The sequence below is a fragment of the Nesoenas mayeri genome (genome assembly GCF_963082525.1).
Source record: "Nesoenas mayeri genome assembly, chromosome: 1".
NCBI lineage: Eukaryota > Metazoa > Chordata > Aves > Columbiformes > Columbidae > Nesoenas > Nesoenas mayeri.
The window spans coordinates 73,138,914-73,283,092 of NC_137541.1; the positions used below are offsets into that span (position 1 = coordinate 73,138,914).

General features: G+C 41.6%; 1 protein-coding gene and 2 pseudogenes across 3 annotated transcripts; 1 reads left to right on the forward strand and 2 right to left on the reverse strand.

Moving 5' to 3' along the window:
* Positions 1 to 1,591: 1,591 nt before the first annotated feature.
* On the reverse strand, positions 1,592 to 62,369 carry ARHGAP8 (Rho GTPase activating protein 8; the record flags this gene model as incomplete). Its single annotated transcript, XM_080364041.1, has 12 exons — positions 62,089 to 62,369; positions 58,687 to 58,824; positions 47,110 to 47,197; positions 44,227 to 44,358; positions 41,031 to 41,117; positions 37,199 to 37,297; positions 35,960 to 36,070; positions 25,217 to 25,290; positions 12,637 to 12,714; positions 11,958 to 12,086; positions 8,844 to 8,947; positions 1,592 to 1,789 (listed from the first exon to the last, which is right to left on the reverse strand). The coding sequence occupies exons 1-12, from the start codon at positions 62,123 to 62,125 to the stop codon at positions 1,592 to 1,594; spliced, it is 1,275 nt and encodes a 424-aa protein (XP_080220167.1). The 5' UTR covers positions 62,126 to 62,369.
* A 59,300-nt stretch (positions 62,370 to 121,669) lies between these two features.
* On the forward strand, positions 121,670 to 122,819 carry LOC308053222 (olfactory receptor 14A16-like; annotated as a pseudogene). Its single transcript has one exon. The product of its transcript is annotated as an olfactory receptor 14A16-like (transcript).
* A 12,179-nt stretch (positions 122,820 to 134,998) lies between these two features.
* Positions 134,999 to 135,956, reverse strand: LOC308038937 (olfactory receptor 14J1-like; annotated as a pseudogene). The gene has a single exon. The product of its transcript is annotated as an olfactory receptor 14J1-like (transcript).
* Positions 135,957 to 144,179: the final 8,223 nt, after the last annotated feature.

The window sequence follows — 144,179 nt, forward strand, 5'->3', positions numbered from 1 at the left end:
TATTTTTCAAATTTAAATCATTGCCTAATGCTATAGACGACACCTACTGGCCAAATGAAGGCCTGGCACATCCAGCATTCCACAGCCTTCTGAATACTTAGTTATTTCCCCAAACTGCTGACAGGAACAAATCCTCTTTATTCTCTGCAATCAGGTTTTGTTGCACCCCTTACACAGGCAGGCAATTTGTAACTGCTAAGAGAAAGGCCAAAAGTACAAACCCTCAACTTGCTAGAACCTACAGGATAAAAAGTGGCTTTGTGTTTGCAGAGCACGGGATGCCTAAATTGCCCTCCTGAGACTATTACTTTTATCGAAGTCTAAATAGTCCCTCTGTTTTGTAAGCTTTGTAGAGAAGCAGGAAGACCAGAACATTAGGGAAAATACCGTTTACTTTTTCTTACCACTGGTTAATTTCCTTTTGTTTGTCAGGCAACTATAATGATAACTTCGTTAAAGCACCCCATTACCAATCAGTGTTGAAAAATGAAAGAAGCAGTGTGTTGGAGTTCATCAAATACAAGCAATATTAATTACATAGTTAGAAAGAAAACACTGAAAATTCTCATTTTGTGATGCCTAATTATTCACGTTGGGACTAATAATAGACTTTCAACGTATAAAAGTGATATTAGGTTTATTATCCAAGTTGTTGCTCTTATTGTTTTCTAGAGAAACTGATTTGAAGAGCAAATTTCTATCAACTCAAACTGCAAAAGTATGCAGCCCAAACATCAGGGGTACTCTTCTCAAAGTTAGTCTATATTCTGTATTATGCACTTACTGATATAATGCAATGATTAAATTCCAAGTACTCAGAGAAAAGAACCCCATAAGATTATTGCTCCCCATTTGAACTTATAATGAGAAAAAAACTTCCACACACTTTGCATGTGCAGCTATGGTGATTAACTGCATATATTAGATATTTGCAAGCATAATTAGTTAGCTGTCTGCACAACTCAAATTACCCAGGAAACACTTGATTCTCCATGGTAATTGCAAACCTGATGTGCCACAGCTGCCCACACCTTTTTGTGTAAAACCAGACACTCAAATATATGGAAAAATAGTCAGAAACTTTAGTATCTTAAAAATTGATTCCATCTTTATTAACTTAATAGAGAATTTTCTAACAAACCTGTATTCAAATTAAAAGAAAAAAAAAAAAAAAAAGCAAGCTGTAAATTCAGGAGTGGTCAAAAAATTAGCTGTGCATGGTCCCAGAAAATAATGTCACACATGTCTCCAGATTCCCAAAGAAATGACAGATTGGCACGTGGTGTCATGATTTTTTAACATACTAGTTTTTGTTAGCTGCTCAAGTTTAACAAGGGGATTCACATTGACCTATTGGTCTTTGAATGTTCCTGTACATATTCTCCCTTCTTCCCCATGTGATGAGAATATATGGGGCAGTATGCTTCTCCCAACGTCTTTGGTATTTGGAAAGCTATAGAAACTTTACTCTGTATTGACAGTTTTCTTGGCAGGACAGATCCCTGAATATAAAGCTCCCACCAGTTGAGGCACAGAGGCCTTTCTTTCCCTCAGGATTTCATATTCTACTCCATTTTCCTTTCTTGGAGCATTAAGGTAAGATCTCACCAGGCACTGTTCGGGAGCTGAATATATTAGTGTAGAAATCTATGAGTAGTTCCGTGAAGAGATTCAGAGGTACCAGAGCACTCAGGGAGGCTGTTCCTTTCGACGGCCAGACCAGATTCAAACTAAAGACACAGGCCAGGCTGGATGCTGTCATTCTGTTATATATGCTCTCCTGTGAAACCTGGAAAAACATAAACAGTTACATGCAGACACGTGCCCCAGACAGTAAGAGACAAGACATGATCCTGCATGGAAGATGAAACAATGATCGGAGTAGAGCCTGGCCACAAGTACATCACGTTGGCTTCTTCACAGCCTCAGGGCCAACCATGCAGCCAAGAGCTACGGGGGCCACTGGAGTCCATGTCTCTCAAGTACAAGACCAGATATTGGTAAGTCAAGCAAAAAGGCTCAATTGTTTCCTTATGGTATGAAAACCAATTGTTTTCAATCCTTCTATATGGAATCTATTGTTATCTCTGCTGCGGGGCAGGGAAGGATAGCAGAAGCAAACAGGTATTTGCTTGGGTACAAAGTCCTCTACAGAATAAAACTCGAGGACTTCTAAAGTTGTTTGCAAGGGTTTAGAAGGATTTTTTTTCTCCCACTGATACATCACTTCCAAGTACCTCCACATCCACCCAATTATTCTGAAGCAACGCAGGTGAAAATGGACTGTAAGTAAAACACAGCACTGAAATCTGTTCTGCACCTGGATGATGTGTCCTACTTCTGTCTGTGGATGTGAGCCCAGAACTGGGTACCAGGAATATTTTCTTCTCTCTGTGTGAGCTTGGCAGGGAATTTGTGTGTGCTTTGCGGTCTTGCATTGTGTAGTTCGTATCTGAAGCTCCATACAGTCTGGGTGTCATATCTGACAAGCTCTCTGTTATTGTAAAGAGCCAAAAAGCTGAAAGTGTTATTGAATCCTCCTGACCATTCAGCCAGTTCTTCTCAGGCTGATGGTTGCAGTTGTTGATCAATAATCTATAATGGGAAGACCACATAGTCAGGTTCCTCTGAAGCTGTCATCTCAGCACAGAATGGGGAATTATGGGGCAAAATCTCCTGTGTATTCTCTCTGGCTACAATTTCAAGTGGAACAGGAAAGCTAAAACTTCATTTCTCAGTGCTCCTCCATTTCTGTCTTGCCACAAGGCCTCCTGAAAAGGCAGCTCTGTAGTACTGTGAAATGTCTGAGGGCACCAGAGGAAAACCTAAGAAACATTACGATTATGTGAAAACTTCTTACTATACGCATAAACTCCAGTTGCTTCTACCCAGTAATGCAGGTTTCATTCCCCTTTATCTCCTACAGCACAGCCCCAACCTCCTTGGTGTTCTACCCAGCAAGGAGCTTGTTTGCCCAGCCGTGAGGGGATATAACATCCTTTAGACATGCACAGGATGGAAGTCTTTTACTTGGGGGACATGAAGCAGCACTTACACGCCAAAAAATGTAGTATTTTCTTCCTAACTGTATTAATTTTTCCAATAATAGGAATTCTTTTTCCCTCCATGATGTTACTGCTGCTACAAATATTAAAGGCTTCAACTGTTTTTAAGGTCATGAAGCAGGGCTGGATAAAGGAAGAGGTATTAATAAGGAGATATTGGTACCATAAGCACCGTTTCAGAGGATTGACTTCACAACTTGAGAATAAAAAGTCATCAGATTGAACGGCAATGCCTGCCTCATGACCTTATGCAAAACGGACATCATTCTCTCTGGTGTACGAACCACATACAGCCTGCTGACCTTCACATACTGCTCTCAATGCACTATTTAACTACACAGAAAAAACAACAAGCCCACCTTGTTAATTTAATCTGCTTCAGATGAGGTTAGCTCCCAACAGGAGTTCATTATACTGCAGCAGTATAGCAAAAGCTAAGCTACTATCAAAATAACTGGTGAGGGAAAACAATTAGGACAACAACGAGTACCCTGTTAATAAGGAGACAGAGACCTAGGTATTACCCTGAAGGTAGCTGGACAATGACACTGGTGTTTGGATGCTGCTAAATACAACAGTGTTAGGGACTGCGTTCCAGTCCTTGAGTCAAGGGGTTCACACTGGCTGTATCCACGCTGTGTAATGTACTGTGAAACCCCTGTAGATCGAGGACAAATTATTTTTTGGTGTATCTAAATTTCAGCTGGAAATCTCAAAAATAACACAAGAGCTACAGCCCATCACATTGTGTTTTCTATAGCACAAACCCAAAGATACGTACCGTATATCCTAAGGCAAGTACCTTAAATTTATACAGGGCAGGTACTCTGTGATGGCACAGAAGCATGTGGTGTAGTCCTAGGGGACAGTGGAGGGTGGAAGGAGCCAAACCTACTGTGGTTGTCTTTTCTCACTTTTTGGGAGTGCTCCCTAACACACTCCACCCAGCAAGTCAGATACAGGTGCTGTCTTCAAGTGCCAATTGAAATGCATCCAGCTTAACCCAGCTGCTGCCTTTGAATGCCAACATTTTGGCCCAAAGCATCAGCACTGCCACTTGCTGGTAGAGCTAGATTTGTTTTTTCTCTTTAAGTCAACTATTTCAAACAATGCTTCCAACTCCGAGATGAAGTAATTTCTTCCCTTATTGCTCTTTACTACTCCCTGAAAGGAGGTTGTAACATGGAGAGTGTTAGTCTCTTCTCCCAAGTAACAAGTGATAGGACAAGAGGAAATGGCCTCAAGTTGTGCCAGGGGAGGTTTACATTGGATATTAGGAAAAAATTCTACATGGAAAGTTGTCAGGCATTGGAATAGGCTGCCCAGGGAGCTGGTGGAGTCACCATCCCTGGAGGTGTTGAAAAGGCGTTTAGACAAGGTTCCTAGGGACACGGTTTAGTGCCAGAATTATGTTATGGTTGGACTCGATGACCCTGAGGGTCTCTTCCAACTGAAATGATTCTATGATTCCCACCCGCCACCACTCTGTGAACAATTCAAGGAGATGGTCAATGTTGAAATGATTAACATAACTACCCATGACACAGTCTCTCCCCTGAGAGAGAAAATCCTTAAGATAAAATGTATGTCATCTGAGGCAGAGCTACACTGAGCCTTACCTCTGAGTCATCAATCAAGCTGACACTTAGGAATCCAAGGGAGACACATTTCTTCACTCCAAAATGCAAAGCAATCCCTTCCTCAGCAGATACGAGAAAAAGTGTGCAACTGAATCCAACTCTCTCCACAATAACCTTTGCTGGCTTATCAAGGGCTGCAAGCAAGGAAGCCTTGTCACACCAGTCATAATGGCTTCGTTCATCCCCCAGGGGATCAGGCTTCACATCCTCTCAACCCCCTCACTACTCCAATGCCAGATTTCTTTCTCAAACAACACGAACGCACCCACTTCATCTACAAGACTCATAAGCAGCTGATGTTTTCTCCCAACACCAGACCATGTTAAGGGCAGCATGCGGTCAGCTAACCTCTTCATGGGCTACCCCTCTGAATAACCGCACTCCAAAGCTAGGTTCTAGCTAAGAAATACAAACAACATCTTTAGCATTTGGACTAAACCCCTTGACTCCTTCTTTGATTCCCTCACAAAGTTAGTAACCGTCAACTCTGTTTCAAGTGAAAATACACTTGCTCTGTCAATTTGACAAGATAATAAAAGACATTTCTCCAAGGACCCAGAGCATATCTTTGAAGGAATCTTCTGAACATCACATAAAAGTACTGCAACAAAGCATTACACAGCTCCAGTTTGTTGTTTTTTCCCCCCCTTTCATTGGAACATATATAGAAAAATCATTAAATAATGACAGCCTATAGTGAAAGTCACCTAGAAAGATAAAACTTGTACATTGCAAAACTCATACCTGGGAATAAACACAGAAGATGTAGTGCCATTTCAACAAATGCAAAATATACATCTTCAATATCTCACAATAAACACCCAGCTTCCCCCAGCAAAATTGTGATGATTTTTGGATTCCACATACTTGTATCCCAGCACCCTCGTGGATACTGCAGGAGTGAAACCAGACAGCCACTACACTACCTAAAGAACTTAAATACTGAAATACAGAGGGCAGAAACAGCCAATTACCACCACGTTTTAAAAATATAAGGACATCACCATCTCTTTGGCTTCTCAATCGCAATGCTGAAAGGAACTCCACTAAACATTTTCAAAAGAAAATTACTAGATATTAAAATGCCCCCACAAACTGACTGGAAATATAAGTTTCTATCCCCCACTCTCAGCTGCTGTGCAGACGTGCCAACTGCTTGTATCTGCTCATGAGGCTTAGTCATCTAATCCTTCCCAACGTGCCTCACCATCTCCAGCCACCCCCAAGCTTTGCTGTTGCTAATTACACTTTTCAACTGGACAAGCAATTGAGACAAAATATTAATTCAGAGTATTTTTCTTCCAGCTGGTACTTGGGTTTAACTTTGCTGCTTTGGTTACATGTCTGAAGCACAACACATGGGCCCCCAAACCTTGTCCATTTTTTCTACTTGGCCCAAGTTTGATGTTTTGAATTTGGCAGGTTTTTGCAATGGTTCTTCCAGCCAAGTCAGCCACCTTTCCCCTGCAACAGGTGCAACTGTAGGGACAGAAACAAGCAGCAGAGAGGTAGAGGGTGTAAGCATAGAGAGGGGGCTGTGTCAGCTGGTATAAAAATCAAATACATGGTTGCAGAAGCACAATCTAGATAGTATCATTGCCTCTACAAACTTTGCCGATTGTTTAGCTGTAGACCGTCATGGAAAACTACAATTATAGTTTTCTACTATGTGGTTTCTGACTTCAGAACTGGCCTGCCTGCATGTTCATAAATTGGCCTCACTGCACGTCCAACATGAGGCTTGTAGAACACAAACACTTGTTTGTGCACACTCATGTCTTAGGAAACCAGTTGAGCAAGAACGGACATTTTTTACAGACATAATTCAGGGACTGACTTGCAAAAAATGATCTTTGTTTTCCCTCTTGCACGTGGTTCCCTAATTCTGCCCAGGGACCCCAGTCCACTGCAACTCCAGGGGATCCTGCCAATCCCTCTCTAGTGGCCAGACGCGCTGCCAAGTGGGGACAGACGGCTTGGACCTTTCACAACACATTGGGCTCATTATTGGGAAAATCACTGCTAATCTACAGTTAAAGAATTTGGATCCATTTATAAAATTCAAGTCTTTTACTTCTGCAGGAGTTGCACTGTCTTGCTGTAGCACCCTTGGACTAGAAGGAGCTGTTTCATTAAGTAAGGGGGTTGAGACTGCGGAGAAAACGGGGCATTTTTTTCTTCTTCCACAAGCCTGTATCAAACCTGGAGTGTTCAAAACCTGTATGTAGTCATTACAATTCATCCCACTTCATGAAATTACCACAAGTACCTCTTGCACTACTCAAGGCTGAGCTCATGGAAGAATTAAATTGCCTCTTACATCTAAGAAGGTTGAGGCTTGCAGGTAAAAACTAGGATTATTGGTAGAGTGCTCTGTTAAAGTTTGAATTGTGGCAGCTTGTGCAGCACACCAATCTGCAATGAATAGAAATCTCTAGCTCCTAGATTGTTTCACGTTCCCTTGACCTTTCCAAATGCAAATATTCCCTGAGATATTAAGTGTGTAAAGCCATGGATCAGCAAAAATTGCAGATCTGAGCACTAATATCAACTTGACGCTGTGCTTTACATAACAAGGCATACTCAAAAATAATGCTATGTTCTGGTGCCCAATTACAGAAAACACTATGTAGTACTTTTGCACACCTCATTAACACCTCAAGTGCACCGCTCTTAAGAAGCGCGTTGAGATGGTGCATCTATTATTGGAACAAAGTCACTTACACGATTCGTAACGCTGAGGAGAGATATCAGTTGCTAAAATAATAGCAAACGAAGTGCGGATTTCCTTAATAGCTTTAGAGTTCAGCTAAGCAACAGTAAATGAACATGTGAGTATTACAGGAACCTTGCAAGTGCTCTCTGAGTGAGGGTCAGATCAATGTGTTTCCTTTAATCTTGCTTTTCTCTAGTGTTTTCATAGAAGAAGGGATTAAATGTACCTCTTTCTGAAATACACTACTGGCTGGAATATGTAGCCCAAGAACAGTAATTGAGGGCTAATTCCCCCACTGGTGAAAATCAGCATCATTCCACATACATGCTTGCTTTGGTGGGGTCTTAGGACTTCTGAGGGCTAGACTCCAGCAGGGTTAGACTAGATGACCTTTAAAAGTCCCTTCTGACCCGTACGATTCCATGATTCTGTGATCACTTTATTTAGGTGTCAACTACCCCATGATCCTCAATTTTAGGCCTCTTGATTTGAAAAATGCAATCTGGAAAAGGCAATGCACTGGATAATGCAGAAGGGAGGGAAATTCACACTCCTGTTGCTGTCTTTTCCTGCACACAAACTGGCAACCAAAGGATGTCACTAGGCTGACTGTAGAACTGTTTGTAATGGATGTCCCCCAAGTCCCCACACTATTGAGGTTTCCATAAGTGGGTTAAAAAAAAAATCAGCAAATTGAAAAGTAGGACAAAACCCACATGACTTTATTAATCCTGAAGCATACCAAAAAAACCTTGTAAAATGATGTCAAAGTTTTTACTTTAACACTGTAGTAAATTACTGCATGAAAGGCTATTTTAAACAGAAAATGTTATTTTTAAGATTTAATATAAAATGTTTTGCTGATTGTTGTTCTAAAGCTCATTAATACTTCCATAATTTTCTAAACTGACACTAATTTGGTGTTTTAGTTGCTCAAGATTTATACTTTGGAGAAAAAAGGTGATTACACCTTATACCTAGGTTTTCTCTGGCACTGAAAATTACACAACCACTATTTTCAGGCTTTTCTTTACTCCAAAATAGGAAAAAAAAAACAACTCCAAACTAAATCAATACTAAATAACTTTTTAGAATGGGGTATGAATATGGAATCAAGGGGACAGACTTTTAAATATTCCAACACAGGCATAGTTCCATTTAATTTTACACAGTAGTTTTCATTAGATGTAAAGAATTTCAAGGCGAAGGGATGGCCAGATCACCGTTTAGCACTGACTTCCATTAGAACTGGAAGGTTCTGCATCCTGAGCTCACTCCACTGGCATGTACTGCACAATCACCTCGCCACACTTTTAAAATTCTTCAGTGTTGTTTTCTCTGGAGATTTTCAATGCTGAATTACCAGGAACAGATTTAGAAAGAAAAGACTGGCACTACTTTGTAAATTTTGTCTATACTCACCATATGAAGAAAGCATATCAGGTATTTCAGAACAACGTAATTGTGTTCAGGAAGTCCTTGAATAATTTGTTTGCATCTGGTGACTCGTAAACAGCTCTCCACACCTGAAATATCAAAGTCAGTATTAATTTCACTCAAAACCATCAAAATATCACCAAGAAATAACCCCTTATTTACATCTGCTGGAATTTGGATATCTATCTGTAAAACTAAGCGAAAAATTCTGCTCTACTAACCTCTATCACCAATGTAACAGTTAGGGTTATCTTTTTAAATGACTCTACCATATTTTCTATTAGTATGTATATGGCTAAGACTAACTTTCAGAGGGTTTTCTCAGTTCAGGGAAACAATCAAAATAACTTTTTTGCTAGAGAGGACTTTCGAAGGTCTTGATTTGAATCTCATTTTCCACGCACTGAATACAGACATCTACATTTTATGCCCTAATTTTGTTCTTGCTCAGACACAGTCCTGTCCAAAATGCTCTTTTGGCATTCTACTAACTTCAAAAACACTTCTGCAGGAAACTCTTTTATCTTGGCAAAGATTTGAGATGGCTACTTGGGTGGGTGAGAATTTTCTGGAGATGAATCTAAGCAGGTTCATTAACTCATTTTTACAGATGGGCAAAACCAGAACTGGACCCCGAACTCCTTGCATCATCTAGATAGCCTGGGTGAAAGTTACACTAACACTGGATTGTATTTCAAATGCCGTTCCAAGTGACTTTTTTTTTTTTGGGGGGGGGGGGGGGGGGGCGGGGCGAGGAGAGGGAATATTGTAATTATTTTAGCACAGGAGTTTTAACACCAATTGGAACATAAGTCTAATGATGACCACCATGCCAGACTTAACCAGCCCATTTGCACTGGTGCTTTTTCTCTGTATGTTTCATTTCTCTTTCTCCCTGACACAGCCAGAGGTGTGCATAAGTATGTGTGCATGCACAAAATTCCAGCATGTTAAACATTACCTTAAGCTGAATTAAATACATGAAGCTATACTGTGGTGAGCTGACATTTTTCCTACCACAAAGCTACCAGTTCCCATAAAACACAATAGTCCGAATCCAAAGAATTTTTTTGTCAGCATTCTGCCTAGTAAATAATGCAGGAAGTGTAGCAATATTGGGTAAAGGAACTCTTGTTAGCACTTTTCATGACCAAAGAAGTTCTTTGCCAATTATAAGCTTTAAGGTTTTATTATTTTTTTTAGCCAGTCACTCAGCTCATTTATTTCACAGCTCCCATCAATAAGTCTTTAAAAATACATTTCAGATGAGACACTGAAAATAAAAATTTCACTATAATTTCTAAGTACTGTAAAGCAGAGTTACTGTATTTCTGCGTTTGCGGGTTGAGAGACGTAATAGATACATCACCCACCGCTCTGGTGTCTTCCAGAAGACAGAATGAAAATTTTCAAATCATCCCAAGACAGCTGTCTGCAATCACATCTCTTCAAAGCTCCCTTTCGCACTGTCTCCACAGAGAATATGCCTTTGCTGCAGTCCAGCTTGGCTCTCAAGCTTAAGATCTTTTAAAATCAGGATATCACCACAGCAACAAGATGAGACAGTGGACATCACGCTGCATAGCAAGGAAGCCCAAGGAGAAATTATCCTAAACCTCCACTTTTCAATGTATTTTGTCAACATTTAGAACACCGGGAAACAAAAATGACAGGGAATGAACATTTCATAGGCGCTTTGCTAAGCAAAACCTCCCCGTGTTCCCAGAACAAAGCAGTGCTCTCAGATTCTTTTCAGACTTATTCTCATTTTTCACTTTGCTCTATCACAAAGTAACATTATTATCATGTCCAAAAAGTCAGCACAAGATTAATTCAGTAAAAATTAGCATTCATACATCCTTTTTCCAAATTTCCCCTATTCTTTCCTTTTCTGAGTGACTATCCTTAGTCCCTCCATTTCTATCACCTTCCTGTGAATAGACCTGTTTTTCTCAATACTCTGAGATATTTATTGAGTGAATAGATGAATCCTTTATTTGGAAGATGGTGATCTTGCAAGGAGCAAAACAGTACAGAACTTCAGAGGATTTTGAACTTAACCTGATTAAGTATTTTAACGGAAATACGTGAATAAAGTTGATATGAAACAGTATGTGCAGATGCTAGTGATGGACATAGTATAAGAATTTTACCTAGAATACAGAATATCTAGGTACAGTAAACTTGCTGTATTTCTACACTTTGGAAACATGTAGCAATTGAGATTTATCCCCAGCCTGAAGTATTTTAGTGCCCTACCCCAACAGCAACAGTCATTATAGTGATGATAACCTACACTTTGCAACAGCATCAGCCCGTGGTTACTAGGGGTATGCTAACAAACTATGTTGGAAGCCATACTGCACTTAGATATAATTTCCTGGAAAAAATGTGTGCTTGTGACTGGAAGCCCTATGGGTGGCAAAATAGCAGACTCTACAAGTACTGGGTACCAGCTCCCACATATCTTGGGACCTCAGATATTTGAGCCCCATATATTAGAGAGCTGCATTACCAGCATTATAAACTTCTACTTCCTGAAAAAGGCCAGATAATTAAGATGTTGTAATTCATAGTTCTATGTGATATCAAATCTTCAGACAATCAATGTCTTCTCATGGCTTTAGATCCTTTCTTCCCCAATATTTTATCCCATGGGAATTGTTGCAATAATATCAATCCCCTCTCCACAACAAAAACAAAGAAAAAAAAAAAGGGAAGAAGCATACAAATGTCTAACTAAATTTTGTTTCCACAATTTTGCCAATTCTGCTGCTAAAACTAAAGCTGCTTTGATGATAACTTGTACCACTGAAACTGCCTCATTGCTGTGCCATGACATAAAAATGAAGTGAGAACTCTGACCCAATTCTTAATAATACAGTATGATATGTAGATAAACCTTGTAAAAAAACGGGTCTTGGTAACCCTGACCACCTTGCTGTGGTACAGATTATGAGGTTGCCCAACCATTGTTGCAGTGAGGCACTAACAATATTATATACCCACAAATGTGCCATGGTTACCAAACAGCAGTGATTACGAATTAGTCAGGTCTGTTCAACTTGCTGTATAAATTTTTCTAAAATTTATACTCACTGGTGATTCCGAGGACGTGGTCATAACACTCAAACGTTAGTAATGGCTGAGGGAGTTCCCTAAGGAAAGTCTTTAGGATAACAGCAGGAATATGGATATCATGATAATCATCAAAATTCACAGACTTGCCTAAAAGGAGAAAAAGAAGAAAAAAGGTGTTCAATTGTATGTTTTACTTTTTCTTTAAACTACTGCTTAAAAACCATTTCACAATACATTTTGAGCAGAAAATCTCTTGGCTTTCTGCTGCCAGTAATTCCTGGCATTTTATTAATCTTGCTATAAGCGATTCTCCCCATAAAGACATTTCATAAAATGACTTCACAGGGAAATCAGTGACTTTCAAAATTACTGCACTACATTTCATAAATTATAGGTAAAATAATATTTCTTTGCCATAACCATGGCAAAATGACACAGAGACATTATACTTTGTAACTGCAGTAAAGCACATACAGGCAATAAGAATGTTATGAAAAAAAGAGACCATTTTTGACTCAAACCTTGTTGTTCATTAGCTGCTCTGGATTTTGTAAGCTCTGGTCTGACATCAACTGATGACTTGCAACTCAGTAAGCATTAAGTGCCTGATGCTATCTTTCAGGTTTCTGTACTAGTGCTCTTATTATTTTATGTTACAAATGGGTTTTATGATTAACTAATTATAATATAAGCTTACCCTGATTGTAGAGTTTCTGAACATCTTTGATAGTCTGGATGCTGGCTGACCTTCTGAAGAGGCCCTCTACCTGTAGTCCTGAAAAAAACAATTAATGCAGGTCTCACTTTCTTTTTTTTTCTGTATAGGTTAAGTCAAAAACAGAAGACCAGGTTTGGGAACAAAGCCACTTGATACACACATTTTTTGGAAATAAAGTCCTTGAGAATAGAATGGAGGATCAAATAATGTTTCAGCATCCTACAGCACTTTCTTTAACATGTCTCTTAGAAATACTGCCACCCTTCCTTAAGTGTTTTAGAGTGCCTTGCTAACTATAATTTTTCTTTAAAAGTAGCTTTCAATTGCACCTAATGACATGGAAGCAGGAGATTTAGATTTACCAGGCTGCTTATGTACTCACTCTCAACTAAGCCTATCTGACAACTGAGCCCTAAACCATGCCTGTAAATCTGCTGTTCTTTTAAACTAAAGATTTAAACCTTTAGCAAGCTAAAGAGTGTATTTGCAAAGACTCCCTAAGCTCCCCCCTTCTGTCAGTGGGTGAGGCCACCCATTAGGCTGAGGAATGTTCACAGGATCTTTGGATGGAGGAGCCTGTTTCTGAGCACTGGAGGGATCCTGGCCTCCCCAGCCTAAAGGTATTTTGGGGCAGACGGCTGCTCCTTCCACCTCTCTCTGAGAGTCAGTGAGACTTAACAGTCTGCCTGCCCGCGGTATTTTGAAAAACCAGATTCTAGTCTTGAGGTACTTCTGAAATATTTATCGTACATCTCCTGGAGGGCATCTATCTACTTTGCTTTCATGTCTTGGAGTAACTGAAATCTGACTTCAGCTACAGAGGAAAAACTTCAATAAAATGCATCCAATCAAGGATCTAATTTGGATCACAGCTTTCAAGATAAGTTATTTATCTGAATTACTTTGCAAACCAGGATGAGGACAAGAAGTGTTACTTTTCTTGAAACTTGTAGCAGTTTTTCCTTTTGGATTTGGTAAAATCATCATGTCTCTATCTCTCTTATTTTCTTCAGTTTGTGCTGTTCCTTCCACCCAGCAGGTAATGCAATCTGGCTCACATATAGTCTCACTTGGAGATTGTTGCTGGAAGCAGAGTAATCTAAAATATCAGGCTCTGCTGGTCTGATGCAACACAAAATTGCTGATGTTTTGAGAAGAGTGGCAGACTGCCCACTGACTTGGAGGGACTGCTCTGTGTGTCTTTATGTGTGTGTTGGAAGATCAGATTGACTTTATTTTTTCATGCTTATCTTTCAGAAGGTAAGTAGTCAGACTGAAATCAATGCTTGTGTATTTCAACTAAAGCACACATGCATCTATTTGTATGACCAAAAAAACTTTACAGTGTTCTAGAAAAATGTTGATTCATACATTAATAAAAGCTACCTAGTCATTCTTGTAAATTCACCCAGGGTGCATGGATGTTTTATGCAGGTGAAACTAGTAAATTAATACAAAATTTCTTAATGAACTCATTCCTTACAGAATAATGTCTCATTGTTCATATGAATTTAGATCAGTATACTAAAATAATTATGTACTATTGAAGTAAATTTTCATAGATACATTTCTGAGGCTTTTGCAAAGAATCCCAAACTCTACTTCAAAGTGCTCCACTGACCAGATTTAGAGGCTCAGCTGGAGTTCAGCTGAACACATCTCCTAGTTACTTTCTAAGCATTTATGCCCTTCCCTCTTAAATTCCAGGTTGAATATTAAAACTTTAGCCCATGTACTCAGTTCTGAGGGAGTATGACATCTCAAACTACAATATTCAAGAAGGACATGTGTGGTTACTAAAGGAGCCAAGCAGACAATAATTATGATCTACTTGACTGCTTGCTTTATTCCCAACCACGTCATGTTTCAGTTTGATAAAGTTACAGCAAATGGCATCACTGTAGTAAAACTGTTCCATTAGATTTATAGCATAACCTGTCTAAAGATGCGGTTTTGCAAGTGGCAGCTGTGAACAGCTGTTTCATCAAGGCATTGCCCCCAGCAAACAAGAAATACAATAATTTCTTGAGAAACTGCAGAATATTCTGCTGGCTGTCAGTGGACTAGAGGTTTTCCTTAGAAACAAGTCTTTCAGAAAATGGACATCATAAATGCTTGCAATTCAGTTTGCAGGAATTGGTTTAATAGTTAATGCTTTAATCTGATATGAATCTCACTGTATAAACTACAAAGTAATAAATATCAATTTTTAACATGTTTATGCCTTTATTGGCTAAGCTTTCAAGAGTCTAATTAAAGACATCAATCTGTAGTGCAGACAGCAGCTGTACTGCATCCCATCAATGTTACCGTAATAGCACATAACACTAAGCTCTTACTGGATATGTTTCTTAGAGATCTGAGAGGGAAAATAGCAACTTTTATCCTCATCTGCAGAAATGTGGGAGACAGGTGATATCTGTGCTTCAACCAGAACTCATTTTCCCGGTCAGCTGAAACTGAATCAATATACAGCAATTTGTTTGATCACAGGTGGCAATAAGCCAACTACCAATGCAGGTATCTCCAATGCTTCTTACATTTGTGGGTAACCTATCTAAATGACATGACACTAATTAAATGTATGTCAGTGCAATTGTTAGGGAAAAGAAGCTATATTCTCCTTCTAAAGTAAAAGAACTGCAACAGTAAAGAGCCACTTTTTTTTTTTTTTCCATAAAAGATGCTCACACCAGAAAATAATATAGCAATCTTTAAATGAAGTATGGGTCATAACTTCAGCCTACTAGTAAACAGAAATATGAGTCAACAACAATTACGCTATTGAAGGGTAAAAATGATGAGCCTGGGTACAGAGACAGCCCTTTTGCAACATATTTTTCTGACTTCTGTGAAGCATATGAACTGAGCAGGATGATATTTTTTAAAGTATGTAAGTCTATTAATTGCTCTCAGTGCTTTCTGTGTTTAGGCAGGGCAGAGAAAAGCTCACTGGAAAAATGGTTTGAATTATGGTGTTTCCCACGTCACATAACCTGAACAGTATTAGTGAAGGTGCCCAACCAGAGTCTCATAATAAGAGATGGGGGGTGGGGAGAGGGGAGGAAAGGGACCTGAAGCCTCTCGTTGGTTATTCTACTGTGAGGGATAAATACACAGCCTTATACACAGTCACATAATACTTTCTCCAAATCTGTCTCTTCCTTTTCAGACACGAGGGGAAAAAAATCCCCAGTTCTTGGAACTACTATAATTAAACTAACACAAGGTGCCCACACTAAAATAAAGTCAATCACTTTGGTCATCTTCTTCCATACAAAATACGTGCCAGAGCCAGCAGAGTTACAAGATGAGGAAACAAAACTGGCTGAAGACAACCCTGGTCATTGCAGCTCAAAGCATTCCTTTTTGTCCTTTTTAAAAAAATAATTTTAAAATAGCCTATTTGATTTTTGCTAGTAGTGTTCTTCAATCAAATCCAATTTACAGTGTGACTCATGTCAGCTGTGTCTTTAAAGAGAATTTTTGTGTGTGTGTGTGTGTGTACAAGTTGTACTATTTTGCCAGTAATAGCATGGGTAGCACAGTCCGTAGAGAACACCAGCCCTGGAGCAGCAGCGCTTGCCAGAACACTGCTGGGGGATGATTGACACGAGCAGCCAGCCTGGGTTTTCCAGTTCTGATAAACACGCAGCTGCATGTCACTCACATATCCCATCAATGCCGCAGAGCCGCTGTGGAGATAACTCAGCATAAACTGCTCCCGGCCCCTCACCAAAAAATATAAATAGATATAGAGATCAGTGGACTTTTGCTACCGTGCACTAAACTCTCCAGACCAAAGAGAGGGAAATTTTATTTTAAATATTAAGTACTATACAGAAAGACACAATATGTGACCTGTGAGGCAACCATCTGTATTCAATGAAAAGCGATTCTGTGATTGAGAACTTAACTGAGTAATTATTTGTCAGTAATCATAAAGGAAAACAGGCAGGCACTTCATTCCACATTGAAATAAGATGGCTTTTACCACAGTCGAGAAAATTTCACAACACAATGACACAACTGTGTCACATTCTGAATTAATAAACTGTTGCTAAAAATACTTAACCCTCTTCTACCTCCCCAATCAGTTGTCCCAAGGGAAAGACACAGAAAATCAAAACTGATAAAGAGAAATTAAAGCAACACATGCAGTCACATCACCGAAAACTTGTCAAAGGAAGAGAGATGAGAAAATTACATTCTTTTTCTTTCAATCATCCTTGATTTGAGGGTTGCTGGCATCAAAATTCTTTGTTAATTTGTCTGCTTTCAGAAGAGAAATAGCAAAGAGTGAGCATCTGAATTCCTTCTGTCCCAGATTGAGTTTGGAATTTATTTATTTATTTATTTAGTCTGGGGTCCTGCCAAATCTCAGGAAGTGTCCATCCTGATTTGGAAGCAGTTTTCATTCTCATTAATACAATTGATTTAGACATCTTCTGGCAGATCATCTAATTCTAGTAAGATTCCCTTTTAAAAATCAGAACGAATTTATTTCTAATATGAGGACTGATGAGTTTATAGCATATTTTAATTATTTCTAACAATTTTCAGTGTAACATCTTACACGCCCAAAGGAGTGGCAATTGTGAACTTTTATGCTTAAGACAAATTTGAGATTTTTTTTGTTTAAAGGTAGAAAACAGTACAAGTTTGAGGAGGAGATTGCACAGCCTTCCCTTCACCTGTACTCTGTGCAACAAATACTGAACAAGTGAGTGTGATGTCTGCAGTTCGTGAAGATGATTTGCACAGCGGGAAGGTGCCCAGCAGATCAAGGGCAGAGGGGAAGAGCAGGGACATTTCCAGCCCCCCCTCCCCTGAAAGCAGCAGCAGCAAGAATGTAGAACTGTGCATCTCCCCCAGAACCCAAAGTGTATTTGTGTCCTTACAGTTTTGAACAGCATAGTGTCTAGCCTTTGGATTTATGAATGAATATTCTCAGTCTACACTTGGCACCTCAGAACATAATTTATTTACAAAGCCTCAGCACCAAAACCACAAACTGTGCTTATTACAAGGTTCATTTTTAGTTGATGGCACATGAACCAGTCTTGGGATTTATCTAATCTCCACAAACCCTAGGTAAAAACATTCATATGAAAACAAAAGAGCCAAGAACTCAGAAATGTTTATATGGTCAATGTCAAGCTTTCCTGGTGTTGCATTTTTAAAAGATATTTGATTGATCACAAGAAGTGGAGGCCAGGAGGCAAACTCGCTAAGCTGCTGCAATCCAAACATATTCAGAATGCATAACCATCCATCTCTACCCATTCTGACAACCACCACCAGGATGTATTCATTCACATTAAAAAATGGAACCAAAACTTTCTCCGTCAGCAAGATTTGTTGTGCTTCATGGAGGGGATGAGGAGGAGAGATCAATCACTGTTTATCACTGCTTCTGCTATTGAACAGATAAAGTACAGGTTTAGTTGTCACTATAATCATACCATAGCACATTTATTACTTTATCATTAAACTTCTATAGCATGGTTATTACCATTTCATTTAGAAGTCTTAGTCATCACCCAGGACTCTACCACTTTCCTGTGGTATCACGAGCCAACAGTGAACAAAAACTTTGTGCTGCAAAGCACTTCCAGTCAACAAAAGAGATGAGGTAAGAGAGAAAGGCCAAGCAACATGGGCTACTGTGAAATAATTTTCCTATAGGGCACAGTTATCTTTTCTGCTTTATAATTCTGTAGTGTGATTCCTTCACTGTGAGTTTATTGTTCAATCACTTCCAAGCCACTGCTGATCTCACATGGTCTCAGTTCTCTAAGCAATTTTTTGTAGCTGTTTCCTTATATGGCCATTCTATAGAATGCAACTGTTATCAAATTTTGGAAAATTTAGTAATAATCCCAGCAGGTTATCTTAGGTTTTAAATTGTTTAAAACACAGACAACCATGCTCTCTAAACCAAAACACATTAATAATCCTACCTACATATTTCAAATGCTGTTTTGCATAAGACCAATACAAATAGCAGTATATTAATATTAAAGATATGCTTGAGCAACATTCCTGTCCTTTGTAACCTATCCAGTATCTTGATGCAGGTTTGAACAGTGACATTTATACCTGCTATAATTAATCAAAAATTCCCCTTCAAGCTATTGCCCGACCTCCAGATGCTGGGGAATTTGCAACCAAAATATGGATTTTGCTGTGCAGTTTTATTTTTAGTGTGTACCAGTTAGTACACTCAAACTGTGGGTCAGAGTTCAAAACTAAGAGGCTGTGGTGACTTGTACTAATACAGACCAAAATAAACACCAAAACCACCATCCACACACCAACAAACTTTTCATTTATTACAATACCTTATATTCAATCTGTAACCTGCTTTTCTAGAAAAAAAATACATGTAAGTAAGCGACATGAAAGGCAACTTCTGCTGTGACATCTTATTAAAGTGTAAGAGCGGAAGTGCATTTCTGAACCCTGAAGCCTAGGAGAGATGAAACTGCTGTGGAGGCTGAGCAGCTCTGAAGCATTGGTCTGAGTATCACCAGCAGCTTCAGCCACCGGCAAAACCCTGTACCTGGGCATTAGAGAAGCCATACGAAGATGCATCCTCTGTAGCGTGGCATTACTTATATCCCTGGTTACCAAAATGTTTGGTTAGAAGTGTGTCGCGGTCTAACCCAAGCTAGCAATACAACCAGGATAGCTGCTCACTCATCCCCCTCCACACCCCCCAAAGAGAGAATCAAAAGGGAAGGGAGAAGCCTGGATTGAGATAAACACACTTTAATAAAATAAAATTATAATACACTACCAGTAAATATATATATAAAATAGAAATAGAATATAAAATAAAAGACAATCAATGCAATTCCTCCTGAACTCTGTCCACGTCAAGCAGCCAGTCCCAGGAAGCAGCACCTGGTCCCAAAGCTGATCTCGGAGAGAGAAAAGAGGAAAAAGGCAGAAAGGCCCAGAGTCCTCTGCAGGATGGCGAAAGGCCTACCTAAATGTTCCGAACTGAACTCCCCTGGCTCTAACAAAAAGAGTGAAGAGAAGTGAATGTGAGAGAGAGACCGGAAGATCCCGACTCTCCTTATATATGAAGCATGACACTAATGGGATGCAGTACTCTTATTGATTGCTCTGGATGTCAGTCAAGCTCTGCCCCATCCATGCTCCCCTTCTCAATGCCTCACACCTGTGGGCAGAGCGGTCAGAGTGTCCTTGGCTCTCAGACCATAGCAATTAAAAACATTAACTTTGTGCTGGGGTGTTATCTCTTGTTCTCAAACTAAGTCCAAATAATGACCATGCTAGCTATGAAAAAGAAACGTTTCTAACTGCATGAAGAAAATGAACTCATTTTCAGTCAAACCAGCACAAAGTGACAGCCCCCATTTGCAGTCTCCCTTCAGCACTGAACAGTTTGCTGAGGACACATGGGGGCATATTTACCAGAGAAAGAAAATTACTGCCCTGTGGCATAAACTGGGCTTTTTGGAGGAAAGGGCCTGTGAGCAAAGCATTTAGATCATTACTGCCAAAGGAATGACACCAGGTTAGAAACACATAAGGATTGTTCTGACAAGAGAGTGAATATTTAATTAAGAAAGGTAATTTCTCATGGCATGGTAGAAATAAGGTACTACATATATATAAATCATCTTATTTAGTGCAAGTCAAGCCTTGCATTTATAAACTAGACAGATGAACAGGTGGTTGTTTTGAGGCTGAGTATAGAAAAAAAAACTCCTCTGGTTTGTTGGTTACTATTATAAGAAGATAGCCACAGATGTGCTGTGGTAAACCTTCCCTTCCTTTTCGGCCTGATTAAATCATCAGGTGGGTTCAGGATGCTACTGACACATTATTTCCGAAATAAAGAGCACTTCTCTGGTTTAGTCCAGAGGATGAACTGTGGGGCTTAGTCTTAATGAGCTGATGATTTTCTTAAACACTCAGAACTCATTTTAGGCAACCAATTCTTCCCTGTGAAAGCTAGTAGGAGTTGAAATTAAGCATTTAAAAATTCAGTATTAAAGCTTCAAAAACATTTTTCACTCTAAAGTGGAGCTAGAATGAAAGTGGTGTAATGGCTGCTTTCTCTTCCTTTGTTGACAAAATAACTTGAAAATTATTATAGAAACTCAGTTTATTATGTTTATTGTAATAGTATCTGAGCCATCAGCCATAACAGATCTCATGTATATAATGCAAACGGATGTAGAGTAATCTCTGCTTATGGCAGATTCTTTATTCTCTGTTAAGGTACTGGGTGACTTACTAACTGGACCCAGTGAGAGTCATATTGCTCAGAAACAGCTATCTAAATATGCAGCCAGATAAGTACATGAAGAAGAAACCCACACTCACTGTCATAATGCAGATTTGGCTGCTGGAGATGAGGACATGCTTGCTGCTGTCAGAGCCCACTCAATAACTCAGTACAAGAAGGGGGAGTTTTGGCTTATTCGTACAGATGAGGACGTCTCTGTGCTGGGAGGAACACTTCTGCCAACAGTGTTCTCTGAAACTGAGGCAGAAAATGTAAACATCAAGCCAGAAAAATGTGACATAAAGCAATTTGTCAAAGGGATTGGAGTCACTAAGGTGAAAAAGGCTGGATGAACTTTAGAGACTAAAATTTTCCTTAGCCTGCTAGCACACTATTGCAGGTTGGTGCTTAGCTTGGATACCACCACAGCTCCCGCATCAGATCTGTTCAAGAAATAAAAGCCTGAGCAGTACAGAATGCACTTAACAGGTGTCAGAGGGTCTCTGAAGTTTCAAGAAATCTTAGCCCTGTCGATGAAGAATGATTTTGCAGGAGCTTCTGTGATCTAAGTCAGAGTTTCAGAAACTGATTTCAGGTACTTAGACACGAGAATGTAGCAATGGGAAGAAAGAGTGGAAATACCACATTTAGGGTGAAAACCAAAACCCTTTCCTTGCTAATCCTGTGAGGCTGGAAACCATGCCAAAATCAAATGGAACAGGGTAATGACAGTGAATTTTTGTCACTTCCGGATGATGAACTGAAGCTTTCTCTGTGCTCACGGCCACGTCTGGAGTGCAAAGAACGCTGCCAGTCAGCCTCCCGGGGCTGTCAGCACGGGAACCGACACTCGCTGACGCTGATGGCAGAATTGAGATATTCCAGATTTAGAGTTAAAATCATAGCAGACAGCAGGTACAACAGATACCTGCATGCTTATAATCAAGTGCAAAAAAATGCATGTCTATCACCTACTGGTTAACAGCCGTGCCATGGCAGGTACTTGGCTTTCAAGCATCAGCTGGCTGAGAATGTCAGAAAACACTCTACCTGACAAGCCATCTCTCCTTAGAAATCTGATTTGTGGAGATCTCCTTATGATGGGGAATATGACAGCTCCAAGCAAACTGGGCTTGGTTGGAAAATATCCATGTTGACACAGCCCATGTCCTTCTTTCCTAGGGGCACAGAAGGACAGAGAGCTGGGGTAAAAATGAGACAGCTGGCAAGTGCATGGGCTGGGCTATGAGTCAGTGGCCAGCCTTACCAAGCCACTGACTTGCGTAGATGCACAAAGTAGGACAAGGGCTTTGTTGGGGAGTATCATCACATTTCCTCAGAGACTATTCTTTACAAACTGTGCTGATATTGCATTGAACAGATGAATTGTTAGCCAAAAAAATGATGAAATTTGGAGAAAACCCAAGGATGATTACTGCCTTGAGAATAACAAACATTTTATCTAGGAGAAATTCTGCAATGATAAGGTTGAGCCAACTCTTTCTTTTACCACAACCATGAGAGCTAAAATTTGGGGTTTTTCCCTGTACTGCGCAGTTGGCGTTACTGCGTCAGAAAGCTGTGGGTATCTGAGCTGGACTCAGGAACTGGTGAGAGGGATGAGAATGGGATTGGTGCAATAGTGATGGGACAAAACACTCAGAAAGAACAAAAGCAAGATATGGAGGAGGTTTTGTGTCAGATCAGTGTAAGAATTACTAGTTACTGATCATCAGCACAATATAATGATGGCCATAAATCTCCTATTGCTTTAAAATCTTTAAATAGGTCCAAGAAAGTGCCAGATATGCAAAGCCCTCCTCCCAAGCACAGGCAAAATTTTAATTAACATTTTAGTGACTAAATTTTCACTCAATTTCTAAATAATAACAGCTGTGAGAAGTAAAGATGCTAGTGTACATTTATCCTCATTTTAACTCTCTTGACTCCTGTGATTGCTTAGGAAGAGGTATTTGCCTATTAAGATAAGCTAAATATATGTAAGGAAGATTGTTTCGTAACAATTTAAAACATGAAAAAAAGTCTGGCTTTCATCTGCAGATGGGGCATGCACCGATACACTACACAAGCTCTAATTATCCACTTACAATTATAATTAAAGGGATTGTGTCAAGCTGCCAGTCACTTGCCTTCAGCAGTCTTAGCAGTGAACTACTTACATTCCCTCTATCCAACCACAATATTTGATACAAGCTACACCTGCAAAGTTTTCCTCATTAGCACCAGCCTGGAAACAGCACATCCAAACAGCTTTATAGTGGAAATCCTGAATTTGGACCAAGAGTCTTTCAGGGAAGTTTACTAGGAACTCTTCATCTACTGCAGATGAGTAGATACCTTTAATAGCGGAACTGGCCCTACTCCAGCACTTGGCCTTGGCTGCTGCAGGAATTTTGAAGATCAATCAGCTATTTTAGGAGGCAAGGAGCATCCCTATAGATGCTCTGCTCCACTGCTTGCGAACTGTAAGCAGGTATCCACTGCCGTGGATATCTCTCTCATTCTCCTATGCATACCATTAATCAGCTTCACTCAAGGTATGAAACCCAAACCAAAATAAAACAGGCACTTATTGAAATTTCTTATAATACTTACCATGGGGGAAGGCAAAATAGAGGAAGCATACCCTAGCAATGAGGGCAAGACACTAAGTATCTCATTTGTCCTCATTTAAATCAGTATGAGCTCGCACCGATTTAAATGAAGTCAGAATTTCTCTTGAGAATCAGCAATAAAGCTGAGGAGCAACACTTTTCTTGCCCTACTCCCCCCTTTTGTCTTCACAAATGTGAAGCTTATTCAGTACAAGTTTTTTAAAAGTTTGAAATTTCTCATGCATTGTTCAAATAAACTCAAACTTAGGCCAAACCCTAGTGGCAAGAGTTAAAATGAACAGATATCAATGACACATACTATTTGAATACTGAATGAAAAATCTACCTTGTTCAGAATGACAGCTCAAGGATGCAAATTAAGAATTGGGATTATTGTGGGATATAGGTTTTGGGTGAGCCTGTCTACAGAAGAATATAATCTACTTAAAATTCATACTTTATATTAATTGTGTGCTGTCAAAACAAATAGCTCTTTAAATGAGGAAGATCTTAGACAAAACTCATTCAACAGCAATACAGAGATCTGACTCTGGTTTTTGTCTTAACAAAAATCATGGTGATCCTCAAAATTTGTTCAGACATTAATCAAACTTAATGGCAAAAAAAAAAAAAAAAAAAAAAAAAGGAAAGAAAAAACTAACCAAACACATTTTGATTTCTTCACTTGACATACCTATTAAAATTGCACACCCTTCTTGTAGGGTTCTTATGAATCATCCCCAGTTCTACCACTGTCTACCACAGTCACAAGACTGTGTTATGCTCTGTTTCTGTTCTGTCACCTGTAAGATAATGCACCTAGGCTATAGATTGGGTATTATAAGATTTATTATAGCAAACATTTGTGAAACTCTGAGGTCTTGGAGCACAAAAGGCTATGGAAATATTGCTGTGATTGCCTTAAAAATCAGGGATTGAAACATAAAATCACATTATACTGGGAAAAGGAATGTCAAGACTACAACCTTATCTCTGACTTTCTCCCTGCATGCAGCTTTGTCCCTATGTAGGGAATATAGTGCACTTATCCTACAGACAGCAACTGGTATTTGGTCTTTTATGTTGGTCAGGCATGCACTGGGGAGCTCGGTTATATAGCCAGCGGCTTAAAGCTTACCTTCTCTTTGCCCTGTACATGAAGGTGATATAGGAAACTTGGATTTGGGTGTTTACATTTTAAATATGGGTTTTTGTAATCTTTACCTCTATAAAATATAACTATAGATACACAAAGTGCAGTCAAAGGGTCTGTAAATGCCAATAAGAATATTTTGTGAAGGGAGGACTTCAGGCTTACTCCTGCAAAACACATTTTTTCAATGTTTTTTTATGGCTACTGGTTCTATAAAAACAGAATTTCACCTTGATTTTTCTGGGAGTTTTGCTTAAAACTAACTATATGATATGGGTTGGTGATGTGTATTTCAAGACATCTTGTCTCATTTGCTATTCCCTAATTAATCGTAAAGGATTTTTTTTACCAGTGGTACAATAATCTGGTAATAAGTATTCCCTACCCATCAAAACTCTCAAGGCAGTGCCCAACTGCCACTCAGGTTTTCAGGATATAAATGCAGAATCAGGCACTGCACGTTACACAGTTTCATACTATTATCCTTGTTCTGAAAGACACATCCTCTTTTGACACAAAACTCACCTTTTCTTTTTAGGTAGGATACAGTTTCCTTCATTACTGGGGGAATTAGTTCACCTTTATTTTTGTCCTTGATACTGTTAGGAAAAAAAGAAGTAATAGCGTTTAAATGGCATTTATAGACAAAAAGTTAAAATCAAGTCAGAAGTCTCAGCAAAACCCGAGAGATATCTGAGAGAATATATTAAATTCCACAAATTAAGGAGCCTGCACTGAACACAAGAGTACTCCATAAATCTAACAGGTGCTGACTGAGCCACTGAAACAAGTGGCTTCTATTCAAAGAGCGATTCCTAAACATTTCCTTCTTTCTATAACCTCAATGCCATCAAATAATAAATAAGTGCTATTTACTACACTGAAGGGGAGCCAAGGACAGAGCAGCAGAACGATATTCCAGGCTAACTTTGCCCCTGATCAAGATTCATTTTGCTCCAGTTTTGTTGCCCTCGCTTGACATGCCCCAGCTGGTCTGTGTTTAACCATAACGTGGTGACAGTGGTGGTGGCGGCTCTGAGGCGATCTGGTTGGACGCTGTCAGTGGAACAGGATTTCAAGGCAGCTCAGAGGCCGGTGAGGAAGGAGTTTGCCATGAATGCTTCATAATGAGTCTTGATCAAGGGATGCTGCAAGTTAAGGAGCCTTTTATCATGCAGATTTTTCTTTGTCATTTGTCTCTTTTTAAGCCACAGTATATGTATAATTAAAAGGATATTGTACTATTTATTTTGAAGGCAAAGTGATGCAGCAAGATTATTAACGCTTTGAATGATTCCCATGAAATGAGATTTCTTTCTCTTTCATGAGTGAACAGTTGAGGCAAAAAAAAATGAACGTAGCGTTTTATTGATCTAGACAGTGCAGAAAATTCTGCAATTATCTTCCTTATTAAAAATAAAAAAGTCTTTGGCAGTTTAAGAAGTATAACAAAAGAGATGGTCAGTATCTGCTGAGTATTCTGCTATGTTTTTATAGTAATCAACAACAAAATAAAGGACCAATCTCAGATTTTAAAGTAGATGTAATATATATTTATGTGTACAATTTCATATTTGATATTTAAAAGGTGACTAGCTTTACTGACAATCTCTGAAGTACCCACACAAAACAGCGCAGAGATCTGTGCCTGTATCATGAGAGACTGCAAATGCTATGGCTCATCCACATAAAATGCAAGATATGTTTATACAACACATAACATAGCCTTAACCTTGTGCTGCTAGCTGAGGTTGCACCTGCTGAAGACAATGATTCTTAGTGTCTTTTTCTTTTCCAAGTACTGTGATTTCTTCTCTTTCTGTCTAGGCTTGCGTATTACTTTCTAACATAAAACAACTGATAATAACTGGACTATATTTGATACAACTTTGTAACAGTGTTGCATGGAACCAGCAATCCAACATTAGGTGTTTAAACTACACATTAAAACTACTTTAAAACCATGGAGGGGTAGGGGAATTGTCAAATCCTCCCCTCCTCCTTATATGTGTTTTCCCTATGCCTATGAAGGGAGTTAGAAGAGGACAGGTAGACTAGTCAATTTTAGACTTCCAAGCTCAAGGAGGCTGGTCACCCTCAGCCTCAGATAGGGGGGCAGTGGGGCTGTTCCTCCAAGGGGAAGACTCAGAGCAGGGTCCTGACTTTGGTACTGAATCACCCTGTGGTTTTGCTTCTCTTACTGATAAACTGACAGGAGAACACACTTCATGCTATTCTGTCATTCACACATCAAACATTTTGATGTCATTCATCACTCCAGAGACACAATGCTGAGCTAATAGTGGCATTTCTTCCAGTTACACTTTTGTTGCCCACCCAGTCCTATTCTTCCTCTTTCCTATTTTTCCTCCTTCACATTTTGTGCGTCGCTTCCCCCAGTGCCATATAAAACAATACAACTTGTTATATGATTGCAACTTGTTAAGCCAGCTCCCAGAGCTCCTTCTACTCTTGCAAATACCTAGACCACCCTGCTGCTGGAAGGAAATCAACTGCTCCTTCAGCTCCAGAGCTAATGAAGTTGATCTGCTACGGATTTGTATCCTATGTCCTACCTGGTTCCTCATCATAGTAACCCTAGATTATTTCCTTTAGTCTTCCATGACCTCACTTCCCTTATACAATATTTTTATTCCTCTACCCCACCCTTGCACTGCTTTACCTTGTTTTCCTGATAAGGTAAGGAGTATCTCATAATTAATGCCCATCTAAACACAAACTGGTGTATCAGAGGACCAAAGACAAGAGAAAACTGAATTCTTGCTCTAGCTTCTTTCCTTCCAGCCACTGATTTTTAAAAGCTTGTAGTATTTGTGAGAGCTCCACTCTTCTGTCAAATTTGGTTGACCTAAGCCCATAGCTCTTCTGTTAACCTAACTAGAAATCAATCTATTGAACAATTTTTTTCCTGCCCTTCTTCAACGAAGTATCTATACCAGAATGTGAAGTGTAAAAAATTCAATACTGCTCTATGTATGGGTTAATACTACTGTGTGGATGCTACTGTATCTAGATCTAACAGGAACTGTTTAGGAAATGGGAACTTTCCTTAATGTAAACAAACATAAGAATTTTGATTAAAAAATATAGCCAAGTTTCACAAAACTATGTCCATAACATGATAATTTTAGACATTTGACCAAATAAATTCTATAATGTATGCAATGCATTTGCAGAAAGAAAGACTAACAGCAAGGAATGAGTTTAATTCAAATAATCTTTCTTTTATATGTTAGTAATTTTCATCATTTGCTGCTGCTTGCAAGTATGATCTTTAGATGAAATGACACAACGTCTGGTGCTTACAAACTAATATCATTAACTTCAATATGAAATGGCACTGGACTTGCTGGAGTAATCATTCTCTGTAGTATCATAACAACATGATAATGGCCAGAAGAAAGATTTATGACCTGACTTGTAAGACCAAGTCCAACCTCAATCTTCCCCACTATCAGAGACATCTTATGAGAGCCAAACCAGAGGCCATAAGTACTTCACAAAAAAACCTCACTGACTTGAGAAGGCCATGGCTTGAAAAGCTACCAGGACCAAGTTTATGACATAGTCCTCGGAGCAGCAGCCTCTTCTTACCCACAGTGACAATCAGGCACCTCCATAAAACAGTCTTCCTAGCAGCAAAATCCTCTCAACCTCTTTCACGATATGTACCCTGTCACTTCTAGTCTCTTCAATAGCCTTACAGCAGAGTCAGGCATGCTGCTGACACTGAACTAAGGAAAGTCAGTGTTAGTGTTACAACCATACAGGAGTTATCACGGAATCACAGAATGGTTGGGGTTGGAAGAGACCTCTGGAGATCACCTAGTCCAACCCACCTGCTAAAGCAGGTTCACCTAGAGCAGATGGCACAGGAATGTGTCCAGGTGGGTTTTGAATGTCTCCAGAGAAGGAGATTCCACAGCCTCTCTGTGCAGCCTGTTCCAGTGCTCTGGCACCCTCAGAGTAAAGAAGTTTCTCCTCATATTCAGATTGAACCTCCTGTGCTTCAGTCTGTGCCTGTTGCCCCTTATCCTGTCCTTGGGCACCACTGAAGAGAGTCTCATCCCATCCTCTTGACACCCACCCTTCAGATATTTGTAAACATTGATAAGATCCCCTTTCAGTCTTCTCCAGGCTGAAAAGACCCAGCTCTCTCAGTCTCTCCTCACAAGAAAGATGCTCCAGGCCCCTAATCATCTTTGTAGCCCGCTTCTGGACTCTCTCCAGAAGTTCTTTGTCCTTCTTAAACTGGGGAGCCCAGAACTGGACGCAGTACTCCAGATGCGGTCTCACCAGGGCAGAGTAGAGGGGAAGGATAAACCTTCCTCCATGTGCTGGCCATGCTTTTTCTAATGTACCCCTGGATACTATTTGCTTTTTGGGCCGCAAGGGTCCATTGCTGGCTCATGGTCAACCTGTTGCCCACCAGAACTCCCAAGTCCTTCTCTGCGTTGCTGCTTTCCAGCAGGTCCACTAATCTGTACTGGTGCCTGGGGTTATTCCTTCCTGGGTGCAGGACCCTCCACTTGCCTTTGAAGTGCTCTCAAACCAGCTCCAAGACACAGGTAGTTCTCTCCTTCCCCCCACCTTCAACCTAGACCCTGAAGAGGCAAAATTTATAAGTAAATTTGCTTCAATAGCATGAGCTCTCATACCAGCCCCTGCAAAAGTCGGTCACAGCAAAAGGAATAGAGCCATGCAAACACAGAACACACGAATCCCGTACCCTGCTCTGAAAGGCAGCTTCTGTATCTGAATTATTGTCTCTCGCAGCAGATCAGTGTTGTATAACAACTCTGCTGCAAGTATATAGAACAAAACCAGGCAGTGACTGTGCAGCTCTGTTAATAAATTAGCTTTGCTAATAAACCACATGGGGAAGGAAGTTCTAGGGGTTCTTCACACAGCATGCAAAGCTGAAATTCCTGGTGAAATTATATCCCCTGGTAGGGGACTAAAGAAGAAAAGGGAGTGGGAGATGAGGTCAGTACCAAGGTCAATCTTGAAGAGCCTACAGCAAATCAAGTTAAGGGGAAAAAGACCAAAACCAAACCAATATATTTATTTTAGCCTTTCTAATAGGGCAGTTATAAGACAGTCCTTGTGTGCCAAATAATTTTATTTTGTGTATTCAGAGCAGCACCTTAAACATTTAGGGCAACTTTTATTAAAATTAGTTGAAAGCCTAATTCACTTGAATGGGAACATCATCAAGACTTTAATTTGCTTGGAAGCTGTTACATCTTTATTATTGATGATTTAAGCTCATGGAATCCATTCTCAGTCTCTCTGAAGTTGCACTGATCGTTTTCGCTTTCTTACAGCTGCTCACTCCAGAGGCACCAAATAGCTACCCAGCAGCTTTTTATAAATGTTATCTAATTATTATTGTTACCCATAAATGTGTTTCCCATTTCAGTGTATAAATAGCAAACGGATTATTTACAGCACTTGCTCCTGCTGAGCACTAGTTTATTTGTCAGAGAGGTGAGACAAATAACTGGGCTATAATTTGTAATAATAAAACCTACACATCATTTTTCTTCTTCCAGGAAAAGAGATAGAGTTTCTGCACATCTACCATTTTCTAGAGGATTCCTGTTTCCCTTGAAGGAAAGGTTTCATGCCCAGTACAAGGAAAGAGGTCCTCAAGATAGATGTTATTCTAAAATAGAGTAGGATATTCACTGAAAGGTTTTTTTTTTCTGTTTTTCTAACACTGGGGAAAGCTGGGCTGGATATTTTCGTAGCATTTCACAATGTGGGACATAGTGCTCAGTTTACTGGACCGAAGGTAACAGAAAATAATAGGGACATTACCTCAGCTAATGTAAATTAGACCGGCTCAGAGGTCAATGAAATTACACCTCTGACCTCTCTCAGTGAATCTTATCAAGTAATCTGCATTTTTCTTGCCTTGTTCGGGATAGTGTGATGAGCAGCTGTGCTTTATGATGGACAATGCAAACTGACACTGAAGATCAGGAACTACTATAGGCAATTTGAAATGAGAGATCTCTTACACTTTCTGCTTAGGAGATGAGCTTAACAGAGCATTTCAGGGCACAGTATAGTTTTCTGTAACTGAGTCACAAATGTGAATTGTATTGCTGCAACATGTCAGATTCAAGAAGGATCTATTCCAGTAAACACAGTGGCCAGGGAGAATGAGTACTCCTCACTATAGGATATATTAGTTACTGCAACACATTATATACCCAATGATTCGTTTCTAGACAGTGGACAGTTATCACAAAAGGCCTTTACACATTGTTCTGAAGTGTCATTAAGTATTCTTGGCTGATAATCTTTCTCTCTCTCTGCTTTTCCTCCCCTTTTCATTTTTTCCCTGCTGAGACATGCTGAGATTTGGTTTAGAATACATTCTTCCTCCCTGGTCACGCATGCACAGCATGCACAAGCGGAAAGATTATGACCAAAAGGAAAGCACCCTGAAATGTTTATGATAACAATTGAACAAGCAAAAGCTGTACAGTTGTGGCAATTTTGTACATTTTCTCTGCCCTCTTTCTCCATCCATGGCAATAGACAGAAAAACAAAACATTTACTGTCTTCCAACAAAATATATTTAACTTTAGATTTTAAAACCAATCAGAGAAAACAGAACAATGTCAATAGCTAGTCAAGGTCAACTCTGTGCTCTGTGCCAGAGCTCATCTGTAGCTTTCCTTGATTACAGAAGCAATCGGGTGCAGCACCAGGGGTTTATAGGAGCTTGCTGAACATACAGCAGAGGACAATGATGCCACTTGGCCCAGATAGTTAATTATTAATTCCTTTAAAGTGTTGCAAATTTAGGAAGCTTTATTTGTGCATTTTAACTGTATTTATTTGATTAAGATAAGCAGAGGGTTCCCAAATTTTTCCTTTCTTTTTAAACATAAAATCTTTACTAATGGCTTTTAGAATAAAAATCCTATTTTTCACCCTGACACACAGTGGAAACTAGCGAGGATGTATTCTGAATAGCTAATTCCTTCTGCGCTACATTTTGTGTGTGAAGGTAGAATTGTTGAATGAACAGAAGAATAGTCTTGCTATATCAACACAATACGTGAACATTATTTGAAATGTCTGGATTTATAAAAGTGATAGCTACTGGTGAGTAACAGAAAATCATTTTCATAGCACTGTAGTACTTTCCTCTGTCAGCGCTGGATCACTACAAGCTGGGACATTATATCCGAGAAAGTATCACTGGACACTTGCCCTGCTCTAATACCACTCCCTGCTAACATCTGCTATTGCCCTCTATTGGAGACATGACGTGAGGCTCAATAAACCTTTAAACCAGCTCATTACGGTTGTTATTCTCCTCATTCTACCCGCACATAAGAAGCTTGAATTAGCAAGTTAGGGAAAGACATAATAACAGTAAACATGCAAGCCATCACACCCACTTTGTGTGGGGTGGGATAAGAATGTGTACATTCTTAAGGACCAGCCAAATCTGAGCACGGATTCCCATTAAATTATAAAGGAAAATTTAAGTGGGGACAAACTTCCTCAGGACGACTGTGCTGTCTGATATCCCCATGAAGATGAACCTTAGTTTCAGTTGTGTTATTCTGTATTTTCAAGAAAACCACATAGCTTTCATAATGAGTCTGAACCTTTAAATGTGCAATTTGGCAACCAGGCAATCAGGCTAGGGATCAGAAATGCCACGGAGAGACTATCACTCAGTAAACTGGGCAAATCTGCCCTGTACATGTAGGCATAAAGAATTAAAGAGGGAGACAGACAATCTTTTTTGGTCCCCCCTACTTTATTCTAAAGACATCTTATAAGCCACCTTTGGATGATTTAACTGCCTTTACTAAGCTCATTTATAATTGTTTGAATTAGTGTAGTTTCAGTGGAAGCTGCAGGACAACTTGGTACTAGATTCAAGTTCTAGCTGCAAAGACCCAATTATTGAGTCCTCACAGTGAGGAAGGTTTTCCACTTCACATCTATGCCTAACATAAAGTACACAATTAAATCCCACAGAAGCAAATGTAAATAAAGATGGATGAACAGTTAAGATGAACACAGCTTGGTGTGTGTTTATGTTTTCCTCCCCACGAAGAGCTTAGAGTGACACTGAGGGGTTAAAGAGATCAAATGCTGCCATTTTAATTTCAGATTTTGGATCCTGAGTAGACAGGGGTAACATCAGAAAGAAAATATTTGAACTAACCTGATAATAAGCCCTTCAGCTCACTCATAAATTAAGCCAATTCAGCACAGATTGCATTTCAAAGAACTTTACTGCCAGCTCTCACAGACCTTCCATGATTTTTAGATGTCCAGTTGCCTTATGTCATTCTGAAAATCTGACTCCATGAGGTTAAAAATGTCTTTGTGAGTTAACAGATTCCTCCAAGGCGAGACACTGGTCCCAGACAGTCATTTTTCAGTGTCTAGATGGCAACTTCTTCCATCTTCATTTTGCTCTCCTAACAAAACAGGTTCCCTCCCTGCCTTGTCCCATCTGCTGGACAAAAGTGAGATATTTTGAACCAACATTTAGTTACTTTTTGCTGTTCTAGTTTTTAATTATAGCTCTGGAAAGCAAATGTATTAACTAATATAAACTGAGAAAAAAGTTAAATGAGGAAGTGCTACCAGAAGCAGCATTGCCCATCACTTTTAGGAAAGCACATTACAAAGGGTACGGCTTTACCACCTTCCACACCCCGAAGACATCGGGACACTATCATCAAGCATCTTATTAAAATTAGACTACCTATGAGAGCTTTGAATAAATCCCATTCACAAACCTCTGACTGACTGAATCACACAGAATCAACCCAGAAGTACTGAATCTGATGAAACCTCAGGCCTATGTGCCTTATAATTTCTTTTCTTAAACTAAAGAAAGACTCCACAGAGAAAGTCATTTTATGACAGTAGCTTTCTCTCAGCAGCATCCCTGACAGTACAATTTTTACTAAGTGTAATGAAATACACAGCACACATATTCCCATTAGCCTATACAAAATAAAATCAGAGTCTCCCCACAGCTCTCTTCAGGAAAGTGGAAGAAATTCACCCAGGAGAAGACTTCAAACCCACCTTTTTGCTAGACAGGTGGGGAAGTCCCTGTCAGTTTGCCATTACAATCTACAGACCTCATGAAAGGAAAGGGAAATAGCACAAGCAATTCATTCATCAAGATGAACATTGATACTTTTTTTAGTTCGGATTTTAGAAGCTCTCCACACATATCATTCCCTGTCCTCTGTTAAGTTTACTTTTCTTCACAAACATAGTCTCAATTAAATCCTTTCTTTCTAATTTAGAAGTCACAGAGGGTTTTTTTATTTGTATTTTTATAGGGTGAGGCAGTATCATCTCTTCTGAAGAGGGAATTTAGACAAGGGTGGGCAGACAGAAGGAATGAATATCCCCATGTACATCTATTTCAGACACCTGAGTGCTCTGAGCTGCACCCACACAGGAAGGGCATCTGTACATCAGCGCCAGCACTGGAACCCTCTGGGTCAAATATGATAAAATAATTTTGTTTAGAAAAGACCTTTAGAATCATCGAGCCCATCTGCTAACCTAACACTGCCAAGTCCACTTCTAAACCATGTTCCTAAGAACCTCATCTATGTGTCTTTCAGACACCTCCAGGGATGGTGACTCCACCACTTCCCTGGGCAGCCTGTTCCTGTGCCTGACTACCCTTTCCGGGAAGAAATTTTTCCTAATATCCAATCTAAACCTCCCCTGGTGCAATTTGAGGCCATTTCCTCTCATCTTTTCACTTGTTACTTGGGAGAAGAGACCGACAAGTTACAGTAATTGCCTTGCTCTGTGTTTCCCCACCAAAAGATCTTCCACAGAAAAGCTCTTTATAAGTAGCCACCCCTTTTAGCTTGGGAAAGCTAAGGATGTGTTTTGCTGATGGTAATGGACCTGGAAGGCAGTAGAACCAGGAAGGCTGGCCACCACATCCTCACTATGTGCAGCACAGTGAAAGATACTGTTTAGTGTTCAGGCACAGTCAGAGAAATAAAATATGACCAGCAGATGGTAAGAGTGGCACACAACATGCTGTCTGATCGCATAAGCCTGTGAGAAGTTCGATAGAGCTGCCTGAGCAGCCAGGCTGGGCTGGAGGCAAATGACAGAGTGTGCCCTGATCCCTGCAAACAGTCTCGGTTTTACTACTGAAGTGGCGGCATAAAACACTGTCCTTCTTAATGACCCAGTGGAGCCCACCTAAAAGATATTCTCTGAATTAGGGAAGTGAGTTATCCAAGTTTCAAGTGTTAGGGTGAACTCTAAAGAGATACCATAAAAGTTAATGTCACAGTAGCTCTTACACAATAGATATTGATTGTACTAATTTCAGGCCTTCCAGAGAGGACTGATGTTTAACATTTAACCAGGGGAAAATTATATTTTATATCTCATTTACAGCTGAATCATTAGAACCAGAAAAGTAGAGGGTGGGAGGAGATATGACAAATGTCCATGTATCAGACAGCCTAAATTGTCTTTGCTGAATATGAAACATATTCTTCAGCTGTTTCTGAGAAGGATGCCATAGAAAGATGACAGAAATGACTGTGGGTAGGAAGCTAGAAGGTTTTGTGGCTTTTTTGTTGTGTTTTACCAAAATTGAATCTTGTCATCCCATTCCTTGTGCAAAGTAAATCATTTTTTCTACCACATACAGTGCTGTAATCTACGTAAACAGCTGTCAGGGCATTTCTGGAAGAGAGTGATTTTATTCATTCCATAAAACTCTGATCAGAACAATCTGTGAGCAACAAACCAACAACATATAAAAGCTCAAGCATCCATTTTAGCTTTATGCAGCCATTTTGGAGCCTGAAGCTTTGTTTTGGCTTTGCTATCCACCACGTAAATATCTCCAAAACACTATGATACTGCCAGCATCCACCAGCAACAGATTAGCCTGGGGCTCTGTCATATGTTGGCAAACTTCTGTTCACTAGGAGAAAAGTTTTGCAGCCATGCTGGCACTAACTACCACAAAGATACTGTAAACATGAAGACCAGGCAGGTCACAGGGACCACGACACTTGTCCTGAATCCATAAAACCCATTGTCTAGCCTCATTGTTGCATGGCTTTCAAAGAGAATGAGAAACTAAACATACAATAAACAAAATATTAACAGACATTCTGTCTCGTGAACCTGCACTCCTGTGAAGGCTGCAGAGTATAGAAATCTCATATTTTAGAAATCTCATAGCTTACTATTGCAGGCTGACTCCAAATTGCTGAGTAGGTAGAGGTGGCCGTGGCGGAGGAACCTTAACCACAGGTGGCAGTTTTCCCTTCTGTTTCCTCCGAAGATTTTCATCATGTCTGCAAAAATCAAGAAATCACTGACTTTCTGTGCACCATAGTTGACAAACTATATATATGAACAACCATCAGTATTGCATATGATGCTGGTTTCCTGACAGTAGTGTATATGCTGCTCATCCTGCAGAACTTGCATTTAATTTAAGCATCAGGGAAATCTTTAAGTAGTATTTGTGGTAGAATACTTAAGGAAGACATAGAAGAGCTCTTTTGCCACAGCCAACAGAGTATAGTAATAAATGTGTCCAAAAAATAGGAACATACTATAATTTAACCACAAAATTCAAACATATTTGTTACTCAAAATATAACTCCCCTTTCTTTGGCAACCATGCTATCCAATTTATAACCTTAGAGCTCTGAAGTATTTTCTGTTATTCCATATTTACACAAAAGGTGTGTAAAAACCCACCAGGCATCAATAACAGTCATAATCAAAGCTTTCAGTTACTTTCACTCAGCAGTGACATAAAATCACTTCCTGTCAGTACATCAAAGCATTTCCATGTACAGTGCTGTGTTGAAAAGACTGTTATTGATACTAATACTGGCACTTGACAAATCCAGCCCTATGCATTTATTTTTCTTTTCCTCTCCTGCTCCCTCTCCAATACTCCTCCCTAACACACATACACACACGATATAGAAGTAATGGATTTGATAACAATAGATGTATCCATAAAGTTTAAAATCAATCAGCTCTTTGCTGACTGGGAATGCTCTTAGCAAAAGGAAGTCAATGTGTTACAATATGCAAGCAAAGAGGTCAGGATTACATTTTTACCCATGAACTTTATGTGATACTCACAAGTAGTAATGACATATGGATTGTTTTTTTTAACACTCACACAGAAGTTGCAATTATACTAAGAAAAGGCTCCACAACTGAGATGATGATGTTCCAAATCTGTAGAAAACTATACAGTGTTCTCTCTAAACAGCTAACGCATTTCAGTACACCTTTGATGGCAATGCAGCTTTCAGAATTAAATCCAACTAAGCACAAAGAGGTAAATTAGACTTTTAAACAGTGAAGAAATAGGATTAAATTCTGCTTGGAATACAGTGAAGAGTATGCAACTCTACCCGAGAAAAGGTGAGACAATATATTTTAAATGTGCCACATACCGGATGACTTCTTGAGGGATATTTAGCTGGTCATATTTGAGATGCTCTCTCAGGTCACTTAAATAGTTCAAGTAGGTGATCTTTTTCCCAAACTTATGGCTAAAACAAACAAACAACAAAACCACAAAGAAGTATAAAAATCAGCATGGGAAGAAAATTTACGAAGGGTTTCTTTTTTATTACAAAAATGTAAGTGCTGATGCAACTCAAAATTAGACTGTAATTGAAGCAGCAGGAGACATAAGATGTATTTCATTTCGTATGATCAAACATATACAGTGCATGCCTGAGAGTCTGATTTGAATAAAGATAACCGACTTCCATCTGAATGTTTTGTGATTTGCATAGATATGAAAAATGCTGCTTTAAAAGCCACTGAAAAACAGCTTTTCACACAGCATTAAAAAGCTCACTAAAAGAACTGTTAACTTTGGACAAAATGTTATACAGCCAACAGAACAACATATTTGTGCTATTTAGGTATTCCTTCCTGCCAAAAGACAAAATAATGGAGCTGTAGACACAAACTAGAAAGTAGCAAGTGACAGGCCAGAAAAAAGGCTGGCTAGCTTCTAGGAAACATCCTGAATAATAAGATTTTTCTACAAGTTTTACAAAACAGACTTCTGAATTTGAAGCACCAAGTATCACTAGTTAGATCTTCCATTTCAGCCAGAATACACTACTTACAGACTGAGGAGTTCAAACAAGGTTCAATGACACATTTATACATGTGATCTGCAATAATTTCATATTTTTTCCACAACACAAAATATCTGTCCTGTAACGAAGTGTCAAGCAAAATAATAGATGTTTATGATAAAAAGAGTACTTTGCTGCAACTTACTTTTGATAGTAAAATTGGAGGAAAACTCTCTCACATAAATAAATTTATTCCTGGAATGTCAAATATACATACACACACTCCCTCTAGTGGGAGACGGTACAAATTAAGTCACTTCAGCATGTTAGAAACTCTTTAATTGAAATGAGCTCAATTTTGCCAACAGGCAAGCAATTTTGGGACACTGATGGACATCAGTCTGTACACGTACAACTTCAGAGATCTTCACTGTGTATTTTACCCAAAATAGTCAGCAATTTCAGCGCTTTACCTAAGCCACGGGCTAGCACAGAATTCCCTGTAACCAAACATCCCTGATAATACAGGACATGTTACAGAACCCATAACCTGTTACTAAGTCACGAGCATTTAGAAATTGCTGTTCCTTAAAAATGCCACATCATCACGACCACCTAAATGTGTATTAATTTGCTAACAGGTGAGTGGCTTCTGTTAGCTCACACATAGAATGTGTGCTCTTCTTACACTTTTTTGCAGTTTGGAATAAATACATGTGATGAGACTACCTTCTTGCTCATTTCTTTTGGGACTAGAAAAGAGATCAATCAATTTCTGGAGCATGAAAAATGTTAAGTATTTACATTTTCTTAAATACTTTCAAATATTATCATGCTAAAATACTTATTACTTTTGCTCTTCACTCTAATAATTCTATTATTCACCCACTTCTTAGCAAACACATTGTTCATGTAAAAGTATTTAGGCCATTTACTAAGAGGTACAAAAGGTACTAACAGACCTCTGAAAAATAAATAAATGTTTCTTGATAATGAAATTTATTTTATATCTGTGTTTTTTATTGGAAAGACTAATTACAAATGAATCTGGCCTGTAATTCAGCAAAGCTAGGAAACAGAAAGTCCAGAGGATTTTTATCCCTTCTTTTTGTGAACTTTGGTTTAATATTGACATTTAAATAAAAGTATGATCTGCTAAGATAAGAGTATTCCAAACTGGAAAGGAAAGGTACTGTGAACAAATTTTAAATTGTACTACTTCAGTAAATAAATAACGTTAATAAGTTTTAGTTTTCAGTGAGAGTACAACTTAGACAAATTGTACACAGGCACTTTCACACTTGAGTTTTAAAATTATATCCTGATGTTTTCCCTTACTTGACAAACCCAAACTTGAGTCAACCTAAAGCATAAATGCATGTGAGCATTTGGCAATTAAAACATTTTAAGGAGTAAAGAGGGTTTCTTCTCAGCTTCAGCTGATTTCCACCTTCTGGCTTATGTATTTTTTCAGAGTTTACTCATACTTTCAATTATTTTGTCAGTCCCAGTCTCCAAATATCTTTGTTTCTAGTTTTCACATTTTAAGAACAGAGTAGATTTGTACTAAATCAGACACTAAACAGTGGTAAAAGTCAAGTACAAACAGGAACAGCTAATCCTGAAGAAAGCAGGGTGTTCAGAAGGTCGAGATGATGATGCATCTAAGATGACAAGCCCTGGTTTGAATTTTCTGTGCTAGATATGAATGCTTAAGCTTAACAGGATCACTCGTTTTCACATCCAAAGTAAACAAGGATTTAATTGCAGATGTATTATACTGTTCCAAGGAAAAAAGGTATTGATCTTATTTACAGACACGGTATGATTCAGGGAAAATAACTATTTGGAACAGGTACCTGTAAACTTCTATTTTGTAAGAATTAGCAGCCAACTATTACTCTAAGTCAAAGAGCACAGTTGTCATCCAGCTGGGGCTCCATTGAGTGCATTAACACGCACAGATTGAAAACCATCAGTGTCCCAAAATCACTTGCCTGAAGCTATTCCTGAGGAACTCTCAGCTGTCTCTGAGAAAGAAGTTGGTTTCACTTGTGTGTTGTAATGTCCACCAAGAGTTTTTCTGGTTTTATTATTATGTTTTTTCCTACAAAGTTCTCCATATCTATCCTACAGCAAATCAGGAACAACAAAAAAAATCCATCCCCATTTCTGAGTTACCATGAGCTACTGGATATCCTGCTACTGTCACACTTTCCTCACTATTGGCTCATGTCCTGGATCTTTGGCATTTATTTTACTGCCAGTTAAAATAAAGATCTACAGTTGATCTTCTTGTTTCAAGAACAGCATGTTCTGGAAGGACTTTTAGCTGTAATTATTTTCATTTTTACATGTTCTGATCTGTCTAGAAGTTAAACTTCCCCTTTCTAATAATTAGCTTTCTACCAGTCAGAAATTGAACCAATTGCAAGTTACTGTAATGGACATTTCTAGTTGGTTCATCACGGCTTCTCAAGCTGTTTTCAACCTTCAGCCCTGAGGACATTACTAATATAATCTGCAAAATGTTAGAAATACTTTGAGCGTGACAGAAGTACAGGAGCAGAAACTAAGAAAGCCCAACCATCCCAGCACCTTGCAGTAACTGCCCATGGTTGCCAGTTCCTTGTAGACACCATCACTTTTTACCATGCAAAGGCAAAGAGTGCACCAGTAAAATATATCTACCTTCACCATTATACCCTCCATCTCAAACTCTTATGGGCACTTCAGGGCTTATCCATTAACTTTGAACACACAAGTAGTATCATTCCTATTCATCTCAGCACTTGAGATCAGACTGAAGGTTAACCATTTATCATCTGCTTTACCATACCACCTAGTAACTCTGGTCATGGACTCGGTTATATTGTGCTAAGTGCTTTCAAACAGGACAAAAAAGTCATTCATGGTCCAAAGAATAACTATGTTTTAAAGTGGTATTTACTTTAACATACAAAAAATCCCACTATGAACTGAGGCTTCTTTTTCTTAGAAAGAAAAGAACTCTACCCTATTATTCATACCCAAGCTTAAGCTCACCTTACTCATTAGTTCAAGACAATTTAAATGGCTATTGTGCTGTTACCTGACATATTTTACCTCAAGCTTTTTCAAAAGCAACTTATTAGAGAACAAACCATCCTTAAACTAAATGGGAAAACGTGTTGAATAAACTGCCAAGTACCTTATAAGAGGCTTAAAGATATTCCACAGTATTTTTATGAAGTTGGTTGGATGTACAACATAGAGTGCTTTAAGGTTTTTCTTATACCTAGGAAAAGAAAAATGAAATTGTTAGAAGACTTCTGAATATCATGGATGGTAGAACTGAATAGCTACAATTGAATGGGAGGTATTATTACAGAACATTATACAGCGTTCTTTTCAAATACATTAAAAAGACCTAATTCAGAAGAAACTGAATGTAAAATGAAAAAAACCCTGATTTAAAAAAAAAAATCTGCAGTTTTGATGATACAATACTAGGCAAAGATAACACTATTATGTTCCTAACCAATGCCTGCTGTCTCACAGATTTAATATCAGGGGGAGAGAAAGGAAAATAGGCAACTTAAAAAAAATAAATTTATAAGAGAACGAAGAGTCTATAAAAAAATTCTGTGATATAAAAAATTACTTCAACTCTATTTTCTGCTTATAGGAGTTTCATGTTGGAGATAATGTCTAAATTTTCAGATGTAAATTTTTCACATAATATTTTATTTTTACCACTACTTTTGTCTTGTTTTGCCAGCAATTACTAACGGTGAAGCCTACTGCATGCTGGTTTATATTGGATGGTCCCCATTGTATGAGACAAAACCCCTTCTCCATTATAGCATTGCTTGATTCTACAGTGCCACACCATGATACATAAACAACAGATTCTGGTAGGATGAAACTGAACCAGAAACCAGGCTGCACAGAAAGACTCTGCTCTTATTCAACATAATTACAAAATGAAATTGAGAAATGTATAATGAAATATCCTGCTTTTATGTACAAATCGTTGCTCATTACTTTGCCAAGTTTGCTTCCCAGTAGGGATCACCCCTCACAATTGTTAACCATTCATTGTTAGAAAAACAATGATCATGGAAAAAAATGATCATGGACTCCTAAGAAAAGCTTTCTTGTAATATGTTACGGCAAGGGGGGGAAAGGGACCAGCTCAGCAATTACAATAGTTTTTCCTTTTGGGTTTTAACTGGGCCCACACATCTTTGAATGAAAAAGGCATCATTTTCACAAAGCTACCATTATATACAAGCAACGAATTATTCCTATGCAACAGGCAGTACTGTGGATAAGAACCCAAAATCAACAATAAAAACTAAAAGGCAAAACACCTGAGTTGCTTTACTGAAGTTTCCATTTTAAGTTTGTTTTGTACCTGGAAGCAATTGACATGAGCTGTTGCTTCTGTGGACATTTATGTACTTCATAGTTTCCTAGGTAACAATGAAATACCTACGAGACTTCACTTAGCTTCTGCTGTAAACCTTCAAAGCTAGAACTATTCTTCTGAAACTATTGCTGCTAAACACTTGCTTTCATGATGCTAGCTAATTGCTATAATCCCTTGTATTCTCTCCTTTGTTCTCTACTTCCTTTGACCCCCAAAACACACACACAGAATAACTCTGAAAGGTACTATTTACGCCCCTCCACCCCACCTCTGGCTAGTACAGCAGAACATATATGTTGGGCTGTGAATATTGCTTTGAGCTTCTCAAGGACAGTGTGCTAAGATGTCCCAACTGTGAATAAAATGACAGGTGCACGGTCGCCTGGTTTTGTCCAGCTACCTGGGCTTCCCTGACCCTCTTTGGTTCTCCTGCTTTCTGGGTCAGGGGTGGGGGAACAGAGAAAACAGATTTCTGGCATAAATAAAAGTGACTCTGTGCACTTGAGACATAGGCATGTCAGAAGGCCACAAAACTGAAGAAGACATTGCCTTCATGATGCCTCTCCCCATACAGCAACTTTAAATTTGGCTTGGGCTTGTCCTAGAAGGACAACAGTACAGTAGGGTAGGCTTCCAACCCCATATAGTGCTTTATTTTCAGGAATTGTCAGTGCATATCAAAAAACAGCATTGTAGTCCAAATCTCTCACCAAAGACAACACAGAAAAGATTTTTTACCTTTCTTCTCCCTTACCCAAACCCCAAAAGAACCAGATGCACCGTGCTAATCAGATTCAGAAACCTACTAGGAAAATCAAAAGGCTTTCCCAGTCTGTTGCTGAGTGGAGAGCCATATCTCATGAAAGCACTTTGTGGCTTCAGATGACAGCTTCCCACCGCAGCTCTGAGGGCTGCTATGCACAACCTCATCTTCTTGCTTAGTGGGTTTAAAGTTACAGGTTATCGTGTGGGATTCAAGAGAGTCCAAGCTCTGCCACTAGACCACCAAAAGGTGGTGTGCCTATCTCTACCTCAATTTTCAAAGCAGGGTGTGCAGTCCTGTGAAAAGCTCAGGCATATATTTCTCACTCTAGTCTAGAAACACCCAATAACCTTTCTCACAGCATCTTTTATGATATTTGCTTCTTGTTCCAGCTCCAAAATTGGAGAAAAATCAGATATGTATGATCCATCCTCCCAAAATGCACATGCACATACAGTCTCGTTATCAGGAATGAGCTACTTGTGCCTGTTTTTGCTTTCAGTCACGTTGCCCTCTTGAGGCCAGTTTATAAACATTAGACCAACTAACACCGTGCAAACAAGACTAACTTCAACACAAACTTTCAGCTCTACTGGTAAGTGTGCATTTTCAGAGAATAAACATCAGAGCTTTAGATTACATTGTTAAAATGCTATTTATCAAGGAGCTTTGGCCTTGACTGCACCCTAACCAACTAAAACATGAAGTCATGAGCTGTAGTCCTTGTTACTCCAAAGGTCAGGCATATACAAGCATGTCAGTCCCTTTGGGGCTTTACATATAACCACCAACAAACACTGCAAGGGTTGTGAGATATGGACTGTTGAAACCTAATTTTTCCTTTTTTTGTATACAACATAGCCTTGGGATGATCAAAGGTTCAAACACAACTGTGAGATAATCAAGAATGATGACCAATAAGATGTCACAGGTATCTCGTTAAATAGTGCACAGTAAAGGCAATGGCTCTTGGTTTTGTTCCCAAGGCTATTCATAAATTTGGATAACCACTGCAGCACTCAGGCCATTCCTTAGTACTTCACAGAAGACACTTACAAGAAAATCAACAACAACTATATCATCACAAGAATTTGCAACGGCAAAATGAACTCAGCTGTTGTCAGATCAGGAAAGATATGTTTCTTTCATGGAAGCTAGTTACAGACATTACACAACCAAAAGGGTAAACCAAATATTTTGGAGACATACTTCCTGTCAAATTCTTTGTAGGCTGTTTGTAACCATTTCAGAGATGGTTTATTCAGACTCTTCAGGCCATAGTGAAAGTAGACAACTGTATAATCATTCTCTACATACTGGTCCAGAGTATACTTTAAGTACCTGAGGAGAAAGATAACATTTTAGTTTTAAGACAATTTACTGGACAAGATTTTTTTAAAGCAGCAGCTGAGAAACAAAATGTGCTATCTTTGCACAGAAAGCTAGTGACTGCAAATTCCCATTTGCTTTAATGTATTTATCTAATAAATTAATCTTTCTCTAGTGGCAGTGTTGCAAATAATTCTACATCACTACAAAGCCTGAAATTTGAAAAGAATACATTTAGTTACAAAAACTATGGTGCTCATGATTCACTAAGAGATGAAGATGGGACTGTGTTTTCCAATATTTTTTTTAAAAAGATGCATTTTAACTGACAGCAATTTCTATTTTGCTTTCTTCTGGTCTTCATAAATCCCTTCCTTTTTGCCAAGCAAATGCTGTCATTTTAACTTGTCAAAATTAAGAATAAATCTTGGGTTTTCTTCTCAATTTAAAACTTTTTAAATTCTTGAAAAATCCATTAGCCCTAATTATGGCCAATTACGACTTGTTACTGTAAACTTGTTTTCTTAAATATATTTGCCTTTCTCTTGTTGTGGGGACTGTGTTCATAGATCATTTCCATTAAAACTAATTTAAAGAGCTACACTACTTACCCCATCTTGAAATAATACTGCATGCTTTATAAGCAGATTTCTGTGTGTTCATTCTGTTATGGTATAGTTTAAGATGCTTTTCCCATTCTCATACAACTGAGAACACTATATGCCCTATTACACAGCTCAATGATTCAAATAAAGCAATGATGGAGGAGTACAGTCTGGCCTCATCTCTTGCTGTGTCAGATTTCAACTTTCTCATGTCATTCTCAATGCTATCTTATTATTCTGTAACAGAGCTCCAGCTACTGCTCGTAATTGTATATAAGCGATTTTCATTCAATGAAATAGATAATTCCATGTGTCATTTATTAGACTGTGGCTACGTGCAAGTATCAAGGCCACTTTGACTATCCACCTTTGCATGGAAAAGCCCATAACTTCACTCTTACGCTTTACTCCCACAGTCTCACTTATCTGCTTATTTCATCAGCCTCATTTATCTGCTTATTTCCTCAGCATACTGTAAATCTTAGACTGCAAATAGCCTGGGACAAGGACTGCCAGTGCAATTAATATAATGCTGTTTTGATCCCTGACTTAAGTATTAACAGTATGTAAATGGAAGAAGTAGTCATTCAAGACCTTTTAAAAAAGAGTCTGAAACTAAAATACATCTAAGCAGATATTCTTACATACAGAGTGTCCCATGTTATATTTTACAGCATGTAAATTCATTGGCGTATTGTATACAGGAAAGCCTGTAATTCTAAAAATAATTGAGTGTGGGCATAAAATAACCAGTGCTTTTGTACAGTCTTTTACCTGTTCCAAGGTAATTCCAGAATTGCAGGGACATTACAACAGCTTTACCAAATCAACTCTTTAAGTGATTTTATCAGAAAACACCTATTGGTCTGGGCCTAGTCTGCAGTTTTTCCTCAAAACTCAACATCTGGGTCTAACTACCCAAAATCAGATCACTTGACAGTTAAATTGCTAGCTTCACATCCAGACACGTGACTTCATTTCTCTCTTAGCACTGACTTTCCGAGTGAATTTGATGTGGGCTCAGATACAGGAAAACACGTCAGTGTTCAAGTCCAGAAGGGTCTAAGGGCTGGAAATCCTAGTTTCATCACAGTGTCTCCTCGCAGAACTGAGGAAGGCTCCTTCGTTCTGGTAGCAATGTGGTTTGTCACACTCCTTTCTTTTGCATTTCCTAGACATCACCGCAGGTAGCTCTTCCAGGTGAGGAGCTGACTGGTGTCGCTCTTCCTCCCAGGGGCTAACACCATCTCTATGCTACATGGGAATCTCTGACTTAAAGCTGTGGAAACAGTCTAAGTGTGAAGAGTGTACCAATGAAGCAACATGGTCTCCAACACATCTCTTAAATAACCTGCCTTCTAATCCCTCCCTGCTCCTGAAAAGCTGAGATAACAGCACTTCGGCCCTTCCCAAAGGTGGTGGGTACTGTTGGTTGAAAGGTGCTCACACGTTTTGGCAATGGAGGCTGCACAAGAACTCCAAATAGGTTTAAAATGCTTTATACAGACAGGACTCTCATGGCAGAACAGAACCTGTAGTGACAAACTACATGCCCTGGTATCTTGCTGCAGCAAGTTTATAAGGAAGAATGTTGTGATTTTTACATATTCATAACTTCTTTAAATGCAAAACCCCAAACATTACAAAGTGAGATACATATAAAATGTTAAGCATAATATACTGTACATAATACAGGTATTTTTATAAAAGAAGAAAACCACTAAGATTTAAATAACTAAACAACGCTCTTGTTGAGTGACTTAGGACATAAAGTATAACAAATTAAGACAAACTGCTATTCATGAGAACCTATGTACAGAGCACTAAAATACTAGAATTTCTCTTTCATTGGTCCTCATAATAACTTTGATTTTTAAAATACAATCAGAATTCATTAATAAAAATCAAGATGACAGGTTGATTTCAGTACACAGTGAATTGCTTCTTCTAGTCAAGATTGCAGGTGAAGTAACTGTGGCAGTTCCATCAACATCTCATTCACTTAATAGTAACACTAGTAGGTCTTACATCCTTTTTTTCATTTCATTCCTTGCCTCCTGCTTCTCCTCCCTGAAAGCTCATTCACCTGGAAACAAGCTAATAGAAGTTCACATATAAAATGTAAAGCAGTCCATGCAGGAGACTGAAATAAACTTACTCCAGCAATCTGGTGTGATTGAGCTGATGGGAGGGGGGCATACGGCAGCAACTGAAGGTAATCACCTTCCTTCCAGAATTGTCATCACCTAGTGAAGAAAACAGTTAGTAAAGATAAAGTTCATTTACTTATGCAATGGGACCTCAGTGATCTGAAGGAATGGTTTCTATCTTCTGATATTTGGGGCTACTATCTCCCATCATTACTCAAAACATATTGCAAAACTTCACTGTGAAATCACATGTTGCCTACAGAAAGCAACTTGGCCACGGCTGCAGTGACATGGAGCAGCTGCTGGGCAAATGAGGAAGCCAAGGTGAGAAAGTCATATTCAGAGGTGGTTGATGGTGCTCAGCTCCTGACAGGGAACACTAAAGCCCACTTGCAGCAGTCAGTTGTGGAAGAGAACATACCTGCTTTCTCTGGTAGTCTTGGAAGTGATCTGTGCTCAAACTCTTCGTGCTTTATGTCTGGGATTTATGAGAATACCTCTCTGCCTCTGAGCACTTTGGGCATCTCCTTTGTCACACATCTATGTCAGATTTTTTTTAAATCAACTTAAGCTTTCTTAGATACTCTTTTCCAGAAGCACTGCTACGTTCAGATCACAATTAAAATAAAACAAGCAAGGCATACAAGCATGCTTTTCATAACCTGGAGACCCCTAAGTGTCCATCCCTTAGTTCCTCTGACAAAGCACATACTGCTGCACTCAAGTTCATTTACTCTTTGCCACGTGACAGCTTCACCCACACTGTGTCTATAGACAAAGCTGATGTTCATGCCATGACCACCTGTCCTGGTTTTGTTAAAAACAAGTTTCTCTTTTAGTGAATTTGCCTATCAGCTAAAGCCTTCATATTAACTGCATTTTCCTGGAGAACCAGACACATGTTTTGGTAAACCTAGCAATGGAATGCAAACTTATTGATAAGCATGGATGGACATCTCGTGAGACGGACAACAAGAAACAGGTGGCCAAGAAACTGACCAACTGTGTATAACACTCCATTCACGTGAATACTTCATATAAAAGTGGGAGATCATGAGGATCTCGTCCCTTTCCTTTTGCCTTTTCCCTTCTGCTTATGGCCGACATTAGGAGAGGACCTTGCTAGTCGTCCCTGCGAACTGAGGCCTAGTGACAGACTGAATCCAGCTCCGGTTGGCTGCAGAGTCCAAACCAGGATTTTGGTTGCTGGCTCTGCAGTTGCTGAGACTTTCAGGATTGGTTTTGTATATATGGTATTATTTTCTCTATTCTTATTAGCAGCATTAGTAAAACATCTTTAATTTTTTCCAACTCTCTTATCTTTGTCCTTCTTTCCCTCCCGAACGCTTGTCCTTAGTGGGAAAGGGGGAGAGGGAGAGGCAAAAGGGGGGAATGGAGGGGAGAGGAGGTTAACAATACATCTGCCAGGGTTTTATTGTCACCCCACAATCTAAACCCTCGACGCCACCCCACACCCAAGTCCCACTATCTGGAAAGCCAGGCATGCAGGTTAAGTCATGATTGTACTGAAGGTAACTCAGCACTGGAGACTGTGAGGTGCTAGGATTTTAACACATATCTACATGAAAGATAAAATTCCTTTTAAAGAAATACAGAAACATCCCATGAAAATGTTGAGATTGAATTCGTATTTCAGACATTTTTGGTATAATTTCAATGTTCAAACTGAATTATATTTAATACTTGCTTCTATTGCCGCTAAAATATCAAAGTTTGGCTTTGATATCAATAGGAGTACAATAAAGCTATGAATTAGGCATTTTTTATAATTCTGTTGTTCCCCTTCCACCCCTAATTAACTAAGTAGCTGTACTATAGAAATAGAAAAAGAAGTAAAATTGGGGAAGTTAAATCTGAAACAGAGATACTTAAAGAATAAATAAAATTATAGGACCATTTCTATGAAAACTGGGCAGAACACCTTCAGATCACTTCTTAAGATGTTCTAATTTGTATTACTGATGTTGGTTCAACTTACTTGATCTGAATGAACACTCCCCGGCTTTGCAAAGACACATTATCCAGGAAAATCCACCACTGATGGTAAGTAATATCTTTTCTTTCATCCAACTCAGGAAGAGTTGGCTGTCCTCACCTGACAGGTTCCACGTTAAGAAAAAAAAAAAGTCCTGTATTTTGTTTGTCCAGTTCCTACCTAGTTGTGCTCAACAGAGGATGTGATGGGACAACATCTATCTAAACTCATTCAATTTTAGGTGCAGAAGGAGAAAAGGCAGGTAAAAGGTGAGATTAACACTGAATGATTTAGCACATATGAACACGAACTGGGAGAAACCTTCTGCATTATCAGTTCCAAGCCTATGTCATCACCAGGAGCTGCACCACACAATCCTTCCACTGATTTGTTGAGTTCTATCTTAAAAAACAGTTAGGTTTTTCTTCTTTCTTGCACCTCCTGCTCACTGCTTTGACAACCAGCAACCTGCCTTCTCAATCCCAATCTAAAAGTCATAGCAAATTTGTACAAATCTGTTTGTGTGACAATGACATCACCCAGCTTCTCCTTCAGTACTATGTACCATCCAAAAGGACTTTCTAGACAATAATCATATCCCACCCCACCAGCCTGTATCTTACTGCTTGGAAACAAGTTAGATCATCTGTCTCTTCCCAACCCAGCTGTTCCTTATCCTGTTCCAATCTGAATGCATCTTTTCTAAACACAGGTGACAAGAGTTAGATACTAAATTGCAAATGGACATCACATATAGGACTTAAAAATATTTCCTAATAATATAACATCATTGTCTTTACTGAAAAACAAGATTGAGTATTAATTGAACCTGAGAGCTACCTGAAAGCTGGATTATCTCTTATGGCCACTCCACTTTTATTTCACAGAAGATCACACCTCTCTTTTTTATTTATACAACCAGAGAACCTTTTGCTATTTGCTTTAACATCTTTTAAAAATGTAACTCAGCTTTAATTTTGGCAATTATCGCTTTAGTACTATAGTTTTGACTTCCAAAACACAACTTTCCCTGCTGGCTAGTTCCTTTGCCCTGTTCTTTTTTGGCTGACTGCTTCTTTTTATTGTCTTTCTCAAAAGTTTCCACAAGGCCTGGTGTCCCTTCCCGCACTAAAACTAAAATCTGAGTCCTGGGTTAAATAAGGTGCTTCAGCACAAATAAAGGAAGAATATGCACAACACCACAATTATATGTACCCGGGTATGTCTGCATATTGTTCTTAAACAGACCATTATTTATTTTCTGAAGTTATTTTTAAGCATCTTATTTGATATTCTCAGAGTACTTATGAAAACATTATAATATGACATACATTACTATGAATGATGTACTAAAATTAAATTAAAACATTAATAAAAGATTGTTCTCTAAAATGTGACTTATTTGTGAAAATATTGCTGTGTTACAATGCACTGTAGAATATTTTATTTGTTAGAGACAATCATTTTTATGAACAAAATAAATCTGAGAAAGGTTTCCACTTAAATTACTAAATGAGTCACTAATTGTTACTGTTGGTCACATTTGACTGCTTGAATTAAAAGCCAGAGAAAAATAACCAGCTTTATAGAAGACTGCAAACAGATAAACTTATAATATAAATAAACATAATTGCTCAGTTTAAATAGCAGGAAAACTGAGGCAGAGAAAATTTCTCAAAATTACCAGCAGATTATCTCATTCACCCTCCCAACAGTGCCACACAGGCAACAGGAGCAAACCAGAAAAAGTGAACGAAAACATCAACTCTATTAAAAACTAAACAAAGCAGTGCCAGCTTCCCATTCGTGATGACAGCTGATCATAGAACCATAGCATGGTTTGAGTTGGAAGTGACCTTAAAGATCATTCAGTTCCAACCCCCCTGCCATGGGCAGGCACACCTTCCACTAGACCAGGTTGCTCAAAGCCCCGTCCAGCCTGGCCTTGAACACTTCCAGGGATGGGGCAGCCACAACTTCTCTGGGAAACCTGTTCCAGTGTCTCACCACCTTCACGGTGAAGAATTTCTTCCTTATATCTGATCTAAATCTACCCTTCTTCAGTTTAAAGCCATTAGCCCTTGTCCTATCACCACACAGAATCATAGAAACATTTTGGTTGGAAGAGACTCTCAAGATCATCGAGTCCAACCATAACCTAACTCTAGCACTAAACCATGTCCCTAAGAACTTCATCTAAACACCTTTTAAACACCTCCAGGGATGGTGACTCCACTACCACTCCAGCTTTCTTGTAGGTACCCTTTAGGTACTGGAAGGCTGCTATAAGGTCTTCCTGGAGCCTTTGCTTCTCCAGGCTAAACAAGCCCAACTCTCTCAGCCTGTCCTCACAGGAGAGGTGCTCCAGCCTTCTGGTCATTTTCATGGCCCTCCTCTGGACATGCTCCAACAGGTCCATTTCCCTCTTACATTGGGGGCCCTGTAGCTGGACACAGGACTCCAAATGGGGTCAAACCACATGCAGTAGAGGCAGAGAATCACCTCCTTCAATCTGCTGGTCACGCTTCTTTTGATGTGGCCCAGGATGAAAGGAAAGAGGCAGTTCTTTATTCATAGGCATCAAAAATGTTTTGAACAACATCAAATTTTAACATGACCCATGGAGTGCTGATCAAAACAGAAGGAGGCTCTCTCCTTGCCTTCCATCAGGAGAACTGTGACTCAGCGCCCTGGGAAATGTCCATCGCATTTGCCAGAGGATTTGCTTCCCAGTCTGACAAGGATCCCATGACCTTGTGGATAGAATTTTTACACAAACAGGTGAAAGTGCAGTTATCTGCACATTCAAAGGAGAGCGTTAACTGCAAGTATGCCAATTTTAAATCAGCACAGAGTATATTTTTATCTTTCAAACGCCATATTTCCCTACTACTTGGACCTAAGTTAGAGCTGAAAGATGCTTTATTTTCTACAGGGGACAAAGCAAAAAAGAAGTGCAATTTCAGCTTTGCTCCTTGATGATTTTTTTTCAGGTCAAAAATGTAGCTTTGTATTAATGTATTTAATCCACAGTCTAATGTCATCAAACACTTTTGGATAAAGGCTGGTAACTTCGATCCTCCCTAGAAAAAGGAATTCTCCCCTCATCTTTCTGCACTGGTTTTGAGCTCCAGATATTCAGGAGGTATTCCCAAAGACCAAGTGCCTTCACTGCTTGGGTAGTCACACTCCTCTAGCCACCTACATATGCCTTTTTAGAAGTCACTGGCTCAGACTCAGCCCTCATGCACCAAAAAGTCTGAGGGACTTCTCTCACCCAAGGGTACAAGGCTCTTGCCCTTGGATCAGGCACTTGCTATTGTACAGACACATTCCCGGGCAGCCTCAGGATTATAATCAACCAGGATTATTTTCAACTGTGCTGGCCACAGAGCTACTCCTGGAAGCACAGCCTAGTGCAGCCAGACTCCTCCTCTACGCTCTGTGAGTAAAGAGGGGTGTGTAGAGCACACTGTCCAGAATAAGATTTATGTACATTAAAATTCAAACTATCTGCTGGGGTGGTATTTGTCTGGACTTCAATGAAACAGACATGAATCATACATCGCTTCTGAGATTAAACTTTGCAGTAGAAAAAATAAGTTACAGTAAGGCACAGGAAAAGGCAAGTGGGAAAGGGGATTGTTCTTAATTAACAATTTGGATGGCACAGCACTTTTTAACTGCTTCTTGCAAATGAGGAGGGTTTTTTTCTAATGATATAGCTCATTCCAATTTGCAAATTAGATCTTTTGAATGGTGTAATTTTAGCATGACTTTTTAAGAGCTTTTGTTCTGTTGATACTAAACATTGCTATTTTATAAATGAAAAGTGAAATACCACTTTACTTCACTGAAGCTTGTCATTATCACATTATAGCAAAGCGACATCCTAAAGTCAACAGAAGTTTTGCCATTGGTTTCAATGGGAGTAGAAGAAGGGTCAAAATTCAGGGGACTTGGCTTGACAGTGAAAACACTTGCTCACATCTTTGTTTCTTTGATAGATTTTAAGCTAGAGAAAGTGAGCCTAAACCTAAATTACACTATGCTAAATGGCCAGACAAACTGTGCTTTCGAGCCTCCTCCTATGCTCTGCAACTCAGGGAAGTAAAGGGTCACAAAAAAGCTACCACAAAGCTTCTGTGTTTTGCCTAGGCTGAGTAATGGACAGTAAATACACTCACAACTAATCCAATGTGGGTCTCTGCCCCTCCATAACGGCAAACTTGTGAGTTAAGAAATACACAGCCAAGATAACACAGCTGACTCCCAACATTAGCATGAGAAGCTTATACCTTTGGCTGTAGAGATTTAAGTTCTCTTTCTCCTGGCATTGATCACCTCAGCTGATCCTATGGAAATATATTACAATGGATATTAGCCATCTTAAAGATGGCTATTAAAATATTTATTAAAATATTTAAAATATTATTAAAATATTAAAATATTTATTATTAAAATATTTATTGTAGTGTTTACCCTTTGGGACAGAGACTGGATCCACTGAAGAAATACAGATAACACCACCAACCCTAAATTTCATGAGTCAACTTCTCTTGATTTCACAAATTTCCCTTTTTGTGTTCATTGCTATGGATTCTACTCATGTCCATCTGTTTATTTAAAAAAATAACTTTCTATGAGAGGATTGTACCTGTACTGCATCTAGCTAATTCTGGAAAATGCTAAAATTGCAATTAAAATCCAGTACATGCTCAGGTGGCTTTCTAAACAGAAATGACTATAAGTGAATGTCCAGGAGATTTCCTACAACACGAACTGTGTTCATTTCCCTCAGAAAGCAAAGATTGCCCATCAAAGATTCCTCCATGAGCAATTTTTCTTTTTAATTTTCTCTAGGAAAAATACTTTGCCATAGAAAATTTTCTTCATATCGGCTGAAAGCAAAAGCATAGCTTGCTTTTTGATGTAATTAATTATAATATTTACATTTCATCTATGCTCCTCTGAAACTATGTGAAGTAAGTCGAAACAAGAGCAAGTTAAATCCATTCTCTAACGTCAGTATACTTATTACCTGGCTGATTCTCTGGACTAGAGCAATGCTCTAGTCTTAAAATGGGCACTGAAAATCAAAACTGCTTTCAATGATGCAAAAGTAAGTATTCTGATAATGCACAGAAAGTGTAAAAAAAAAAAAAAGGAAAGTAAAGAAGCAGCAAAATAGTCAAACAGAAAGGGAATATTATTTACGTTTACTTGGTAAAGGGGAAATAGTGCTAGGCTTTTCTTTTTAATAAAGTATATTTGGGTGTAGGATGAAGTGTGAAGTGGTATATTTCACGTTCTGAGAAGAAAATAATTTGAGAAAGAAGCAGGAGGAAAACTGGTACAGACTGTGGAAAACAGAAGTTCAATTCCTGCCTAAAGGAACTGAACCCATGTTTCTATCACTCAGGTAAGTTCCCTCTTCACTAGAACAGGGAATATTTTTTATTGATGTCAACCTTTATTTTGGAGCTCCTCTCATAGCAATTGAGAAAAAGACACGACAATATTCAAATGGTTAGGACATGCTTTATAAAGCACAAAGCCCACCTTAGAATCTGCTCTTGTGCTGCAAATAGGTTGCGAGCCAGAGCCCTCAGCTTCCTGTTTCAAAAGCTGCCGAGTCTCAGGTCTCTCTAGTTGATTTTTTGTTTTCCCCAAAAGGCTAGTCATGAAATAATGTCAGAGATACTGATTTCAGGAATATCCTTTGGGAATTAAAGAGGAAAAAAAAAAAGAAAAAAAAAAAAGTAAATATTTTAAGGAAAAAAAAATCTTTAAAGCTCATTCTTTCCAGTGGCACTGCAATTTACAGACCACAGATCTGCTCCTGAACGTATCACAAGAAGTGGCAAAGCTGTCACTGAGATGGACTGAAAATTACTAGGACTTGTGTCTTAGGCTTATTAGGTATTTCACTGGAGTTTCTCCTTACATGCTCCAAAAACCAAATTACAACTTTACCTTTCAGAGTCTAATCTACATAATAGTATTTTAATCAGTTTCTAATGCACTGGTTCAAAATCAGAAAGGGGCATGAAATCAACTGGATCTCGAATAAAAATATGGACAGTCTACAAAGACTCAGGCCGGATACCTGAAATCTTTACATATAACTAGGAAAGCCATAAAAGGCTAAGAAGGGAAATATAGATTTAAAACAACTATGGACTTCAATTCCATTAAAATTTTTTGTCTAACACATAAAAAGATGTCACTGGCAGTTAACAAAAACAAAAGCATCAAGAGACAGAGTCCTCCTAAATAAGAATGTATTCAAAAAAAGTACTGCAAAAAGTTGTCAGCAATCATATTATAGAAAATATGGAAGCTTGATGCATCCTGTACGCTTATATGTCACTTCCTTTTTGCCCCAAAGAAAAATAATTTTTAGTTTCTTTTTAGGCAACAGATTGGATTTCTCCTTCAAAACAGAAATAAAAAGAACCAGCATTTCAGCACTAGTCCATTTACATATGTTTAGGGTATTCAGCTGCATATTAGTACTAGTGACATAAATCAGTCTGTAATTAATAAACAATTATTATAGCTTACATATTTTTAAAATGTCCCCTGTGCTTATTTAATTAATTGTATTTTCACACTGTACAAATACAACCTCAAAAATCTCATTTGCACATAGTCAAAGGTATTGTTATGGAAAGCAGGTATGAGTCATTTTAATTTGCGAGATGCAAGAAGGAATTTTAGATTCTTTTTAAACTAACTCTTGGAACCTAGATCACTGTAAGAGATGGATAAATTACTGCAAATATTTTCACCTAAATTCTTTCTTTTTCTTCAATCATTTCAAACAATACATCTCATTGTCTTTTAATCATAGAATTGAAACTGAAGGAACGGCTTTCAGAATTGATTTAAAACAGCTACTCCTAACACTGAAATTATGCTTTGTCTTATTCAAAAAGATTATTAAAACCATTACATACTAAGTACAAATGATTTAATTTTTTTTTTTTTTCAAAAGGGACTGGTCTTTTCCAAGATGGGAAGGAGATGTGAAGGACTCATCCCTTCCTCATTTGATTCTAAATCCAGAGATTGTTCCAACCTGACTCCACGCCCGTTAACACTGAGGATCAGGAGGTCTTCTTTTGTTGAGGTGAGGCACGGCTTCCCATCATATTTCACCTTCCCTGTGTTCTGCATTCACACTCACACTTCTGCATTCTCCTGCTAAACCCTCCTATCAGAGCTGTTTCACAGGGCGCGGGCTGCCTTCTGAAGCGCAGCTCCCAGCTTGTGCTTTGCATTTAAATCGTCCAGTAGACTTGCAAAATTCCATCATATATTTCTGTCTGAAATGGTAACTAAACTGACTCTTTTCTGAGCTTACACAATAGCTAGGGGACTTCATTTGCCCTACAAAAGACTGCAGTATTAAGGACAAAACCATCAGAGATAACCTAACATTACAGCCAAGATTCATCTTGTAAATACTTCTATTTGCTTCAGTGAATTTAAACCAGCAGTACACCTGATGTTTGGGGTTTATTCCAAGCAAACACTGATAGGGAGCAAGTTCCAAGATGAAACTTTAAAGATCTCTTTAAAAAACACTGTGGCTTTTGCTCCACTATACTGAAGCAAATTCCCATTCTCTAACACAGGAACAAGACATATGTGTAAGATGCAGCCAGGTGGGACTGCTCAGGAAAGGGCAGGCTGGTCATCATTCTGTCCCCACCACATTTTCTGTTTCACCATCAACAAAAGTGCAAATTTTTAAAAAGAGCTGTTCCAGTATATTTCATGTTCTCATTCCAAAATCTTCCCCTTTTTTTGTGTTCCCCCATCATTCCAAGTCAAATCACAGGGTCTTTCTGAGACTACGACAGTTCCAGTTTCTGTTTGCCTTGGTAGTAAACTTTTATTTATTTGAAACAGCAGGGAATGTCTTATTGGTCAGTTGAGGAGAACTTACTAAGATTTCCAGCTTATCCCCTCTGCCCCCAGTAGGGAGCTTTGGCCAAGCACAAACTCAGGGGTCTCATGGCTCAGCACCCGGCAGCTCTGCTCATAGCTGCAAAAATGATGATGGTTTCTCCAAGGAAAATAAACACTCAAGGACCCTTTAGAATTAACACCAGCCAAACCAGACAAACGTCAACTGTTTACAACTTCCAGGGCAGCTTTGAGTGAATGAAGAATAAGAAGCAACAACAGATGTACACTAAATAGCTGTGGCATGATTAAAGTTGAAGCAGTAAATACATGGCCCATCACAATTTGATGTCAAGTATACTAGCAGGAGAAAAAGAGTCTTGAAGATCTCTTTTAAAGCATTACTATGTAGTACTGCCTAATACAGCAGATGGAAGAGGTTCTTAGGTGGACAGTTATAGTGATGCTGGTGTATCCAGTGTGTCTGTTAACACATCTATTTCACACTTTGTCAGTTTGATTTCAATGGTGTCACTAATAACCTTCACATCTTGGTATTTCCTCCATCCCAAAACTGGTGCTTGAGTGAGAAGCATCCCAGTGGGTTGGAAGGTAGTAGCTTCTGAATCATAAGAATGTGAATCTGTTATTCCCTTGTTTATGGATTTGAGCCTTATGTTGGGATGTTAGTTTTGAGGAAGACAAAAGGTAATTATTATCCTGTAAATAAGTAGTTTCAAGAAGAGAAGTTACTAGGGGTAAAATCCTCCTCCCACTATACTCAGAAGTCAAATTAGCAAAGTCAAATGGATTTCACTGCCCTAGTCAATCATAACTTCACTAGAAGACTAGCTTTGCTAAAGATTATATTCACCTGGATGGCTCACTAAAGTATGAGGTACAGAAAGTGTGCACAATACAACACAATTTAGACTTCATTAGGGTGAGCAGGGTTAAATATAACTATTTGTTTCCCATTGTATACATGTCTTTAGTTCAGGATTGTGATTATTAATGCTATTTTAACAAGCACATTGGTGCCAAAAACAACCCAAAAGGAAAAAAAAATATGCAATGCATACTTTAAAGAGGTTCTTTTATATAATAAATGTGTCTGCATGTCTTACACATTGCCAGAATGTTTTAAAAATAAATAAGCTGAAACATTAAATCATACAGTATTCAAATATGCTATGTACCGATAGCTTCTCTCCATGTCACAACAGAAAGTCAGGTGATAAATGCAGTTAACATTTACATCCACAGTTTCCTTTCTGCCTTCTATTAGTTTTCATACAGTAACCTATATCTCTTCACAGTTGCACACCCTTACCAGGGCAGACTAGAAAACTGATTATGTGGGGCTAAACAACACTGCAGGCTGTTCAAAAAACATAAGACCTTATCAGTGAAACAAAGTACAGATCTGTTACAGCCACACTTAGACCTCAGATTATAATATATTGCTATAGTCATATTTTAAAGCAAGATAAAGCTCAAATATTTGGCTCATAATTCATCTTTAGAAAAGCACTGAGTTCACATATTACTATTCAGCTGCTTTTCAGGATGAAGGCTGAAAGCATCAACATGATTCCTATGAGGAGCAGAGTAAGAAAAATGTGGTAAGGAGTCTCATATCTGTGAAGCTGTAGTAATTTTCCAAACATACCTGCTAATTGGATGATGCCATGTCTCGCAACGTCATAGTAAGGGTGATTAATATTTAACTCGGGATCCTCAAGTGGCGGAGACGTGTTTGTTTCTTCCTGTTCTGACTGTGTATCTTCCGCTTCATCTTTCTGCAGTTCTAAAGGAGCAAGCAAGAATGCTTACAGTGCTAATGAACAAAGAAAAACTTTTGCCTCTGATAGATTATTGAAGGTTTGAATTTTAGCTCAGTTTGGCAAAAACACAGGCCTTTATCACCATTTGTTGCAGTTTCAGATAATTTTCTTGTTCTTTCCCCTTTGTCACATGTGGGAAAAGCAGCCCTTTAATACTGCAAAACTACTTTCACATCCTCCTTAAGATTACTATCTGCTGTGATGCTCACAAAAAATCTTGATAATGACTGGACAGCTGGCTAGCTCTGACCTTGCTATTTACAACTGCTGGTTTTGTATCATCATTTCCTACACTCCCACAATCTGCTTGTTGTATCCGTCTACAGCTTCTTATCTCTTACTTCAATGTTGTCCAAATGGGGGCGTCAAAGTTTCAGTGCGCTAACGTGTGTGCATTGACAGCTACTCCACATTAACACCCTTTGTGAACGCTCTCTGAGAGCGGACTCATTGCTACCCTTATGCAAAGTAAAATGCAAACAAATTTCCGTCTCACCTCCACCAAAATCCACTGTTTCCTTGAAATCCTTTCATCACCTGAAACTGCAATAGGCATGGTAGCCAAATGTCCATCTGGCATATATTCCAGTTAGAGGCCAAGCTAAGGTGTAAATGTTTGCTCAAAAGCCCAGTGAAATCAATGGGCATCCTTCCCTCAACTTCAGTACACTCTGGACTAGATCTTCAAGTTCAAATCTGCTCCGGACTGAAATAAGCAATACATGGTCAAACAATCTTGTTCCAGAGATTTTGGGTGTGGTTTGGTTTGTTTCTTGTTGGTTTCATCCCCCTCGAGTTTTTTCCAAACCACTGTAAGGTTCAAAAAGAGCTGATCTTAAGTACATATCCAAATGAACACAGATTCTGGGATAATTACTGTTACAAACGTTTCTATGCTATTCAAATGGTTTTCTAGAAACTGACTGGAATAACATTTTATTGACACATAAACACACAAGTGTCTTGGTGGGTTAAGACAAGAAAAGGTACATGTAGAGAGAAAAATTAATGTCTGATAAGGTGTATCACCCCCTACTGTACATTAACTTTTATCATGTAAGTTTTAATAAGGAGCAATGACTAGTTTTATCTATAACACTATTAGTGCCACTTCAAAAAGTACTTCAAGACTATTTTGCCTTCTGATCATCTACATTTTTCATATGGCTTGACCAGCACACAAGACATTAGGTATTGATTTTAGCCAGATTTATGTGCCAGTAGCTAATAAGTGTTAAGAGAAAAATACTTGCTAAGTATTTCAGAGTGCTTTCCACTCACAATTTCCCAGTATCTTTCTATCTTAAAAAAGCCACACAAAAGCTTTATTGTCTCATTTTTATTTTTAACATGATTTGTACCAAAAATGTGTTTCATAAGGATGAAAAAATGCCACTGGTGGCTGGGATTCTTGAAGACAAAGAGGAGCCAAGAACGTGTGTACTACTTTTACATTTCTTTATGTCTGAATTCACATTATAGCCTCCTCAGAAAATAAATCGGCAGTCCTATAGGAAAAAAAAAATATACACCTGCTTTTAGAAATATGCCATTAGAGTCATCCCTATACACACACAAAAAAAGTTAAAATTCTTATTATCATCTCCAAAATGTGTATTTTTCTACCCTTTAAATGTGTAACATATATAAAAAGCTACACTAACCTTAACTGGAAAAGTATTCTTTCAATTTGAAGAATGTGTTTGTGCCAAGAGCCAGGAGGAATAATACAAACATAATGCAGGACATAAATTTCATTTTTTTTCCTCTTTTATATATTTAACTCATGTCAAAACTCAGAACAAGAAAAACACTATTTTGTTTCGTAGTGTTTGGTTTTTTTTTTTTCATGTCTGAACACAGTAATCACCTAAAGCAACAAGAAGTTGTAAAAGGGAGGGGGAAGAAGAAATAGAAAATGCTAGTCTGTGTGGATGCAAAGCATGAGCTGTGAAGCATTTACCAGAATCCACAGAAACTTAACAGGCTTTATTAAAAGTGCTATGTATATTCAAGTTAAACACAACAGAAACAACCAGTATCCTAACTGCAGCCTTTGATACAGAGAGGGAGAAGCCAGCTCCTTCTGCAAAAAGTTATTTTGTACTACACATAAAAATAGATGCATTTCCAAAAAACAGAGGTAAGGATTTGTAAACAAAGCCTGGAGATGTAGTAAATAACTAGAGAGGCAAAGTAAGGACACATATTTATTCGTACTGCAGTTATTCACAGGGACTAAAGAAGTACCAACATTTACTGAAAAGCTAGTTAACCCTAACCTAGTAAGAGAAAATAATTGTTTGTTTGTTTGTTTTTAATGTGTGAACAAAAGGACTGGAGCTCAAAAGATGCTTCATAATAAACATTAAAAAGAAAAAAAAAAGATTAATTATTCCAAACTGAGGGAGACTTCAGCTCCATTTTTCTCGTGCAAATGATGGAGTTTATTGTCCTGCTCCATAAGGCACAGCAAAGGATCATCTGTTACTACGCACACTGTTACTACTGCGCAACCCAGGCTGGGAAACAACATGAGGGGCCTGATCCACATGTCACCAAGGCTGAGGGTAAAATTGCTTTCAGTGAATTTTAAATCAGGCTGTAGAAGTAAAAAGCCAGTCTGCTGCTGAAAGGCATGACATGGAGAAATCAGAATGAAGGTGAGGGACAGGGAATGGGAGGTGGAGGGGAAAAAAAAATAAAAATAATAATAGTAATAATAATAAGGGGGAAAAAAAAGCAGCTCTGGAAGACTCTTGTTCTGGGGTTCAGATTGGCATCCTCAAAAACTCCAGGAAAAAAAAATGTAACACTGATCTTTCCAAATGGTGAGGCCCCTAATGCCACAGTCATATTGCTCAGCTCGACTAACATCTTTGGAGATATCATGCAATACAGCAATCTCTATGCTCATTCAATACTTGTCTCTTTGGAGTAATGACTCCCATTTGTGCCACAATATGTGATGATGGTGATATTCCAATAGCCTAGAATTGCACTAGGAACATCTACCAATAATTCATAAAAGCTGCATGTATTAAACTAACCTTCAACCCTAATGGCTTTAATAGGGTACACATCAGTACAGCAGCTGTAACTCATACTGGATTGCTCAAAGAACTGTTACCGAATGTTGGTGAAGCCTCTCACTTACTGAAGATGCTCTATTAAATCACCTGTAACTCTACACAGATGCCATTTGAAGTATAATAAAAAATATTTACCTATTTCAGCTAACTTCTCATAGTCAATCTCAGACATGTTATCTCTTAGGAGCAAGTCTATGCAGATCTCGCTAACCGATTCTTGCAGGATGAAATGGTCCTTGGGTCAATCCTACAAAAATAAACACAAGTAGCTGTCATCACAAAGTGGTATATTTTACCCACTACACAGATAAAAAAGGAAAAAAAAAAAGAAACAATACCCCTGAAATCCTACTGCCCAATTATTGCTGAGGAACCAGCTCATCGGATTTTGGTTACCATTTTCTTAAAACATAGTGTATTATAGAAGTATTTTCAAACAATGGTCCATAAAAAAGAAAAGCTATGTATAATAGCAAGACTTCCAACAAATTGACCTGTTTGTTTTTTGTTTTTTTTTCCAGGGCGTTTGTTCCACAAAATACGTACATATTACACATTTTTAATGATAAACATCATAACTGCAGATTAATCACTTCTGGAAACAACTTAAACCTTAATGTTTTCTTAATTTTATATCTTTGGTGAAGGAGATAGGTATACTCCATACCCTCACACCAAAGTCACTTATTCTACAGCAGTTATAAGTTTTATTACAGGAAACATTCTATACCTCACATTTCACATGAAAGAGGTTCATGAAAATTTCAAGTGAGCATTAACATATAAAAAGCTGAAAAAACAGCAGATCCTGTGTGTAATCACTGCTTTTTGTCATACGCTCTGCAAAGTGCTTTGTAAACAGAATACTAAGTAACACACCCAAAGTGAGCATCAGGAGTGAAGAATATGATTTAGAAGATCTGCTTTCCCAAGCAGCTGCTCCAAAAGGCAAAATAAGTACTTCCTTCACATTAAAAATCCAAACTCGTGTGTGGAGATTAGAAAGAAATTGAGCTTTTGTAACTCTCCTTTTAATTTAATTTAAAACCATGGTTTTAAACCAGTTTGGTTCCAGCTAAACATGTTAAATAAAAATAAAACCAGGCAAATTCCTGGCTTGGCTGTTGAGAAAAGGTATACACAAGTATGTTTTTCTCCTCTGGCAAGAGGTTAGATTTTGTATTCCTGCTTCAAAGCACTGAAACTGGGAAGGTATTTTGGACCAAAAAAAGACCAGACAGTTTGCTTGCTTGCTGCTGCCCACCTTGCACATCCCAAAGCTTAAGTAGGTTTATTCCAGACCCACAAGTCTGAGAGCTAGATATCACTTTTTTTTTTTTTTTTTTTTTTTTTTTTTTTTTTTTTTTTTTAACCAGAGAAGGGATATACATGTAGTTTTCTAGAAATAGAGTGCACATCAACAAAGCAAGTAAACATCTGATACTACAGGTATGATTAGAGACAGATTCTAACCAGCTAATGCAAAGTCTATCCTTTGGGTATTTCCTTTGCATCCTAGTATATAACTACAATTCCCAAGTACTACAGTTAAACAAGTACCTGTTAAAATTCGTAATATCTAAAAGAGCTTCTGATGTCTAATGGAATTTTCCCATAAATTTTCAAAACATTTCACAGACCTGATACTAATGAAGTAGTAATTATCAAAGGCAGCCATGCATTTTGATAACCTGCTGCACTGCAGGTAAAATATGAACATGGCTCTACCTCTTTGAAGATTTTCAAATGCTCACCAATTATTTTATAAATAGTTAACTTAATTTACAGAAAACTCTCAATGTAAAAGCACATACACGGGGAAAAGTCCCATTAAGTTCAAAAGAGAAAATTTTGCAATTTCTCACTCAACAACACTTTCCTCAAAAAATGAAACCAATTCTGGGCCAGATATATTTAACTTCATTTAAATTTTACCACATGGCATTCAAAATGATAATTCCATTGTTATTTCTAAATTAAGATGCAAACAAAATCCTTTGTGATTGATATTCCAACCAGTAATTGATTTATTATTATTCTGAGTCATATTTAAACATTTCTAAAATTAGCAATTAGCAACTAGTGTGATAATTCATGTTTTATTTAACAAGTAATTTGTGGCAGGTATTGCACATGATTTAGTAACTGACATAGTTTACTCATAGGTATTCACTATATTATCTGATCACGAGTACCTGTGATGGTCAAGAGTAAATGGTACCTATCTGCTTTGAATTAATTAAATAAATAAATAATGGTTTTTGAAGCAAAATGTTGCTTTAAAATAAGGAAAGTTGACTTTTTCAACTTTATTGAACAATTTGCTCTCAACTTTTTTTCCTAAACAAAATGTTTGCATTTTGTAGGAAGGTAATGATACCAAGAAGTTTTCCAGGGCCTCCAAATTCAGCCTTTCAGCTCACAGTTGTATTCACACCTCTTTTAGCCTCCAACTCCATCCACTAGGTATTTCAAGCAGACCTTTCAGCTCTTTGCTGAAGTTGGACCTTGACCATAATAAGCTCTTTGTGACTTTTTTTTTCTGTTACGTTTTTCAGTTTAGTTTTCATAGACTACTGTATTGGGATTGTGTGGCAAAGTTTTGGTAGCGGGGGAGTAGAGGAGAGGCTCCTATGAGAAGCTGCTAGAAGTTTCCCCCATGTCTGACAGAGCCAATACCAGCCGAGTCCAAGATGGACCTGCTGCTGGCCAAGGCCAAGCCCATCAGTGATGGCGGTCAGGCCTTTGCAATAACATAGATAAGAAGGGGGGAAAAAAAAACCTGCCTAACTGCAGCTGGAAAAGAGGAGTGAGAATACGTGAGTGAAAACAGCCCTGCAGACAGCCAGGTCAGTGAAAGAGGGGCAGAATCTGCTCCAGGCCCAAAGCAGCGGTTCCCCTTCAGCCTGTGGTGCAGACCATTGTTGTCCCCCTTGCAGCCCATGGAGATCCATGGTGGAGCAGATCTGCACCTGTAGCCCATGGAGGACCTTACACCAGAGCAGGTGGATGCCCAAAGGAGGCTGTAACCCCATGGGAAGCCCACACTGGAACAGGTTCCTGGCAGGACATGTGACCCCACAAAGAGAGGAGTCCAGGATGGAGCATGTTTGCTGGCAGGACTTGTGACCCCGTGGGGGATCCACGCTGAAGCAGTCTGCTCCTGAAGGGCTGCACCCTGTGGAAAGGACCCATGCTGAGCAGTCTGTGAAGAACTGTAGCCCATGGGAAGGACTCACATTGGAGGAGTTTGCAGAGGACTGTCTGCCATGGGAGGAACCCCACACTGGAGCAGGGGAAGAGGGTGAAGAGGAAGGAGCAGCAGAGATAACGTGATAAACTGACCGCAACCCCCATTCCCTGTCCCCCTGTGCCACTTGAGGAAAGGAGACAGAGAAACTGGGAGTGAAGTTGAGCCCAGGAAGACAGGAGGAGTGGGGGGAAGGTGTTTCAAGATTTTGTTTTATTTCGCATTACCCTACTCTGAGTTGATTGGTAATAAATTAACTTTTCTGAGTCAAGCCTGTTTTGCCCATGACGGTAATTGCTGAGTGATCTCTCCCTGTCCTTATCTCAACCCATGAGCCTTCTCTTATATTTTCTCTCCCCTGTCCAGCTGAGGGGGGAGAGATATAGTAACTCTGGTGGGCACCTGGTGTTCATCCAGGGTCAACCCACCACAACTACCACCTGTATTCAGCCAGACTTTCAGAACCAAGAAAGCCAATGTTCAATATATCTGATCTTCACAGACTTCATCCCAACCAAATATTCCCCAAAGCTCTTGTAAGGAAATGGGGCACCACCTTCCTTCTAAAGTACCTATTTACACCAGGCCTTTCCATCCTATTGAATTTTAACTGTAAGTTGTAAATAAAATCATAAGTCACAAAAACTAGCCTATATCCTTGACACCAGAATGTTTTTCAGATGATGTGAATAATGAAAGTCTCAATGAACTGATGGAAGGGGGAAAAAATCTTTTTCAGCCCCTGCTTAAAGAAAAAAATATATATACAATCCTTTTGCTGCATTGCATGGAATAGAATCTAATTTCTCCTTCATACTAATTGCTAATGCTATAGTTATAAGCAGTGGCTCAATCTAAAGAGGACAGATTTAAATCTCTTCCAAAACCTGCTGAAAAACATCTGGCTTTTCAACAGCAAAGTTACTGTACAAGTGAGAGCAACTATGATAGCATTAAAACATTTGCAAATGTTTAATGTACAAAGTTACGAGGAAGCTAGAAATAATTTAGGTGGAATCAAAGAAGAAAGGAAATGAGGACAAAACCATCTGCCTGGTTTTCAGCTCACTGTTCCCTTGGGGCGGCAATTAGAAAGTTTCCAGTTACAAGACAAATTTACTGTAGCACCCTCGGAAATTGATTTCCCATTGACCGCAGCATTCTCTGTTCCTAGGAGATAACATAATCTCCTTAATAGCGTTCCATGCCACGTATCGCTGTTTCTAGTAAACTGTCAGATTTAGTGCCTTCCCCCACCTCAACCCACCAAAAAGGCAGTAAAAAAAAGCCCCAGAAAGAGCCAAACTACAAGCTTTTTATTATTAACAGAAATTTGGAAGTATTTTACAAAATACCACATCCTATATCCCTCCACAGGCAAGGTTATTACTTACTGACATCACTAAAAGAGCATTATGTTATCGAAAATAAAGGCAGTCACACACACAGAACTGCTTGATAATGAACTCACATCTACGGATAATCCAAACAAAGGCGAGGGATTCCTCCCAACATTTGTCAGAGTTGCAGACGTCTTTGATGCCTATTCTTTTTGTTTGCTCAGCTGTCAGATACATTCTACTTCAAATTTAAATAGTGTGCTTCTCCTTTTTTTTTTTTTTTTCCCCTGATGTTCTTGCCTTCCTCTGATATTCTTTGTTACTTTTAAAAGGTGTGACACAGCTCACTGTGTAACATCAGCCTGCAATTTACATTTTGATAGCATGAGAATTCTACATACACCCAGTATTTGCTAAGGGGTATTGTCTACAAAACCAGGTAAAGTGGTTTCAGAATATTAATTTATTATTTATAGTACTGTGGGAACTTTGCTATGGAATTTATAAACACAATAACACATGAGCTGAGTCAACAATATACTAATGAAAAATGTATTCAAAGCATCTTGCTCTTCTTCCCACAGGTTGTCTGCACCACATACATTTTTTCTTGGTGTATTTCCTACACAACGGCTACCAAATCAAAATCCCATATTCTTTATCAGCAGTTTGTTTCAGGTATTTGACATCAGTGATTTTCACATTCTTTATTGACCTACCATTCTTTGTTGGCAATATGTTGGTGAAAATCAGATAAAACGTGTATAGGAAGTAGACACCCAGAGGATCAAATGCCAGGGAGAATCATATAATCATAGAATGTCCTAAGTTGGAAGGGACCCACAAGGATCATGGAGTCCAGCTCCTGTCCCTGCATATGACAACCCCAAAATTCACATCATGTGTCTGAAGACGCTGTCCAGTCTTTTCTTGAACACTGTCAGGCTTGGGGCTGTGACACCTCCTTGGGGAACCTGTTCCAGTGCTCCAGCACCCTCTGGGGGAAGAACCTTTTCCTAATGTCCAACCTAAACCTCCCCTGGCACATCTTCCTGCCATTCCTTTGTGATCTGCCATTGGTGATCAGAGAGAAGAGATCAGCATCTGCCCGTCTTCCTCCCCTTGTGAGGAAGCTGTAGGCGGCGATGAGGTCTCTCCTCAGTCTCCTCCAGGCTGAACAAACCAAGTGACTTCAGCCGCTCCTCGTATGGCTTCCTCTCCAGTACACAGGCCTGTGGTTCTTTAAGCCCCCTTCATTATAAGGACTGATTTAGGTCTAGTTCTGCTAGTGTCAAAAACCTGCCTTGCTACTTCGAAGTACCTAGACCAATTTTTGTGTCAGAAAATAAAATCAAGCGGGTTACCATACAATACACGGATTAGCTTTTAAAAAGGCAACTGGCTCAGCAGCAGAGCATTTGTACACCCAAGCACGGAACAGGAGCAGTGCAGACGATGGCAGCATTCCCTCAGTGCTCACCGCCTCTGCACAGAGCAGCCTTGGCTTCCAACGGGCTCCCTATCCCAGATACCCTGGCCAGCTCTTCTTGTTCTCCCAGCTTCTGCTCCCCATTTTGTGCAAAAACACTGTGGGGGTGGGCAACCTGAGGGAATGGAGTACACACTGACTCATAAAATACCAGTACTTTTTAACATTGGAGTTGTTTGAGATCCACATCCAGATGAAAATATAGGAAATACTTTCTTTGGAGTTTCTGCAAAATACCAGACCGTAGAAACTCCTAAGTTTCACTTGGCAGCAAGTAGGGGTTTGGTTTTGGTTTGGGGTAGGTTTGTTTGTTTGTTTTCAATTTTGGGGGTTTTTTTGTTTGTTTGGTTTTTTTTGGGGGAGGTGTTTTGTTGTTGTTGTTTTGGGGTCTTTTAAAATTTGTTTGTTTTGGTTTTGTTTTTTGTTTTTAATTATTTTTTTAATCTGTAGTTGCCCTACTAACACTTCTAAGCTACCTGCATTCCTCTCTCTCCCACTACTCTCTCTTGCTTCTCTTCTTTCTTTGTGCCAGGCAGCTGTTTATACTGTATACGTAACCAAACAAGTAGCAGAGGTTTACAGGGTTCACACATAGGACCCAGATTCCCCCAAAATATTGGAGGCATTTGGTGCAGTACTTCTGCTGAGAAAAAAAAACAACCAACCAACCAACAAAATCCCACAAACTCACAGCACCAACAAGAAACAAAACCCCATCACTTTTCCTGTAAAAGCTGGTGCCCCATTTGGCTTTCTAGCATCATGACACTGGGCAATGTGCTGCTACTGCTGCACAATGAGAGGCTGCAGGTAGGGAGGGGACGCGGTACAGCCTTGCTTGCTGCTGCACCTTCACTCAATATCAAGGGATCACAGAATCATAGAATAATTTCAGTTGGAAGAGACCCCCAGGATCATCAAGTCCAACTATAACCTAACCTATCTGTAGCACTAAATCATGTCCCTAAGAACCTCATCTAAGGGAGTCTATAAACCTAAAGCGACGCTTTCTGCTATATCTGACAGCAGCTTGCTTTTTTGGAGAGTATATAGGGTCCTAAAGTCAGGCCTTCAGGCAAGAAAACAAAACAAAAAAACCAAACCAAAACAAAAAACAACCACCAGACGCAGGGGCTGAAACCATTCAGAAAACAAAGTGGGTCTCCTGTTTGTGGCAATGATTTCTCCTTCCACACTAGGAACTAATACAGCTTCACCCTACAGCCTGGCCTCTCGTACTCTGCAAGGATGAGGTTTTGCATCCAGCAAGCAAAGCTGCACAGCAGCTTCTCCAGCTTTGCACAGAAATAAAATACCCTTTTCAAAATGAAAATACTGGGAAGCCTGGAAAAGTAAATATTGTAGGGTTACTTCCACACGTCAATATTGTTATTGAACCCTGAAATTCAGAAAAAATTTAAACAGCTCAAATCCCAAATTAATTTTACTACAGTAATAAGTTCCATTGATTTGGTGGAGTAAAGATAAATATACACAAATTCCCGTAACTGGCCGCATTTCTCTGCAATGTCAAAACATCTTTAATCAAACTTTCCATGAAAAATTCGTGTTCAAAGGAAAAAAATAATTCAGCAAATTGAAAAAAAAAATAATTTGAAGGATGATGATACACAGGTTGGTAAACTAATATTTACAATTAGGAAACTAATATTTTGAAAAGTTCAGTGCAAGTTTACAGAAGGCTATCCAACTATGTATGGGTATTTTGATTGACTTTAAAAGCATAATAGCTGTTCTTAATTGCATCCATATGAATTGATTTCCATATCACTTTACAGACAAAAATGTCATGCTAAAATTTAAAGCGAGAATATTCCTGCAACTGTTCAGCATTTACCTTGTGCATAATTTTTAACATGGTTTGAGCTCTTACATATTAACTTGACACCTCTATTCTTCCAGACTTCACAAAAAGAGTAAAGAATTTATAATGGTAAAAACTACCTAACTTTGTACAAAGTAACACTGTGCTGTAGCATCGCTGCTCTGTTCCAGAAATAATGGAAGAATTTATCTGGTTTCAAGGCTAAGATGAAAAAGACTATGTTAAAATGGAAGAGTAAAAATAAAAATTAAATGCATGTAGCCTTAAAAAGAATCCAAAGACTTTATCCTTTCTCTATCACATTAGCTTGTGGAGATTTTGAGCTTCTTTTCACATAATGATCAGGAGGGACTCACATAAAGGTTGATTCCTGCAACCAATTTAGACACAGCCTTGAAAAGCAGAAAGAAAGGCAGAAAGTTTCCCTGTCATGACTCTTGTTGCTCTATCATACCAAGTTACACACTGATTTCTCTGAAAGCAATTTTCTACTAGGTTCATCTATTCACTGCTTGGAAAGCGGGAAAACAGTGTTTACTTGGTGGTGGCATATATTGTTCTAAACTTGGAAAGATGCTCAAGTTCATGCAGCAGTTTTTTTTCAGTATTTACTCCTGGATAAATAATAAATAGTAAAGTACTTTTCTTTAATTACCCAATGCCCCAAACACCTGAACTGCTTTATTTATTTGGAGTTTTGAAGCCACTCAGAAATGTGGCTTTGCTTCAGCAGTGCCTGGGCCACTCAGAGCACATCTGCATTGCAAATCTGAGCCACGAAAAAATAAATCTCCATGGCAGAGCCACCCAGCATAACCCAGCACCATCCAGAAATCCTGTCTGCTGTCTCAACTTGGCAGAGCAATTACTGTGGACAGTGTGCTATGGGTATCTGGCACTTCTGTGGCTCTCACCACCACAGTGCAGGACTTCCCTACAGAGGCTGCAACCCAAGACCCATTTCTTTACTCCCCAGCATTATTATCTTAGATCTAGGGACTCTGGTTTTGATGCTAATCTCTGCCAGAAACTCACCCCAGGCTTTTTGTGCTTGTGCTCTGTGCTGGTTTGACTGAAAATTAGTTAATTTTCTTCATGTAGTTAGAAACCTTTCTTTTCCATAGCTGGCATAGTCATTATATGGACTTAGTTTGAGAACAAGAGATAACACCCCAACACAGAGCTGATGTTTTTAATTGCTGTGCTCTGAGAGCCAAGGACACTCTGAGCGCTCTGCCCACAGGTGTGAGGCACTGAGAAGGGGGGCATGGATGGGGCAGAGCTTGACTGACATCCAGACAGACTCTGAGACACACTCACACTCTCTCAGGAAGTTTCAATTCAGGACATGTAGTTCATCTTTTTGCCATTTTGCAGAGGCCTCTGGGATTTTGTGCCTTTTTGTTTTGTTTTGTTTTTAACTCCTCTCTTCAGTGGCACTGGGATGCCACTTCCTGGGACTGGCTGCTTAGTGTGGACAAAGTTCATGGGGAATTGCCTTGAGTATCTGTTTTTTATATATAAATATATATATATATATATTTTACTAGTAGTATGTTAGTATTTAGTTATTTTATTAAACCATGTTTATCTCAGTCCAAGTTTCTCCCTTCCTTTTCGATTCTCTCCCCTGTTGAGGGGTAGACGAAGGGGTGAGTGAGCAGCAATCATGGTTGTATTGCTAGCTTGGGTTAAACTACGACATGCTCTTAACACTCGCACTTCAAGATGGGGTGGGATAATCCTGTCTTTAGTTCAGTTAAATGACAACTCTCTGTTAAACCTGCTCCTTGCTGGCAATGGGAAGGAGTGGGAGTCAGTGACCTACTACTTGCTGTTCCCTCCATGACGTGTTTTTAGTCATACTTCTGTATGCCCATTCAAGTGGCTCTTTATTCTTCCTTTCATTTAACTCCTCTCTCTTTGTTTTCCTGTCTTCCCATCTACCAAATTCTTCCTTTCTCCTTCCTTCTGCCTGGCCTTCCCCTTTGTTCATCTCTTTGTTTTCCTTTCCACCATGAGTCTTTTGTTTTTCACCTTCTCCCTCATTCCTTCACTGTGGCTTAGTTCCTCTGTGCATAATTTTTCACCTGCAACTACCACCACCAAATCTGCTGGTTAACATGCCCCTCTGCTTTGCTGATGTCCAAGTTCTTCTACCTAAGGTTTTCTCTCTTCTCATCTCTCTCACTCCCAGCACAATCAGATTTTGAGTTCTCAGGCTGCACATAAATAAAGGTTGCAGACCCTCCAGGAACAAAGGGAACAAAGGTCCATAACTGCAAAAAAAGCATTTCTTTATTGCACTACATTTCTTATCACTACTCTTGTATTGTTAGAACAGAATTCTGTCTGAAACTTGCAGGCAGATCTTCTTTCATTTGTACAACTTCATAAATTACTAAGGCTTAAGAATTCATCCCACTTTAATTTTTCTACTTAAACTGTTAATGATGGAACCTGACTGAATGAGTATAGGTATTTGTGTTCCCTTAGCACTTACAATTATATTGGCAACCACAAATGTAATTTTCTAAGCAATGGTTTCCATTTGTGATATAATATTTGGTGAAGCTTGATGGCTCAATAACCTGGTAGGTAAATAATTTTCATCACTGAGTTACCAGCATAAATTCAGTGTGAATAGAAAGCAAACTCTATGTTCACCACATGAATGTACAGCAGCAAAGCAGAAGAGACCAGCAACCTAACAGAAAGAGTAAGCATTTTTATCAAAGATGATAAATGTAATTTTGAAGCATCTCCTTAACCCCTGTTGGTTCAAACTCTGTTTGGAACAAAAATTTATTAATGTTGAAGGGAGGGGAGGAGGTGCCTATATGCTACTTGTTCTGATGATAAATCAGACTTCATTTTCTGGTGCCATCGAATGGGTAATTTTTAAACAGCACTGCATTCATTTAAAGCAAATATCTACTGTATATAAAATAGATAAAGCAACATTTTCTACACTGTGCAAGAAAGTGAATTCTCAGCAGGGTGGTTGGTAAAGACTGTGTAGCACACTCGTGAAATGAGAAGCTTAGTTTTTGTTGGCTAGAATTATTTTTTCTCTCAGAGAGAACCTTAGGGGAGAACAACGTATTCATTGGTTTTGGGTTTTTTTTACACATACATGTTTGTATAGAAGAAAATTTATAACCTAATTAACTAAAATAGTACAGGTGCTGGAGTGGGTAGAGATAGGAAAGTAGAGGGTTACTGCCTAGTGCAGCACAAGCACACCCTTCCTGCAGGAGGGGCTGTGTGCTGGTTTGGGATGTCTTTTATGGGCTCTCCTGAGTCATCAACAACCCCCCTGGGATGCATAAACCCAACTCTGCCTGCTCTCGTCTTTCTTCTGAAAGCTGACTCTGGACTGCAGGCTGCCATGCAGACCTTGCACACATCATAAAACGTCTTCCCACAGGTACAAACTATATCCAGTCTCAAAGAGCCCTGCAACTTGCCTACCTCTAGAATGCTTGTGATCACCTCACTGGAGCAGGCAGGTAGACAAAGCAGGTTATACTCTGAACCTACAGACTGCCCACCACTTGTTTTCCTCCTCTACTGGGAAACCAGTGATGCACTGTCATTCATTGACCATGCAATACGTAAGCACAGTCTCTCTCCCCTGCCCTTTCATAACTTCTCTGCTGGAAGAAGTCAAAAATCTGTCTATGGGAAGAATTACGCATGCCAGAGTGAAATAAAAATTGTTTCCCTGCTGCTTAAAAATATCTTCAGGTATCAGCTATTCCCAGTTCTGAAACCACTAACGTAAAGGGATTAATTCCACACATTACCAGCAAAGAGGTTTTGGAAATAGTCTTTTGTTGTCTGAAACAGTGCAGCTATTTTCTTATCGCATCCACTTGTTCACCTGGCACAGTGCAAGCCCATGGAAAAAAAAAAAAAAAGTGCCTAATATATAACCAATTAACGGAAAAGCATGTAAGCTTGCTGTACAAAATTATCTGAACATAGATAAGTAGCTGCAATGACACACTACACCATCATTTTCTGATTCAGCGTAAATGTTTATTGACTAAACAAGGATTACTATAATGTAATCTAATAAACATTAATGATCACTCATCTATGGAACTTGTTCTCTTAATTAATATACTGTAACACACACTAATGTGGCAGAATTATGTTGGGTTGAACTCATGTTTAACTAGCGCTTCTATCCCAAGGGATTACACACTTTCAATTGAAGACAAGTATATTTTTAAGACTGTGGTTTTTAATTAAATTAATCTGACAAGTTACTGGACAAAGAGTTCATGTATTATGATAAAAAAGGGTGTTTAATTGTATAATTATTCACTGGGGATTCTGCTGGCTGGAATAAATTAGGGCTTTTAAAATAAATTAATATTCTTTTTATATTTATGCAACACAGGCCAATGTCTCCAGTTCTTGTCAAGATGTAGCAGTACCCACACTTAACATCACACCTCCCACCTCTGATCTGCACCAAAATGAAATAGTACTGTGAAGTACAGGAGGTGAGTTTCAAAAGTCATCTTATATGGTGAACATATAGCCCATGTTTAGATATAAATCTCAATTCAAAATTGAGTTAAATGATGATAACAGCACCTATCATTCCACTGTTTCTCCATTTGCACTGGATTGTTTCTTAATCATTGCATTGAAGACCCAGTTAGTTGTTGATTTGCCCCAAACAATTATTTCTCCATTAATTCACAAGTACTAAGGTTAAACTTCTACCCAGACAATTCATAAGTTATCATAACTTACTGTGCAAGGCAGGAAATTTAGTACTGTGAGGCCTGGTAGCATTTTACTACCAGAGATCAACGCACCACATCCACGGAGCTGACAAGGCTGCTTCAGATGAGAACTCAGTCATTGATCTGCTTGTGCCGAGAGGTGCAGCAAGGCCCAGAATGGTTCACATGTTCAATACCGCCAATATAATCAAGCAGCAACAACAGCTGTTTCTAATCTAACCCTAAACCCAACTTACATATTCAGTCCACCTCAAATTTCCCCTCTGTTCACATAAGCACATCACATCCTTGGAATCTTTAATTTCTAAAATCACATCCTACACTGGATCTCTATAGATGCTTTTGAGTTACAAGTGAACAAAAATTGGGAAAACTATTGTACATTTCACGAGCTTCAGCTGTTTTCTTTACAATTGTAAAGACCATATCACAATGTTTCTTGTTTATCTTCCTACCAAAACTAAAACTCACCAGCAACACATTTTATTTTTGCTGGCTTTTATAAGCAAATTTTGTGATAGGTAATCTTTGTAAAGGAGCAAAAAGAATTCTTGTATGTGCAAACCTGCAGACTAAAATAATAAATTTGCCAGCCAAGACTATGGAGTAATGGGAACTAGAAGAAGAAATATAAATAGAAGAGGAAAAGGGAGGAAAAGGCAGACCTTTCCATACTAAATTGTGAAGGCCAGAAAAACCAAATCCCACACCCAACCCTAAAGTTAAAGTTTGAAATACGGCTAAAAAACTTCCTGTCCTATGTTCGCTATGCCCATGTCTTTTAGAAGTGTGATTCTCTTACCTGGTAGGGCATATGGAACACTAGCTCCAAAAAGACTAGCTAATATCTGCATGAGAAGTGTCTTGTGTCATGGTTCAGTGATATATTAAGTGAGACTTTCAAGTTCCTGTCAGAAAAACCCAGAAAAACTGAGGTCACATGAAAGAAAGAAATGACACAACATAAATGATCTCCACAAATTCAAATCTGTTCAAACAATTTTGGCAGGTTAACTTTTTTATCAGAAAGATTTATGTGGTATTAAGTATCTCATGACCTCCTGAAACTGACATAAACCAGGATTTATGCTTTTTTGCTGCCTCGATGTACTTTGACTAAATTGACAGAAATGGGACTGTGAATCACTGCATTAATTTTTATTGCTGTGTGATCTGCTCGCATGTATATTTGGTAATAATGATTTTGGAACCACTGCCCATTATAAAGCCTTCTACCCTGAAGACTTCATCACCTTATCCAAATGTATTTGTCTATACTCATGCGTGTTACAGAGCAGTTCTCAGGTAAAAGACTGTTGAACAAGAAGTGAAGTGGTAGCAGTAGCATCGTGGCTGAAATGATGACTTATCATTATTACCTGCATTCTGCTATCAGACCCTTTCCATACCTTAACAAAAGTCAACTGCAAAGAAATCTTGCCAATTCCCCACTGTCATGTAAAATTACTTGCTGTCATTGCATCTGGTTTATTACTTTTCTCTCTTTAACTGCACCCTCAAACAGGCATAAATTTTCATCTTAGGAAAGAATCAAAACTTCTAACATCTGAAAAATAATAAATCCTATTTCCCACCTAAGAAATCTAACACTGGTAACATATCACAGGAATGATGCATATTAGCCCATTAATCTCCATGAAACACTACTCTCTTCAGGTACTTAACAACACTGGTATCCAGATCTTTTTGAACTTTCAAACATACGTATGCTAATTGCTACACAAATCTAAAAATATGACTGTATCCGTTGTATACAGACTTACTTCAACCTATGCTAACATCTAACAAGACCACACTGTTTATTCATTACTCTTCTCTGTCAGCACATCAAAAAAAATGGAAAACATACAGAAATTTTATATTACTTACATGTTGAAGTAGTCTTTGGTGGTGTTACAAGCTGAAGTACTACTAAAGCAGCAACACAAAGGTCTGAATTTAAGCAAAGCACAGAGGGCAACATAATGGTTTTATTAAGCCAAAGAATGCAGGAAGGTTAAAAAAAACACTCATAGGTTTTCAGGCACTCAAGCCATTCAGGTGACCTGAAAGAGAAGCTTGTTCACACTTATATTATGCATCTTCCAACAATATTCCCTCTGATACGTTTAATAAATATTTAATAAGCAGCATACAAACATAAGAGTGAAGAGTTTGAGAAAAAAGCAAGGGGACAGGCTACCCCTAAGTCAGCTGTGGAAAATAGCAAGGCCATATAGCAGAGGAGAACAACATACAAATTATTTGTTAATGCAATTATCAGAAATAATAAGGTTGTCATACAAGCCTCTTCTCCTCTAACTGCCATATTCCAAAATTTAACCCTTTAAATAAATACCTAGTTTTTCTTGAACATTTATACCCGTTCCAAAGATGTGAATGCCCAGCTTACCTCACCAGAAATTCTACATAACACACTTGCTTTACTGATTTGATTGGTAAGAAAAACTTTATTTTAGACTGATACATTTTTGTGGTGTCTTTGTCTTAGCTGTTGGCCATAATCAATAAATGCCATATGAAACAACTGGAATTACTATTACTAAATGAGGTTTGTGGGTTTTTTGTTTCTTTGGTTTTTTTTCTGTTAAGGAACTTAGATGCCAAACCCTGAAAATAATCCAGGGCCAGGATGAATCTCAGAGGGTCAATTAAAATTATACATCACTCACCCACACAAAAAAAACCCCAAAACAACAGGAATAAAAAAAACAAACACACATACATACACAAAAACAAACAACAAAAAACCCCACACAAACATGTACAAAAACCACCACACACAACCAAAGACACAACACCCAAACTAAAACAAAATAACCCCACAACCTTGCACATTGCTTACCAGATTAGTTTTTAGGAACAGTGACACACTCAAGCATAAACTCTGAGAAGCCCACCAATGCAACAAAGCATTTGACAGCATACTCTGCCTCCTTTCAAACATGGGTTTTTATCCTTTTCTTCAATTCTATTTACATATTAAGAACAAACACTTGCCATGCCTCAGTGTAAATAGGTGCATAGCCCTATTAAGCTCCGGGTGAGGAAAACATTTTGGACAGCCATAAAGCACCAGCTCACATATACACTCAACAGAAGTCCAGCTAAAATGAATTACGTGCTCTGTGCTCACAGTTTTCATGAATCAACACCTCAAAGAAGTATAACCTGCTTGATTAATTGGGAGGCAGTCCTGCCACTCCTCACCTGATCAGATCTTGCCACTCTTAGTTCACACTGAGATATACTTTGCTTCAAGATACTTTCACAAGTACTAGGATTAGAATGAAATTTGGTCTTCCTCTCCCTGACTACAGCTGCTACAACCAAAACCTTCTTGTACCCCGTCCTGTGTCCATCTGATAGATACTTGGTGGAAACAGACAGGACTCTTAGAGGAGAAGCATACTATTCCATGTCAGTAACCGTATCGCACCAGAGCTCCTTATGAGCATCTGCTGAAAAGTGTCATTTGAGAGTGAAGTACTACAGCTTTTTCATCCAGTCTTTGGTATAGGACTTGCAATGATTCCCCTCTGTCTTTTTTCATACATTTAGTCAGGTTTCTGTAGGCTTTCATGAGGCTTCTTACATATTAATGTAATTTTTTCTTGTCATCTGACTTTAAAATCCTCTGAAAAAAATGCTTTAAGTTATTGCAAGGGCAGATAAGGATCATTTGGCTCTAGGGCCAATTCATTCGCACTTCTTGTCTGCTGGGAAAGAGAGAAAGAAAGGAGAGGAAATAAAAGAGACTGAGAGGTGAGTTTATAATAATGCCATTTATAATAATTTGGCCCTACTAGGTTTATGGCTGGACCAAGAGGCTATTTTAATCATTCAAAGGCATCTTACAATTAAAATGGCACTTCTGTCAAAAAACTTTTACCTTCTGTTAGTACAATTAAGAGCAAAGATAACTACAAGAAATTAAGGATAAGATTCTTCCATGGTTTACAATTTATTCCTTTTAGTTGGTACTTTTAATGGTTCCTAGTTAATACCATTCTATACTTGGATATCCTCACAGGTTTTTCAGTAAATGGCCAGTTTCCTTTCATGGGTCTTTTGTAGAAGGAAGAGAAGCCTTTTTTAAGTGATATAAAAATAAGGGATGAGAAAAGTTACCAGGTTGCCAGAGGAAATATGAAATGCAATATGTGAATCTAATTACAATTAATTACTTTAAGATTACTAGCTTTCATTGTTATTCTTCTTTCCATTTTAACTGCAGCAGATCATTAAATATTTATACATGGGATGTCACTAGGTTACAATAAACAATCAATGAGACCACCATACCCAGAACTAAACTCAATACTCATAAGAGACCTATAATATCACTTGCATTTGTATAACACAAATACGCAGTAATACAAGCTCTGCTTGCAAAGACAGCTGTTGAATCAAGCACAAAAAATATTTTTCCTTTCCATTTTTCCTGCAGCACTTTCCCTTGCAAGTCTTAATAACATATCTTTTATCCTCACTTGTAGACTTCCGACTGCAAAGATAAGGTTACAACTGCAAGTTTGTCAAGTCTGCTTAATCTTCTGTCAAGCAAAAAGGTATGTATAATAAGTCCAGATGCAAAGACAAAGCTGCAAACACAACCAAAAGTCACTCTGCTACCTTAATGCTGTTGCAAAAGAATTTTCCTACCATTAGGCAAAAATCAAAAAAATATTGCCAAATAAACAAGACACAGCAGACATAACAGAGCAGGAAAGATGATACTCAGCCTTCAGGCACTGGTTATTTCTGGCCTCAGAGTTTAACATGAAAACTCATGTACTGATTTAACAGCATTCTTGCACACACAAAATAGGGTTCTATGCCCAAGAAAACCACCATAACTCACACTGACCTTGACTGAGTTGGGATAACATCCCACTTCTGTGTTGTCAGGTATTTTCCTCCCAAGCATAGGATCATTGTTTATATTAAAAACTCTCTTCTGAGGAGTTCAAGCATTATCCATCTTCTGTGGCAAGTCACCCCCACAGGACCCAGCTTCAGTAGGGGACTCCCCAGCTTCCCACCATGAACAGAATCCCAGTTAACATTCAACAAGTAGGTTGAAGCTACCAGTTCTCAACTTCTAAAACACTGGGTGCAAACACCATAAACCTAAAACAAAAGAATATTTTTCAGAAAAGTGACCTTTTCATTCCTGTTTCATTACAATAAGCACTATATTCATGCAAGAGAGTGTGGTTATATCAAACTGAGATTTAAAACTAAATTTACCATGGTTTCCATGCTACCACTTACTGAAGCTAAATATAAATGAGCTTCTGGGAACATCAGTATTCTCTGAAGCTACAGAGATAAGCCCCTAGTGTACAGGCTTTTTTAAAGTCAGCTTTGTAGGGAACAATCCAAACTTTCGAATTTCAGCCTTAAACTTAAGTTACAAGCAAAGGGCTTCTTAAGAATGGGACAGCTTTCATGCTTTCATTAGTAACGTTTACCAGAAGAGAAGGGAGAGTGCTATTTAGAGGAAAAAAAAAAAAGCCCATAAAACTCAACTTTTTAAACTGTTTCCATTTATTTACATATTTTGTATGAGTGAACACATGAAAGATTACTTATATGATAAATAAAATGATCTGTGTTTTTTTTTTCTGCCTCATATGGTAGATAAAAATACTGAGTGATAATAATAAAGATGGATATGGAAAGTCACACAGAGAATCACACAATGTTAGGGATAGGAATGGACCTCAAAAGATCATCTAGTCCAATCCCCCTGCCGGAGCAGGAACACCTGGATGACGTTAACCAGGATTGTGTCCAGGCGGGTTTTGAATGTCTCCACAGAAGGAGACTCCACAACCCCCCTGGGCAGCCTATTCCAGTGCTCTGGCACCCTCACCATGAAGAAGTTTCTTCTCAAATGTAAATGGAAGCTCCTGTGTTCCAGTTTATAACCATTGCCCATTGTCTTATCACTGGTTGTCACTGAGAAGAGCCTGGCTCCACCCTCATGACACTGACCCTTTAGATATTTATAAATATTAATGAGGTTAACCCTCAGTCTCCTCCAAACTAAAGAGATCCAGCTCCCTCAGCCTCCTCTTCTCCAAGCTAAAGAGACTCAGCTTCCTCAGCCTTTCCTCATAAGGGAGATGCTCCACTCCATCATCTTTTGGCTCTGCGCTGGACTCTCTCCAGCAGTTCCCTGTCCTTCTTGAACTGAGGGGCCCAGAACTGGACACAATATTCCAGGTATGGTTTCACCAGAGCAGAGGGGAAGAAGAACCTCTCTCCACCTACTAATCACCCCCCTTCTAATATACTCCAGGATGCTATTGGCTTTCCTGGGCACAAGGGCACAGTGCTGGCTCATGGTTATCCTGCTGTCCACCAGGACCCCCAGGTCCCTTTCCCCTACGCTGCTAATAGGTCATTGCCCAACTTATACTGGAACCTGGGGTTGTTCCTGACCACATGCAAGACTCTACACTTGCCCTTGTTATATTTCATTAAATTTTTCCCCACCCAACTCTCCAGTCTGTCCAGGTCTTGTTGGATGGCAGCACAGCCTTCTGGTGTGTCAGCCACTCCTCCCAGCTTGGTGTCATCAGCAAACTTGCTGACAGTGCACTCTAGTCCCTCACCCAAGGCCTGTTTCCTTGTAAACAACCTTGTAAGGTTTTTCTGCATCCCTTTTTGTACCAGGCACAGGTTCCCCACGCTCATCAGCATGAGCCTGCGATGGCCAGCAAAATGCACATTGAGGACTACCATGAGGGCATGCAAATGCCTGGGAACTCTGAAAGGACTTTACAGTTTAGTTTAAATATTTTGTTTCATTTTAAAGTGTCTATCTAGAGATACTCAGTATACATTGTAACTTGTTATGTTATCTTCATTGCACTATGGTGTCACCATATGTCACAGAATATCACTGTATGTCACAAAACAACTAATTCCTGGTGAAAGTTCTTCTTGAAGCTCAGATGTTCAGCTTTATCACCATGATCCTGTAGCATCGTGCCAAAGGCAGCATATTCCCTGATGGTTGTGGGAAACATAAAGAAGCCCAAAGTCTTCAGCTGACTTACTTGCAAAGGTAGAAAAACCTAGTGAAATACAAGTCCTGCATAGCACACATCAGCTACAGTCTTGCTAACAATTTGAAGTTAGAATAATCATTCCCAGAATATATTAATGTAAAGAAGTATAAAAGAGACTTTTAGAGTGAACAAATCAAAGAAAAAGCCCTTAAGGCAGACATTGCTGAAAGGCAATGAAGTTACACTACTGGGGATTTTCTTTACTATGGTCAGGACTGGGATCATAGTCTAGCTGGTATCACCTGAAACTTCCAAGTCTGAGACCCTATTTTCAGTTCTTCTTTGTGGTCTGAAATTTTCCAACCTCAAAAGAAGCATGAGAGTAAGATGGGAGTTGAGGAAGGGTTACTGAAAAGGCTAAGTGAAAGAAATGGGATTTGAACAAGATAAGAGAGAGGAGATGAGATAAGAGAGAAGTTGAATGAGTCCCAACTGGGGATAATAAGCAGAAAATCTGTGCCCACTAATGTAGCTTGAAATGAAACTCAAGATTGTTCTGTCTCACCATTTTTTCCTATCATCACATCAGCTGTTACATCCTCTCACATTGCTTGGCCTCAGAAATAGCAAACTACAATTGCTATCAGCTATTCTGTCACATCAAGACTCAGAAGTCCATACAGCTAAACTTGAGATTCAGCCTTGATGATGACCTACACTGGTGTCAATATGATCCTACAATAGAATTACCATGTTTTTTACAATTAAAAGTTTATATATGGATAGAAGGTCACAGAGCTTGTTACAAGAATTTCAATGTGCTCCCTAAGCTTGGCACATAAGCCTTCAGGAGTGCCAGAGATGAGTTTGCCTCAACAATGTGATTATAGGTCTCTACGCATATGTGCAGAGACTTATTTTTAAATACAGGCTCAGAACAGTATTTTTTTTCTTTCCACGCAATTCTTTCTTTGACTTCTGCGTGGAATAATGTGATCTGAAGAACCATCATTCATTTCTAATGAAAAGATGATTGTCTTTCCTTATCGTTAAGTAATGCAGATGCAGTCATAGAGGCAAGGCTTGCACGCAGGAAAGTGGAGAAGGGATAGTCTCAGAGCTAACATGGATGATGTGGAATCCACTTTTGCCTCTGCCAGTGATTTCCAGTGAGAAACTTTGTAAGTCATTAAACAAAACTTTTGTCTTAGATGGTTTGAAGACTACCTATGAGTTTGCCAAGAGACATGTAAGTAATATTAACAGAGCAGTTCCCTCCCTCAGGATACCCAATCCTAGCTTGCTCCCCCTGACTGACAGATCTGCCATGCTCCCTGAACAGTGAAAACAGAAATATAACCCTTACTTTTGGAACAGTTTAAAATAATGAAAAAATAGCTTAAAGGAATTACCTATATATAGTTGGGTTTCCCTGAAACCATTTGTGTATGTATAGATGCTTTGCTCTCCAAAGAACTAAGAATGTGGAGACTAGCCTGACATATAGAATAGGCTTGACAATAAAAGCAAACTGAATATAGCTACACGCCTACAGAAAAATCCAAATAACACTGGAACTCAGTGCTGAGTGCCTGGCATTGGACACATAGTCCCTGATTCCCAGAGGCACCTGTAGCCCCAGGTGTAATAAATGTCAGCACTCACAGGATTCAAAATTTCTTACAAATGCATGGTTTGACCCATCATATCCCATATTTGCATGATTAGAGGATTGTTATTTCTTACGTGTTCGTCAGCTCATGCTACTTATTCCCCATCTGCAGCCACTGTCTGCGCATGCCGTGAAAATTACTGTCATCATAGATCAAAGCTCATGCTTCCAAAAGACAGAGTGAGCAGGAGGAGGAAAAAAAAACTCTCAAAGAATATGGATTGCATCAATATCATATCAACTGAATTCAGTAACAAAGGATGAAGGATTCAGTAAGTGTGAACAAAGAAAGACTTCTACTACAAGCAAAGAAGAAATAATTTCATATTTATTTTTTCTTCCTTCAAATATTCTTGTTGCTTAAACCACATATTACAAGTCAATTACTATATTTATTTCTCTTTTTAAATTGCCTTATATTACATAACAAGAGAGCTTATTTTAGCTAGGGTTAGGGAAAAGTTGATGGTTCAACTAAGCCACTCTTTAGGATACTGGTAATACTAACTGCCAGTCTCTCATTTGATGCAAAGAAAGCTTTTTTGATAATTGTCTCCTTGAAAAGGCACCAACTGAGTTATCAGTTTTTAAGCTGTCGGGCTTGAGCACTGTATACCTAAAACACAATTTGTGCCTTATTACAGTAATATCCAGCAGTGTTGCTAAAATAAAGGTCTTTGGCATTACTTTTACAATTACTCTGCACTTTCATTCCTTTTCAGTCTTTGACATTGCTGATTTAAACTTTACCATTATCAGTACTTTTACTCACACATTTTAAAGGTTTGTTTTGTTGTTTGCCTTAACACATACTTTTTTTGGGGGAGGGAGAGAAGGTAGGGGGACGAAGGGGAGGAAGTGGTGTCAATTAAAACCAGTGGGTTATGATGGTGTGGAGGCTGGGAAGAAATCTGAAAGCATTCCTGAGCAGCTACCTGCCTAGACTCCTTATTCCACCTCTCGGAGATGCATCCTACATCTCTAGTCACAGCAACATCTTGGACAGTGGTTTATATGGTGTAGGGGATGAGAACCCTTATTTTTAATGAGACTTAACAGACTAAGATAATTGAAACATTTGTAACTTTTAAAATGCAAATTATAGTTTCAATAACACAATGCCTATTAAACAATGACTGTTCTGTTGTATCTGAGTTTCAAAATTAAACCAATCCAGTCAGCATGGCATAAACACTTACAGCTATACTGCACACAAACCCTTTACACCAAGGACTGTTTTGACTTTGAACAATTTATCTGAAAAAAAACTGTTAAAACAAATAAAAACCAATACCCATGTAGGATATAGAATACTCAGCTTAGTCACACAATTACTTCATGTATCTATTCATACTCTTGAAAAAAAAAAGTTTAAGATTTCATGGGGAGTACAAAAAATACTGTTTACAGATCTCCTCAGCGGTACTATTATGAAACATCTACCCAATCCAGAAGAACTTTAAAAATACAGTTTACATCTCTCCATGTTTATTTACTTTTTCAATTCCTGCTCTAACAATGAAGAAAACCACACAGGGAATTTAGGTTTGTTTCACTTCCTAAAATTAGTTCCACCTACATTTACTCCATATTTTTGTCAGATGACAATGGAATAAGCAACTTGTGTAAAAGCAACTTCAAAAAATAAATTATTTGGTTACAGAAACATCACTGCCTGACTTATATCTATTCAGAGACCTCTCAACAAACTGCTAGATTTGAAGCTAACACAGCTCCCTCTTTTAGGCAGCTTATCAAACTCTATAACACACCAGTGGCAAAAATCACACTTACATGCCAAAATACCACCCTAAAGCAGGGGTCACTCCTTCTTGGAAGAGGCTTCGGTGTCAGAAGCAAGGCTCCTATTTTCAGCAGCCCTGACTACTGCTCTATGAGGAGCTTCACTCCTGCATCCAGCCATCTAGGCTGGACTTGCAGAAGTAAAAGACGAGATGAAATGAAGTTCAGCAATCATTCAGCTCAGAGACTGAGTCATAGGCCAATAGCTCATTTGTGTTAAAGAGGAAAAAAAAATTTAAAAAAAAATGCCCAAACCCCAACAAAGTCATCAATACAACATACAGCATCGAGGACAGGAAACTCCTGGCTGTACACTCAGTTACCCTTGTGGGAAAGGCACCTAGAGTGGAACAGGCCTTTCCCTTGCATGTCAGGGGAGCTGCTTACCTGCTGTGCAAGTGTGGGATGAGAGGCTAAGCTTCTTTTGTCTGCCCTAAAGGGTTTCAGCCTTTTGGTGGATGACTTCTTGGAAGGGGGGGCTGAATGGGAGGAATTGCAGGAATGCTAATGGCAGAGAACGAGAGGAACTGGTTCCAGTCTGTACTCCCAGCCTACCACAGCCCCACTAGGAGTCAAATCGGCCTTAACTAAACCTGGTGCCACCTTCTGCCTGGAAACCTTACTGCAAAATAACAAGGTCATCGCTCAGACATTCGGAAAGGTCAGAACAAAAGTTTCATATACAACATGAATTCAGCTCCTTATGCACGTGCACACCAATACAGATTTTTAGTTACATGCCAAAAAATATGATGCAACACACATAGAAAGAATACTGAAAAATGAACAAAGAATATAGCTATACCTACTATAATGGGGGTGACAAGGAATTAATTTTCAAAGGACTGGTAACAAAGAAAACTAAAGAGAACCCTATATCACAACATATCAATATATATCTAGGATGTTATTTAAGAGATGTTTTATGGCTTATAGTATTGAACCTCAATCACATAATGTTTACTGTAATCTTTACCCTGGACACAGAAAAGTATTTCTTGTGAGGTTTCACACTGACAACGAGCTCCAATTCTGCAACAGGACTCACGGGCAGAAAGTTTTTGTCCTATGAAGTTCTCCCACAAAGTCAGTGGAGATGACCACAAGAACATGAATTCACCTACCAACCATCAAGCCCAGCAAACTATTTCACGTATTCTTAATGTAAAGAAGCCTATTCAGTTGAGTCATATCCTTGTGCAAATAACCACTAGATAGTTCTCAGACTAAAGTGTAAGCACCAGTGTAAACCAAGAGCCTCCTATAATACCTATTACAGTATAAACCCGTGTCTTGTTATGACCTTTGAAACTTATTAGTGTGAGAAACAATAAAAATGAAAACACTCAATGGAGAGCACACACCAAAAGCCTGCTGACCCGGGCACCTTCCGTGGGGTGAGTCTGGTACAGCCACTACCTGATGGGCAAAACGGGGTGGGGGGGGTAGGGGAAATCCCAGACCAAACAACTGGTCGCTTTGCCTTTAAACAGGGCACCTTTCACTCGAAGGGCAGCACAACAGGTTGTTACAACAAGAAGCACAAGAGCACTCGGTTTGACTTAGAATCATTTGGGTTGGAAGATACCCTCAAGATCAAGTCCAACCATTAACCTAATTCTAGCACTAAACCATGTCCCTAAGAGCTTCATCAACACGTCTTTCAAACACCTCCGGGGATGGTGACTCCACCACTTCCCTGGGCAGCCTGTTCCAATGCATGACAACCCTTTCCGGGAAGGATTTTTTCCTAACGTCTAATCTGATCCTCCCCTGGTGCAACTTGAGGCCATTCCCTCTTGTCCTATCACTTGCTACTTGGAAGAACAGACCAACACCCTCCATGCTACAACCTCCTTTCGGGTAGTTGTAGAAAGCGATAAGGTCTCCCATCAGCCTCCTTTTCTCCAGGCTGAACAGCCCTATATACCCACATATACCTGTACACATCTCCCAGGCGTTCTCTGGAAGAGCCTCGGGGGTCCCTGCGAGGAGACCCGGGCCGCGCTGCCCCGCCACCCCCAAGCCCCTCCCGGCTGCGAGTTTTTCTCCTCCCTCCCTGGACAGCCCAGCTGATTTCACCTTCCCTCAGGGGGAGGAAACCGCTGCCGCCCCGGGCGAAACCACCGCGGTTCCCGTGGATAAGGAACCGGGGCGGAGAGGGCCTCCGGGGACAGGCGAACCTGGGCCCCCCGGGCCGGCCTCACGTACCTGGCGGTGGTGGGAACTCGCAGATCCCACAGGTGCTTCTCTCGGCCGAGACCAGGCGGGCGGGCCGCGGCAGCGCCGCCCCGGGGCTGGTCTCACCTGCGGGCGGCCAGAGGAGGGGCGAGGCAGCGGGACGGAGCACGGCGGGCGCCTCCGGCCCCTGGCAGGCAGCAGGAGGGGAAGGCGGGCGGCGGTGGGGCCGCGCTGTTGTCGCCCTCACCCCAGGCCCGGGGCGGGGCGGTAACGGCCCCCGCTGACCGAAATGGAGGCGGCGTGAGGGGCCCGAAGGGGCTCCGCGGGGGAGACGAAGCGGGGGTCTCGATATCTGCCCCGGGCTGGTGGGGCGGAGTGCTATGGATTCGGTCCGCACAGGTGAACCGAGGCTGGAGGGAGGCAGCTTTCGTGTCGGAGGCGGCGCCCGGCCCCAGCCTTTCAGTTTCGTTTCCCGCAGGAGCGGGACTGGGGCAGCTGGGAGCACCGCAGGCCTGCTCGGTGACTGAAGCGGGGAGACAAAACCAGATGCAAAAGCAAGATGTGTCAATTAATCTCTTTTTATTGCCTCTTTATTGTTGGGGGTGGAGGGGAGGAAATGAATCACAGAACATTAGAGATTGGAAGTGATCTCAAAAGATCATCTAGTCCAATCCCCCTTCTGGAGCAGGAACACCTAGATGATATTAACCAGGAACATGTCCAGGTGGGTTTTGAATGTCTCCAGAGAAGGAGAGTCCACAACCCCCCTGGGCAGCCTGTTCCAGGGTTCTGTCACCCTCACTGTGAAGAAGTTTCTTCTCAAATTTAAATGGAACCTCCTGTGTTCCAGTTTATACCCATTGCCCCTTGTCTTATCACTGAGAAGAGCCTGGCTCCATCCTCATGACACTCACCCTTTATATATTTATAAACATTGATGAGGTCACCTCTCAGTCTCCTCCAAGCTAAAGAGACCCAGCTCCCTCAGCCTTTCCTCATAAGGGAGATGCTCCACTCTCTTAATTATCTTTGTTACCCTGTGCTGGACTCTCTCCAGCAGTTCCCTGTCCTTCTTGAACTGAGGGGCCCAAAAGTGGACACAGTATTCCAGGTGTGGTCTCACCAGGGCAGAGTAGAGGGGAAGGAGAACCTCTCTCCACCTACTAACTGCCCCCCTTCTAATACACCCCAGGATGCCATTGGCCTTCCTGGGCACAAGGGCACAGTGCTGGCTCATGGTCATCCTGCTGTGCACCAGGACCCCCCAGGTCCCTTTCCCCTACACTGCTCTCCAACAGGTCATTGCCCAACTTATACTGCAACCTGGGCTTGTTCCTGCCCATCAGTTATCAAGTTTTCAAGCTTCACCACCTGAGTACAGCAGGGAGCAATGAACATAGCGACAAAGCACTCCAGGGCAGACCCACCCTTTGTAATTCATTTAAGTAATGTAGAGGACCCAGACATTAGCTGCAAGTACCATGCGTGCTGGTGGTTTCTGTGCTGCAAGTGTTCGCTGCCATTGCCCCTCTGCCCAGGAAGCAAACAGGCAATATCTGCCCAGTGCCATTTTCCAGTCTCTATGACCTACATTTGTTCTTCTCACACACCTTTTTTATAAGTGTGTGACATCAGTAGCTCCTATAAGGTCTACCTGAGTGTCCCCATGCAGTTAGGAGAGGTCCAAAGTACCATCATCATCATCCTGACAAAAGACTCCAGGTTGATCTTTTGTCCCACAATTTCACTGGGATCATGCTCTTTATACTACTTCAAACTCATACTAAGAAATTTTCATTGCCAGTAGAGGAGCAGGAAGTAAGATGAGATAATCAATGCTAAGTTTGTTTTTTTTTTTTTTAAAAAATGGCGAACACACAATTAGAGGCACAAGGAAACTACCACACTGAGTCACAAGTTAGAATCATAGAATCATTTCGGTTGAAAGAAACCCTCGTGTAATTGCGTCCAACCATACCCTAACTCTAGCACTAAACCACGTCCCCAAGAACCTTATCTAAACACCGTTTAAACACCTCCAGGGGTGATGACTCCACCAGTTCCCTGGGCAGCCTGACAATGCTTTCCATGAAGATTTTTTTCCGAATATCCAAGCTAAACCTCCCCTGGCGCAATTTGAGGCCATTTCCTCTTGTCCTATCACTTGCTACTTGGGAGAAGAGACCAACCCCCTCCATGCTACAACCTCCTTTCAGGCAGTTGTAGACAGCAATGAGGTCTCCCCTCAGCCTCCTTTTCTCCAGGCTGAACAGCCTCAGTTCCCTCAGCCGCTCCTCATCAGACTTGTGTTCCAGACTCCTCACCAGCTGGGTGCTTCCACTGTGCTGCGAAAATCCTTCCAGCCTTGCCTCCCACAGCTTCTGCTGGTGCCTACTGTCAGAAAGGCGGTTATGGGACACAGGGTCTGACCCAGTGTGACTGCCCTTACTGCTCTGGCTGCATGGTACACCCCTTGCACTGCCCCTTCCAAACAAATCAGCTCACTGTGGATGCACTCCTGCTTCTGAGTGATTAGTTCATGCAGTATCTTTTCTTTCTTCTGTCCATCTGGAGAAGCCGCCTCTTCACCTCATTTTACTAGAATTAACAGGAATTTTTGCTAAATACACAAGTTTGTATTCCTACTGTTAAATTGCATGTAATTTCTTTCTCCTGTCTGCAGACTCATCCAGTTCTTTCCATAGGGCATTCCAATCCTTTTCTGTTGTAACAGCAGGTCTTGGCTTTATGTCATCAGCAAATTTCATTAGCACACTCATGGTTTTTGTGCCAAGGTCACTAATAAAATATAACTAAGATTAGTTCTGAGATCAGTCCCTATGGAACTGCATTAGTAACCTCCTTCCATCTAGAGTTTCTCTTTCAGCACACACTATTGTCCTTACTTTTCCTTTCTTACATTCATTCACATCTCTCCATCTTAATTAATATTTTCTCGCATGGCATCCTCTCAAATGTTTTATTGAAATCCAGATAGATTTGATCTACCATACCTTAATTGTTTGAGAAAATGATTTATCAGACAAAGATAGTGGCTTAGTCTGGTATGTTACTTCTTTGGTGAAGTCCTGCTGCATTTTAACTAGTTTTTCATATACCTCCACATCTTTAATTGTTTTTCCCTCAGACTTTTTTCTAAAGCTTTGTGTACTAATAAGGTCAGATGAAAGAGCCTGCAGTTGCTTGGATCAGTCTGTTTTCTCAACAAATAGAAGGCCCCCACAAAATTTGGTAGGCTTTTCATTGTCTTTCCTGGGATGCTGTGACCACTAGGTCTGACCTGAAATTAAGGCACAGCATGCCTGTGATTGATTTTAGACTAACCCCTCAGGCTGAAAAAGCCAAATTTTTTATCTTTTTACTTCGAAGCCTGCTTCACAGGTTTCCTCCACAAAACCATGCATTCAGATTGCCTAGTTTCTGGATTTATTTACAGTCATGCATTTGGGATTTTGTGTACACAGCCTGAATGCTTGGGCATTGCTTTGCATTTACCTCTTTTCCATTTCAAATGCATTTCTCTATAGATGTATTTTTATTGTATTAAAATTTTGTCTGCAACTCAAAAAGTTGAAGAACACTGCTTCTACTTTCCTCATTGTGAACATGTCCAGTCAATGGATTCAGAATAAACCTTATGATTTTGAAACAAAATAATTTTTCCCCTCTCTGATTGCAGCCAACTGCCACCTCGGATGTAGAAGTCAAGCTTATGGGTAAGTGAAGTGTTAATTTTGTCTTGCAGAGCCCAGAGAGAGCTTTTTCTCTAGTGTCAGTTTGGTCTTAAAAGAGATCTTTTTCCATGGACTTTGCCACTTTCTTAATTAGCTCACAACTGATACAAGACTCCAGGCTGCTTTCTTCCAGACAGTGAAGACCATGGTGAAGTCCTTTTTGAGAGAGGCATATAATTCCTCAGAGCAGTAGCAAAAATGGGAAGGAGGGCAGGCAAGTCCAGATTTTTGTCTAGACCTCCGTGCTTCCATAGCGTTCACCTGGCATGAAACTCTCCCCTTTTGTACCTAATATGTCCTTTTGCATGTCTGAATAAATGGGTTATTTAGTGACATCTTTACATGGACCACAACCAACAGCAGTGACCTGTATTTGTAGAAAGAGGCTATCTAGAAATTTTGAAGACAAGAGCTGCCAGTCACTGAGATCTTCTGAGTAGCAAAATTTAAATCAGAGCAGTGATGACCATAAGGACTGTAAGATCGTTGCTGGAAGACTTTGGTGCTAATTCAGCTACACATCAGCTCCTGTTGGCAGAAGACCTGTGCAAGATGTATGTCACTTGTGTTATTTTAACTGTGCTGGTAGATGATCAATATTCTGTAGGTAGGGTCTAAAGCTAAGTGTAGCTGAGTGACTTAGGTCACAGAAAGCAAGGTTTACTGATAAAATAGTGGAGTGACATCAGGCTGCAGATTTTTACTTGGTAAAAAGCACCTCTCTTTTCTCTCAGGGTGCAATAGGTTTGCATGGTGAGTGTCTAAAATAAGACTCAGCGTTGAGGCCAGCTGACCATATGCAAACTGGAGGAAAGATCAACAGAAACAGCAAGGTTATGTTTTTGAGTAAGGCTGCGACATCTCACCAGGTTAAGCTCAATAAATCATGCAACCTTTTTTTTTTTAAAAAAAAAAAGAGAGTACAATATAATAGACTGTATGCAATTTGACTCTATTGTGTGCGTATATTCTTGCCTTTCATTTCATATGAACAAGAACCAAATGTATGCTATTTGTCATCTCTAAACCTGTAATTTATGTACAGGTTAACTTAAGGAACATAATTCACTATTGTTAAAATTTGCTTTAAAGAAAGTTGCGAATGAGGGCCCTCTAATGCAAAATGACTTAATATGGGCACTGTGTCCTTTAGTATTAGAGTTATTTATGATGTATAATGTATCAGTTACCACAAGGAATGCAACATAAATACATAGATTCAGTGGAGCCTCTAGTATTCTTTCAATGTGTTTGTAATTTCTAAAATGGTAGTGCGGTACTACTGTATGGATAATAAAGCAAAAATATAATTTAAAAGGTGAGAAGAAATTCCTGTCATACAACTTAGAGCATAAAATAATGTATGTCAGTAAAAAATAACTGATTGTTTTCTGGTTTTGTTTCTTTAATTCTTTCCCCATTCATGCAACTTGTCAGAGCCTTTCATTGCTACAAAATAGGATTGAATGCTGAAGGAAAGCTGTGAATTGAAAGCAAGATTTAATGGAATGAAGAGTTGCTTGAATTTTGTTTTTCCTCTCCGTTTGCTTTCACACATGTTTATGAACTCACAGTTGGATTTCCTCAAACAGGAAATTCCACAGTAATTATCATTAGTGAGCTATGGTAATAACAGTCCTGCAAATCCACAGGCTCTTTTCAAAGTCATTCCCTTTTAAAGGAAATAAACGCTAATATGGGCCAAATCCTCCTTTGCTGGGTTAGTGTCACTGAATTTAGCAGCAAAACAATTTACTTTGGCAAATCATCCATATACTCATTCCAAACAAACTTATTATGAGGAACAGAATAACCACAAGAGTGTGTTGTATGACCCAGGAGTACTACTGAAGCACTGCTGTACAAATACAGTTGTTGCTTTAGTAAATAATGTAAACAAAAGGCAAAGTGAGCCTGGCTGGTAATTCCTGGAGGGCAGAGATAAGTAAGGATCAATGGAGAAAGATTACAGATACAGATTTTTCTGGGAAATACCTTCTGCAACCACAGACTTCAGAAAGAAGCACATCGTCCCCAAGCAGTGGTCCACCCAGCCAAGGCCCTCTCTCTCAATGCACACCAGATGTGTCAAAATAGTCATAAACTTCCCAGTAGGAAGACGTGACGAAATCTGTCCCTCACGAAGATTTTAATGGAATTCATGAGGGATCTGGTCTTCAACCAAAGTGTGAACTTTAAATCCCTTTTAAGTTTTGTAAGAACTGGTGAATAATCTCAAAACCAAGTTATTTTTTTTTATTTTGTCCTTGTCCAGGAACCTGTTAATGAGTTTCTTTCTAACTCATCTTTAGCACCTAACTGAATTACACGTAAGGTGATGACACTGTATCCCACAGCATTCTCCTGCAGAAGCTGGAAGCTCATGGCCTGGGTGAGTGTACTCTGCAATGGATAAAGAACTGGCTGGATGCCCAGGCCCAAAGAGTTGTGGTGAACAGAACCAAATCCAGTTGGTGGCCAGTCACAAGTGATGTTCCCCAGACCTCACTAATGGGACCAGTTCTGCTGAATGTCTTTATCAATGATCTGGATGAGGGGACTGAGTGCACTCTCAGTGACTTTGCAGACAACAGCAAGTTGGGTGGGAGTGTTGATCTGCTTGAGGGTAGGAAGGTCATGCAGAGGGATCTGGACTGGCCGGATCGTTGGGCTGAGTCCAATTGTATGTGGTTCAACAAGGCCAAGTGCTGGGTGCTGCACTTGGGTCCCAACAAACCCATGCAATGCTACACGCTCAGGGAAGAGTGGCTAGAAAGCTGCCTGGATGAAAAGGATCTGGGCCATGAGCCAGCAGGTGTGCCCAAGTAGCCAAATGGCCAATAGAGTCCTGGCTTGTGTCAAAAATAGCATGGCCAGATGGACTAGGGAAGTGATTGTCCCCCTGTACTTGGCACTAGTGAGGCCCCACCTCAAATACTGTGTTCAGTTTGGGGCGTCTCACTCCGAGAAAGACATTGAGGTGCTGGAGAGAGTTCAGAGAAGGGCAACAGAGCTGGTAAGGGGCAGCTGAGGGAACTGGAGCTATTCAGCCGGGAGAAAAGGAGTCTGAAGGGAGACCTTATCACTTCCTACAACTACCTGAAAGGAGGTTGTAGCATGGAGGGTGTTGGTTTCTTCTCCCAAGTAGCAAGTGATAGGACAAGAGGAAATGGCCTCAAGTTGTACCAGGTGAGGTTTAGATTGGATATTTGGAAAAAATTGTACACAGAAAGGGTTGTTAGGCATTGGAACAGGCTGCCCAGGGAGGTGGTGGATTCAACATCCCTGGAGATATTTAAAAGACACGTAGATGTGATGTTTAAGAAAGTGGTTTAGTGGTGGACTTGCCAGTATCAGGTTTACAGCTGGACTCTATGATCTTAAAGGTCTTTTCCAACCCAAATGATTCTATTATTCTGTGACTTAAACTTGGCTTTCTGACACGCATTCATTCATCAGAATGTGTTCCCAAGTTATGGACAAGAAGAATTGGCTTGTTTCATGCCATGAGCTGCTTAGAGCTGCATTTCTACCAAAGATTTTCAAAAATTTGCGTCAAGAGCTCCCTCTCAATAAGCACAAGTTAGAAGTGTGACTGTGACTATGATCTTTGTATAAGAGGACGTTATTGTCATCAGAACAGAAATGAGAACAGAATTATTTCTTCCCAAATCAGTTTCCAATGCAAATAAACCAGCGAACTGTAGAATCGGCACATATGGCAGTACATTTTTATTAATTGGTTAACAACTCCAATAACATAGATGCCTACACATCAAAGTCATGTAAACAGAGCTCAACTACCATATGGAACTAGACCAAGATGATAATGGGCAACAAAGCAAGACAATCCTACTCATGTTCCATATGGCTTCTGTTGACTTCTGTCTATTATGCTGAAACTTCTCTGTATACTATTATGGAGTATCATATTTTGCTTTTCAAAATGGGTGTATGAAATTAGGAATCCAAGTGTATTATCAGTGGCCTCAAAATACAAAGCATATGTAAAGAGAACGTAAGCTAGATTTTTTCTTTTTTTTTTTTTCCATATCAGTGTCATGCTTTTGCGAAGTCTACCTAATATTTTTCTATTTGATTAATATGGTTAAGCTAAATCTTACTTCACTACCAGAAGAGCCCCTTCTACACCAATGAAACAGGTCCTTTTGTTATAGCACTACTATTGCAGTATTGAACCTTAGGAGAGAAACATAAAGGCTGATGGCAGCAAATGCACATTACTTTATCTGCACTATTCCAAGTGTACAGTGCAACGCAGATTATTTTCCTCTTCAGCAAGACAACTGGACATAGATTTTTATTCCACACTGAAAAGGTTAGAAAGACATAGATACTTTGAAGAATTCACTTGGGAGAAACAAATCACTATTGTGAAAAGCTTGATGCTTTTTCTGCTTTCAGCCTGCATATATATACAATTTGGAGCTATAAATTAACAGCTTGGATTTTTCAGACAGATGTGCTAAGTACACCTTTTGAAAATCAGACATAGAAGATGTCCCTTATGTTACACTGGCAATTCACTCTGCAAGTGCTTTTCCGAGTGACAATGGGGTACAATCATCTACACAGTGGCTTTCAGGCCTGAGATTCAGCAAGTAGGGGGAAGAGATCATAGAATCATAGAATTATTTTGGTTGGAAGAAACCCTCAGGATCATCGAGTCCAATCATAACCTAACCTAACCTAACCTAACTCTAGCACTAAACCATGTCCCTAAGAACCTCGTCTAAACACCTTTTAAATACCTCCAGGGATGATGAGTCCACCACCTCCCTAGGCAGCCTGTTCCAATGCCTGACAACACTTTCCATGTAGAATTTTTTCCTAATATCTAATCTAAACCTCACCTGGTGCAGTTTGAGGCCATTTCCTCTTGTCCTATCACTTGCAACTTGGGAGAAGAGACCAACACCCTCCATGCTACAACCTCCTTTCAGGTAACTGTAGAAAGCGATAAGGTCTCCCATCAACCTCCTTTTCTCCAGGCTGAACAGCCCCAGTTCCCTCAGCCGCTCCTCATCAGACTTGTGCTCCAGGCTCCTCACCAGCTTCCTCACCCTCCTCTGCACTCTCTTTAGTACCTCAATGTCCTTCTTATGATGAGGGGCCCAAAATTCAACACAGGATTCGAGGTGTGGCCTCACCAGTCCTGAGTACAGTGGCACAATCACTTCTCTAGTCCTGCTGGCCACACTATTCCTGATACAAGCCCGGATGCTGTTGGCCTTTTTGGCCACCTGAGCACACTGCTGGCTCATATTCAGCCAGCTGTCAGTCAACACCCCTAGATCCCTCTGCCAGGCAGCTTTCCAGATGAAGAGAAAGCAGAAAGAAGAGTCTACCATCTAGTGGAAACTTATTTTTTAACAGCTGATCCACAACTGTTTGCAATTTTAGTAGCAATGTCATTCTAATAACCACCACTCACAGAGCCCTGTGCTTCTGTATATCACAGCATATAACTCCAGATTGGGATGCTCTACTGATACCTGTTCCAGCTTCAAGCCACTTCCTCACCTTCCCTGGCATGACCAAAATTCCTATTAAGCAATCAGTGCTCAAGTCTAAATTATTTCAGAAATGAGGTCTGGGAAGAGTGGTTTTGCCTTTGTTTTTCTTCCTAAAATAGAAAAGTGATTAACTGCAATAACTGAACTTGGAGCTGTCCAGAAATCAAGAAGGGCCTAGAGGCTGGCTGTTGAACCACATCTTTATACACTACAGGACACAAGTCTCATGACTGGTTTAACTGCTGTTGCCCACTGTTTTTCTTATTTTGACTGAGGTGTTACTGATTTTTCAGCTGTGTCAAAGCCAGTTTGATGTCTGGTGACTAAAGCATGAGAAAAAGTGAGTGAAAATGGGACAGCTGCTGTTCAGGAATCCACTATCAAGCAAATGGGTTTTCCATCCTCCTACCACTGAAAAAAGAAGTGAGACAACAGAAATTCTGGCAGCAGGAATGGCCTGCAGTGCAGAATGAAGGAGGCACCCCATGCAACTACCACAGCCAGTACTGTTTCCCCATAAATAATTATCTACTTTAACAATTAACATTAGTGCCCCGCAAGTGGATCATTTTGACTCAGATCTGGTGCCTCTCCTGTGGTCAAGTCAGAAGAAGGTTTCCTCGGTGATCTTGTAAACCTGAAGTGTGTAACTGCAAAGGATCACCTTCCACTAGCAAGGCACAAAAAAGAAAACTGATCAGCACCATAAAACACACACCACTGGGCTTCTCCCTTTAGTGATAGTCTTCTGAACAAGAAGCAACAGATGACCTGCATGCTTCATTTCCTTAAACAGATTTATAAACCACAGCAGCACCCTAGCAGGTGCCGAGGTTTGAAGTCTCCCATTTGCCTTTCTTTTTTTTTTTTTTCTTTGAGCAAAGGCAGCTGGAGAACTATAGGGAAATTGCAAACTTTTAAAGAAAGGGCTTAATCCACCATCTGAAATTCAAAGAAGCATTAAATCATTATTCAAATGAAAAGCTGCTTTTACCCATTAACATATTTTCATCAACAACAACAACAGAAAAGCAAAATGCTGATATGAGGAGAGATATGCATGTTCTTATTTATATGGTAATTGAATGGTCAGGGAGTTTGCCTGTTATTTTTCTAAGACATGGTATGTGTCAATTAAAACTATGTTGTGCTACTCTTCTAATGGAACCTGGCACCATTAAGAAATCTTCCTAAGATGTGATGGGGAAAGAGGTGTTGAAAGTCAACCAATTTATGCAACCTACTTTGTAACATGATTGCTGGGTTTCGCCTTTCTACAGACAAAGCAAAATTAATAATTCTTCTCTGTAACAAGTGACAAGAGAATTATTTCTGTCTATCATATCCATCTTAAATAGGAGTAAAAATATTGCTTCCCCTCCCATAAATTTGCATATTTAGAGTGTTCTTAGTAAAATCTGGTGCGTTATAATTCAATAGCTCATATCCTTTGTCAATCAGGCTTCTTTCAAGAGTGAAAATATTTTTAAAAGCCAGTGTATAACTGCAATTCTCTTTCGTCCAAGCAACATGTGCTGTGAATCACGGTGCAAAAAATTCCCACTTCTTTTAGATGGGCAGAGTTCTGCTGGTGGTGCTGTGGTTGGACTGAGCTGGGTCCAAAAAGTCTAGCACACTTTGCTGCAAATGCATCGTTAACAGAGATAATTGTCAGTGCTGAAGAAGCACCCTGCAAAAACATATCTTACCATTGTAAAAGTATCATTGTATACCCTTAGTTCATCACTCAAGGTGGAGCTGCTGCTGAGCGTTCAAGTCAAGGGACCCACTCGTCACCGTTTTATGCCTACCTGTCTCTTGATTTATGCAAATTCCCTAGGGCCTTGCCAAAAAGAAACCAAAAAGACAAATCACTATCCAGTGGTGTGGGGTTGTTAGCATTTTCTTCTGAATGTGCTTACACACATGGCACTAGTTTTTCTACCTCTGCAGTCTCAGCCTGGAAAGGTGCAAATCAAGGTGCAGAAAATTAAATAGTTTAGTGCTATGAAACTACAATGGTCAAATCCATAATTTAAAAAGCAGTTTGAAGGGGTGGTTGTAGAGAACATGTGAACCACTTGTCAGAAGTTTCTAAAAGGTGAATTGCCTAAATCTCAAAGTAGCACATCTAGATAATGAAGATAATATAAAAGGACACAGCTCAGACTCACATTCTGTCCAACACCCCTCTGCTCTGGATGAGTTTCCAGCATCCTATGACAAGGACATGTCAGAGCACAAGCATGGAAGGTGAAATGCTTAAACACTTGACATGCTAAGCACAAGACCAGTCTCTAAACATAGACTCTGTAATCCTGAAGAACAAAACAAACTGACTTCCCAAATAAATTTGTGCTAAATCTGTATGATGCTTATATCCTATCACATGTTTTGGCCATGGAACATCTTTCTGCAAATGTAATCTGGAGAAGATTTTAGATTTGGGAACAATTGAGTTATTTTGACAGTTCTCCTTTTCTGATATTTAAAGAATAATGCAATCATCAGGCACAGCCAATGTAGGTTCACAAAACGAAAGTCGTGTTTAACTAATTTGATACCCTTCTATGATAGGGTCACCTGCCTAGTTGATGAAAGGAAGGTGGTGGATTAATTTATCTGAATTTTAGTAAGGATTTGATACTGTCCCTCACAGCATCCTTCTGGACAAGTTGTCCAACTGTGGGATGAGCAGGTTTACAGCGTGCCGAGTGAAGAACTGGCTGAAAGGCAGAGCTTAAAGGGCTGTAGCAAATGGGTTACGTCTGGTTCATGGTCAGTCACCAGCAGTGTTCCTCAGGGTTCAATTCTAGGATCAGTTCTTTTCGACATGTTTATCAACAATCTGGATACAGAAGTCGAATGCACCATTATCAAGTTTGCTGATGATACAAAACTATGATGTGCTGTTCACTCTCTTAAGGGACAGAAGGCCTTGCAGAGGGGTCTGGATAGACTGGAACATTGGGTTATGATTAATAGGATAACATTTAGAAAGTTGAAATGCTGGATTCTGCACCTAGGATGGAGTAATGCCGAGCACATGTATAAACTTAGAGAGGAGTGGCTGGAGAGCAGCCCTGGAGAAAGGGACCTGGGGGTGCTGGATGACAGGAGGCTCAACATGAGTTTTCAATGTGCCCTGGCAGCCAAGATGACAAACCCCATCCTGGGGTGCATCAAACACAGCATAACCTGCCGGTCAAAAGAGGTGATTATCACACTGTATTCAGCATTGGTGCAACCTCATTTTGAGCACTAATTTAAGAAGTATGTGAAGGTCCTTGAACGTCTCCAGAGGAAGGCAACAAAGCTGGTGGAAGGGCTGGAAGGAATGTCCTATGAGCACTGGCTGAGCATTTTCGGCTTGTCTAGCTTGGAGAAAAGGAGGATGAGGGGTGACCTTATGGCTCTCTACAGCTTCCTGAGGAGAGGATGTGGAAAGGGAGGTGCAGAACTCTTCTCCCTGGTATCCAGTGACAGAATGTGCATGAATGGCTCAAAGCTGCACCAGGTGAGGTTGACGCTGGACATTAGAGAGCATTTATTTACCAAGAGGGTGGCCAAACAGTGGAACAGGCTTCCTAGAGAGTTGGTCAATGCCCCAAGCCTGTCAGAACTTGAGAAGTGCTGGACAAGGCCCTTAACAACACGCTTTAACTTCTGTGCAGCCCTGAATTGCTCAGGCAGTTGGACTAAATGATCATTGTAGGTCCCTTCCAACTGAAATAGTCTATTCTAGTCATGTATTGTCCCTGTACATATTCAAGAACCCTATTGGTAGTCACATATACCAAAAGGAGAAAGTTCATATTTAAGCTAGATGAGTTTTTTAAAAAATATACATATAGCACAGACTCGCACTAGGATTTGAATTCTCCTAAATCACAGGACTGTAGAAGCTTATTGCATGTAAATTTTTAAATCATTATTCATTAAAAAGAAAATAAGCATAACACATTTTTCTTGAAAACATTTAGTCCAAGTTCCACACTATTACAGAAATATCCCACTTTCCAGTAGCAGAGTTTTTAATAAAAAAATAATATGAAAAGCATTTAATTTCATCCATTTAATCATGATCTAAAGATACCACTGTGGAAATAAGTATAAGAGAAAAAAATACGAGTACATTTTGCTTAATGAAATAATATTTTTGATCAGGAAAAATAGGAAATGCTAGCTGAGAGGATGCAACCCTGCCTCCGCTTCAGCTCCTGAGGGAAATATGTTTGTTATATACTCCATCAAATAGGTAGAGGCTGTATGCAAAGACAATGTTGGGGGCTTAGAGCAGAGCTGGATATTAGAGCCGAGGTACTGGAAATAAGCTTGCTGACAGCTAATGCTCATCAATGTCTACAAGTGGAGCGAGGAGGCAGTAGGAATACAGCAACAGAGATTGTGGGCACTCACTGCAGTTTTCAATGGCTGAAAATCATTTTTTATAACCAATGAGCTCATGGGGAGGAAGGGGCTTCTGAATCAGAAAAATGATTGCAGCTACAAAGCCTAGCAGAGCAGTGTAGGGGTTTACACTTTATTCATGGAAAGGTTTAAGAAATCAGTGAAAAATGACAGAGAGTCAGAGAAGACAAAATGATGCCATAAAATAACTGAACATTGGAAAAGAGGAGTTTATGTTTTTTAATGGACTTTTGCATTTTTCATGCATATTTTCACTCTAAGCTGTTGTATGCACTCTCAGAAATCTGCCAAGACAGAATAAAATGAAACCAAGCCCATTTTCTCACCTCACCCCCGCATAAGAGATTTTTTTTTTTCCCTTCTGCTTTTATCCCAGGCTTTCCTAATGACTTATTTTTCTCATTCATCATGTATGTCGCTCTGCCTGCTTCTTGTTCATTTATACATCTCATTGCACTGCACACCTTCCAGGATACAGAGGTTGCCAGAGTGACAATGCATATTTCAAGGGTGACAAAAGAAGTCATTCATTTGAATAGCACACCAAAACTTGTGCTGAATATTCCCAAACACATCAGTACTTGGCAGATAATCATTCTCCTTGACAGTCTCTGAGTAAGGATGTACCAAGTGAAGATTATTCAGAATAGGCTGTAAATGCAAACCGAGTTGTGTTTGAAAACCAGCAGAGTCAAGGCAGCTTGATAATGTATAGTTTGGAGCTCCTGTAGTTATAAGACCCCATGGATCAATTTTTTGAATCTCTGGTCCCATTATAAATTCCACAAACAATATTCCGCTCCTGGCTGTTAACATGCTGAGTGTAGCAAGGAATCAGTTTACAGAAGTCCCTGTAGAAAGGGCAATGATATTGCAAGCATCTGTTGTATTTTCAGAAGCATTACACTGCCTTTTCTCTTAGGGGTTATTACTATGAACAACCACTGCACATGAAAAAGCCAAAAGCCATTTGGAATAAAGCATGAAAAAATTAAAAGGAAGGTGTGTGCTTAGAAGTTCTTTGACAATCTCTGTACTTACACAGAAACTTCCTTCAGAAAATCCCCAAACAACAAGGGAAATTCTATGTACTCTATAGATGGTGTTACTCAAACTCCAGGCTATAGCCTTTTACTTCTTTATATGCATTAGAGGAACTCAAGCCTCAGATTTCACTGCACTAGGATCTTCATAAATGCAGAATAGAAGGGAACCAGGCCCCCAAGACCTTACAGTCTAAGAAACATGCAGAAATCAAGCAGCAAGGCAAGGGCAGCAATGAGCAGGGCTATCATACTAGAAAGTCTTCCAAACAGTCCAGGCCGAGCACCATCTTCTAGCTCATCCTACCAAAAAAATCTCCAAACCAATACAAGTACAATCTAGTAACTTGCAAATACATTTGGCCTAAAGAAAGGCTCATCTGTGTGTCATACTAATACTCCTTAACCTGTATTATGTGTGCCTGCATTTTAGAGTATGATAGCAGGTTTTGGGTTGGTTTGTTTGTTGTTGTTTTGTTTTGGGTTTTTTTAAAGTTTGATTCTAGCAATATCTGGAGTTTTCAGTGATAGCAGATAACAAATAGCCTTCCCAGTAGTTCAGTACTATGTCTGATGAAGATCTTTCCACAGAAGAGAAAGGATTTTGCAAATCTGCTTATTGTGATTACAGGTAGTTTTAGAACCCTTTATCCAGTGTCTTTAGAAGCTGTAAAGCTAGATAAATTCCTCAGTACCCAAGAAAAAAGGCCAAAACAAAAAGCAGGACTCCAAACCTGTGCAAATAAACCTTTCGGTTTGCACTAAAATCTCTAAGCCTATACAGATAATCAAGCACTGTATGGTGAATTTCAATTAGATTTTCATTCAAGATGTGCCTAGTATGCTTTGATGTATTTTCTTTGTGATGCTTTAGATTTGATCCATCTTTGACAAAAAAAGAGGGGAATTTTTAGGCACAGTGTATACTTCATACACATCTCTGTAAGCCCATCAATCAGTATCTATTGTGTCTGTTGCCAAATGGATATTACTGATAAATAATATATGCACATTGAGTCCCCCCTCTGCTTGGGAAAGTCATTAAATCTGAGATGATCAAAAATCTCCAGACCTAGAAGCAACACTACAGTAGCTACTGCCCAGGAGCTTTGTCAACAGAAGAGAATTGATACATTGGCTATCTTGCTATCTCAAATTGCCAAAAAGCCAGCATCATGTGTACTTCTACACTGAGCAGCTGAAAGCTTTATAGAAGTAATTGGTAGCTTGCCAGTTGAAAGCTTAGGTCAAAATCAATGTCACTGCTGGTTTTCTAGGAATTGCTGCTTTCCATTGCTGTAAATTATGATCGGTCACCTTGAGAAAAGCACTGAAAGTTGAAGAACAGACCAAAAGCCTATTTAAGTCACTCATCATCAATTATATTTAGACAAAAAGCCCTGGACTGAGTTCACCCATCTTTCAAGAAATTTTAGTAATGCTGAACAGAAAGGAGTCTGTAATTATTTAAAGCTGAAGTGCATTCATCCTTCATACATTACATAGATTTTAGTGAAATATTTGGTTTGTCTCATCCATTTATGTTAACACTTTGTCTCTCATTAATGCTTTAAAAGGACAAGACTCCATGTCTTTGAATCTCTTTTTCCATGTTCAAGATGAAATGCGATTTGCTGAGGACTCTGTAGCTTGTGAGAGAGGACACACAGGGCTAGAAATGAGAAGAGAGTGTTATCATTTCCATACTATCAATTTCCTTTAGAATTGTTATTTTTTGGCAAGACATGGGCACATGTTGAAATAACTTGTTCCAGGATGTAAAACATTAATCTCTATTCACATACTGCTGTTCCAGGGATATTTGTTTTGCTAAGTAATCTTTAAAAACATTAAAGCATGTACTATGAAAGGCAGCATTATTCTGAAACCTATTTAAGAAAAGCGATTTCTTTGCTGGAACTCATACAGCATCATTACCATGATCAAAAGTTACAGGAGGCTTTTTGATGATATTGCAAACACACCTGGCAGATGTGAGAGGTCGTACAAAGATGTTGCATGAAGCGTTGTTACAAATAGAGGGATCCTTAAGCATTGGAGACTGTCGTTTGCACTCATGTCAAGTTAAGTACACCAAGTTACACCAACTAGTGCTAAAAATAACGTCCTCAGCTGGCATAAAGTTTTATTACGATGAACGTTAGCGTAGCAGCACATAACAAGCATGCAGGGACAGATCCTTGCCTTGCAAAGTACTCAGCAGAACACATTTATAACCCAGTGGGCTAAACAGACAAGGTGATGGCAAGCACCAACTCTACAATTATTGCTTTTTCGTCTCACGGGTTTACTCTGGAGGTGAAGTGGTATGTGGAAATGAAAGGAAAAAAAAAAAAAAAAAAGGAAAACTGGAGAAATAAGTGTGAAGAGAACAGGGGAGAGGGTTTGAGCAACAGCCAGGTAGGATGAAAAGAGAGAAAACTGAGAGGTGTTGTTGGTTGTCTTCTGCTGAAATAGGGAAATTGCTGCTTGATTTCTCCATCGCCACATGGGTGAAGGTTGGGTCCAAATTGCCACTGAGCACTGCAAGGAAACCGCTTTCCCTGTTGCTGGTTGGAGAGAGGTGGCACCTCTGGTGCCATGCTTACCCCACTTCTTTTAGAGCAGCTGCAGAAGACAATAATGGAGGGATGGCTGTAATGCTTCTGAGGTTTCACCTGACACTGGAGTAACAACCTCTGAAAATGAGCACCCTTGTATCATCCAGACTGTGTTTCATTTTAGCATGTGGTGGGTGGTCTCAGTAGTGCAAGGTGGAAAGCATTGCTCAAAATTAAATAGCCTTCATTAGCTGGGGATGGCTCAGCATATCACTGGACTGAGCTGGATTTTGGTTTACATGAAACAAAGCCAGACAAAGGTAGAAGTCAAGCATATCTCAGCTCAGTTGTTATCAAATAAAATAGACTACGCACAGCTCATGCTACAATGGGCCAGTATAAACAAAAGTGTCAATCAGCTGTTAAGGAAATACATGAGGAAGCAATCTCCAAAACTGAGTTAGGAAGCTAATGCATGCATTTCCAGGAATGGGAATAAAAGGTGTTAATAAAAAAGAAATATTGGATAACAGCATTTGTACTGTATCCTATATCTCAAGATCTAAGTACATCACCTAGAATTCCAAAATTCTAATTGTTTTTATGCCTCAAAAATGCAGCTTGTTTCATGTCATAATTATTTCAGAATCAAAACTTTTACGTTAATTGAAGATTCTTTCTGTCAATTTATATGACATCAAATTATATCTGGTCAGAGATTATTACAAAATACACAAAATTTTGGTTTAGCATTTTGGGACAGATTTTTATCTTCAGTATGTCTGCCTCTGGTTGTGCAAGATCCACTCAGTGAATGCCAAGTTATGATATTGAGCCACTAACAAACAACAGCATGCAGAGAGCATCACTGTGGCTCTGAATGTTACTCAAAGTCCACCACACAAACTCAAAAATACCACACAATTCTGCCCATGTCAGGTGTCAAAGCAGCAAACTGGAAATCCAGAGTCTGACATGCATTAACAGCCTGTATTTTGGGGGGTAGGCATGTCTATGAATATAATCACAGTTATTTGCTTTGAGAAGAACAAAAAATAATCTGCTACCCTCTGCACTGCAGCACGTTGAATTTCCTCTCGCACATGAGCATTCACATACCTCAACTTGACATAGCAGAGTTAACACTGTGTATTTATTAAACAAAAAGATAAGGACAATTTAACTGATCTCAGTGTTTAAATATGCCATAACATTTCAATGTCTATACATCTTGTAAAACAAAGTTGAGAAAAATTTAACAGCACTGAATTCAGCTGTTTACAGTGAGGCTAATAAAGGCTTAGCTGATATTTCCTGAATACAAGGTCACAGGCACTGTGGCTTCAGAGGAGGGAAAAAAAAAAAAAAAAAGAAAAAATAACAAAAAAACCCATTGCAGGACAAGACTATATAGTAAACACTCTCTAGTAAGAAAAAAATAAAACAACACAACATTTAAATTAAACTATTGTCACTGTTTAATGCAGGGCAACAATAAACCATGGCAGATGCTCTCTGTCACACACCCTCCTCTCCCCAGCCCTCCCTACCAAAGAAAAGGCGATAGGAGGAAAAGAGAAAGGGACTTGCAAGTTTGAAAATGTGAAAAATGCTTTACTAATGCTACTAATAAAACAGAGAAAATAATACAAAATCAATCTTGAATTTGCCAGCACAGCTCAGCAACAGAGCCAGCTGCTCTAGTAGCTGCAGGACAGGCACCCAGAAGTCCTGGGCTGGATCCCACAGCAAACTGGAACTGGATTCAGGGATGCAGGGTCTGGAATCAGGCCTTGGATTGCAGGCACAACAGGCAGGGTCCTCTTCAGATGCCGGTCATGGTCGAAGAGAGAGAGACCCTTGTGATCTCCCACTTTTATAGGGTGTATGACATGTATGGGATGGAATACTTAGTCAATTTTGGTCAGCTGTTCTGTTCACCCCTCCTTGCAAATACACCCCTCTCACTTATGGGATGGGGATTTTTTTTCAGTGACCTTGGATACCTATGTTATCAGCTGCCATCTGCAAAAACAAGCAGCCAAATTCAGAAAAGTGGAGTTACTTAGAAGAACTTAGTTGAAAGGAAAATGCACTAAAAGGGAAACTGGTCTTGTTTTTAACAAAACCAGGACAACTGTTAATAGCTGCTTAGTTTATAAATATGTAACCTGGATCTCTCTGTCTTAATTTTATTCCCATTTTTTTCTCTTGCATTTTTAGCTTTTCAGTCTGTAGTCAGCCCTCATTTCTGCAGTGAAATCCAGAGACCGTCCATCATAGTTTAACCCCAGTTAGCAGCTCAACACCACACAGCCGCTCACTCACTCCGCCCCAGTGGGATGGGTGAGAGAGGCTGAGGTAAAAGTTTAAGAGATAAAGAAAAAGCTGTGCACACAAGCAAAGCAAAACAAGGAATTAATTCACTACTTCCCATGGGCAGACCAGTGTTCAGCCACCTCCAGGAAAGCAGGGCTCCATCATAAGTAGTGGTTACTTGGAAAGACAATCTCCATCACTCTAAACATCTCCCATTCCTTCTTCTTCCTCCAGTTTTATATGCTGAGCATGATGTCATATGGTATGGGATATTCCTTTGGTCAGTTGGGGTCAGCTGCTCCTGCTGTGTCCTATCCCAACTTCTCATGCATCCCCAGCTAACGCACTGCTGGGGTGGAGTGAGAAGCAGAAAAGGCCTTGATGCTGCGTAAGAACTGCTCAGCATTAACAAAAACATCTCTGTGCTACCAACACTGCTCTCAGCACAAATCCAAAGCACAGCCCCACACCAGCTACTATGAAGAGAATTAACTGTATCCCAGCCAAAACCAGCCCACCACTGTAGGATCAGGCCTTTCACTCTTAAGTATTTCATGTAAATGAGGTCTACCAAGATGTATGACTTCTAACAGATTCAGTCAAACCTGTGCAAAAGACTGGTTGGGTGTTTGTTTTGGTTGAAACTAAGTTTATTTTGGTTCAACGTTTTTGCACAATTTGTCCTGGTCTGGCATAAATGAAAATAATAAAGTGCAGCACAAATCAGAATTTTAAGTGTTAGAAAAAAAAGTGTGCACTACAAACCAGTAACATTTTTCTTCTGGTCTACAAGTCTTTGGTAAAAAGATACTAAGAAAAAAGCCAGGTCTGTTATTCGTATAGGTAACTCTTATGTATGGGATCTAGGATAACAGCAAAAAAACCCAAAACAACCTGTAGAAATGATGTTTAGATGTAGATAAACAGTAAAAAAATGTTGTCTCTAAAAAGTAAAGAACCTTGCAGAAGTAACAACCATAGGCTATTCCTTTTGCTATTCTTTTCAATGCTGCAGCATCCTTGAGAGGCCCTTAGTGCTTCACAGTGATTAGGGAAATCGGGCACTGTCTTCATTTACCACCAGCCAAGTATTATGTGCCCCAGAGGAGAAATGCTACAATAATGCATATACAGAAGAAGAGCATTTACGTTCTTACTGAAATGCATTATTTAGGGCAAAGAAGTTGAACATCTGCGCATATTATACCTTGACATTTTAAAAAATTCTTCTTTCAATGTGGAAAAATGAAATCAGCAACATCCACTTAGTTACAATATGAACTAGTGCAGCAGCCCTCAGTGCTGTGAAGGTGTTTTCAGATTCCCCAACAATTTTGAGTGTTTTCTTTCTTTCTCTCTCCAGGGTAAAACAAAATAATTATTGAAGTTGTTAAGAAAATCTTTGTTGCTTCCCTATCTTGAGAGGGTCCCTGCTTTGCAGTGTGCATCCTCTGTTCTGCAGTTGATTAGTGGTGAAGGCTGATACTGATGTTGCAGAGTATGTATTTATCTTTGTGCTTCCCACAAGCTGAGCACAGATATTTTATCACATCCATTTCAAATTAAAGGGTTTACCTGTTTCCTTTCAGGAGACTGAGAGATTACCAAGGGCAAAGAATTGCTTGACAAAGTTCTGAATAGCATTGCTACTAAAGGATGATTTTTTTTTTTTTTGTTTAGATGAAGTGAGAGAAGTATAACTAGAGATGGAAGATGAAAGCATCTTTTGTGCTTTGGTGATGAAAGAGAGATACAGCTTAAGAAGTTTTCTTGAGAGGAAGCAACATATTAGAAGAGACAAATATATCTTTACAAAAAAAGAGCCACAACCCAAAACATTGCTGTGCTTCGATGTAGAGATCAAAACCAGGCTTGCCATTTAGAAATAACAGGAACAGGTCCATGCAGGCAACGAGCACTGGGGCCTTGTCCTTTGAGTACATTCTTGTATGCTCATGTTAGTGCTGGCGTGTTATTAGTGCTACTTAGGTGGAATTACTTAATGGAGTAGAGGAGAAAGTTTTCCAAATTTCATCTCTGCCCTGGGATTCTTGGGTACTTCTTTGCACAAACATCAAAGAATGAGATTTTCTTCCTCTGCATAGAGGCTGTTGAAATCTTGCTGGTTTCAAGAGAATCAACACAAGATGAAACCCAATTTTCTTCGAAACCTCCATCATAATATGGATGGACCTCCATCATGATTGAAGAAACGCATAAAATATTTTTTTTTTTTCTTATAATGTACTGCCCACTTTGAGTCAAGGCAGGGATTTCATTCTGTAGTCAAAAAATTTTGTGAGAATTTCTCCCAGCTTAACATGTCAATTTATTTTTTATTCATAACAGAGCAACATAGCCTGTGAAAGTCATGGTTTGAGCCCATCTCTGTTTCTGCTTATGCTTTCTCAAAAGCTAACTATAGCCCACAAATGCCACATTTTCTTTATTTCTAGTGATTCGTCTGACCATCTGCAGGAGTCTAACAACTCTGGATACAAAGCTCTATTGGCTGGTAAATCAATCTATTGTTTCAACACATAGTAGTCACTTGCCTCACCTCAAAAATTTACGTCAGCTATAGCATCTGAAAGCTTTGGCCTAAGGACTATGAAAATAATCAGTATGATATTGACTAGATAATTAAAACACATTTAATATTAGCTCTTTTGGCATCAGTCCAGTTCTAGAAGCCTGTAATCTATACTAGAAGAACCACAACCAAAAGCTACTGGAGCCACCTCAGTAAGGAGACCAAAGGAAAAAATGGTCTCTTGCACCATGTTAGATTGATACAGTTTGGGCAACAGAAATGAGATTTCCTCTCTACAGTTCTTCTTCTCCAGACAGAAATTTTAATTTGCTTCTTCCTCCCAAAGGGCAGAATTCATACTGAGAAAAAAAAATAAACCACAAATCCTCCAAGTGATTAATTGTCATTAAGTTATTTGTGGTTGTTACTTGACATATAATGTAATACTGGCAGAAAATAAATACACCTTCCCAGTCATTGTCAAAACTCACTAAGCCACTTTTATAGTGTCTTCTAGTGATTCAAAAAAAGTCTGTACACAAGAGATGGCCTTACAGAAGTATAATCCAAACACATGGTACTTTGCAGCCAAATATTTAAAGGGAAGGAGGAAAGGCTGTGTAGCACATAGCAGGCAAGAATCCAAAAGGGAATCAAGCTCTGATAATATCTCTTCCTCCCTGCGGTCTGTCTCCAACACTGTCCCTTCTTGACAATGTTATTTCATCTTTATAGAGCTTTTTATTTTCTGCAGATGAATGCCCAGAGACAGGCACCAGTGAGCTTGGGGCACAAGGCACTGGGTATCATCTTTTAGCAGTGAGAAATAGGGTAGCTTTGCTCTGCAGCTAGAAGCCAGCGAGTCAGCACGGAGCCACATAGCAGAGCACATCTCAAAGCTGTGCCTGTGCAGCTGGAGCCTGAGAATAAGGAGGGGGGCTCTCCAGAGAGCTGGCTATGCATGGATATTTCTTGCCCAAGTATAGCATGAAGCAGAACACTCATAGGTAAAGGTTCTTTGCTTAACATGGTAGTTATTGGAGGCCATTTCCTCTCCGTTCTGAAGTATCAGGTGATGCTTCTAGGCTTCTGGTGAAACCCTAATAATTTTAGTACTGTGGGAAAAACAAGCAAACCAAACCAAAAAGGTTTAAAATAGGGACTGAAGGTCAATTACAATTCTTCAGAAATCTTGGAAGAGTGAAATAGTGTCCTTACAAGAGAAGGGAAGAAGAGGCTGGTAGAGGAGAGCTCTGAGCAGAAATGTCCTGTACGTAGTATCCCTCACACATAGTCATACTCTGCCCCAAAGCATCTCAAATTAGATTCAGAACAAGGGGCCAAAATGAAGAAGTGACAAAAAGAACAACAACAGAAGGAAATAAGATCAAATGGTCTTGAAGGTTAGCTGCTATGTAACTCTCTTGTCCCAAAGGTGGTTTCAGTTTTGGTCTTCCAATGGCTTTTTAGGAAACATCTGCTTTCAATAATTATAGCTTATTTTGGCCTGCTGATTTCTTAGAGATGTTTTTGTAATAAAGTAGATCATGCAGAAAGATGTGGAGGAGAGATGTATAGCTTTACAGAGGAGTATCAAGAAGAAGCCATGGTTCTCAAAGACATCCCACTAGGGCTCAAGGACACCACACACAGGTGGCCGCAAAGAGGCCTGAAGTGGAAGCAGATTTTGAAGAGAGGCTGTGGCATTTACAGCTACATATCAACTAGTTGAAGCAGAGTGCAGCAATACTCATCTCGGTTGTCCCTAAACTTCTTAAGACACTGAATTGCTTCCAGCAAGGACTGAGAAGTTAAAATAAAATAGAACTCCATCTTATTGTCAGCAACCCAATGCTCCCTTGTCTATGCTAGCAGGTGACTCTGCTGTCTAGGACGTGGCTGGACCAGGACAGGTAAGTTCATGCAGGCAGTGTGTACTTTTTTACATAGAGCATAGGATATAGCACAAGTGAGTAAAGGGAGGTGGGGAGTAGGGAAGGGGAAAAAAAAAAAAAAAAGAGGAGAGAGCAAATGGAAGAAGTTATTTCCAGCTCTGCTCTGCCCCAATCAATCCATTCCTAAGTATACAGATGTGCTGACAGTTTAGTCTGTAATCAGGTAGCTTTGGTGAAAAACAGCAGCAGCAACTCTTTCTCCCACTTCTCAACAGTCACTAGCATTAAACAAATTGCTAAATACATTCTGCTGCATGAAGAGGAAAGGATCAACTAAAGCACAGTGTAACTTAGGTGCCTTTCCTTTCAGCACTGTCTACTTTGGCTCTAGTATAGGCTTGCAGGGGAATATTAAACATGAAATACTGGGTGCTTTGTTTATGAGGGCACACAGAAAGCAGTCAGAGGCCTTCATGTCTTCTGCCCTTTAGGTGCAAAGAGCTGCATTGAAATTACTGAAGACACCCCTCTCATTCAGAAGGAACTAACTACACCAGGACTTTGTGGACAGCTAGTCAGAAAATGGTCCTGAATTTGCCCCCTCTTTCCAATTAAATTATTTTGCTTGATTTACTTTATTTCTTATGCACAGCAAAAAATAGACGGTGTACATCTACTACTCTCTCGGTATTTTTTAGGTCTTCCCTGGCTTCCTTTATGTTATCTTAGTGGTTTCACTTTTAACGCCATGTAAAAAGTACTTAATGCAAAGTTTCCAATTAAAGGTAGGTTAACTCTAGACAGCAGAATCAGTGCCAAGCTAGAGTAATGAAGACAGCTTGACCAATTAATTTAGAAAGCAAGTGATCAGACCACGATAATTTTGTGAGAGAACACATGTGTACAGCAAGGGGTGACAAATAGCTTGTTCACTTGAAGGCAATCCTACTAGACAAATGCACCAGTAGATTCTCATTTTCAGCTGAGGCACAATCAGTTGCCATATCTGACTTGTTGATGCGGAAGCACTGGAAAAGTCTCAGGCTGGGTCTTATGCTTTAAGGGAAATGGATTCTTATTTCTATTCAGGACAAAGCTTTGAAACACTGTCTCTGACTTTCAGGGAAGTAGGTTAACAGTACTAAGATCCATGAATCAAGCTGGGTTTTCTTTTCATCATTGTTACTGATGAGGAAGAACATGCAGGTTATGTGATCATGGGATTCAGTCCTTTGTCCCCATCAGCACTGATGCTTATTTTCAACGCAAGGACCTGCACAAGATAGGACTTGGGCCCCAAGTGCAGGGTATTTGCATTCTCCTCCTTCTCAGTCAGCATCCTACTCTATTAATAGCTGCACTTTCAGAAGACAGGAATGTTGCCAGAAACGGTCTAAGATATTCAAGATCATTCTTGGAGGATAAGCTTTCTGCAGTGGAGCATCAAGGAGAAGGAGGCAATAAGCACCCCACAAGATTGTGGTGGTCTCAGTGGGATGCCCATGAAGTTAGAAATGAGATGCAGGATCTACCACCTGAATTAGACCATGGCTCTGAATTGCTCCTTCTCCTCCACTGAGCATCCAAACCATATGTGCAGAACAAGAATCTTAACTTCCCTGTTTTGAGACACTAAATGAGCTCCTGCTGCATCAAAGGTTTGCTAAAATACCAAAGCAAACACACTAAAGGGGCTTTACTATGTGTAAGTACGGTGCAATCGGTATGAGTAGACTAGATTCATACCTCAAATAAGTAGGTTCCTAAGTACCATGGTTTCCATAGCCTTGATCTTAATTTATTAACTGGTGTTAGCTAATGACCTTTTACCATGTTTTTACCTTTTGTTTGTTTTCATACAACTAACCACACAACTAAAATGTATCTCTTCCTTTACCTCAAGGCTGTTACACCTTATAATATGACAACTTAAAATGGAGAAAAAAAAAACACAAAACAAAAACTAGAATTAATCCACTGAATTTCTTGAGTTAGGTTAGGAACATGCCCAGGCCATACAGTTATTTTGTATTATGAGTTAGCAAGGTGCTGACATCTTTGGTCAGTGTCTCTCAGATTTGTGGAATGAGGGGGAACTTTCTTTAAAGAAACTTCATTTCAATACTTCTATTTATCTGGGAGAATGCTTGCAGCCTGCACCAATTCATTTCTGTATTACTTCTTGCAGGTAGTTCCAGTGGAAGGGTGGAAAACTCAGCAATTTTACCTTTTATTTCACTCTATCTAGATCCCTTTGCACATCCCCACACTGCAGTAATACTTGCTAAGTGGCACAAGTGCATTTTAGTGAAAGGATTTGCTTTTTGAGCCCAACAGACCCCCAGCACCTGGGGAAAGAAAACCAGTGTTAAATACCAAAGGCTCTGCAGAGAACCTTTGGTCACACTTTTGGCAGTAGCTTTCTAGACTCTAACACATCACCTATAAAATAGTAAGCCGACTGCTCTTGAAGATTACTACTTTCTAATCCAAAGAAAGCTTTTCCTTGGAGGATGTTTCTAGGCAGAATGAGAGGAGAATGCCTTGGGGAAACATGATTGGAGAAACTCTTGCCAGAATCCACATCCATCTGCAGTTGGTGTGTTCCTGCCTTGAACAAAATGCAGATGGCCATTAATATACTTCTAATGAACAGCCAGTTTTGTTTTTACAAAACCTTTCATGGCAGTACCCAGCCCCTACCAAATATGAAACACACCAAAACAACAATACAAAAGCATTTCCTTCTCTGTCTTAAGAACCAGGTAATGAGTTTGAAGAGCTTTGACACAGTGCTGCTGAGAACCTGGATGATTTTTTAGATTCCTAGAGAGGGAAACTGAGCCAAACCCTTCATTTAATCACATGACATTTCAGAAGCCAAAGAAATGAGAATTCAAGTTCCACATCTTGTTCCTCATATTCAACCATCAGTCACTGACCATTCCTACCTCGAAACAGTCTTCACATTTGTAAAGAGAAAATAAAACATTCTGCTGGCTACACCTACACCTCTCCTCTCTATTGATGCTCAGTGGAAGACAAGAAATAAGACCAAAGCCCTGTGGATTAGAAACCTTAGAAAAATCCCACCTGAGTTACTTGATCTGCTCCAGATAAAAACCAAGCCATACTGCCACTCTGCTCTTTTTCACTCTCTTTGAAAATCTCAACACAAAGTATGATCTCGTGTGCATAATGTTGAGTTCACAGCATGCTCCTAAACCTAAGGCTTTTGGGGTGCCTTACTTCCACTTGATATTATGCCTCTTTTTGCATTTCTGATGTCTGGTTGCATAGAGCCTATCAAAGGGAGTGCAATTTGATGTTCCTGCTGTGCTTTCCTTGTAAAGTCATGGATTAAACACTGCTGTCCTTGTTTGTTACAAACTCTGTTCTCTAGTTCACAAGGTTAAGGAAATTCCATCACATCACCTGTGCTGTTAATTAGACCAATACATAGTAAGTGCTTGAAATTAGAAATATTTTTCTAAAAGTCTTCTAGAGAAATGCTGTTGTAAAATCCCTTGGAAGTATAAAGTGGCTTATGTGGGACCACACAATTCCAGGCAGCTTAATGCCAGACCTACATATGACAAGATCACTTAACCACAAAAACCTGGTCTGCGTCAAGCATTGATCACATTTCTATAAAGTTCACCAACACATGTGATGCAGAGGTTTTGCTGGGTGTCAAAGGACCAACAAGCCCCACTCCAGCCTGCTGTTGTGTCCCGTTTTTGTTACAAACAAGTTTCTCTTTTAGTGACTTTGCCTGTCAGCTAAAGCCTTTATATTAACTGCATTTTCCTGGAGAACCAGATACGTGTTTTGGTAAACATAGCAATGGAATGCGAGGTTATTGATAAGCATGGATGGACATCTCGCGAGAGGGGGAATGAGAAACAGGTGACCAAGAAACTGACCAATAGAGTATAACATCCCATTCACGTGAATACTTCATATAAAAGTGGGAGATCACCAGGATCTCGTCCCTTTTGCTTATGGCCGACATTAGGAGAGGACCTTGCTAGTCATCCCTCTGAACTGAGGCCCAGTGACAGACTGAATCCAGCTCCAGTTGGCTGCAGAGTCCAATCCAGGACTTTGGGTGCCGGCTCTGCAGTTGCTGAGACTTTAAAGATTGGTTTTGTATATTTTGTATTATTTTCTTTATTTTATTAGTAGCATTAGTAAAACATTGTTAATTTTTCCAACTCTCTTCTCTCTCTGTCCTTCTTTCCATCCTGATCACCTGTCCTTAGTGGGAAGGAGGGGCGCTGAAGGAGGAAGCGGGGGGAGAGGTGGTTAACAACACATCTGCCAGGGTTTTATTGTCACCCCGCAATCAAACGCTCGACACCTCCTCATCTCTCACTGCCACCAAGGCGGCTCATAAACTCTGAGGTTTTCCTCATCACTGAGGTTTTGCTCAGCATAACAGTCTTTGATCTCATTGTCAAAAAGGTTCATGGATTTCATATCACAGATACGAGACACAAGCCATCAAGTTAACACTGAGAAGATAAGCAGTGTCACCAGAGAAGAGGTAATATTCTGTGTTGAGCTGTGGGATATAAGCAAGGCACAGATGAGATGGGAAGATAGAAAAAGCCAGCCTTGGCATCCAGAAGCACAAAGGGCACAGCTCTGGCACAGGCACACAGCAAAAAAGAGGACTAAGCACTTGACTGAAATGCTCTGCCAGGCAGAAAATACGACAAAGACCACTGGTGTCACATACACCATTAGCAGACACAGAACTTTGTATTTTGAGTAAAAATGCTGGGAAACTCAGAAGTCAGCCAGCTTGTGGCTGAAAGCCAAACCTACTCTTTTCCTTCAGGAAAAGTTGGCCATTTGAGCCCAGCGAGATGAAGGGAGGCTGTCTTGCTGAGAGAAGTTGCCTCTGAGCTTATTAACAGTATTTTGCATACTGAAAGGAATAGAAACTGCCTTGCTGAGGACACCCTGACCCTCAGCTCTTGACACCTCCATGTCTCTCTGTAACCTACCCTTTTGCTGTGCCTGGGACCTGTGGAGAAGCCTGCAGGGCCTTCCCTGGAGACCTTGTGTGTGCCAGACAAATGCCTAAACTGTGGCTTTAAGGTCTTAGACAGAATATGGAACAAGCTATGGCTGCAAGGCAGCTGTCTGAAAGTCACAGAGACGTGGTCCACTGGAGACTTACAACAACCAAACAGCACCAAGGCAAGATGAAGCAGGATCTAACAGACTGGATGAGCAGAGACCACTAACATAAGCACAGGCTGTGGCAGGTCAGGTTTGGGGAAGCTCCCCCTAAGAGCCCAGAAGAGACCCATTGGTAGACCTGAACACCAATAGTAGAAAAGAGAAGAGGTCCCTGGCTTGCAGGGCAGCAGTGAGGAACGATTCATATAGACGCAGACAAAGACACACGGGCACAAAGTTCTTGTTATTAGCAAGAGCAGAGCCAGACAGAGCTGAGCAAAGCTAAGCCAGGCTGAGATCCTCTTTATCAACCATTGACAATTTATAAGTTTTACAGATATGGGCCTGGACTAAGAGGTTAAACAAGATGTTTTTCCAATAATTGTTATTAAAAACACACCACACATGTTGTGTCTGTTTCAGTTACATTCCCACTCATTCACAGACCAAGCTCAACAACATTCACACATCACATGTACTTGGTAGTGGTTATCCGGCCCAAGATACCATTCTCGCAAGTCTGGGCTGTCACTCTTTACAATTGTGAAAAACATACTTCAGTACAACCTGCCCAAGGCCCTTTATATTTTGACTAGCTGCTGTGACCTAATTATGTTAGTATTATTTCTTCTTTGACCATCCAGATAGTTATGTTAGTGTTGAACTTCCTTTATCATCCAGGTGGCTGGAACCGCCCATCTTGCTTTCTCACATTGTGGAGTGCCTGAGGCAGAGGAGCTACATGTGGGGACCCTGCTCCAAATCTGTAGGAGGGGCATCTGACCTGTCTGTAAAAATGGATCTTTTAGTTACTGTGCTTCAGTAGCCCTGTGGCAGTGCCCATGTCTCAGGCTGGTGGTTCCTGGGCTGGGGCACAGAGCAGTCATCAGCAACTCAGACATGCTTGAGGTTAGAGAGGTGATGTGCACAGTAGAAGCAAGACAGCTAGTGCAACAGCCATTTACCCCAGTTCATTAAAAGGTCCTTCCACATCCCAGCTCTCCACATCTCAGGAGATGGTCCTGCTGCAACAGCTGTGTTGGGCAGCCTGGACTCTGCCTTTCTGTGCTATCCCTGCTGTTTCTTCCTCTCACCAGGGTCTTCTAAAAGAGCAGTCACCTTCACCATGAGATGAGCAACCGCAGAAGGGGTTTTCTTCTGAAATGCCACACAGCCAGCTCATCACCAGTGTGCACAGCTGAGTACGCCACAGGAACTAGGGCCTGAGGAAATCAAAGGGTGCTAAAATTGTTGTGTTTCTCAGTCCCCATCAGCCCAAAAATGAAGGCACAAGTTTAATCAGAGACTCAATGAGGAGACTCATTTTCTTGTAGCAAGCTCAGCATGTTGCTGCTGTTCTCTCAGAGGGATTTTGGAAAGTGAGAACACAAAAGGCCTTTTATATACAGAGCTGGCTCCTCCGCTCTCACATGCTGCATTGCTTTCAGATGCATTTATTTGGAGCAATGGCCTCAGCCTCCCCTGCAGGTATCAAGTCCAGGGCAGCTTTGGCATCATCCCCACATCCATAGACAAGGTTTCTAAATTCCTCCTTTGCAGCTTCCCCTGATTCCACCTCCTGTGTGCTGCCTTTGTGCCCTGGAGCTCCATCAGTTCAGCCAAACACCCTAATGAGATAAATGCTTCGTTTCACTGGTTCTCAGATAGATCATTCTTGTGCTTGGAGCAGCCTATCCTGTAAGGCTGATCAGATTTCCTGAGCTCCTTCACCCTTCTGAGCTGCTTCTGATGGCACCACCTGAATCAGCCCCCCCAGTTTGGCAAGGTCTTCTCCTCTGGAGCCCACCAGCCTGTGCTCTGCTGCTGGCCTTCCTCCCTCCCCTCTGGTGACTGGGACCCCCCTGTGTCCTGGTCACAACAGCCAAGGTGGACACTGATGTTCACATCCCTCACCAGGGTTTCCTTGTTTCCCAGTTCCAGATCCAGGTGAGCATCACTCTCATTGGCCCACGATGCAGACATGTTAAGCAGTTGGCCCAAGGTCCTCTGGACTATTGGCACTTGCCACTTTGTCAGGCCAGTGAATATCAGAGCAATTACAGTTTACCATAGGAAGCTGCTCATTGACTGGAGACTTCCTCCTTGAGTTGCTGACAGAAGATCTTATCCATTTCTTCTACATGATCATGTAGTTTGTAACACCCAACACATTGTCACTTTCTATTGGGTTTACATGACAAAGTCTTGGAACTGGAGGTAGGTGTTGATGTGCTACAGCTGTCACCTCTCTAATAAGACAACAGGAGTTTGACCGATGTCAGAGCCGACTTCAGCTGCTCCAAGACGGACCCACTCCTGGCCAAACCTGAGCCACTCAGTGATGCTGGCAGCACCTCTGGGATATTGTATTTGAGAAAGGGTAAAAAATGTTGCACAACATCAGGTGGGAGAGAGGAGGGAGGAAATGGGAGAGAAAAGCACTGCAGACACCAAGGTCATATCCCATAGGACCCAAGCAGGTCCCTCAGCAGGCCAAATCCTGCTCTCCTGAAATCCTGCTCTTGGCCTTGTTCTCATCTGCCAGGAGCCTCAGCTCCTGACTGTTCCATCCTGACCAACTCTTTCTGGTTTTAAGTGTGAAGTCCCACAGGGCACCTCACCCCACTGACTCCTCAGTCACCCATGTCAGGAAGATGTTGTCAATGAGCTCCAAAACCCTGCTTGTCACCAGCCAGGAACCTGGGAGGTGTGGGACCATAGTCCTGCCCTTGGCCTTGCACAGCCCCACATCACACTGTCCCAGGAAGGGCCCTGGGCAACATGGGAGGGACAGGACCTGCCTTCCCAGGGCTGGGGGTCTGGCCTTGGCCTTTTGGTTAATGAAACACATCCAGGTTTCCTCAGCATCAGAGCCACCTTTACTTTGCTTTTCCTGACCTCCAGTTTTCTTCTCTAACCAAACCTGGATATTGTTTCTCAGTAGGTTCCCTCAGTGGGACCCATTAACATTACAAGAAACTTTGCAGTTTGAATCTTTGACTACTTGAGAAGTTTCTTCAGCTTCCTCCAGGGTCTGAGGTTCATGGACTCAGCACCAAACCCACCAGAGGGGTCATTAAAGCACCTTGGGCTGCTCCTGTGCTGCTGAGCTGGGCTGGGCTCCTGGGACACAGGGAGCTCATGGCAGCGGCAGCGCTGCAGAGAGACAGCTCTGCCCAGGAGCAGCTCCTCTGCACACGCAGCAGGGCTGAGGGCTCTGCCTGGGGATCTCAGGAGACAAGCAAGGCAGAGAGAGATTAAAGGTGGTCAGGACTGGGAGGATGACTGAGAGCTCACTGGAGGAGAAACCTTTGCAGCCCTTGCCATGGTAAGTCTCTGGTGCAGGGCAGTGCAGCTCTAGCTCCTGGAGGCATCTCCTGAAACTGGCACAGGCACAGCTTGTGGGATCTGTAAGGACGGGGCTCTTGTCAGGCCATGTTGAACAGCTGTGAAGTCGAGTTAGCACCCAGGGGTGCCCAGGGCTGACCTGCAGAGCAGGGTCCCTGCACCCCAGGGCTGTGCCGGGGCAGGCACTCTGCCGCCTGTCAGGGTCAGCACTCAGCCTGCCCGGGAGATCCCCACGGTGCTGTGGGGAGAATCTGCTGGGTGAAAGGAGCAAGATCTGGCTGGGCAGGGTTCTTCTATGGAGTGAGTCTTGTGTGTGTCAGGGCTGCTCACAGCTCCAGATCACTTTAGGACATGCCCAGGAGACTTTTAAAGAAGCACAACAAGACAGGGGCTCTGTGAAAGGGAAGGATCCTGTTCTATCAGTCTCCTACTCTAAGCTGTCTGTGTGGCCAATGGGAAACAGAAACTCATGTCTCAGTTCAGGAGGATGCACTGAAATTCCAGAAGAGTATCAGAAATCAACACGCCATGGCTTACAGACAGCATCAGGATGTCTTATCCAGCCTCATCAGGCTGATGTTCCCATCGCAGCTGCCCACACAGAGCTGCCCCTTGGCAGTGCCAGCTGCTGGGAGGGGTCTGCAGGGCAGAGCTGAGCACACAGCGGGTGGGATGGGGTCTGTGACACTGACAGGAGGAGCCCTGGGGACACAGACACAGCTGCAGGCAGGGACAGCTCCAGGCAGCACAGCAGGGGGTGCTCAGCAGCTCTTTTGGTCCTTCTCTGCAGATGGTGCTAAGTGTTGTCTGCTGGGCAATGCTCTGACTGTTCCTTGAGCACATCCCATCTTCAGGAGCCCTGACTCTGCTCTGCCTGTCCTGCTGGGCTCACGAGCTGCCCCAGAAAGGCCCAGCTCTGCTGTAGGATCCCAGGGGTGCTGAGCCTTTCCTTGGAGACCACACTCTCCTCTCAGAGTCCTTTGCTTCTCTCGCTGAGGGGTCATGTCCTGCTTTCTTCATCACATCTCCACCTCTGGTCTAGGGCAGAGCAGAGTTTGCAGATCTGTCCTTTCAAACAGGGCTCCCCTGCTCCAGTGTGAGGCCAGTTTTGGGGTTTCTTTTACAGAGATTTGTTTATGAAGCCGTTGTCAAGGCAGCACAAGTGAAAGCACAGGGCAAACGGGTAAAAGCTGCTCTCCTGACTCTGTGCTGAGCAACAGAGAGATGAGCCCTTTTGCCTGTCCTGTGTCAAGACTCTTCACATTTTCAGTCATAGAAATGAGGAACTCAACCCCTACAAAAATCCACTCATGAGATGTGATGATGGGAAATTAAAAACAGACAAAATCATGATAATGACATGCTATAGGCTCTACTCTGCAACCCACGCTCTTAAGTGTCACGAGTGCAGATACTGAACATTTCCATTAATGGTGCATAAAATCTGACCCTGTTTGTGAAAGTCAAAGCTGTCACAAACCAGCTCCCATGTCCCCACTGCAGCAGAGCAAAGCTGGTCGCTTGGCAGCACACAGGCAGAGGTCCTGCTGCTCACAGCACACTCAGCCAGCATAGAAGAGAGAAAGGAAATGCATTTCAGTTTTGGTTATTTATATGAAAAATAGAGTCGCTATCTCAGAGGAGCGTGTCCTGATTTCACATTGTCATTTCATTTTTAGAAGAGAGCCCCCATGGAAAAAAACAGCAAATGTCCAACAGCAGCTCCATCACCCAGTTCCTCCTCCTGCCGTTCACAGACACACGGGAGCTGCAGCTCTTGCACTTCTGGTTCTTCCTGGGCATCTACCTGGCTGCCCTCCTGGGCAACGGCCTCATCATCACCACCATAGCCTGGGACCAGCACCTCTACACCCCCATGTACTTCTTCCTTCTCAACCTCGCCCTCCTCGACCTGGGCTGCATCTCCACCACTGTACCCAAATCCATGGCTAACTCTCTGTGGGATTCCAGGGTCATTTCCTATGCAGGATGTGCTGCCCAGGTCTTCTTTGTTTGTTTCTTGTTTGGTGCAGAGTATTCTCTTCTCACCATCATGTCCTACAACTGCTATGTTGCCATCTGCAAACCCCTGCACTACGGGACCCTCCTGGGCAGCAGAGCTTGTGTCCACATGGCAGCAGCTGCCTGGGCCACTGGGTTTCTCAGTGTTCTGCTGCACACGGCCAATACATTTTCACTGCCCCTGTGCAAGGGCAATGCCCTGGACCAGTTCTTCTGTGAAATCCCCCAGATCCTCAAGCTCTCCTGCTGAGATAGCTACCTGAGGGAACCTGGGCTTCTTGTAGTCAGTGTCTGTTTAGCATTTGGCTATTTTGTGTTCATTGTGGTGTCCTATGTGCAGATCTTGAGGGCTGTGCCGAGGATCCCCTCTGAGCAGGGACGGCACAAAGCCTTTTCCACCTGCCTCCCTCACCTGGCCGTGGTCTCCCTGTTTGTCAGCACTGCCATGTTTGCCTACCTTAAGCCTTCTCCATCTCCTCCCCATCCCTGAACTTGCTGGTGTCTGTTCTGTACTCAGTGATGCCTCCAGCAGTGAACCCCCTCATCTACAGCATGAGGAACCAGGAGCTCAAAGATGCCCTCTGGATGACTGGATTTCTTCTGAAGCTATAAACTGTCTTTATCTTCTCCTACCTAAGAGTATATCTCATTGCAGGTTCATCCAGTTTGCAGTATTTTTTATCTCTATTTGTCTTGTTGTTTTTTTTTTTTTTTTTTATTATTATGATAATATTTTAATTTCCTTTGTAATTCACTGCCTGCTTTTCTTTTCACATTGAGTGGCTGTGTCAGTGTGGAATCATGTTCTCTGTGTTTAAGCAAAACAAAGGGACCTTCACCATTTTTTTTCACCGGCATTCTTTCTCCGGGAACTTTCTGGAGCTGCAGGGATAGTTCCTGTGTGCATGGGTGGAAGGGAAAAGAGCTCTCGCATGGCAGCACTGCCAGGGAGCACCAGCGCTTGTTCTTCCAGAGCTGTTCTGGTTCCACTCCCACACTCTCCTTCTCATCCCTGGTGTTGGTGCAAGGCCTGAGTACTCTGGCAGCTTGGTCACCGTCCTGCTGTGTGTCAGTCCTGTGGGCACTGGCAGGGACAGGCAATGGGCACTGCTGTGACAGAGCTGGCCCCAGAACAGCCTTTCCAGATAGAAAGGTGATCTCCTATGGGCAGGGCCTGAAGGTTTAAGTCTTCTTACAGAGATTCTCCCAAGAACATGCCCAAGGAAGTAACCCACAGTTTAAACACCAGAGTACAGCTGAACAGTGTGTGTGTGCAGGGCTGGCACACAGCAGTGTCCTTTCACAGCCAGGCTCCTGCCAGAGACCTGCAGAACCAGCAGAGCAGGGGCTGGGCTGTGCTCCTGTGCACTGGACACCCCGTGGAAGGAGCCCCAGGTCAATCAGCATGGACTGGCCCCTCACAACCACCATTTCCAGCACTGGCCTCTCACCCACAGAGGCTGTTCTTCCCTCCACAGTGGAACACTGAATGAATAGTTCAGCAGTCCATGTTTGCTTTATACAGGTGTTGAGGTTTGGATTGCGGGATGGCAACCGTGGCAGACGTGGGTGTTAGCCCCCTCTCCTCCCCCTTCCTTCTTCAGTCCCTTCTTCTTCCCCCTTCCCACTCAGGACAGGTGATTGGGAAAGAAAGGAGGATAGAGAGAAGAGAGCTGGAAAAATTAAAAATGTTTTACTAATCCTACCAATAAAAAATAGAGAAAATAATACAAAATATATAAAACCAATCTTGAAAGTCCCAGCAACTGCTCATGCAGATGAGGGGCTGGCACCCGAAGTTCTGGACTGGACTCTGCAGCCAACTGGAGCTGGATTCAGTCTGTCACTGGGCCTGAGTTTTCAGGGAATGCTAGCAAGGTCCTCCCCTAATGTCGGCCAGAAGGAAAAGGGACAAGATCCTCATGGTCTCCCACTTTTATATGAAGTATTCACATGAACGGGATGCTATACTCTGTCGGTCAGTTTCTGGTCACCTGTTTTCTCGTTGCCCCTCTCGCAAGATGTACATCTGTCCTTATCAGTGACCTTGCATTCCATTGCTATGTTTACCAAATCATGTGTCTGACTTTCCAGAAAAATGCAGCTAATATGAAGCTTTAGCTGACAGGCAAATTCACTAAAAGAGAAACTTGTTTTTAACTAAACCAGGACAACAGATGAGAAATGAGCATGTGCATCATGTATGTGAGATGACATGAACACAAGCGAGCACAAACATCATCACTATTCCTCGTGGTTCCATGAAGGCCTGTGGCACAGACAATGTCTTGAGGTCACTTCATGTTGGGAGGAACATCCCATAGGAAATCACCTGAATGCAGCAGTTGTACTTCCTTGAACTGAGGTCCCTGTGTCCATTCCTCATGACGTGGGACATGGGTGACATACCACAGGGCTGAGATGTCTCCTGTCCTTTTGGAGTGGCAACAGGAGGCCAGTGCCTCTGTGTAAAAGGGACAGACTCTGTCTCTGAACATTCCTGGGTGCATAAGGAGTCCATGAGGCCAGCTCAGATGTGGACACCTGACAGACACTGACATTTCTGTGTGTGACTCCAGGAACAAACCCCACTGCCCAATGAGATTCATCTTGGCTGCCTTAGGATCATTCCTAGTGCTCCAGTCTGCTACCTCACCATTGCCTGTTATTCTGGATTGTGACCTCATAAGAACCAGGGTAATTGGAAAGGTTCTGGGGTCTTTGGAAAAGGCAGAGATCAAAGCCATGTTCAAGAAAGGCCAGAACAAGTATTGGGAGGATTGCACGTTGGTCAACCTGCCTCTGTACCTGGGAAGGGAATTGGACACGTCCTCCTGTAGAGTGGGATTTCAGCTCTTTTGAGGGTGATGAAAAGGTGGGTCGAGGCCACGAACAACCTCCCCTGGTTCACCCGGCCTTGAGCAGGATAATGAGACAAGATGAGTGAGACAAGGGCTCTCTTCAGGCAAGGCGAAGAAGTGGGATGGGTGTCTACAGCCTGCAGGGAAAGAGGGGCAGGTGTAGGACTGTGTAGAACACGCTTCTGTCTTGGACAGGTCTGGGGTGCTAAGGAGGGGAATGGATGGGTGTGGTATTATGAGGTCAGTTGTGTCTCAGAAACTCATAATCCAGTCAGAAGTGTGTGGCTGTGACAGGTTGTCATGTCCATCCCACCTGAGAACATGACAGGACAGCAGCAAGAACATGGTCGTGTCTGTCAGAGAAGCTGAAAGGCCAGCAGCACTCATGGGATTTAGAAGATCATGGTGAGGTTACTTGCCTTCTGTCAGGTAAAAGACCACAAGAAGCATAATGGGTTGGGTTCCCTGATTGAAGAACAATTTTTGAGATGGTTGAGTTTTCCTTAGTAGCAGAAAAAAACAAGAGAGTTAAAAAATTACTCACAACGTGCAACTTGGATGATGGAGACTGGATATCAGGAGTAAGAAATGTCATGGAAGGGCAGTGCTGTGGGGCAAGAGGTCAGCCAGACGGAACTGGATCAGCCCATGGTTTGTGATCCAAAGAGCAGCCAGTGAGGGTGCAGACACATCAGTGAAGGTGCAGAAATGCTGGGGTGAGAGCAGGTGGGGAAGCGAGATGGGTGTCTGCAGCCTGCAGGGAAAGAGGGGCAGGGGTAGGACCGCGTAGAACAGCCTGTGGTGGAGATGGCAAAGGGCACTGTAAGGCTGGAAGGTGCCCAAAGAACCCAGGTCTCTGTCCCCTTGGCCATGGCAGTTGTCTCTGCCACTGAGGCCCAGGAGAAGACATGTTGTCCTCATGGCACTGGGGCCTCAGTGCTTCCTTGCAGCCCCATGGGGAAGCCGGAAGTTGTTGACTCAGTGTTGTCCTTCCCTGGGCCTTGCACATCCACTTCCCACGGTACCAGGAAGAGCCCTGAGCTGTGTGTGAGGGACAGGATCCCCCTTCCCATTGCCTGGAGGTCATGGCTCCTCCTTTCTGCTTCAGAAGCAAACCAAGAAGTTTCTGAGCATCAGAGCTGAAGAAAAGACTCAAAGGAGACCTCATGGTGGCTACAGCTTCCTCACAAGGGGAGAAGGAAGGGAAGGTACTGATCTCTTCTCACTGGTGACCAATGAGAGAACCCGAGTGAATGGCAGAAGATGTGCCAGGGGAGGGTCAGTTTTACATGAGGAAAAGGCTCTTCACCCAGAGGTGCTGGATACTGAACAGACTCCCCAGGGAGGTGTCACGGCCCCAACCTGAGAGTGTTCAAGAATAGACTGGACAATGTCCTCAGACACACGGGGTGACCTGTGGGGTGCCCTGTGCAGGGACAGGAGCTGGACTCCATGATCCCTGTGGGTCCTTCCAACCCAGGACGTTCTATGATTCTGTGAAACACTAGGTCAAAAGTCCATGTTTTCATTGTACAGATGAGTTGTAAACATACATATCATGTGCATGTCCAGTGTGTGCATGTGGTGAGATGAACCCAAGGGAGCACAAATGCCATCAGCTATTCCTTGAGGTTCCATAAAGGTCAGTGGGACAGACATGGTGTTCAGGGGTCTCTTCCAACCTGTGTTATTGTAGGATTCCATGAATCTTTTCCATGGAGAGCTCTTTCACATCAGAATAGACAGAGGAAGAAGAAAACAAAGAGGCAGAAACAGAGATGTAAAATCTGGGGGTGTTGATTGACAGCAGCCGAACATGAGCCAGTGTGTGCACAGGTGGCCAAAAGGGCCAATGGCCTCCTGGCTTGTATCAAGAATAGAGTAGTGAACAGAAACAGGGCAGTTATCATCCCCTTGTACTTGATGCTGGTGAGGCCACAACTCAAAGCCTTGGTTCAGTTTTGGGCTCCTCACTATTGCAAAAGCCTTGAGGTGCTGGAGTGAGTGCAGAGGAAGGGGACAAGGCTGTTGAGGGTCTGGAGCACAAGACTTCTAAGGAGCAGCTGAGGGACAAGGGGGTGTTTATCCTGGAGAAAAGGAGACTGAGGGGAGACCTTCTCGCTCTCTACAACTGTCTGAAAAAAGGTTGTAGCATGGAGGGTGTTGCTCTTCTCCTGAGTAGCAACTGATAGGATGAGAGGAAATGGCCTCAGCTTGTGCCAGATAATGTGCAGAATTGATATTAGGAAATATTTCTTCATGGAAAAGTTTGTGAAGCAGTGGAACAGGCTGCCCAGGGAAGTGGTTGAGTCACCACTCCTGGAGGTGTCTAAAAGATATATAGATGAAGCTCTTAGTGACATGGTTTAGTTCTAGAGTTAGGTTATGGTTGAACTCCATGATCTTAATGGTCTCTTCCAACTCAAATGATTCTATGATTCTATGATCCTGTGATTCTATGCTTGAAGGGTCGTTTCCCAGGTGATGGAGCTTTCCTTGGAGGAAGGAATCGTAGAATCATAGAGAGTGTTGCAATGGAGCTTGAAAGGCCATCTAGTCCAACCCCCTGCTACGAGCAGAGACGTCTTCAGCCAGCTCAGGTTGCTCGGAGTCCCATCCAGCCTGGCCTGGGATGTCTCCAGGGATGGGGCATCCATCACCTCTCTGGGCAATCAGTGCTGTTATTTCATCTTCCCCATTGTAAAAAATGTGTTTCTCATGTCTGGCCTTTAACTTTCCCCTTCTAGTTCAAAACCATGACCCCTTGTCCTATCACAACATGTCCTGCTCAGAAGCCTGTCCCCATCATTCTTATTGTCTTCTTTTAGGTACACAAAGGCGGCAATAAGGTCCACCCAGAGCCTTCTCTTCTCCAGGCTGAATTGCACCAACTCTCCCAGCCTGTCCTCCCAGCAGAGCTGTTCCATCCCTCTGATCATCTCGGTCACTCTGCTCTGGCCTCTCTCCAACACATTCATGTCTTTCTTGGGATTCACATCGATCCACTTCTCGTGCTTATCCTGGCCCTTCTTGATGGCATCTGTCCCTCAGGCATATTAGGAACACGGCTCAGTTTGGTGACATCCGCAAACTTGCTGAGGCTGCACTTGATCCCACTATGTCATTGATGAAGATATTAAACAGTACTGATCCCAGTATGGACCCCTGAGGGACATCACTTGTCACCAGTGGCCATCCAGACATTGTGCCATTGACCATCACTCTCTGGGTGCGACCACTGAGCCAGTTCCTCACTCACTGAACAGTCCAGCCATCAAATCCATACCTCTCCAAATTAAAGAGAAGGATGTTGTGAGAGACCATGTCAAAGGCTTTACAGAAGTCCAGATAGATGACATCCATAGCTCTTCCTTTGTCCACTGATGTAGTTACTCCATCATAGAACGCTACCGGGTTGGTCAGGCAGGACTTGCCCTTGGTTGAAGCCATGCTGGCTGTCTCAGATCACCTCCCTGTCCTCCTTGTGCCTCAGCACAGCTTCTAGGAGGATCTGAGCCATCATCTTCCCAGGCACAGGTAAGAGGCTGACAGGTCAGTAGTTTTCAGGGTCCTCCTTTCTACAGCAGAGCAGAGAAACACTGCCACACAGTTCTAGATTAGAAGGTGGAGACTGGACATGAGGAGGAAGAAATGTCACTCAAAGGGCAGTACTGTGGTACAAGAAATCATCCAGAAGGAGCAGGAGATCAGTCCATGTACTTGTGTTTCCAGGAACAGAGCATGAGAGTGGAGACACATCAGTCAATGTATGGAAATACCAGGGTGAGAGCAAGGGGAGGAAGCAAGATGGGTGTCTACGGCCTGCAAGGAAACAGAAGCAGCTGAAGGACAGTGTAGGACAACCTGTGGTGCAGATGGCAAAGGGCACTGGCAAGGCTGGATGTCACCAAGAGAACCCAAGTCTTTGTCCCCTTGGCTATGGCAATGGCCTCTGCCACCAAGGCCTGTGAGGAGACATGTCCTCAGGCACTGGGGCACCTCATGGCCTCCTTGAACATCCCCAGTAAGGCTGAGAACTGTCACACCATTGTCCTTCACTCAACACCACACAGCCCACATCCCCTGCCCCAGGAAGAGCCCTGAGCAATGTGTGAGGGACAGGATCTGCCTTCCCAGGAGCTGGGGTTCAGGCCTTGGCCTCTCTGCTTCATCCAACTAAACCAGGGTTTTCTCAGCACCTCAGCTGCCTGCACATTTCCCTTTGTTTATCTGCCATCACGGCCTCCAGTTCTCTGCTCTAACGAGTCCCTGGGGAGGCTTTGCTGGTACTTGCCCGCAGTGGAACTCATTAATACTTCAAGGAACTTAGTACTTTTTTCTTCTGGCTTTGACTTCTGGAAAGGTTTGTGCAATCTCCTCTCAGCACCTGAGTAATGTTCAAGGACTCAGCAACAAATGCACCATGGGGCTCATTACACTCAAGAAAGCTCTAACAAACCATGTCTCTTCTTGTAATGTCCTTCCAACTTGTATAGTTAATTAGAGAGTTTTCTTTGTGTAATTATGGAGAAAGATTTCAAAAAGCTTCTGATAAAAAAGTCTTTCTATTGTAAAGGGTGTATTTTAATCCTTTTCAGTTTGGAGAAGATGTGATTGCAGCATTGTCTGATGTTGATCCAGGGTCTCTCCTAAGGAGGTCTGGACTGGCTGGAGAAGCTGTCCCTTGAGGTCTCACACCGTGTGGACAACCTTGCTCCTCACCTCCCCAACCCCATTGTTTCTCTCATGGGCCCCCTGGGCCTTGCATCCCTTTTCCTCACACCAGACTTCACTGCAGTCTGCAGCTGGATGTGCCAGCTCCTTTGCACCAGCTCCCACCTGCTCTCCTTGCAGACCCAAGTGAACACATAAAACAGGGACTTTGCTTTACCCTTGAACAAACAAAATACAACTGATGAGAGTCATGATTAAAAGAAAACACACTCCTCAACTGTACACCAAGGACAAGCTGCCACCACTGCGGTTCACCTTCTCCAAGGCACAACCATGCAAGAAATGTTTTAGACAGAAAGGAAATTATAAAATAAACACAATAAAGGAGTTGGCTAAAGACATAATTAGACAGATCACTGAAAGACAAGGAAGCTTTTAACTCCTTGAAGCTGAAAGCAGCAACTGGGTTGTTGACAAGTGTCTGAGTGATCAAACAGTAAGAGGAAGGGAAACCCAGAGAGCAATCGCAAGGGTTGTGTGCAGATCAGCTGCTGGAAATGGGACTTCAGACATGGTCAGTTTAGTCAGGGCAGGCGGAAATACCTGGAGGATGAGGGAGATGAGATGCACAGATAACAGAGAGAGTGCTGAGAAGGCAAATGTAGTGGAGGATCAGAAGTTCTCTTGTTCTTAATGCACATCTTGAAAAGTCTCATTTTGATCTAATGGAAAACACTGATATTTAAAGTATTCAAAACAAAGAAAGGAGAATTGCAACACCAACAGTGTTTGATTTTTCAAGTTGCAAGAACACATTTTCTTCACTCTACATCTTTCATTTGATTTCTTTTTCCCTCCTTTTATAAAAAAGGTTCTCTAGATTTCTCTCCTACCAAAGCCTCCAGCATTAAGAAAGATAATCCTTGTGTCTTGTACAGAGCCGAAGGCACCAAACAATCCACTGCCATGAGCTGTCAGTGCCACTTTTTACCCTTGGCACACAGTGAGTCATGCTGGAAGCTGTTGGCCACTCTTGACGGATGGAGGAAAGAGGGATAAAAAGGTTAATTGAGCTGTTGTCTTTTTAGATGGCCATGTTGACAGTGGTCTCAACAGACCTGTGTTGTCTGTCTTTCTATGTGATCATAAGGAAAATATTATATTTATGTGTTGGTAAATATATAGTAAAATGTATAAGTGTGTCCAGTTATATTTCCTACCAGCACTCTCCAAGGAAGAATCTTTCTTCAGAGAAATTGCTGTTTTGATACTGTCTTTGTCACTCGTCCCCTGCCCTACTGGCCACTGGGACCAGGGTGTCCTCAGCCGCCTTCCTTGTGCTGACCATATCTTTGGAGAAGCCCTCCTGGGTGCCCTCCCCTTGCACGGCCATTTCAGCCACTGCTCAGCATTGGCTTTGCTGGCTCCATCCCTGCACCCCCAGGCCAGGTGTCTGTCTGTCTGTCTCCTGGGCAGCCTGTTTCCCTCCAGCCTCCCTGCACGTCCTTCTGCTGTTTGATCTCCTAAGTCAAGGGGTCCCTGTTCATCAACACTGACCTCTTGCCAGGTCCTGCTGGACTCCCTGGCCATCAGGTTGGTTTCTTCCTGGGCTCTGAGGACATCACCCCTGAACAGGGACTCACAGCCTGTTTGTTCTCCAGGACAGCCAAAGCAGATCCTCCAGGAATGAAATCAGCTCTCCTGCAGGACTGCACTCTTGTTCTGCAGTTGTCCTGCTTCTCCACCATGTCATGGTCCCTGCAGCCATGGCCGCTCTCATCCTTCAGATCCCCGGCCTGATCCACCTTGTCTGTCAGTAGGAGACCAGCCCTAGTCAGCTCGTCCATGTTTGTCTCAAAATGCTGTATTCCACACCTGCAGGAGCCTCCTGGGTTGCTTGTGCCCAGCACTGCTGCCCTCCCAGCAGACCAAGCCATGGTCCAACTTGCCATGTACTCGAGGACCTGTGACCATGAAGCTTCCTCCAAGGCAAGGCTCTGTGCACATCAGGCTCCCCTCTGCATAGAGCTCATCTCCAGCTCCTCATCCACCCGCCTGCCTTCCCAAGGAGCCCTGATCACCCCTGGCTGCCCTCCCACCACTGAGCTGTCCCACCAGGGCTCTGCAGTCCCCATGGGGAGCACGGTGCTTCCTGCCCAGCAGAAATGACAGTGCTGGGTGGGAAAAAGGAGAGGCAGGTGCAGGGGAAGTGTCTGGAGGTTGTCTGTGAGGTGACCCCTGGTGCCAGAAGAGGATGATGCAAGGTGAGGCGTCATGGGAGGGAGGTAGATTTTGAAGTCACATCTTTGAGAACAACCCAACTGGGCACGTGGTGAGTCAGGCCTAGTGATGTCACCTGGATGCTGGAAAACACACCCAGCAGTGCTGAGAGCCTGGGAGACGGGAGATGCAGGAGAAGGGGAAGATGACACGGCTGGAGGTGGGTTGTGATGCCACTTCTATTGCAGATACCTGGGGTAGATGTAGGCAAAGCAAACATGGATGCATTATTACTTGTGAGGTCACCTCATGACAGCAATGTGATTGGCCAGAGGTAGGCAGGTATCATGAGGTCATCAAGGACACCAGATGGGAAGGCTGCAGACAAATGACCGTGTCCCTTGTGAGGCCCTGCCCTGGGTGAAACCACCTGTACATGCCATGGCAAACTGTGGGACGTGCATGAGAAAGTGAGGGATGTGAGAAGGGACCAGAGGACCAAGGCAATGGAATCCAAACTATCAAACTTGAGTGCAAGTGGAGGAAACCTGAGCCCATTGGGGAAAAAGTAACCGATGATGATTATGAATTGGTGAGGAGGCTGGCCCAGGGAAAGGGAGGGATCAAGATGGGTTGTGGAAGAAGCAGCCTGTGGAAGAGTGGGGAGGAGAGGGATTCAAGGGACCAACTGCCCGTGGGGAGGTGGCTGGTCAGTGCTGCTCTGGCCAATCCCCCTGCCTGATCACCATGGTCTGTACTGCTTATTAGACTGGTTTCAGCTGGGGTAGAGTTAATTATCTTCATAGCAACTTGTATGAGGCTGTGTTTTAAATCTGTGATGGAAACAGTGTTGATCACACCCCCATGTTTCAGTCACTGCCGAGCGGTGCTTGCACAGAGTCAAGGCCTTTTCTGCTTCTCACGCTGAGAAGTGAGAGTAGTCTAGGGGTGCCCAAGAAACTGAGAGGAGACACAGCTGGGACAGCTGACCCCAGCTGACCAAAGGGATCTTCTGCACCACATGAAGTCATGCTCAGCAATAAATCTGGGAGAAGAAATGAGGGGGGAACACTCAGAGTGATGGCGTTTGTCTTCCCAAGTAACTGCTATGTGTGATGGAGCCCTGATTTTCTGGGGATGGCTGAACACCCACCTGCCAATGCAAAGCAGGGGATACATTCCTTATTTTTCTTTGATTGCACACACAGCTTTTGCTTTACCTATTAAACTGTCTTTATCTCAACCCTTGAGTTTTCTTTTGCTTTTAAGATCTTCCCCTCATCCTGCCACAGCAACAGTGTGGTGCCGAGCTGATGACCAGGGTTAAACTACAATATTTCTTAAACTCTGTTCCTGGCTATTTACTGTGTGAGTGGGTTCACTATTGTGTGTGTGTTTGTGTGTAAATGTATACACACGCTTTCTTGGTCAGGTCTAAGTGAGGCTAGCAAGGAAGAGGAGACACCAGGATATGAAGAGACCTGGGGCTGGAATGGCCAAGTGGGCAATATCTCTGAGTCTAGGTTGACCCAAACCCCAGGTCCACACTGGAGGGACCACAGGGGTGTGTGAAACTGCAGGTAAGTTCTACCCGGGATGTACAGACAAATCGTGCAACCTTCACACCAGCTTAGTCTGAGAGGAGGAACAGGACACGATCAGTACTGTTGGTCATGGTTGTGTAAAAGTGCTGCTGCTGGTGTGGTGACTGTGAAGGTGCTGCCATCCAGCGGGACCTGGACAGGCTGGGGAGTTGGGCGGGGAATAACCTGATGAAATTTTACAAGGGGAAGTGTAGAGTCCTGCATCTGGGCAGGAACAACCCCAGGTTCCAGTATAGGTTGGGAAATTACATATTAGAGAGCAGTGTAGGGGAAAGGGACCTAGGGGTCCTGGTGGACAACAGGATGACCATGAGCCAGCACTGTGCCCTTGTGGCCAGGAAGGCCAATGGCATTCTGGGGTGTATTACAAGGGGGTGGTTAGTAGATCGAGAGAGGTCCTCCTTCCCCTCTACTCCGCCCTGGTGAGACCCCATCTGGAATATTGTGTCCAGTTCTGGGCCCCTCAGTTCAAGAAGGACAGGGAACTGCTGGAGAGGGTCCAGCGTAGGGCAACAAAGATGATTAAAGGAGTGGAGCATCTCCCTTATGAAGAAAGGCTGAGGGAGCTGGGTCTCTTTAGTTTGGAGGAGACTGAGGGGTGACCTTATTAATGCTTGTAAATATATAAAGGGTGAGTGCCACGAGGATGGAGTCAGGCTCTTCTTGTTGGCAAACAATGATAGGACAAGGGGTAATGGGATCAAGCTGGAACACAAGAGGTTCCACTTAAATTTGAGAAAAAACTTCTTCTCAGTGAGGGTGCTAGAGCACTGGGACAGGCTGCCCAGGGAGATTGTGGAGTTTCCTTCTCTGGAGACATTCAAAACCTGCCTGGACATGTTCCTGTGCGACCTCACCTAGGCGCTCCTGCTCCAGCAGGGGGATTGGACTAGATGATCTTTTGAGGTCCCTTCCAATCCCAAACATACTGTGATACTGTGATATCTTGCAGACCTATTAATTACTGTGGTTATTTTCAGTATGGTACTGCTTTGAGTGGTATGACTACTCATTAAAACCTGTTAAAAATCACCTCTGGTACCTTGGTGGCTCTTAGTTTCAGCAATCGCACTGCAGAGCTTTTCTGACAAAGCAAATCATCTTCCAAATTCAAATCAGGACTCGTAGGGGGCTGTATAGCCCTTTATGGCTTCTATTCCCTTGAGAAATACCCTCCAGATGTAGGCACAATAGCTCAAGTTAGCTACAAAGACTGAAGTACATTTACTCCACTTCCACTCCCCTTCTCCACTGTCAACAGACAACAAGGGTTGTGTCTTAAACCACAACTCAGTTGTCTATCAGCTACCAACATGACAATGAGATTTGACCTCAGGCCCTTTTGAGTGAAATTCCTGGGCAGGTTGTTGAGATCAGCTTTAGAAGAAAAACCAAATACTGAGGAACTGCACAGAGGAGATGTCATTTTATTACGGAGATTCTATGGGAGACCAAGCTCTGACACAGTGTTAGGAAAACATTTATACAGGTTTCAGGTATTTTAAAAATATTAAAAATGGGTACATTTTTCAGGATAGTCAGCTAAACACAAACAATTATGTACAAACATAAAAACCATAAATAACAATATGGGTAATGCTAACAAAGTAAAAGGGATAAAACAAGGTACAGGCCTTATTGGGATACAAATAGACATCATTTGTGGACAGTGATGGAAAGCTGTTCAGTATTGACAAACACCCATGAAATCACTTTCCTGATGGACTCCTTGAGCTTCTGGTTCCTCATGCTGTAGATGAGGGGGTTCACTGCTGGAGGCACCACTGAGTACAGAACAGACATCAGCAGGTCCAGGGATGGGGAGGACGTGGAGGGGGGCTTCAGGTAGGCAAATATGGCAGTGCTGACAAACAGGGAGACCACGGCCAGGTGAGGGAGGCAGGTGGAAAAGGCTTTGTGCCGTCCCTGCTCAGAGGGGATCCTCAGCACGGCCCTGAAGATCTGCACATAGGACACCACAATGAACACAAAACACCAGAGGTCAAAAAATGCACCAACCACAAGCAACCCAAGTTCCCTGAGGTAGGAGTGTGAGCAGGAGAGCTTGAGGATCTGGGGGATTTCACAGAAGAACTGGCCCAGGGCATTGCCCTTGCACAGGGGCAGTGAAAATGTATTGGCCATGTGCAGCAAAGCATTGAGAAACCCAGTGGCCCAGGCAGCTGCTGCCATGTGGACACAAGCTCTGCTGCCCAGGAGGGTCCCGTAGTGCAAGGGTTTGCAGATGGCAACGTAGCGGTCATACGACATGACGGTGAGGAGACAATACTCTGCTGTTATCAAGAAGGCAAATGAAAAGAGCTGTGCAGCACATCCTGAGTATGAGATGGCCCTGCTGTCCCAGGGAGTTGACCATGGATTTGGGAACAATGGTGGAGATGGAGCCCAGGTCAAGGAGGGCGAGGTTGAGCAGGAAGAAGTACATGGGGGTGTGGAGGTGCTGGTCCCAGGCTATGGTGGTGATGATGAGGCCGTTGCCCAGGAGGGCAGCCAGGTAGATGCCCAGGAAGAGCCAGAAGTGCAAGAGCTGCAGCTCCCGTGTGTCTGTGAACGGCAGGAGGAGGAACTGGGTGATGGAGCTGCTGTTGGACATTTGCTGCCTGTGGGCATGGGAAACCTGTGCAAGGAGGAAAAGACAGTGACAAGTTGTCAGTGACTTCTCTGAGCAAAATCAAAGCCATTTCTCATACACCCTCCCCTGCTCCACACCCCCTTGTCCTTTTCCAGACCTTCCTCCAGCTCGGTGTCTGAGCCCTGGGTGGTGCTGGCTGGAGGTGCTCTGATGAGCAGGGCCTGTGCCCGCTGGCTGCTGAGGAGTCAGCCCTGCTCTGCAGCAGGGGGCATGGGAACAGGGGGCAGGGGCCAGAACTGGGGTTAAAAATTGACATATGGAGCCTCGACATCTCACCCTTTCCTAAGGTCTCAGCACCCCACATTTGGCCCAAGATAGGCACGGCTCATTTCACAAACCAAAGAGCATTTTTAATGATGTAACATCTCTGTGTTTCTATGTTGCTTAGATAACACTAAGGTGCTATAGCACAGGTTTGCATCCTGGTGGGGAGCTCACCTCTTGGAAGGAAACCTCAAAGACATAGCAAAATATCCTAATAATGTGATTTGATTGAGGGAGACTCAGCTCATTCCCCAGCCCCACAGACTGCATTGCCCACAGCCCACAGGTCAGAGCAAAACTGGGACACGTGTGCCCATGGACACACCTGCAGGAAAGGACCCACAAGATCAGGCTGTGACTCTGCAGCTGAAACTGCCATCCCCAGAGAGCCTGACAGCAAGAACAAGATCCCAACAGCAGTGACCCAGAGCAGGGGAGCAAGAAGGAAAATGCGGTGAGGGTGGGTGTGAGAGAGGCCAGGGCAGAGGCAGCCGGGCACTCAGACAGCGTCACCCTTCCCCAGCTGTGCAGCCACCTCCCAGACACCAACACTGCTGGGCAGCTGCTCTCAGCCCCTGTGCTCTGCAGAGGAACTGGAGCTCTGGCTGCACAGGAGCTGCTTCATGCCTTGGAGCCCCCGGCCCTGAGGGCAGAGGCTTTGCTGGGTGGGACAGGAGGCCAGGGGGCTGCTCACAGGAGGGATCTGCACTGCAGGGGGTCACAGGGACTTTTCTCTCTTCTCCCTCCCATAACCATTCTGGGTTCAGTTTCCTCTCATTTCTGATCATTTCCCTGCTGCCTGGAGATTCTCCCCTGGGAGGTGTTTCCCTGTCCATGTCTGTTCCCTGTCAGTGCTCACAGACCATCCCACCCTCTGTGCCCTCCCCTGGCCCTACAGATCCTGCCTGTTCACAGGGCACTGCCTGGGGGCATCTTCCTGTTTGCAGGCTGGAAAACAGGACAGGTCAGACTAAGGCTGACGGGTCCAGCCAAGGTGATGCAGGTGCTGTGCACAGGCAGAGGGGTGGGGAAGGGATGTCATGAGCCTTCTGGCAGATGTACTGATCACTCAAGAGTTGCAGTTCAGGAGTATCAATGACTTGTTTAAGCATGAGAGCTCATTTTCATTTTATCCTTTCCTGCACCCCCCACCCTTTGGGAGAGGAAACTGAAAAGACAGGCCCAAGAAAGCTCCTTATCTGTCTGGTAATGCTTACATTGATCTTCTACTTGAGGCATCTGCTTGGAAAAATGCTGGGGGCGATCTGGAGCTGTGAGCAGTGCTGACCCACACAGCACCCTCTCCACAGCAGAAGCACCTTTCCTGTCCAGATAGTGGTCTCTTCTTCCACCCAACAGCTTCTCCCCACAGCACTGTGGCTGAGCGCTGACCCTGACAGGCGGCAGAGTCCCTGCCCGGCACAGCCCTGGGGTGCAGGGACCCTGCTCTGCAGGACAGCCCTGGGCACCCCTGCCTGCACATTGACATTTACACCCCACAGCCACCCTGGGGAGAACGCAGCATTCACGTCTTGTCACTCTGACAGTGCAAAAGGCAATCTCTGCTCTGCAGCACATCCTCTCCTCTGATCAGAGAACCTCTGAGAGCTGTACTTACATCTCTCGCAGACTCTGCTATGTGACAGCTTTCTGAGATCCTACCAAGATTTGCAGATGCAATGCCCTGTAGCCACAGGCTTCATATCTGAGAGGATTTCATTTCCAGTGAACTCTCAGCATTCTCCCAGCCCAGACTGCGTTTCCCTCTCTCTGCCTGGCTCCTGAGCCCTCGGTGCTGCAGGCAGAGCCCTCAGCCCTGCTGCACTTCGCAGAGGAGCTGCTCCTGGGCAGAGCTGTCTCTCTGCAGCGCTGCCGCTGCCATGAGCTCCCTGTGTCCCAGGGGCCCAGCCCAGCTCAGCAGCACAGGAGCAGCCCATGATGTCCCTTTCTCTGTCCCCTCTGGACCCCTCCAGGTGTCCCTGGGACTCCAATTGCACAGTGTCGAAGTTGAAGCAATCAGTGATGTTGATTCTCTCTCCTCTTCAGAGACACTTCTTTCCAGCATTGTATTCTTGCAAGTAAAAAATAAATCGGTATGAGAATCATATTTTCTTGTCCCATCATTAGATAGGACACCAGGAATGTTACAACAAAGGATTTAATTTCTCCAAGGTAGGGGAGGAATATCTTCAGTTGAATGACTTTAGGCATTTTATTCTGGTTTTATACTCCCAGGTCTAGAGAGACATTCATCAGTCTTTGGCCATGTCATGTCTGTGCTCTGCAGCAAAGCCTTTGCACACATGGACCCTTGGACACTTGGTACCAGGTTTCTTGTGGCAGGTCAGAGCTGGGCTGGTGCCACAGCTGGGGTGGTTCAGCCAGATGTGAGGCCATGTCCTCAGCCAGGGACCTGACTGGGGGAGCTGTAGCTGTCAGTGCTGCAGACAGAGCTGTGACACGGATGGAATGAACTGTCAGGCAGGGTGGCAGGAGTTAGTTCATCTGGTCTCAAGGACAGCAGCCTCCAAGCACAGCAACAGTCCAGATCAAAGCTCAATCCAGACCTGTAAGGCAATTCAAGGGCCCCATAATGATCTGTTACTGCTGCAGGAACAGTTAAAGGAGAAACAAAGACACTGTGTGAACACTAATGAATATAATAAGAGGTGAGAATCTCTGTGTCCTCTCGTTCTCCCTCTTCAACAGCAAGGTCTCTGAGATCTCTGTGACTGGAGTGAGAACAACCAACAGTGGATGTGGATCAAGTCAGGGTCACGGGAACTAACACAATCCTTTCCAGTCTATGGGACAGCAGGGGCAGCATCCCAGGAGCTGGGACAGCAGGATGATGTCACAGTGAGGCCACTCTGCACCATCCTGGAAAGCTCATGGAGACTGGGGGGACTCCCTGACCACTGGCAGCTCTCACACAGTGTGTGCACTTTTCAAAATGGCCAATGGGTGAGCAGGGGAACTAAGGGCTGTGCCCCAGAACATGTCCACTGGGACCCCATTTCTGGGTGTCTCGAAGAGAAGGTGACGGGGTTTAGGCAGGGCAGGTTGTGTATTTCCATTATCTTTGCTTTCTGTGAGGAAAGGATAGGGTTGTGTATGTGGGCAGAGCAGTGGTGGTCTGTTACCTGGAAGTCAGCAAGGAATCCAGCATCATCCCCCACAACATTCTTGTGTCCAAGGTAGGATATTATGGTCTGTGTCAGTGTGCAAGTAGATGGGTAAAACCAACCTGGATGGTTGGGCTAGGAAAGGTGCTGTAGAAAGGGAGAAACTTTCCAGTCATGAGGACAGTCCAGCACTGGAAGCTGTTTCCCAGGAGTGCACACTCACTCTGTCCCAGAAAGTGACCAATATGTGTTTGGATAAAGCCCTGAGTAATCTGTTCTGACCCTGCTGTGAGCAGGAGGTTGGTCAAGACACCTCCTGAGGTCCCATTCATCCTGAATGACGCTGTCCTTTCATACCCTTCATGTTTTCAGTTTAGACAAAACTCTCAAGTTCTCCCAGACCACAGAAGTAATTCACATGAGGTGCAGGGCTGCTTTACAAGAGCCCCCAAACAGTCCTGACCACAACTTTTCCATCCTTTTTCTTTTACCCTTCGCCAAGATCTTATTTTTTGCTGTCCTAATGCCTCTCCAGAAAGAACAGCCCATGTTGTTAACCTTTTCAGAGTAGGTTGTTCAAGAGGTGTCAGCATCCATGTACAGAGTCCGCACATCAGCCAGACACAAATCCATCATTATAGAAATGAAAACGAGACACTTGACCAGCTCCTCGCACCCAGATATCAGCGTGGCATGTCTGCTGAGATGCCAGGGAACACCTAAAATCTACGTGAAGGGTATGTGAGTCCTGGTTGGGTATCCTGGCTTGTCTCCTGACCCATGTGGTGCTTCAGGCTGTGAAGAGTATCAAAACCAGCCATTGGACTGGGGTAGTTCCATTTTACACGTGTCACGCAGGGAGGATGAAGGGAGCTCAGAACTCCAGACTCTGCTGCACTGTTGGGACTGCAGAGACTGGAAATGCAGGTGACAGTGTGTGTCAGTGCACACACGTAAAGATTCTGGCTTCCTTTGTGCCTTTGTACTGACCTGGGATCTGTTCCTTGGCCTTCTTTGTCTCCAAAAGAAACTGTTCTCCTATGCAACCTCCACATCACACCACTTAAGAAATAACTAAAAGTTAGAAAAATAATGAAAGAAGCACAATTTGGGGGTAATTCTGTCCAAGAGGTGTACTCTTTAAATGATTAAAACAAAAAAGAAGTGAGAGAAAAAGCATTGTTCTAAGAAATTATCTCAAGACACAACTGCTGAAGGTGTACTAGATGCTTGGTAAAGCAAGAATAACTGTTAGGACTGAAATTAAAGAGATTTAAATCATCATGATCATCAGTGAGAATGAGGAGTTCCCTGTTACTGTTATCAGTGACAGTATCAGAGTTCAAAAACATCTTTCAGAGCATCTCCATTTTTCCTGGGCTCCAAAGCTCAGCCTGCTCAGGTTTTGACAGGATTGCTGCAAACCCCTGTGACCCAAATCTCTACAACTGTCTCTGCTCAACAGCCTTTTACCCCAGGAAGGGGAAAACTGCCAATGCAGACACCAAACCAGTGCCCAACCTGCCTGGAGAGCCAGGACAGTTGTGCCACACAACAGCCGCCTCTGAGGGATCCTGGAGGTGACGGAACTGAAGTGGTTTCAACCCAAATCAGAGAATCAGAGAATCATGGAATCATTTAGGCTGGAAAAGACCCTTAAGAACACAGCGTCCTACCATAAATCAAACACTGCCCAGTTTACCACTAAACCATATCCCAAAGCGCCACATCTCCACGTCTTTTAAACACCTCCAGCAATGGAAGCTCCAATCCTGAGCTGGCAGGACACCATTGGCTGCAGTTGGACATAAGATACTGGTCATGGCTGTGAGTTCAGCCCTCGCTGGCAGAATGTCACACACCCTCACTGAGGAGGGCAGGGGGCTGGGAGATGGGAGCACGTTTCAGTTTCCAGATCTCAGGACAGAGCCCAAACCATCCTGCCCTTGGACTCTGGATCCCATTTCCTGAGATGCAAAGCTGGTGGCCTTCTGAGGATAATCATGTTAAAAGGAATGAATAATCCTTCAGGTGTTTGTGTAATGCTCACAGGCATTTCCAACTCCACAGAACACCAGAGCCTTGCAGTTAAAGCAACAGCACTTGACATAAAATCTCCCCCAAAACACAAAACACTCACACTGACCACAGGAAAAGCCTTGAAAAACATTTGAGAAAGATCTACCAGGTCCCAGGGGTCAGGGCTCACCCATTCTGGTGATGAACAAGCATCAGGGGTAACATGGCATCAGAGCCACCTCCACGTGGCCCTCACCACCTGGAACCAGTGTCTCCAAGTCTTTCCTTCACCAGCCTCCAGGGACAGGGACCTGCACTGGTTGTTTCCTTCACAGCTGTGTCAGTGATGGCCCTTTATGGGGTCCCAAACACCCTCAGAAACTTGTGGTTTGCTTCTGCCTTTCACTTCATTAGAGGTTTGTTCATTCTTTCAGGATCTGCAGTTCAGGATCATGGCACCAGAGGGCTCATTAACATCGAAAATGCTCCTACAAGCCAAGGCTCTGTGCATCATTTTCCTAAAAGCCTCAAGTCTGGTGTATATGATTTTAGGAATAGCCAGAGACCATTTCCATAATAAATATCAATAAAGCCAAATTTCTTCTATTTCCTTCCCTGCTGGCCTTTCCCTCTCTTTCCAGAACAGGTGGCATCAGCAGCCTCCAGTTTATATTGATGTGTTGCATCTCCTGCTAAACACTGAATATGTCAGAAAAGTGATTACCTAAATCACCATGTGAGGAGACAGGCCAGGATACCTCAAGAGGAGTCACACTCTTCTGCACCAAAAAGTGGGTCTTCCTGGGAATTTCAGGTGCTATGCACAGTAATACTTGTGTTTAGGGAGCTAGTCAAATGACCCATCTCCTGTTCTATAATGGTGTCTGAGTTTGCTCAGGTCACCCCTGACTTGAGCCCCATCCACTGCTGGGTGTTCTCCAGACTCCTGCCTTCAGAAACAAAGTCCCAGGAGACCTTGCTGGTGAAGATGGAGGCAAAGAAGCCATGAAGAACCTCAGTCCTGTCTGATTCTACTCTTATGAAGTTCAGTAGCTTGCCCACGTTCACCCTGTCTATTCTCTTACTGCAAGTGAAGCTCTGTCAGCTCATCTTGCTGACCTTCCCATGCTGGTATCAAGTCCAGGGCAGCTTGGGCATCATCCCCACATCCATGGACAATGTTTCTAAATTCCTCCTTTGCAGCTTCCTCTGCTCCCACCTCCTGTGTGCTGCCTTTTTGCCCTGGAGCTCCATCAGTTCAGATGAGCAGCCTCACAAGATAAATGCTTCTTTTCATGAGTACTCGAAGAGATCATTCTTGTGCTTGGAGCAGCCTGTCCTGTAAGGATTATCAGATTTCCTGAGCTCCTTCACCCTTCAGATCTACTTCCATGTCACCACTTTGCCCACCATATCCCAGTATGTCAAAGTCTTCTCCTCTGGAGCCCACCAGCCTGTGCTCTGCTGCTGGCCTTCCTCTCTCCCCTCTGGTGACTGGGACCCCTCTGTGTCCTGGTCACGACAGCCAAGGTGGAAACTGATGTTCACATCCCTCACCAGGGTTTCCTTGTTTTCCAGTTCCAGATTCAGGTGAACATCACCCGTGTTGGCCCATCAGGTGGACATGTTAAGCAGTTGGCCCAAGATCCTCTGGACTGTTGGCAGCTGCAGCTTTGCCTGGCTAGTGAGTGTCAGGGCAATTACAGTTCCCCATAGAAACGTACTCATTGACTGGTGACTTCTTCAGGTTACTGACAGAAGATCTTTTCCATTTCTTCTCCATGATCAAGTAGTTTCTAACAGCCAACACATTGTTACCCTGTACTGGGCTTACATGGCAAAGTCTTGGAACTGGAGGTGATTGTGGCTGTGCTACAGTTGTCACCTCTCTGAGAAGACAACAGGAGTTGGACGAACGACAGCGGAGCTTATTTCAGCTGCTCCAAGATGGACCCATTCCTTGCCAAATCTGAGCCACTCAGTGATGCCGGTAGCACCTCTGGGATATTGTATTTGAGAAAGAGTAAAAAAGGCTGCACAACATCAGGTGGGAGAGAGGAGGGAGGAATTGGGAGAGAAAAGCACTGCAAACACCAAGGTCATATCCCATAGGACCCAAGCAGGTCCCTCAGCAGGCCAAAGCTTGCTCTCCTGAAATCCTGCTCTTGGCCTTGTGATCATCTCCCAGGAGCCTCAGCTCCACTTTCCCATACCTGACGGTTCCATCCTGACCAACTCCTTCTGGTTTGTAAGTGTGAAGTCCCACAGGGCACCTCACCCCACTGACTCCTCAGTCACCCGTGTCAGGAAGATGTTGTCAATGAGCTCCAAACCCTCCTGGATGGCTGGTACCTTACAGATACTGGGATATCTCAGGTTTGCCATGAGGACACGGCCCTGGAAACATGAGGCTTCTTTCATTTGTCTGAATGAGACCTCATCTAATCCCTCCTCCTCACCAGTGAGTCTGTAGCTGATGTCCAGGCACCACAACATTGCCGATGTTGTTCTGCCCTCTCATGCTGACTCCTCAACGTTCAGCTGACATTGTCTGTCCCCAGGCAGAGCTCCACGTAATCCTTCTTCTCTACCACATGAATGGAAACTTGCTCTCTAAATCCAGATCTCCGGTATTATGAGCACCAGAGCCCCAAGACCCTACTGTGTCTACAGGAGATGGTATTTATAGTGTCCTATAACTCCTCATACTGTTATGTTGGGAGAGACAACCCATCAGGATAAACAATCTGCATGCAAATATTAACAGCTGAGCAAA